The sequence below is a fragment of the Embiotoca jacksoni genome, unplaced genomic scaffold (genome assembly GCF_022577435.1).
Source record: "Embiotoca jacksoni isolate LCO1_2020_lvr unplaced genomic scaffold, fEmbJac1.0.p SCAF_11, whole genome shotgun sequence".
Classification (NCBI taxonomy): domain Eukaryota; kingdom Metazoa; phylum Chordata; class Actinopteri; family Embiotocidae; genus Embiotoca; species Embiotoca jacksoni.
This window is the reverse complement of record NW_027185241.1, coordinates 18,373,088-18,517,266: the sequence shown is the minus strand read 5'-3', so window position 1 is coordinate 18,517,266 and position 144,179 is coordinate 18,373,088. Positions and strand designations below refer to the sequence as shown.

The 144,179-nt window shown below is 41.3% G+C and overlaps 4 protein-coding genes across 4 annotated transcripts; 1 reads left to right on the top strand and 3 right to left on the bottom strand.

The window, feature by feature from the left end:
• The first annotated feature begins 56,931 nt into the window (after positions 1 to 56,931).
• On the top strand, positions 56,932 to 91,543 carry znrf2b (zinc and ring finger 2b). Its single transcript, XM_069143453.1, has 5 exons — positions 56,932 to 57,775; positions 76,093 to 76,188; positions 84,350 to 84,455; positions 86,554 to 86,627; positions 86,775 to 91,543. The coding sequence occupies exons 1-4, from the start codon at positions 57,358 to 57,360 to the stop codon at positions 86,609 to 86,611; spliced, it is 678 nt and encodes a 225-aa protein (XP_068999554.1). The 5' UTR covers positions 56,932 to 57,357; the 3' UTR covers positions 86,612 to 86,627; positions 86,775 to 91,543.
• Positions 91,544 to 92,392: 849 nt separating this feature from the next.
• On the bottom strand, positions 92,393 to 106,038 carry nod1 (nucleotide-binding oligomerization domain containing 1). Its single transcript, XM_069143452.1, has 12 exons — positions 105,907 to 106,038; positions 103,498 to 103,694; positions 103,216 to 103,390; positions 100,214 to 102,026; positions 100,030 to 100,113; positions 98,584 to 98,667; positions 98,418 to 98,501; positions 97,933 to 98,016; positions 97,773 to 97,856; positions 96,386 to 96,469; positions 96,198 to 96,281; positions 92,393 to 93,709 (listed from the first exon to the last, which is right to left on the bottom strand). The coding sequence occupies exons 1-12, from the start codon at positions 105,923 to 105,925 to the stop codon at positions 93,637 to 93,639; spliced, it is 2,865 nt and encodes a 954-aa protein (XP_068999553.1). The 5' UTR covers positions 105,926 to 106,038; the 3' UTR covers positions 92,393 to 93,636.
• A 973-nt stretch (positions 106,039 to 107,011) lies between these two features.
• LOC138191716 (homeodomain-interacting protein kinase 1-like) lies at positions 107,012 to 108,346 on the bottom strand. The gene has a single exon (XM_069138677.1). The coding sequence runs from the start codon at positions 108,344 to 108,346 to the stop codon at positions 107,012 to 107,014; it is 1,335 nt and encodes a 444-aa protein (XP_068994778.1).
• A 1,315-nt stretch (positions 108,347 to 109,661) lies between these two features.
• Positions 109,662 to 143,952, bottom strand: enpp2 (ectonucleotide pyrophosphatase/phosphodiesterase 2). Its single transcript, XM_069143451.1, has 25 exons — positions 143,886 to 143,952; positions 143,054 to 143,159; positions 137,311 to 137,466; positions 134,647 to 134,772; positions 134,006 to 134,066; positions 133,833 to 133,930; positions 133,616 to 133,695; positions 131,034 to 131,153; positions 130,370 to 130,425; positions 128,490 to 128,555; positions 127,579 to 127,651; positions 127,202 to 127,310; positions 126,363 to 126,488; positions 125,939 to 125,970; positions 125,626 to 125,753; positions 121,545 to 121,620; positions 120,620 to 120,707; positions 120,263 to 120,432; positions 116,883 to 116,928; positions 116,239 to 116,378; positions 114,540 to 114,675; positions 114,380 to 114,457; positions 114,152 to 114,284; positions 112,617 to 112,770; positions 109,662 to 111,663 (listed from the first exon to the last, which is right to left on the bottom strand). The coding sequence occupies exons 1-25, from the start codon at positions 143,901 to 143,903 to the stop codon at positions 111,493 to 111,495; spliced, it is 2,547 nt and encodes an 848-aa protein (XP_068999552.1). The 5' UTR covers positions 143,904 to 143,952; the 3' UTR covers positions 109,662 to 111,492.
• Between the last annotated feature and the right edge of the window lie 227 nt (positions 143,953 to 144,179).

Here is a 144,179-nt window from a genome sequence, read left to right as displayed (position 1 = left end):
CGTGTATTGAACGCACTGGAGGACTCGTGTACAGTGAAGTGATGTCTACACTTTGCTGAATGATATCATTCACAGTAGGCTCCTGTGGGAATGGCTTGTCCTAGATTTAGCCCGGCGTTTTGTTTCACTTGATGTTGCTTATGTCCTCCCTCAATTCACTGTGGACTTCCAGCGCAGCATCGTGTACAGATTTCAAACATAAGGTCAGCCCTACAGTGTGTGTGTGTGTGTGTGTGTGTAGTTATCATTATCTCAGTACACAGAAACAAAGGAATGCGAAGAACTGTCAGTTCATAAAACATTTACTGATTTATTAAAACCAATTTTAGATTGTTATTCCAACCAAACACATGGAGATGGATGCACCTTCTTCTCCTGCAAAGTTTTAATACCAAACAACTGATAGCTCCAACCTAACTACTAGAATTTGCATTACAGATTTTGTCAATATTCAGTTCAAATGTTGTGCCATATTTGGATGGAAACAAAGCTAAAGCTGCACACGGATAACTTCACACAGGAAAAAAAAATAATACATCTCATCTGTCTCACCTATGTTAGACTGTCTGGAAGCAACAGAAACACGGTGTTACAAGAGGGGATTCAATTCTTACAAATGACATCTTCAACAGAAGGATTATTCACTCTGACCAAATTTAACTTCGAGCACTTTTGAGTAAAGTGCTCAAAGATAACTTCTACGCTGGCAGTTTCTCCAAAGAGGACTCAAGAAAGGCCATAATATGTAATCAAAATAATTAAAAGAAAATAACAGAATTATCAATTGAATCGACTGCTCCCTTCAGCCTTACTGAGCTTTAGTGTTATTTATAAAAGGGGTATTTGTATTTTAGTTTTAGGTGAGTCATGGCTACTGCATTCATCCCACTAACTCTGTTTGTCTCAGCGTACCTTTCTTTAAACCCGTGAACTGTGTAATGTTCTCAAGTTTTCATTTCTCCTTCAGAGTAGATCTCCATTATTCCTGCCAGTCTCTGCCGAGATTATTTTCACGAGTGTCCAGTAATGATCTATGGATGTGATGTCCAAACTTCTCTCCTTCAGGTCCTTGCAGGTCTCTGGATGAACATAATAAAATTAAAACTAGAAACCACTTTGAAGATGAACCTTGATACCTTGACATGTTTGAAGTTCATCATCGGGTAAAATACAAAGATGTTTAGTTAATGGTGTGTTGAATTACTGATGTTACGTGCGCTCCAAACTCTATGCAGTTCTTTTGAATCTCAAACACTGCTGAACCTCTGCATGAGTAAACGATTGTTTTACATCACAAGTACATGCTCACAGAATATGAAGAGTCTGAAAGCTCAAAGACAGGAACTCAAACTCAAACCCCAACTGAAAGCTGTGCATACACTCGAGTGATGACTAAAGTAAAACTGCAGAACACCTGAGTGTTGTCAGTTGTTTGTTTGCTCGTCCTACTTCTTTCCTCTCTGACGGTGCTCACAAGGGAGCACAAGGACTCACAGACAAGGCAGGAAAGAAGGTACGAAAACAAAGAAAAACCTGTCTTCATCCAGTTCAAACTTAAGGTCATCTACACAACTCGACTAAATATTAAGGGACAAATATTCAAAGATATTTATTTTTCTCCCATACAGTATTGGCGGCGCTAAACATTTCGCCAACTATTTTGGTAATCAGTTCATTGTTTTGATGCTTTATGTCTTAATGCCTTTTTGTCTGTTTTCATTTGGTACTCAAACCTTTTTCTAAGGGAGGTGGGTAATTAACCTCGCCTGATGCGGACACAACCCAATCTCACTCTTTCAATGTACGATGGTGATACTCCATAGAGAATCGTTTACAGTTGTTCCATCCTGCTTGGCGTAGACCTCGGGTTGATTTCAACCAATCAGCATGAGCGGAAACCGGCCGACACTCTGCCACCGCTGCTACTATCTACCGTGTCCTCCAAAGTGTGTTTTCCTGAGTACAGCGTGGTTTTAAAGTTGTTTTTAATGAACGCCGGCACCACAGCGAGTTTTATTCTGTGCTGAGCGCTGAACGTTCAGCGTTTTTGTCTGGTCACCGAGATTTCACCAAGAGTTACGCTCATCACTGTCACCAGCCGCCCAATGACAGTGAGGGAGGGGCGGGGCAAGCGTGGTTAACCACCGATACTGGTCGCTGATTGGACCGTCATTCAGAGTGGCTGTGCAAACGCAAATACGAACCGAGTTATCAGATGTTATCACAGGGAAAGAGTCACAGTCGGCACAGCCAGGCCTTCATTAATCTGCACTGATCAGTGTTTTTTATTCAGTTCAGTGTATTTTGGTAATTTTTCACAAAGTTGGCAAGATGGCTACGGCTGATTAGCTCTCAAATAAGTAATATCTTCCTAAAAAAAAACCTCAATTGATCCCGAAGGGGAAATTATTGAGGCAAGCATTGTAATATATGATATGAGAGACTAACAGTGGCCACATGGCAGAGACGTGGCTGGCAACGGTTGCAAAACCATCTCTAAAGAATTGGAATCCATCATTACACAATGAGACAGACTGCACAAATGGAGGAAATTCAAGACCAATGTTGCCTCCCCAAAAGTGGTCGACCACTATCATGAAAACACTGAACAACGATGGTGTGCACGGCAGGGTTGAGGAAGAAAGGCACTTTTCTCCAAAAACAACATAGCTGCCTGTCTGCAGTTTGCCAAAAACCATGTCGACAAACCAGAAGGATATTAGAAAAATGTTTTAAGGACAGGTGTAACCAAAATATAACGTTTTGGTTTAAATGAGAAGCGTTAATGTTGGTACAAAGGGAAACAATGCAAAACAACCTTGTCCCATCTGTAAAACATGGTGATGGTAGTAATGTCCATGAACTGAATCTGAAGAGAGTGTGTAATCCGGTCCGACCATGACCTGAAGCACATAAGTCGTTCTACCCAAGAATGGTTCAAGAAAAAAGTTGATCTTTATCAAGTAATTTCGAGGAAGCACCTGAAGCGAGTAGTTCATGTGAGGAAACCCACCACCATCCAAATGTTGAAGCGGTTCTGTGCGAAGGAACGGCTGAAACTCCTCCAACGCAGCTGCTCAGCAGCTAACAGAAACACGTAGTGATGCTCTCAGAATAGTGAGTTTTTTAACACAGCGTAGCTCTCACTCTCACTCTCACAATGATCTCTTTTTTTTTTTAAATTCCTCGCATTTGTCTCACTTTTTGTGGCTGTAACCAAATAAAACACTATGAATGTCTTTGAGGAGAGACGGTACAAAAGGGTGAAGCATTAGGAAGATTTACACCCTCAATTATACAATAACACAATGTTCATTTGAAGAATGCTGAACTTTCAAAGCCCCGATAGCAGCCCCCTACAGGCTGCACAACGGGGTCACACAACATACTGAAAGCAAAGGCTCACAATGTTGTGTTAATGCCCACAGTTGTAATGTGAGTGGGGAGAATTAACTAGCATGCAGGCAATGAAAAAACCTTTTATTATTTAGAGCAACCAAAAAAACAAAGCACACGAGGGTGTACTCCCCCACGCCACAGAACCAAATGCAGAATCGTTAGAAGTTTAGTAATTGCTGGTGTTGCATGGTTTCTCCTTTTGGCTGTAAATCATCATTCAGTTCATTCAATAACTGAAAAATGTCAGTCTTACTCAAATACATACGCAATCACTTCTCCTATTTCTACTTTCAGGTTTAGTGAATATTGTTGCGGGTGCTAAATTTATGTATTTGCATTTTCCCTCCCAGTATTTTGCACGTTCAGGTAGAAACGCCCAATATCACATATGCATTCAGGCAAACACGCAAAATGGACAACGTGTGTTAAATCGCACATTTGAAAGACGCAATCATCACTGCATGTCGTTAGTCGATCAGCTTGGACATTTTTGTGGGTGATGTGAAGTTTGCACGTGATTTCACACACGCAGACCTTCAGTCAATCAGGCTCCTGGAGTACGGGCCGAACACAGTGCGTTTGGAAGGGAAAGGGAAGTGGCGCTGGGCCTGTCATACACCAATGGCTGTAGTGTTAGTTAGCTGTAGGGGTTAGTTAGCTGTAGGGGTTAGTTAGCTGTAGGGGTTAATCCCAGGTAAGAAAGGAAGACAGGTTTGGGAGCTGACTAGAGTTGATTAGGCAAGCAGCCTCATATAAAGTCTGCTTTCCTCTGGTTAATTCTTGCTGCAGGGCAGTACAGACCCCTGCAGAGGGCAACTATTCAGAGTCCCTGTAGATCATGGGTGGGGTCCTGGAAGACGGAGGGGGTTTGTCTGGGGGATTTGCTGATCATGCAGTGAAGTCAGAGACCGGAGGGGGTGGCCTGCGATTCTGGAGCAGGTGGCCGTTGTTTTCTGGAAGCACTTATTGTTTTGGATTGAGGGAGAATGAAACCAGCAAATGAATGTGAAGTGCATTCAGCTTTTAATAAAAGATCTGTGAAATGTTTTCATGTTTCAGCTGACCCCAAAAGAGTTTATCTTCCTCAGACAAAAGTGAAACTGATGCCCTTTTTGATTATCCCCTCATGTGTTTGTCATTAATGACGGGTATTTGTACTGGTGTATATCTTCGATTGGTTCCCGATGCATTGTGGTCGCCCTCCTCCCCATCTCGTCTCCTTGATCTTTGAGCTGTCACACCATTCTTTGAACTCAGTGGCGACGGACTTCTGATCCCGGGCAGCGCCTGTTATCAGGGAAGGGTGCACAGCATCATCCAAAAACTTCCTTTGGTGGCGATTTGAATGTCACAGCTGAGGTAAGAGGACACAGTCCTTGGGGTAAATTATCTGCACTTAAATAGTCCCTTTACAATTTGCCTCCCAGTCACACACGCCAATTGGCAAATGAACTATATGCAAGGTGCTCGTCTGCCATCAGGAGCAACTTAGGGTTCAATGTCTTGCCAGACCTGAGGTTGAACCACCGATGTTACGATTAGTGGGCAACCCACTTTTCCATCTGAACCACAGCTGCCCGACAGGAGATCAGAGAACTTTTCATTGGCGAGCAGCTTCTAAGTTTTAAAGGTGATGAAGTCCACGATCCACAGAATGAACCGATGAACCGATGATCCAGGTTGAGTTCTTGAGTTTCTTGAGACAGTACGTGGGCTGTAGGGTGTTGAAGGCAAACGATAAGTCAGCAAACAGTAACCTAACAGATGTGTTTGGGCTTGCTGGGTGTTCATGATGAAAAGTTTGGCATCACTGAGCCCTTTCTTGGTGCTTTAACAAACTGAAGTAAGTCCAGCTGTGGCATAAGTTATGTGGTTTGTTACTTCCCTCAAAGGTCCTAATGACAAAGGAGGTGAAGGCCTAAACTCTGTGGTCAGTCAGGACCTCGGGGCTGCTCTTCTTGGGAACACTGGTGATTCTGTAATGTTTCTAAAACTGAAAGACTGCAGTAGTAGTGAGAAAGCTTTAAAATAGCTGGAATTAGTGCTTCTTCTCAAATCCTGTGCAGGGTTTTTGATGATTGATTAATTAGCACTCCAAGCTACACAGACAGGTTTGAAGTCTCCCTAACAAAGTTAAACTGCTGCTTTAATCCCCTGCAAGAATGCCTAGAGACGCCTGAAACTGTGGTCCTCCACAGAGATGATGCGTTCAGTTTCTTCTCTCAGTCACTGTTTTGTTTTCTTCCACTTCATGAAGTACGTCATGACGGGATCTAATAAGTATGAAGCATGATTTTCCTGCAGAACATCCAAGTCTGTCACAGCCCACAATTGCATTTTTTTTTATCTAAGTTTGGTCTATTGGTGAGATAAAAAAAAAAAGAAGAAGCTATTTAAACAAACCGTTATTGTGTCTGGAAAGTAAAAAAGTCGATTTTTGCAATTTTCAGTCAGTTTATAAACAAAACAGTTGATAAATCAATTGAGAAAATAATAATACTCGTGTTCCTTCTGGCAATGTCAGTTTATCTGTTGTTCCACAACTTTGTTCGAGACTTCCATTGTCTCACCAACTGCATTTATTTGAGAGCCCAGTGGACGGAGCTCAGTGATCTTGTTGATCCTCGGACCTTTAACACCAGTGGATTAACATGCAGTTTTAAGTTCAATTTGATGTTGATTGCTATTCAATTTGATGTGGACGTCCTCAGGATGATTTGTCGCTTTCGGTGGTCCCCTGACTTTTAGCCAACGAGAAGACTGTAACACTCCTCACAGTTATACATGGAAACGAAATGTCATATTTGCATCATGTTTCTACATTCTTTTGCACCGTTGCATCATCATCTTGTTGTGCCCTCCTTTTCTGCAGCGGTTCAATGGCACAAGCTGGAGAATGAGAACCACTGGCTCCTCAGATCAAACAGGAAAAACATCACACTTTCTTTTTCTGACTCCACAATTTGGAAAATCAAGCCAGTAAGAAAACTTTACAAAGAATATTGATTGAGGACAGATTCTTTTTCTATTTCTTTTTGTTGTTTTACTCTTTGGACTCAGTGTTGACTAGGACTGGATGTTTTACTGATAGAAAATGATGAGTCTGGCTCTTCCTCCTATCTTCTCATTGTGTCTTTTACTGGCGCACCAGTATTAAGAGTTCTGTCAGAGTTAGTTGGCTGCACCTGAGAACAGAGTGGGAATATAAAACACAGTTCTCTCTACTTTTGCTGAGCAGCCAGGAAGCCCACCACATGGCTTTCACCTTTGATTACATTTCTTTTGGTAATTGCCTTTACTTTTGCAATTCTATATTTCATTAGGAGTTGATGAGCTTAATTTAATATATGGTAAATGGTCTGCGCTTGTATAGCGTGAATAGCTGGGATGTGCTCCTTCTCAGTCCCTCTACCTGATGATCAGATTCAACTATAAATAGGAACAGATGAATACTTCACACAAAAGGAGCGAAGAGTTACAATCATGAATGATTACATTGTATGTGTATCAGCAGTGTGTTAGAGTCAGTGTGTATCAGCAGTGTGTTAGAGTCAGTGTGTATCAGCAGTGTGTTAGAGTCAGTGTGTATCAGCAGTGTGTTAGAGTCAGTGTGTATCAGCAGTGTGTTAGAGTCAGTGTGTATCAGCAGTGTGTTAGAGTCAGTGTGTATCAGCAGTGAATTCGGACCGACTGGTTCTTTTTCCGTCTGTGCTGACAGAACCGTCTGGAACACTCCTGCAGAGATAAGAAGGTGGTGTCAAAGGGAAAACATTTTTTTTTAGCTGGAAAGAAAAATGTAACACCTAAATACATGTAATGTGGAGTTTTTGAAGTTCACCATAGATGGATGTCTTTTGTTTTAGGCTTAGGTGCATTTTAAGCAAAAAATACTAAATAAATAATTATTACGGCTCAAACCTGTTATTACATCTGATCAGTCCTGAAAATCACAGATCATGGAACCTCTTTTTGTATAATGTTGAGTTAATTATCTATCTATTAATTTCTATCAATTTTATTTGTTTTGCGAACATAACTCAAATGTAGCGTCTTCTATTGTCTTTCTCTCCTGTTGTATGATTTTAATCTCTTGTGACAGGAATTCAACTTTTCTTAATCTCCTGCTTCCACTTCCTGTTCTTTCAGTGTTTGTTCTCACCTGTTCTCACCTGAGCACGTCGAGCTCCCGTCTGCTGGAAGAGAATTTTGGCTTCTTGACACGGGAATGTTAATGTGATGACAGAGTGACAACACCTGCATAAATACTTAATGTCGTTCCCTCAGGAAGCTCGTGAGAACTGTCACTGCGAGAGAATAGGATGGTTTATAATTTGTGTTTTAGCGTAACACGTGCCTCAAGAAACAGTTTTATTTTTAAATTGTTTAACTGCATAATAATACTTCTGTAGATTCTGACTCTAAATTACTTCTCAGAGGATAAATCTTAATGACTTATTAATACACTTAACTGTTCATCTTAAATCATGAATTGTAATGTATTTGTGACCACAGACCTGGAGAGCTAATGAGACTTTCCTTAACCTCTCCTGGATTTATGTTGTATTTTGGTTTCAGAAAGATACATACTGGTAAGTCATGGGCTGTTGTCCTTTATTCCAGTTAAGCCGCTATTTGCTTCTGTGAATGAAGAATTTATACAATGACAGAATTACAACACTACATGTCCCAAAGATTACACACTTTTGGAAGATTTCATAATTCAGTTTTGAATAATATTTCACAGAATATATTTACCTTATTTAGATTTTATTTACAGATATTGAATATCTATTATAGTAGTAGGAATGTGCAGCATTGGGGTGTTCTTCAAAACGATATGATAAGTCTATCATATCGTTTTGTAGAACTGTGTCAGGATTCCTGGCTGCTCCTACTGTTTGCTCCTCTGTTTTGTCCCCAATCACCTCTCCTCATGTTTTCTGTCATTCCCCTGTCTGTTTGTTATTGTGTCCCCATGTGTTCTGTGTCCTCCTCTCCCCGCCTCCTGTCACCCCCCATGGCCACACCCCTCACCAGTCTCAGCAGCTGCCACCACTCTCCCCAAATCACCACCTGCAGGTGGCTCATTTCCCTGGTCACCTGCCTGGACTATATGTACCCTGCCCCTTCAGTCATCTAGTGTCGGTCCATAGTGCCAGTCACCCATCCGTCTGCTCCCGCTCTGGTACCCTGTTTCTGCTTCTAGTCTGTGTGATCAGTCAGTGCTCCCAATCTCAGCTGATTGCTGAAGCTAAGCAGGGTTGGGCCTGGTTAGTACTTGGACAGGAGACCACCTGGGAGTGCCAGATGCTGCAGAGCCACCAGTCAGAGCTGCCAGGTCACTTCAGTACCAGAGTCTGTTGCCGCTAGCTGTGGAGGACCTCGGGATTCCCCCAGTGCAGCCTGGCCCCCAGGGAAAGTTGGTGGAGTTTCCCTCCCGACTTGGGAATCAGACATTGACTTTAGGTACCGGCCTGTATTGAACAATAAAGACTGTTTTTGAACTATATCCTGCCTGTCACCTGAGTCTGTGTGCCTGCGTTTGGGTCCAGAAACACCTCAACTCATAACAAACTGAAAGCTAAAGCTGCATGGTCTTTTCTTGAACAAAGATGAAATGTATTTTTTTCTCACCGGCAACCCGTTTCCTGTGTAAAATGTAAATGAAAACAGAACACGATGATTTGTAAATGATGTAAACCCATATTTCCATTTAAAAAAGACCAAAGACAACATAATAAATATTGAAACGGATACATTTTTATTGTTTTATGAAAAACATATGCTCACTTTGAATTTGTACATTGTAGTGTACAGTTGGGAGTTTTGTTACTTGGAACAAGATTAATTCAATTCAATTCAATTTGATTTATATTGCGCCAAATCACAACACAGGTTATTTCATGGCACTTAACACATTAAAGTCCTTACAGCAGAACTTTATTTTGGTTCAGTCTCATAGCTTTCTTCCATCAAGCTGAAAAATCAAACTCAATGAGCTAAAAGAAGCTAAAAATGATGTGTAGTCTCACAGAGTGGCGAGATCATTATCTTTTCTTTTTTTTTTTCTCTTTTATGAGGGACATGTGTGGAAGAGGATTTCTCTGACTGTGTACGGCTTTATATCACTGCTGTAATGGAGGCTCTGTTTTTCTCAGTCTGCAGTTGAACTGAGAGTTCAGAGACTGTCTGAGACTATGTCCTGAGAACATAACAAATAATCTGGAACTGTTTAATACTCCACTTCTTTGGCACCTTCACCACACAGGTTGCCTTTCGAGGGGTGTTGCACATGTTTTGCCAGAAAGGGATGATTGTATTTGTGTACAGTCTCCCTGTTTGGAAACCAAAGCGACTGCAGACTCTCGGTGGACAACACTCTGATTGCATGTGTGGACTGAAACCAAACCAGACTACAGATACACTGTGCAGTGGCTCCACCACAGAGAGAGAGTGTGTGTGTGAGTGCACGCGTGAGCGTACTGGTGAATGAGTGCATCTTGGTGTGTGGCAAATGTGACGTGAGAGGAGAGAGAAATTAACTCTGACCAGAATTATAGTGTATTATTCACTCAAGTTGTGCTGCAGGACACAAGTCTCTAATTTTCTGACTAAATGAGAAGCAGGGCGGCAGCCTGAGTAAAACGCTGGGACGCACCACTCGGACTAAACCTCTGCACACCGCCTTCTCACAGTCACTACCGTAAAATTGTTGGTGGTAAAATGGTGGTGGTTTTTCCAGAATTCAAAACCCAAAGTAGTACGGAGTGAGACAACACAGTGTGGAGGAGCAGTTACAGAATGAGCAGGCAGGAAGTGAAGTCCAAACAGTCTTTGAACAAGCAAGAGTAAAACTCACCTTCTGAGGTAACTTTCTGTGAACGTACCGGCTCACTTCTCCCTTCCTCCTGCTGACCCTGACTCAACCGCCCTACACAGTGTTTGAATTCTTTTATGTATTCATTCATGCAGTCTGTATCAAAGGGAATATTGGAGCGCATTAATCTGCAGAAGTTTACATCAGGAGAAGAACAAAATCCTACCTGGATATTAGTTTGTTACCAGAGGCCTGTTTTTTATTAACGTTACCACTTTTATGATGATTCAGTCAATATAATGGGAGAGATTGGAGTCCTCACAAAGGCTTTGTGTGTGTGTGTGTGTCATTGTGCAATAATCCCATAATAGCCTTCAGCATATTGTAGTTCAAGTGCTTAGAGAGAACACTAAACTTCTGCACCTTCACTTGGCTCCATATTCAGGCTTCAGAAAATCTAGTCTGAGACGTTCGGCCAATCACGGGTTATTTTAAGAGGCGGGCCACACACCCGGGGGGGGGGGGAGTTCTTCAACATGATGCACCGTAGTGGACAACTGTCAGTCCTAAAACAGGACAAGCAGGTTGCAGAGAGAAGGAGTTTTGTTTTTGGATTCAGGTGAGCCGACCAACAAAGACAATCCTGTGTGCTCTGTCATCGTGTATCAGTCTGTCGTGTCAGTAACGCTGCACATTGGTTTCCTGGTTGTCCAGCCATACTGTTTCACAACCCGTCCAGTTTGTTCGTGTTTTGTAGAGACGACTTGGTTCATAATTGTTTAATGTCCATCTGATCATTGGTTTCAGATTTTAAGTGTTCTTATTTCTCTTTTAATTAGTTCTCTTGTGCATCCTGAATACTCGCTCTTTTTTCAGTCAGAAGCTTTTTAATCTCAGTAGTGACTCAGGTTTTAGTATTTGCATGTTTTAATTTGTTTGGTGGGGATCACATTATTTACAAAGGAGTTAATATAGAACGTACATTCATTTAAATTAACGCATTCAAACATTTCCCAGTTCGCATGTTCAAAGCAGTCACTACACTGTCCTCATGCCACACTTTTACTGATTTCCATTTTTTATTAATTTCTGCGGGATGGCAGTAAAAACACAGTGTCATGGTCAGATGCACCTATTGATAGCTTCCTGGTTGCCATGTGACCACAGTTAAGATCAATAGTTTTTGATCCTCTAGTATAAAAGCTCCTGTGCTGTGCGTTAGTGTCTGGAGCACGAGTCTGGATGCTCCACCAAAAACAACAACTCGTCGTTTTTGCCTGCATTGCAACTAGCCATGTTTTCAACAGCGAAAAGGGCATCTCATAGTTTGAATAAAGAAGATTTTACAGGAAAATAACGCATCAGAGGAGCTGATGCTGTGACTGCATTATTGCAAGAAGATCTGTCCGGCAGCGCCCGGATTTCACAATGTTTAAAATCCCACCAGGATCTGCAGGACTTTTATCCTCCACCTCTCCTGCTGGTTTAAACCTGTCAGAACGGAGCTGCAGTCACAGTTTCCACGGTCAAACGATACCAAAGCCAGCACAGCATTACTCGTGCGTTGTTATACATGGATTAGTTATATTTATGTTGCTCGTGTTTACACTGACAACAGAATCTATTGCTCTGTAAACCGAGCGTATCCCCACCCACAGGCCGACTGTAATCACAGGAGACAGTGAATCGGCCCCGCTGCATTCTTCCAGCCCCGCAGAGCAGAGCGGCAGAAAAATGTCTCAGATCATTGTACTCTGACATGTTTGGCTGACCTGATAGGAATCCACTGATAAGAGAGAAGAGATGCAGCACGCTGAGAGGGCCGAGCCGACCACGTGAGAAAACACACACGAGTTTTAGATGACGAACAAACAACAGAAACAAGCAGCTTCTCTTCCACATTGGTAGGTAGGTAGGTAGGTATTTACTTTATTAATCCCCGAGGGGACATTTTTTAAATTGGAGCTCGTACACCATCACATCATGTATTTACACCCAGATTTCCTGATGACTACCTGTGTTAGATAAACAGCAGTGAGAGCGCGGTGAACGATTGAGTGTGAGCGTGAGTGTATGTATGTACGTGCATGTTGTGTGTGTTGGTGACGATGTGGAGAGCAGAGCAGTGATGGGATCTGTCAGCGCGGCCGTCACTGAGAGGGAGACACAGAAACCTGCCCGGTGAGACGCGGCTCCTCCGAGTCTCCTCCGCTGGAATTCCTGGGAATTCTAGCCAGCTCAGATTGTTATCAGATCCGAAGACAAGCTGCCACTCAACCAGACTGTTTTGTTCTTACAGAGCAGGATACACATGCTCTAATGACACAACACAGGTCTTCAAGTCCTAATGAAATCAGTTTTAGTTATTTGGGGTTTACCAAAGCCTGAAGGATTGACTGGACTTTTCAAAAGAGGAACATCCAGTCCAAAGGAAATGTTGTTTTTTTTAAAAAAAACACTGAAGAGAAATTTAACTTGTGGCAATCTGAAGTGTTTAAATACAAAGTGCACCTCCTGGAGGAGTTTTTATTCTGGATCTGTGAGGTGTGTTATTGAACTTGCCTGAATGTCCAACAGGACCACCAAGATTGAACATGAGTAAATGATTTTGAATATCAGAGTACCAGACGCCAACTCAGCAGACTCTCCTCCAAACTTTTCAAACCCTCTGATGTCAAAATGTGTTGTTCTGATTTAAGAGGGTTCAGAGGAAAAATCTGCTCATACTCTTCATATATCTTTTCCTCTTGTCAACAGAACGAACCAACCAACTACTAATGTTATTGTGTGTGTCCACATCAAATGCATAATTTACTCATGTAAGTTTCTTAGGTCCAAATTAGTCTTTCTTTTTCTTTCTGTGTGTGTTCGTGTGGACGTCTTTGAATAATTATTGAATAATTTCCAGCAAATAAAAAGTATTCTTGCTTGAAATACCCATCGTCCGTACGTGCACGTGTATATTCTCCCGCTAATGACGGCAAAACAATCAAATGTTTGAGGAATAAGATTGGTATCTATAATTCATAGGTTTTGCCACAACATGTTGACATGTACAGATTTGTGAAGCGAGCTCTTGTATGTTGCTGTGGCAGCACACATTTTCCATTCCAACTGATCAGTCAACAGATCAGAGGATTTAAAACACGCTTGTTTGAGCGAACCGTCTGTTCTCTGGATGGAAACCAGTGTCTGTGGGCCGACAATCAGTTTTTACATTCTTCAAACATTCTCACATTATGATCTTATTATAAGACCACTGGCCCCTTCAAACCAATGACCTCTGCAGTCAGTGCATCCACTGTTTAATTTTCCAAATAAAGCCTCATTACGTCCTCCATTCTCTCCAATCAAACATGCTTTGATCTCGAAGCAGCTGAATGCCTGCTTACCTGTAAAAGATTTAATTTTGGAAACACAAACGAGGAGTCTGAAGCCATTAGGCAACATTTGAAAAAATGTCTCCAGATGTGATTTATATACACTCCAAGATTTTCATCCACACCTCCCTTTGATAAAACTGACAGACAAAAGGAAACATTTACTCTTTTGCACAGGGTCCAAACATTTCTTCTTCTTTTTCCCAGCTGTGTATGTAAAGGCTCTGCTGAATGACTGATGCAGTCTCGCTGTCTATCTGGCAGCAGATCTATTAGTTCAGCTGCTAGGTGGACTTGGACAGATGACACACTGGCTTCCCTCTCCACCTTTGTGCCTCTCTTAGTCTGTATGGACATATGCAGCGGTGCATCTGGAGAGCAGCCGCACAGCTTAGTGAGCCGGAGTTATAACAGACACCTCAACACTGGACAGGACTGGATTTTAACAATAAGACTTAATTGTGACTTTGAGACGAGAAAACACACACATGACGAGGCACTTTATGCATTGAGCATTTATTTTCAAGGTCAATCTTGGCAGCCACAAAAAAGGTAGTTTTCTGGAGGTCCATCTGAAAATAATCTGTCATTAATTATAAAATAAGCTTCAAAAAGACGTATTTTTGGGGGCGTGCCTGTTTGATTGACAGGCCTGTGGTGCAGTGAGGTTACAGCTATCAGTGGGCGGGACGTAGTATCGTCAGGTTTCCAATCAGATCAGTCAGAACCACCGCTAATTCCTCCCCAGCTCTTCCAAATATGGTCACTTCCTGCTCCAAACCGCTCCGAACTAGTAAGAGGTTTCATAACAGCTGTTCACAAACCAACGGGTGATGTCACCGTTGGTTGCCACATGGTTACTAGCTAATATGAGGTCAGCACACTGCAAGTTTCAAAGACTTTGCAGTATCTTTTAATACAGAAATGCACTAAATACCTTGAAACAGAATTTCACTAATTCTCACTTTCATTGGTGTTAGAAACTATCGACCATTATGACCATATTCCAATCTTTCAAGAGAAATGCATTTAAATAAAAGCAAAACTTCCTTTTGTATGTAATCTGAGCTGGTAAAAACAGCCTTTAGTGGACTTCACTGGAACAGCTCTTTGTGAAAACCTGGTCTTGACTTTCTTTGTCATTAAATCTTCACTGATACATCTCCATTCCAGATATTTTCCAGCATTTTTAAATGTTTAAGAGGAGGCTAAGACCCAAACTACTTATTGTTGTCAGTGTACGAGAGGAAATGTAGTTTATTATATTACATTGTTTTTCCTTTTGTCTAATTTTTATGTCAACAAAGAGTTCAGATGGGTTTTCCCCTTTCTATGATTCTTTCCCTGTGAGTTCTGGCATGACTGCTATTGCTTTCGTAATAAAACATGTTTTTTATTCCTTTGCTTATCAGCAGCTTAAACTGAATCACATCTATGTGAGTGTGTACATAGATTTGACATTTTTTACGAAGCGAATAAACAGTATTTGTGTTTCAGATAGTTTGTTTTGTTGTATAGGTTGTTGCTGTTGCTGTTCTTTGCTAATCACATCTTTCTTTTGAGAGTTATAACAATAAACTGTAAGTCGTAAGTAGAGTGCTTGGACCCAAAGATGTTTCACGTCTCGTGGTTTATTGTTAAAGGCAGTTTAAGCTTATGCCTCAGTTAAAAAAAAACATAATTACACAGCCACTTGGACATAAAAATTCTGTGCTTCACACCTGAACACATGATTTATTTACCAGTTAGCGCCTCTCGGGTCTCATTAGTGTTATTCAACTTCAGTCACAGTGAGCTCATGTAAGGTTGAAATGAAGCAGCTCTGCCGACAGTATAGTCCATTAGTTCGCTCAAAGTTTCATAGACTTTTCAGTAGTAGGGAATATAAACCATGAGGACAAAGCAGCAGGTATTGTGTGTGATGTTGTTATTATAAACTGGTTTGAGAAGTGTCAAATAAATCTTTCTAATGTAAGATTTAAACAGGTGTTTCCGCTTTGATTCGGGCCCCCCGCCCCTCCTGAAAGAAACACATATCTAAGTCAAAACCTGGCCGGCCCCTGTGTGAAACGGGAGGGCTTTTAATTTGAAAAGTCACTGTCTTCAGCCAAATTGTGGTGTAACTTTGATCTCTCGCGCTTTCTGTTGCGTTCCAGCCAAAAATATTGTATTTATGTTATTTGCCTAATTTCTGAGCAGCTGTTTGTTTCTAGCTCAGTGAGAGTCTCTGCAGTGTTTCTGTCCTCTGATCTCTGTGTGTCACACTGTCGGCGGAGCTCCACGGAGCAGACACGGGTGAAGGGAGCGAGGGGAGATTATCCACTCGTTCATCGATCACGTTGATAGCGTCATTCTCGAAAAGGTTACAAAATGAATAAAGAAAAACTGCTGAAAGAAATGACTAAATATAGCTGGGCGGATTGCCCAAGTAGGTTTATGTATGTGAAGCACTGCATTTTGTTCGTACCTTCCACGATCTACTCAGCTACGAGTTGGAGACCATTGATGTTATGTAACTAATGTTTGCTAGGTTGTCACACCAGCTCCAGACAGAGATAATCACAACAACAACACATCTTCACAAACTAGAAAGTAAGCTGAATGTCTAATTTAACGTTCCCTGACACACAAATGTTGCTACGGCTTTCCTACCTGTTAAACTGTAGGAACTGAAGTTGAAGCCCACACAGATTGCACCAATCAGCCAAAAACAAACACCAAGAACATACTTTGTATATTGATTTCTAACCACAAACAAATTTAGTTTCACTATAGTGATAAAGTTGAGAGGTGTGACAGGTGTATGGGAGGATTCAGAGACCCTCAACTCTGACCTCCGACGTTCAATACTTAATTCAACAATACTCCACTCTGACTCGGCCTGTTTTTTTGTTTTTTTTTATTAAACTTTTGCTGTAACCCTTTTTTCATTTCAGTAGAATTAAATGTCTCATTTAAAAAACTGTTAACTGGATTAACATAATCACATCATTCACACAGAAGAATGTTTAGTTTAGATTGTTGAGATATTTCCTGTGTGAGCCTGTCACAGTGTGTGCTCAAAGGTGTCCTTATAACAATGGCAGCAATGCACAGCACTGGAAATAGCAGCGAGGCCGTGACTCGTACCCTTGTGGAGTTGAAAGGTATGTGCTAATCCATCTGACCTTCGCAGTGCAGCAGAAGGACGAAAACAGAGTCAGTGAAGGGGTTAGGGTGCCAAACTGATCTGGCAGGAGTACAGAGAGACTCTCTCTCTGCTACAAAGCAGGCCAGCGGAAACCAATTTAGCCCACCCAAGGTCACGGCTTCTGGGCAGCTGAAGCAAAGACAGCTTCGCAGCTTTCTTCTGCCATGAGACCGCAACAATCTCCATTTACACTAATCCCCACCAGTCGGACAATGGAATGAGAATATTTTACATTTGTACATAACCCATCAGGTTATACACCATCGAAGGAGCCATGATGTTTCCGAGTGTTGTGTAAGATTAGTTAAATCTATCGTGTGATTTTGAATTCTAAACCTGCAATGGTTTCTCATTGAAGGGTTATTTTTCCATTTGCTTGCAGGGTGACGCCAAACTGGTGGTGGGTGATGATTTTTGATTCCTCTTGTAAATTTCGAACTCCAGATTAAATCCATTGTTAAAGCCAGCTTCTCTTAGCTATGAGCTTTAGCTGAGGTCAAGTCCCCTCTCTCCTCAAAAGACCTGGAGAAAGTCATTCATGCTTTTATCTCTTCTAGTTTGGACTATTGAAATTCTCTATAGGTTGAATTAGGCCAGACTCTTTTACACAGAATGCTGCAGCTTGGCCTCTGACTGGTACAAATCTCTTCATTGGCTACCTGTCCAGTATAGGATTGATTTTAAAATATGAATATTTGTTTTTCAAGTGTTTAAATGGAGCAGCGCCTGCCTGTCTGTCTGACCTGCTGCAGCCATATATCCCACCTCGCTCACTCAGGTCTCTTGACGAACAGCAAGCATATCAGGTCGTCAACCTCTCTCCCAGTGTTCAAAAGCCATTTAAAAACCTATTTATGTTCTGTGGCTCCACTTTAACCAACTTAAGTTTTGATTTACTGCTCTTACACTTCTGCGTTCTTCGTGTTCGCTTAATCTTGCTTGATTTTACTTGTTGTTTTTTGATCAAGTCTATTTGACTGTTTGACTCTGTCTGTTAATGTGCAGCACTTTGCTCAACCTTTTTGGGTTTTAAATGTGCGATATAAATAAATTTGACTTGAATTTGACTTGACTAATGTCCCTTTTAGCCCAGTCAGCTGAAAGCTCTGCCAGCAGCTCCTAAACTTCGCTGTTAATTACAACAAGGTAGAAAACATGTGCACAGAATCTTTCACAAGTGGGAATGATTCCGGGATGCAACATTTTATCATGATAGTAGCAGTGGCATGTGACATGAAAATCCCCTTTGATGCTCTTTGGACTAACATGGGTTGCTTCTGTACAGGACACTGGATAAAACTCCGGTTTATTTCCATTTGGGTTCTTCCACACCTGTTCTGTTCAGTTGGATCCAACACATATTATCACCAGTGAACTGAGAAGTTTAAACATGAATAACAGCCAATAAACTTAATCTTGCAAGCTTGCTCTATATTTGGAATAAATCATGTTTTCTAATGTTTTAGTCGCAGTAATATTACTTCAAATTACGCTATACGGTATGAAATCTTTGTCTATTTTTTTTTTTTTTTTTTTTAATCTCCCAGTGGATGCCATCATAGCCCCCATACAAACTGAATCAATACTACGATGTAACAGATTTATTCACCTCATGAATTGATGTTCAAAATGTGCTTTCTTTGAACTGAATTTTTGGTCTTGACCAACTCCTGCTCGGCTTCACCACTAACAGCTACTCTTTAACGCAACTCTTTTTCTAAAACACTGATACAGATGAAAACTTAAAATCCAGTGACGGTTGTCTATCTATCTTTACTTTACAAACTGGAACCCCTAACAGCTAATCAGTATACTTTTAATGACACCAGTTTGACAAAATGGAAACAGATATAGGTGAAAACAGGGTTTGAAAGAGGACAGCATTCCCAACAGTTTATGGGGTGTAGCTTTCCTGACAGCTTTAATGTCTTTCGATCATCGTACTGTAAATGTTCACCATTAGGCCCATATGTTCATGTTCATGTTCCTCCATTTTCAAATAAAAGCTGAGTATGATGATGAGTTTGGAAAATATAGAGGAAAAGATCTTGTGGGAAAAAAATCACCTCAAAATACAATGAAGTGGCTGCAGACAAGGACTAGCAAGTTTGATAAAAAAAAAAAAACAAGAGGATATTGTGGCTGTAGTCTTTCCTGGGGAGGGGGAGAGAAATTACATACACAAGTAACATTTAAATAACAGGTCGCATTACCAGGATGAAAAGGAAACAATTATAAAGACTGCTTGACTTCAGTTTGTACCTAAAGTTTGGAGACCTAAATATGTTTGAAATCAGATAAATAACATGGAACAAAAGTATTTATAAAGCTTCATGAGAGCTTGTAATTCTTGTAATTTTACAAGTAGCGTATCATCAGCATACGTTCTGACTTTCTAATCAGTGCTAGTGGCAGTCGTGAATTAAATAACTGTGAGAGCCATTGCAGACAGGATGGAGGGTGGACAGGTTTGCCTCGTGTACGGATCGAGAGTCTGTTGAGTTTTCTTTTCTTTTTTTTTGAGAAACGTCACACTTTTTAATGTTATTGCCAGTAACGAACCATATTAGAGGATCACAGTTGGATAAAGTCTCTTCCAGAGTTTCTCTTCACATTTGGTGCTTCTTTCCCTTCCTCCTCCTGCAGCACGATGAAGAATAAATAACTTGAACTGCACGGATACCCAGCAGGACCTCATGTATAAAAATGTATGTTTGGCTTGCATTCAGGACACTGAACTGAGCTGGAAAAAGTCATAAACTGCAGCACAGAGGGAGGTCAAGCTTTGTTGCTTTTACTTGTTCCAGCTTTAACTTCCACACACACAAGCACGCACGTTTTCAGTTTCTCCTTTGATATGATGCGAGGTCAGGACCCCCTTTTGATATTAAGACCCTGTAAAGCAGCGGTGCTGGTGCTAGTTTGGCACACCATATTCCCCTAAAACCAGAGCCATGATTATGCAAACCAGGCTGTTTACCTTGGATTACAATCAATATCTAGGTGCCCTGTGAGATTTGTATTAAAGCGAGCGGCAGCAGGCGGCTTCGCCCTGTGAAGTGAGTTGCGGCTGTGTGGAACTGCGAGTAGGACTGTGAGTGCCAGATAAAAGATGAATTATAGATATCCAGCCCCAGGGCTAAAAGTGGAGGTGGTTGGAGGTGAGGGGAGTGAGATGGGGGTTTTGGGGTGGGATGGAGTGTTGCAGTGCATGTCTTGAGTAATGACTCTCAGCGGTGGTGCTCAGAGAGGTGAAGAGGTGGGTTTATGTGGAGAAAGCTGATAAATTACAGGACGTATTTTATTGGTGAGAGGAAGAGATGCAGGAACATGGCACACTTATCCTGCTGTGAATTATAAAGAGGGAAAAATAGTTGAAGAGACTGTTAAAGATGTGTCAGGGACAAGGATTTTCTCCGGTAGAACAGAATTACAATTTGGAGCTGCTCAACTTCAAACACATCGCAATACCTCAGAGAGTGACGGGCATGTAATTTCAACACTGTGTTAGATGTGCTGGCTCCAACTCTGATGCTGCAGCTGTGCAAAAGTTGTTAAATGTATACCAGCTATTAGAATGACATGAGCTTCAGTGAGCTATGCACAGGCTGGTGCAGTCCAAATCCCAAGGTGAGCCTCCACAACTCCTCCAGTCTTTGATTTTTCTGCAGGCTCAAATAAGAGACGGCGGCCTCACAACGATGTGATACAGTATTACTTTCTATGTGATAGCACTACGGATAACTGTTATAGTGTTCAATTATTATTGTACACTATAATAATGAGGCCGGTTATTCAGCAAAACATAAGCTGAACGCTACAGCAATTTTAGAAATACTCCACAATATTATTAACTGATATCATCTTTCATATGTTTCTTAATCTGTCAAAGACACGTCCAATTTTTTGTCACATTATTTAAATTGCCCTCATTCCAACATAACATTATAAGAACAGGTTACCCCGACCCTCTTCTCATAAAACAGGCAACATCACAGTTTTCACAGCAGACACTTTGACTTGTCATAGCAGGAAAAGCTTAAATGGAAAAACGTTTCCGTTTCATCAAGCCTCTCGGTGGGCCATGCATGCCGGTGAGGTGAAACCAACTTGCCGTAATGGAATGCAGTGGATTTTAAAGCAATCAGTTTCACTTGTGCTTCTCCAGCCATCACATGCACAATGTGAGCTCTGACTGAGGTCTATTTTGAGGTCACCATCATGTTTCCAAGTGCAACTATTTTTCATGTTGTTAAGCCTATTGCAACAAACGAAGGATCTCTTCTTGCTTTTCTAAGACTGCCATCTTGTTTGTGAGCACACATGGGATGTGTGGAACACATATTGTAGTTTCCATGAAAGGGTGTCCACAAGCAAGTCTGCAGCTCTATTAAAGCGTGAACAATGGTTTAGCTCCGACTGACAAATGGGTTGAGTGATGGTTGGGGTTGCACAGTCGTAATGGTTCAGAAAAAAGCAGTAAAGCAGAAGCAACCACAATAACAGAACAAGAGGATGTGAGGCTTCATCTGTCAAGTATTTATATCACCAGAAGGAAGAGTTTAAAATAGTCTTTATGCTGTGCAATAAATTATAGTACCCCACTAGGTCTGAAACATAGACTGTAGATAACGATGGCATGGTGAACAGTGGCCATTGGTTTGGAATGGAGCCAGTTATGGATGATATAAGGAGAAATTGATTCAGGAGTACAAGATGGCTCCCCATCAATTTTGAATAAAAGCCTCCAAAACGTCCCTGAATGTTTCATATGCTTCCATTATTTTGGGCCCATGGGGAATTCACGAGTGTCCCTTTCTCCAAAAAGAGTCGGCTGTCTACAAGAAGGTGATGAGTCGACTCTTTTTCTTGAGGAAACTTCGATCCTTCAATGTGTGCAGCGAGATGTTGGAGATGTTCTACCAGTCTGTTGTGGCCAGTGAACTGTACTTCTCTGTGGTCTGCTGGGGGAGCAGCATTGGAGCCGGCGACACCAACAGACTTAACAAACTGGTTAAGAAGGCCGGCTCCATCATCGGCTACAAACTGGACAGCCTGGAAAAGGTGGTGGAGAGGAGGACGCTGAACAAACTATTGTCCATATTGGATAATCCTGTCCACCCTCTCCACCACCTGCTGCAGGGACAGCGGAGCACTTTCTCTAAAAGATTCCTCCAGCTCCGTTGTCACAAGGACAGATACAGGAGATCATTCCTGCCCACTGCAATAAGACTGTACAATAACTCACCTCTGGCAAAATCCATCACAGTACAATAACACTGTTGACTGTGTTTCTTGGTTTGTTTGTATATAATATATATAGATATATAATGTACTGTATACACTGTGCATTTTATATTTTATATTTATATTTTTTTACTGCTATTTACTGCTATTTTATTGCTTTTCTATTATTCTATTCTATTCTATTATTTTATTCTATTATTTCTATTATTATCTTATTGCTTCTGTATGCTGCTGTAGCGAAAAAATTTCCCCTCGGGGATTAATAAAGTAAATACCTACCTACCTACCTACCTACCTACCTACCTCTGCCGGCCAAACCATTGTTTCCTATTGGAGCCAGAACCTTCCGAACACAGAGTGTAGGGTGTCACCTTTCACACCCTGGAAACGTTCCCCCAAACTTGAACTGAGGCAACAAACTTACTGGAAACACTAACTGGTACAAAAATGGGCTCGATGGCTACTTTAGCTACATTATTCTAATTGACCAGTTTTCACTTTTATCGAATGATAATAAAGCATGACCTGTGTGGCTCTTGTTAGCGGAAAGGCCACTTCATGGTTTGACGTGTTTTCAAAGCTCCACCTTGCATAACTTTCATCATCTGCTCTGGTCCGGGCGCAGCCCAGCGAGCACACACACTGCATATGCCAGAAAGGTAAACTGGATGCTCATTTTTGGCTACATGTGTATTTCATTATGTGCATTCCACATTGTTGGCTTTATTAATTTTAACAATAACAATCACATAAAGTATAAAAATAAAAACTCTTCTTCTTGTGGAGTTCACCATTATGTTTCCAAGTGCACATTTGTGGAATGTGTCCATATACGTATATCCCTTCTGCTGGTGTGTATAAAAGGGTTTAATTTGTTTTAGTCCTGAGTTGTCTATTAAAACCAGGGATTGGTATTAACTCCATAGCCACAAACCTGAAAGAGACCTGAAAGAAGCAGAGAAGAAAAAAAATCTGTTTATTCTTTAAACAGAAGCCGTAGATGAGGTGAGTTAAGGAGCCAGTAAATCATAGGCTGGCAGACATCAAAGTCAAAACTAAATTGTTAATGGGCTCCACTTATATAACAACATTTTACCTTTGCAGTTAGGAAAACACTTAACAATTTGTGCCCATTCACATACAATTTCCGACATCAGTGGTGATGGACCTGCTGTTTGAGATGCTCGCCTGCATTCAGGAGCAACTTGAGTCAGTGTCTTGCTCAAGGACACTTCTGGCATGCGTACAGCCAACCTGGTACCACGGCAAAATGTCAAACGGACACGTCGGTCCACTGCAGCAAAATGTGAAATAGCTAAACAAAAAAACAACACAACAAAAGCAGTGTCACCTCTTGGATTCAAACCCTTTTGTTCCACATGTCAGTCTGTGATTAATGCCACCAAGCCACCCCAAAAATGTCCTTCATTTCCTCAGTTGCAGGACATTGTTCACATGATCCCGCTTCACATTACATTCACGTGCGTGCAGGTTTCCCGCTTTCAAAACATGTAACTGTCACGCCAAGACAAGCCAGAGTGTGTCTATTTTACACTTTGCTGTAGTGGACCGGCGTGTCTACTTCACGCCTTGCCGTGATAGTGGGTTGGCACAGCAGGCCCCGAGGGGTTAACCCACCTGAGCCACAGCAATGCCTATAAGCCTTCAGATCTTATTAAATGAGCAATAATTTCCAAATTGACCACCAGCATATGTATTAGAGATGCTGAAATTAGCGACTGAGACCATACTGACCTGGTGAAAAAAAGGTTGTTTTTTTGTATTTCCAGACAGAATGTGATGCGTTTTTGAATGGGAATCATTGGCGCCAGTTTTTTTTTTTTTTTTTAACCAGCAGCCAGCAGCCATGGGTGGCATTGCACTTCAAGGTACTTTCACACTGACGTCAGCCTTGAGCCATGGTCGTTGCTACGTGGTCTGAATTGAATCTCAAGTGCTCTCATGTGGACACACGGTGGCCGTTAATCCAACACCCACTGCTGCGAGTGATTCTGTGAGGCAGACAAACCGGCACAAAAACTGCAGTCTTCTGTTAAATGGAGGAAAACATTTCCCCCTGAAATCCAAAGTAAGAGTGTTCGGTTTCTAAATGCAGAAATACTCTCCTTACCAGTGGAATTTAAATAGCCGTCATGTCTTGATCTCAAACTAATTCAACTCTACTGAGGTCACGAAGCAGGAGTTCTTTAATGACTGCTGCAGCTTGAAGTTCTGTAGATGGAGAATAAACTGCAATGATTAGCCATGCACAGCAGAGCGAGCTGCTGCAGGATTAATGTGTTTGACGTCTCACGTGCAGAGCAACACTCATCGCTGGTTCAGGCCTGCGCAGGGAGACAGTGGGATGACTGTTACTGTGTTCTGCAGATGAGATATAGTGTGTGTGTGTGTGTGTGTGTGTGTGTGTGTGTGTGTGCGTGCGTGCGTGCGTGCGCGTGCGTGCGTGCGTGCGTGCGTGTGTGTGTGTGTGTGTGAAAAAGACTGGGAGACTTTCCAGTGGTGGGGAAAAAGCTCAGACTTCAAAGGTGTGTCAGGGCATGCAGCACTCTGCGTGGCCATGTAAATTTCATGACAAGTATCTGTGTATCCTGTTATCCAGCTATAATCTTGCTTCATGCACTTCTTTGCACTTGCACACGATTTTTCAAACAAACACAACCCCTCAAACAAATTAAAGTGTATTTTACACCATTCTCACGTCTCTCCCCCTCTGTGGTCTTCCCATTGGTGTATTGTGTTTCTCTTCAGTTTGCCAGCTGTCAAGCGCGAGCCAAAGCTTCACTCCACCTCTTTATTTCACCCCTCCTCTCCAGCTCTTTCACCTCATTGGCCCTCTGTTTTCCACACCTTTGCAGTTCTCGCCTCCTCAGCTCTCTGAACCCAGATCCTCTCTCTGGGGCGATGCTGTCAAGGTGAACTGAGCCCTATAGCTCCTCGTCTTTTTGCCTGAGAAAGCTAGAAGCTCACTGAACAGAGAGAGAGAGCAGGTCTACAAAGTCTAAGAACTTGATTGCTGAAATGGAAGACCTGCTTTATGTTTACCCTCACACTTTTTACTCTTCATTAACAGGTGTTTGGTAAAGTCTTTACGACATTTCTTAAGCCCGATATGGATGGAATTAACAATATAAGAGGAGGTGGGGGATAAAATATTCCCTGTGATCCCAGATAATGTAACACATCACTCTGGATGGGGTTTTAAACTCTGTAATGTAATAGACATCATCACGGCAAGCCAAAACAGAGAGCAAATGTAAATTCATGTCAATAAATATGCTTCTCAATGAAAGCGAAACAAATTATTTAGAGCTTGCCTGATAGCATGGCCTGCTTCACTATTTTTTTTTTTATTTGCAGTTTTATCATAAAATATGTATGTGGATCTGTATCTTAATGAAGTGTATTGTGTTCAGAAAAACATTGAATTGAGACCTTTAGAACAAAAAAATAATATTCATGGAATATTGTACACTGGATTAATTGGACAGGAATTGGCACCAGATTTTGGAATACTTTCCATATTTGAGCTGTAAAATAGTTTTGAGTGGTTCTATTTTGGGCTACTTTTTGTTAGCCTTTTGTGCTCAGACCCAAATTTACTGTGTGAATACAAAGGTCTGTGTACACTATATAGGGAATCGTTCGCAGTCGTTGCATCCTACTGAGCGGATGGCTCTGGTTAATCTGAAAAAAATTGGAGCAGCTTTAACCAACCAGTATGCGCCAAAACTCTACCACTGCAACTACATTTAGAAGAAAACACTTGACTTCCACATCATTGTACTTACCCACCTAATTGCTCACAGCAATAGTCTTCAGCAAGACCACTGAAGGCCATCAGGGGCTGGGTTCAAAACACCTCGGGCTCCAGAACACCAACACTGAAACAGTCTTGAAATAATAATACTGCCCACATTTCTCACTCATATCATTATTATATGCAACTGTCATAATTACTTTAGTTTAGATTTTTAATATTAACTCCCTGTCATACATGTAAAGTGGAGGCATCATTATGGGTGTAGGTGATGCTCCATAAATTGCTGTTAGCCACACAGTAAGTGTGGCTGTACACAAGCAAAGACTGGATTGCTTTCCACATAAAAATGTAAATTCGTCAAAGTAAGTATAATGATTTCTAAGTGAATTCAGGAATGTTTATCGTTGACAGAAATACTGACATGAAGGTGATATCCAAGCACGAATCGATTTCTGTGAAACTGTTCTGATCCCATGTAGCCCTCAGCTTGTGTATTTTGGGGAGTTAATCCATAACATCTGCTTTTACTCACAGAAGTACAGATTTAAGCATTTCATGACACAGACAAGCATAAACAGTGCTCGTCATCACTGCTGTGGTTTCATGTTGAGCCTTGCTTTGTAAAGTGCAGTTTTTACTTCGTATCTGATGGAAACTCTTGAGCTCTTGTGTGTGTGCTAAGTTTTAAATTACAGCTGAGCTGAATTGTGGGGCTATCATACTTTGGTTTGGTGTATATGTATTTGCCATCACGTTTGCTCTTGTTGTTTATGGTAGATCATATAAACTGAAAGAGAGCAGAGCCATCTGAATGGTTATTATATTAGTGGTCTTGTGGTCTGCGTGTGCAGGGTGGTCAGAGCTGCAGAGTTCCTGTACTGGAGGAGCCCCGTGGAGAGTCCACAAAATAGAAATATTTCTAAGGAAACCATTAAAATGTTATTGTTATAATATATTTTTTTGCCTGTCTGGCAGTGGAGCGAAATGAAGGTTCTATTTATCCACACTGTTTATCCATCAGTCTGTCTGACACTTTGGCTATTCAAAACTGTATATAAAATATTGTGATCCCCAGAGATCCTCCTGACCTTTCGTCTAATGCCACCATTAGGCCAAAATTTCCATTTGTATGTAGAAAACCAGTGGCCTGGCTGCGTTCACAGCTTCAGTTTTCTTCTCTGTGGCGACAGTTTGGTAACTCGGCTCGTATTAGCGTTTGCACAGCCACTCCGAAGGGCGGACCGAGCAGTGTCGGTGGTTAACTGCATTTGTCCCACCCCTATTTCACTGTGATTGGACGGCAGGTGACAGTGACGAGCGCAGTGCTTTGATTTTTTTTTTAACTCTCGTTACTGGGAGAAAAAAAAAAATCGCTGAAGGTTCAGCGTCCAAAGCAGAATAAACGGTCAGCACCTCATTATTATTTTTGAAATATGCTGTACTCAGGAAAAAACCCTTAGGTAGTTGCAGCGGTTTCGGCGCATGCTGATTGGTTAAAATTGGTTTTCTTTTTCGCACCATTCTGAGTAAAATCCAGAGACTGTTGTGGTGAAAAACCCAGAAGATCAGCAGTTTCAGAAACATGCAAAATAACAATCATGCCAAATTCAATTCAGCCACTGAGATCAGATGTTTTCTCCATTTTGATGTGTGATGTGAACATGAACTGAAGCTCCTGACCTGCACAGCACTGCAGCCACATCATTGACTGGATAATCATTTCAAAGTCTGACTCTTAGTTTCTCACACTGGAAAATGATTCTATATGTTGTTGTTTATCACCCACTTGGTCCTTATTCAGAGTTTCTAACTGAATCCTCTGACCTTTTTATCTGATTTAGTGCTGAGTTCAGATAAAGTGATGATCGTGGGTGACTTTAACATTCATGTTGATGTGAACAACGACAGCCTCAGTTCTATTCTAATTCAGCTCATTATTAGATTCAATTGGCTTTTCCGTCCATCCATTATCTAGACCTGCTTTATCCTAAACAGGGTCATTGGAGAGGTTGGGGGGGGGGGGGGGTGCAGCCTATCCCAGCTCACATTGGGTGAAGGCAGGGTACACCTGAACAGGTTGCCAGTCTATCACAGGCCAACACATAGGGACAGACAGAAACAAAGACCATTCACGCTCTCATTCACACCTACAGGCAATTTATAGAACCACCAATTAACCTGAGATGCATGTTTTTGGATGGTGGGAGGAAGCCGGAGTACTCGGAGAGAACCCACGCAGGAGACCCAAGCCTGGATTTAAATCCGGAACCTTTTCGCTGTGAGTCGACAATGCTAACCACTGCACCACTGTGCCGCCCTCAATTGTCTTTTCTCAACATATAAATAAACCCACTCACTGTTGTAACAACACCCTCCATCTTGTTCTGTCATATGGCATGGAAACAGAAAATTGTATCATATTTCCTTAAAGCCCTCTTTTGTCGGACCACCTTTTAATTACATTTGAAGTTACAATAATGGACTACACAGCATGTGGGAATAAATCTCATTACAGTAGATGTTTGTCAGATAATGGCGTGTCCAGGTTTAAGGAAGTGATTACATGTTTATCTTCTTCAGTGCCATGTGCCAAAGCAGTGGAAGGCATCTACGTCGACTTTACTCCCACAGGAGTCCTGACAGAGATCTTCTCTCTCAGCCTGCTTGTGGTTCCCAGAGTTTAAAGAAGTAGAATGGGAGGCAGAGCTTCAGTTTTCAGGCTCCTCCCCTGTGGAACCAGCTCCCAGTTTGTGTTCGAGGAGCAGAAACCTTCTCTAGCTTTAAGGTTAGACTCAAAACTTTTCTTTTTGATAAAGCCTATAGGCTGCTCAGGTGGCCCTGAACCATCCTGCAGTTATGCTGTTAAAGGCCGAGGCTGCTGGGGGACCTCGTGATGCACCGAGCTTCTTTCCTCTCACTCTTTCACTCTTTATAACTCATCTCACCATAACATCTCATTAACTTCATGCTTTTTCTCTCTCATAGTTTTTGCTTGTTGTCTGTTGCCTCTCCATTTAGTTCCCTCGCTCGCGTAGTTTCTGTTCTTTCTTTTGCAGATGTTCGGGCTTGGAGCTGAGCGTCTCTGCTCTGTGATTGTCATCTCCACCAACAGTTCTTCTCTTGTATCTCTATGCTGTCCTTTTCTCTCTCTGCTCTCCTCTCACCCCAACCGGTCGAGGCAGATGGCCGCCCACCTCTGAGCCTGGTTCTGTCGGAGGTTTCTTCCTGTTAAGAGGGAGTTTTTTCTTCCCTCTGTTGGAGGTTTTTCTCCCTTAAAGAGGAGTTTTTTCTCTCCTAGCTTATGTGGGAATTGTTGAATTTCTCTGTATAATATTGTAAAGTCTTGCTGTAAGGACTTTAAATGTGTTAAGTGCCATGAAATAACCTCTGTCGTGATTTGGCAATATATAAATAAAATTGAATTGAATAACCAGCAGATAGTATTAGCGCACATCAAAGTGCCACATAGTGTCACAGTAAACTGCCTTTGCTCTGCTCAAAACACAACTGAACTGGTTCAGTGGGCCAAAAAAAACTCTTAAAATCAAATTGCATATTTGCCTGCCTGGTTTGCATGGCAGCATTTCAGCTTCTAAATCCTGGCTGCAAAGACATACTCGCTAGACTGATTGTGTGAAGGGCTCATTGACTCATGTTAGCAGAGTGTGTTTCCAACAACAGTGTCATCTGTATCCTCTCCTCTGCTCACTCCCCTGGGCTCTGTGGGTAAGCAGTCATAGTGTGATAATTAGAAAAGCCTGCATAGCAACATTTGAAAATTGACGCCCATGATACAGAAATTTGTGTGAAGCCACACTGCGTCTTATCATAATGTTACCATAACTACCTTTGCTTGGCTGTAATGTGCGGCCCGTTAATTGGCTGTGGTTAAACTATCCCTCACTTGCACGAGGCTTCACAGGCAAGCAATAAAACACAGCAGGATTCCAGCGACTGCCACTGCTTTATACTTGTGATAGGTAGCCCACAGAGAGGAGGCAGAGTGTATATGTGTCGCTGCACAGATTCAGTATTAGCATTATATCCCCATGTCTGCTCATTAGCAGGCAGCAAGAGCATGCTCAGCCAGCTCTCATAGAAATAATGTTGGAGGGTTTTCAAGAAGTGTGCAATAACATGCAGAGCAAAGGACTCTCTTAATAATCTATCTATTTTATGATGTTAAAGATGGAAGGTATAGCATTTTGTGTTTTCTAAAAAAAAATAACTGTGTCCCTAATAAAACAAATCTGTGACCCCAGCGCCTCCTGTTTCAAAGAGCATGCTGCAATCTGGTAACAGCTTTCATAACTACCGAATTGGATTCCGATCAGGTAACCAAGTAGAAACTATGCAGTCAGATCGGAGGAACGATGATATGGTTTTTGAATTACCTGAAATGTTGAAGCCCCTTTAGGTTTGTGCTGTAAAGCAACAGCCAACATGCTCTCCATAGAAAATGTGAACGGTTGTACAGTACTCGGTGCTAAATGGAAAGAGTCCATGCAGGAAGTGACGTAAGACACAGTTGGTCATGACAGCGTTACATTCCCCAAATAATTTGTTTTAAACAAGCATACATTTTAACCACGTCACAAAGACTTTATTTGGAAGTAAAACGAAGTCAGCACACCCATAACGTTAGTAATCCCTAAAAGTTTAAGTTGCACTAAGGATAAGTGTTTTACATGTTTACAATGGATCATTTGAGTAAAATATTTTCATGAACATCCATCTTTCATCATGGTTTGGAAAGGCCCCACCGTTACCCTAGAGACAGGACTGGTGTCTTCCCCACAGCCTCTGGCCTGCAGATCAAGGTAGACTACGTTACCTGGGCAACGCTGGGTCAGATATGACAGTTGCTGCTATGATGTCAGTCTGGGCCTGATCGTTGTTAGTTGATTGCTTGTTAGGTGTATGGTACATCAACGGTGATGCTTGCAGAAGATGCGTCTTGCACTTTAATGTTCGCCTTCATTTTTCCACCAAATAAGTTTGACTGATGACACTTTACACCGTACCACAACAATGAAATGTAACAATGTAAGTTTACTGCATGTGTCAGTGTGCGAGATGAGTCAAGTCAAATCTTGGTGATGACCTGTGTCCGTATCTAGTTCAGGCATGTTAGATTGTGCTATGGCCTGGTAAAAAATTCTTACACATACATAACTATGTGAATAGAAAATAAATCATATTTTGCCTCAAGCGGATGTTTGAAAATGCAAAACGTTGGTCGTATCTATTTGTGAGGGTCTGATTTTTCTTGTTGTTGTATTGTTTTTGGGGGGGGGGGGGTTTGGGGGGGGTTGTGTGTGCATGCAGTTAACTCTACATGACTAGAATTAGAAATATATTAGTTTAACATCTAAGCAAACATGAACCTCCATGACCTCTGACCTTTCTGTAAATGTCAACAAACACGTCACAACTCCTGAACTCATGATACTAATGTGTCAAAATGAAAATAACTGTTATACGTAGCAGTTGGCTCCACTATACACCACTGCATTAGGTAGGTAGGTATTTACTTTATTAATCCCCGAGGGGAAATTTTTTTAATTACACCTAATAATTACATTTTCAAGCTTCTGTTACTTCTGAATTCTCAAGTGACATACTTACTTTAAAAAGTGTAGATCCTTCTAACTCAAACAACATTAAAAGAAATAGATGCCTAAAATGACTCTGAACATGAAAGTCTTCACGAGCAGTTATACAACGAGCTAATGTGCAAAAAAGGAAAACGTGTAAATAAACCAATAAATCTGACTTTTCAGTCTAATACTTTCTCTGACACTGAGCTGAAACAGATACAAGTCAGAAGCCTCAGCACATCCAGCAGAAGCAGCTCCCTTTTGGCAGGAGTGAGAAGTAAAAGACAAGAAAATGGCAATATGATATGCTGACTCTCCAGCCCAGTAATCCCAGATGACTGCAGCCCTCAGGGCGTTCCTATGTCTTCTGAGAGTCACTTTCAGCTCTGGTTTTGTGTAGCTGTGGACCTTCAGGGTTGCAATACAAACCAACCTTGCTCTGCATTGAGGCCACTAAGACGGCGGTTGTGTTGTTCTCCATCTGTTTTGACTCAACAATGCACAGCCTATCCAGCTCCATGTCACAAACACAGGCAGGATGCATTTCTGTGGGAAATCTGATATCTCTTTCTCTCCTTCTAAATACAAGCTGCATGTGTCAAACAAGAAATACAAGGATATAAAGTTAGTCATTTATCTGTGCAGCACTGAGACAAAGAAATATTATCTGCCTGTGGATCAGGGACACACCCATGTCTGTTTTCATGTTCGGCTCACGTGTGCTACTTTTAAGAAAGCCACGGGTCATTTTACAACATTCAATATGGGTACTGGGAGAAAACTCAAATGTCCCCCCATTTCCCTGCTAATGTTCGTTGAACCAGACGTACACTGCACTCAGTGGTTCTGTGTACTTTCCCAACAAGGGGAAACCAGTTTAATATCGTAATTGGATTAATTCTTGATCTTGTTTAAACTCAACCTTGATGAAGAAGCATATGTTTCCAACAGGGGGAATAGAAAAAATACTTTTGCCAAGGCTTTACCACAATACAAAAAACACATAAGGAGGGCCACAGAGGCAGCCTCCATCAATCCCAGCTACTGTAACCCATATTTATTCTTGTCATTTTCCCATTAAATCCAACCCACTTGGTACCCTTATTTCACCCTGATGGCTCCCATATGAACATGGTAATAGTAGGAAATGAAAGTTGAACAGATGTGACAGCACCATGGTCCTGTGTATTTATGTTTTAAATTATCGGCTACCTGTCGCAGTGCAACAATCAATAAACGCAACATTGTTTATTTCTTACAAACTTTTTTTTCAACAAAGAGATCTTTCGGAGTGGAAAACAATTTATTGAAGTAATAACAGTTTGACTTGTATGTTTTCTGGTTGAGTGATGAGACGTCGCTTCGTAGAGCGATGTCCCAGAGGGATGTAGGAGATGGGACAGGACCCCCAGGAGCCTAGACTCTGGAGGGGAAATTTGTGTTAATGCAGCACCAAATCATAATATAAGACATCTCAGGGTACTTAAAGAACCCAACATATCCCACATGAGCAGCAGCTGGGAGGAAAAGCCTCACTTTTACAGGAAGATAAACCTCTTACAGCATTAAGGAAATAACGTCCTTTTAACAGGAGGAACTTGTTATTACAATTAGTAATTCTTATTTTTAGCTATTTTGGTCTTCACCAAAAGAACATCTGTATCGTTCGTTGCTAAATGCTCCCCTATGTTCACAACCTGGCTGTTAACAGTGTCTCTGCTGTTTGCTGTAGGGCAGATGGATTTTTTTTTTATGAAAATAACTGCCTGCTGGAAAGAAGGTAACAAGGCCCCACAGAGCCGAAGGGAACTTCAGAGTTGTTGATAAATCTCTGTGGGTTTGTCACATTGAGTGAAATCTTTTACGTTGCAAGTCATCTCAACCCTTGTCAATATACAAATATTGACTAAAGCAGCTTAAAAATGTTTTTAACTTCGTTATTTTTGTAACTTTGTCAAACATGACCACTTTTGTTATTTGCAAAATACAATCCAACTTAAATGAACAGTATCCCAATACCTTTCTATCCCAGTCCTGCCTTTTGTAATTTTACATTATTTGAGTTATACCATTTGAAATCTGTATATCAAACAGAAACAAGCAGAACTGGAAGCTTGAAATTGTGAGCAGTGAATTTAATATGTGTGTATATTGTGCAGACAGTGCTTTCATAGGCACAAACAGTAGTATCAAATACACACTGGATCTGGGTCAGGGTTGAGTGTCTGATGAAAGGGCAGATATTGTGTGTAGCACATACTATACAAAATCACATGTAATCTAAGGCTTATTTTGTGGTTTGTGGTTTATAATTCTACATTTCTTAACATCACAACAAAAAACAGCCTGCATGTATATCCATGTCCAATAAATATAGCTGTAGTTATATGTAAGCAATATATATGTGTGTCTATGTACATAAACCAACAGAATAGATTGAAAGTGGAAAATAGCTTTGCAGTTGTAACTGGTGTAAATTACAGCTTGCAGTGATGAGGTGCAACACGAACACGGAGACACTCTGATGTAGAAACAGATGGGAGCTCCCTTGCCCCCCCCCCCCCTCCCCCCCCCACACACACACACACACACACACTCAGTTCTCCCAAGATACAGCTTTAATCCTTTAAAGATCATGAACTCATGATTTCCCTCCCCACAGGCTGACCGCAGCCGGACCTTCGTCTCCCAACTAATTGTGAACATATGTGACACTCAGAGGCTGAAGCCTAGCATGAGATAAAATATGATCTGTTCCTGATCATACCAGCAATCTCCAAAATGTTCCATTATTTATGTAATTTGCATGTGAGACAGACCAAATGAGGAATGCAGCAATTTACTGGGACACATGTTTACCTATACAGTGCCAGAATTGTATCATAAATACGTAAAACTGCAAACCACATAGACTATAAGAGATTACACTTTCACTCTTCTACTTCCCGTTTTCAGTATATAAATCTCTAAACAAAAGTATACATCTCTGAACACAATGGTTCCCAAAATGAGTGATTTAAAGGAGCAGTACGTAGGGTTTAGTGGCATCCAGTGGTGAGGTTGAAGATTGAGGCCCATCTGCTCACTCTTTTCACAGGATTGGCTAATGGACATGCTTACATGCTAATGCAAAGCAGGAAGCTCTTCACAAAATTGAAACTTCCATCCAATAGATGTTCAGATACTTCAGTCTAGAAAAAAGTGGCAGACCGAGTAGTTGATGTGCCGTTAGCATACTAGCTAGCTGATTTTAAAAAAAAAAGGTTCAGCCCAACACAATTGTCAAACAGTATTTAGACAGATTTCTGAAGCTCCATACTGTCACAAGTTATATTGTTAGTCTCCATCATTGCTAAAAAAAAAATTTGACATTCGTGAATATATTCCCTACTCGTATTTGAACACGGAGCAGGAGGAGAAAAGAGACAGCCTACGGGCTGAAAGAGAAGCAGGATGGATGAGCAGCTTCTTTTTCCATTGCTCTAATCAAGGCCTGCACTTGAGTCTCCGGCTGGTAAAATCGTGAACGTTAATTGCGCCATGAGTGTGCACTTGCCTTTGCACTTGCTCGCAGTTTCATTAAAATCTAGCCGTAAGTCTGAATCCCGCTCAATATGTTTTTCCAGTCTTATATTCCAGCTTTCTCTTTCTGGGTCGTTCTGCTGCAGCCGACGGGTAATCGAGTGTAAATAGGAGCCGTTGTCTGTTTGGATATTGACCGGTGGCCCTGTGGGAGCTCCTTCCTCTGTTCTTCGCTGAGATCCCAGATGACTCCATCATTTCTCTCCTCCGTGGAGCTGCAGGGGTTTCTCTTCCCACTCAGATGGAGATGCTGCATGTGACCCGGACCAGAGGAGCCGGTTCTGACTACCTCACAGCGTAGCTGCATGTTGAAAGAGACCACCCTGCTGCTCCGGCTTCTTCTCTTGTGGCCACACTTCCATCTAACGTCAGGTGCCAGGGAGACTGGAGGGGAACTTGTATTTGTGTGGTGGAGTCTAATATCAAAGATAGAGCCCGTCAATATGTTGCCTTTGGCTCCGCAACGTCTCGTTACCCAGCTGCAGTGTGTTGTATGAAACGGTTGTCGGGCTGCGTGAGATGAAGTCAGAATCGAATTTTAAAATTAGGATATGTGAGCTGAACACCTCTTAAACACTGTTTGATGAATGGGGGAGTGAAGGAGGCTTCAAACACTCTCATCAAAGTTTTGAAAAGGCTGCTGCAGGCAACACAAGCTCATTTATCCAAAGACCGCAAACAAATTAATAATATTTAGTAAGTCAAGAATAGACAATAGAGTCAGTAAAACTGTTTAGTTTGATTGACAGCTGCAAGCAAGGCGTGCCTCATTGACAACAGCTGGAGGGGTGTGTCTTTATTTAATTGACCACAGCTGGTGGTGGTTTATATTTTAATGACAGTAGCTGGAAGGGAACATCTGTGTTTGATTGACAGGAGCTAGGGGATGTTTTCTCAAACAGAAACAATGCAATGTTTCAGGAATATTTTCAGCGGGATGTTGTTGTTTTTTTGTTTGTTATTAAATGTAGGATCGCACTCTCGATGATCATTTAAAAATAATTCTAAATTGTAACGGATAATGTAACATTTAATGAACATTCAGGTGATGGTTTTAAAGTAGTTCAACTATAGTTACGGTCCTATGGAATGATAACATTCAGGGAACATCAAAAACATTTTGAGAATTGGGGCATAAGATTCTTATTCATTCATTTTCGATTGTGTCGTTTAACGTGCTGTGATCAGGCACAGTATCATGTTGGAGAACCAAAAGTGCCACAGTTGAGGTTTTTTGCACCGTAAGTTCTTGGCTCAGACACATCAGACGGTCACAGTAGAGCTCTGTGTTGACAGTCTGCCGCTGGGGAAGGAGTTCAGGGTGCACAATCCCACAAATGGAACAGAAATCTCACCTGGTTGCTCCTGACCTGATGCACCTTTTATGATTTTGGCATTCTGCTACCCTTTAAACACAAATGTCACATGAAAGACAATGTCCGGCTCGTTGCTTCATTGGTTTAGGCTGTCTGAAGAATTTCGAGGGTCTCCTTTGCCGATTTCTGGAGCTTGACCCAGAAATCGCTGACGTGGAACACCAGCGCTCACAAAAACGTGTATAACTCAGGTGCTGATGATGATCAAGTGACGATAAGGTTCTAGCCTCCCCGTGCTCCGTGCACATCACGGTGTTACATACTGTTCATGCGCACCAGGGGCAGTCTCTTAACATTTTGATCTACCCTCACTGAATGTAAAAGTTCATCGCTGGGGCTCGGGGCAGGGCTTGGTCGATGGAGGGTGCTGGGGGGCATGTCTCCGTATGAATGCAGCTGGAGGGACGTATTGTTGTAGCCACATGCAGACAGCATGATATTCACAGCAAGAATACTTGGAGCCGACCTCTAGTGGCACTCAGTGGTATTGCAGCTTAAGGCTCTTCTGCATCGGCCTCATTTTTCAGACCCGGAAGCTACGAACACTTTTATATACAGTCTGTGGTCACGTAGCAGGCTGCTGTCTTTTAATGCAATATTTGAACTAAATGAGAGCACAGGACAAGTGGTTTACAAAGCTGATATATTTACTACAGCAAATAAATACGGAGTTTCAGTTTGATTTGTTTTGAATTTTAACATCTCCATTTCACACATCTGGTTGTTCTGAACACAAGTTGTCTTCAAAGTGAATTCATCATCTGTTGCAGATCTTTACTTTACTGATTGTTTGCACTTACTTGGTTACAGCTTCATTTAGTTTTTGAAACCGTTTAAACCAACCAACAGTGTAGGTTACATCTGAAGTCTGTTTTGTCACGATAGGTCCAGCCTGTTTGTCAGCCTCCTCTCCGGAACAGCTCCTTCGTCTCCAGCCTGTTCGTTTAGTCAGAATATGGAGAGTTTATTTACATTCCTCCATCCTGCAGGAAGAGCAGCACAGGCGAGGCAGTAGAGAGGATTCGAGCTGTCTGTGTCCCTGTCCTCATTAGTGCAGAGCTGGTCTGTTTCCTCTCTTTCTCACTTTCTCTCTCTCTCTCTCTCTCTCTCTCTCTCTCTCTCTCTCTCTCTCTCTCTGTCTCTCTCTGACACACACACACACACACACACACACACACACAACAATCTCCAGTTCTAAACAGGCTGACAGTTTGAAGATAGGCCCACTGTGCCGAGCCGAGCGGAGCAGAGGGCTGTGAGATGAGAAAGCCACTGAGTAAAGGAGAATGCTTGTAATTGGGCCCTGAGTATCAGCTGCCAAATATCTTCCGTTAGTTCTCTGCATTTTTTTCCCCGCTATTACTATGCTAATACTATGCCATCTATGCATGTAAATGAGACGGGGCACACTTGGCAGAGTTTCTGCCCTCAGCCGCTCTCTGACACAGGGAAAGCAACGCTCACTTTTCTCCCGCTGATTACTGACACCAAACAGACATATATACACTGCCTTCAGCAGGTGTTTTCACTGCAACCAGAATACACTGCAGAACAGTGTTTCGCTGCCTAAAACCGATGTATCGTTCCACCTGTGTGATGCACTGCGACTCTGAACGGTTTCTATAGATATACGATGTGTTCAGAGAGCACACAGCTCAAATTGTTTGTTGAGACAGAAAACATTTGTATTAATACTTCTACTTTTTTGGCTACTAAAGTATTAAGGCCAACAATAAACAACCAGTCTATTATCACATATTACTATATGAACAGTTCATCATGCAGAGAGCTTTATAATTAGGGCCCGAGCACCGAAGCCCTTATTATAATGCAAGGAATTAATATTGTTCTCCCGAAATAATTGCATTTTTGGCGGTTTAAACATACTCAAAAACTCATGAAACTTGGCACGTGTCAGTCATGGCAAGAAATTACGTATTTTAATGGTTTTGTACATGGGCGTGACCATTATGGCTCGCTAGCAGCCCCCACGGTTACTTTTACCTACTTGAATGAAATTCAATGAACATGTGTAACATACCTCGATCTACAAATAGGCTCTTGGCACCATGACCTCAGCTCAACGGAAGTCTGCCATTTAAGATTTAGTGGCCCCTTTTGGCAATTCACACGTGTTGTACTTTAACGAACTCCTCCTACAAAATGCATCAGACTGACTTCAAATTTGGTGTGTACAATCTTAATACCTTTGGGATTCAAATTTATGAAAATAATTTGTTTTCCTCAAACTTCGGGCCTGTGCCGTGGCAACCGTTTTGAGCATTTTGACATAAAACTATAAGTTACTGAAACTTTGATGTATATTGGCCGATCATCCCCAAACGTTTCATGTTTGATAAAAGTGCCAGTCTAAAGACATCTGCATGGATATATTCAGGGAAAATGAGAGCGTCACCTACTGGCAGACAGGAACAACATTGTTTTCGGTTTTCGTGTGATAGCAGGTTAAACAGATGCACCTCAAATTAGGCATGCAGAAAACTCCACAGTCCTGCTGGGTCCCCGATGGGTGGAGGTGCCAGGGCACGGATATCACTGCTTGTAGTTTTATTTCTTTTTTACTTTCAGTTTTTTTAAACAGCTGACTGTCATATCTCATGATTCCTCTCATATTTTTATTTGAAAACCTAAAAAGTATATACTAGACTTTTTGATGAGCCAAAACATTACAACATTAATGTGTTATATGTTTATCTGTGAGAATTTACAATCTGGAGTAAATGTTGTGTGCTATAACGTTCAGTTAGCCCACTGAACCCAGCAGGAATTACTTGCCAGTTTGTTATTGTAATAATAAAACTAAGCGATTTCTTCCATAAGAATTTCAAAATAAAATGCACCATTTCATAAAATGTACCAACATACCTAGCTAGCAAGAGAGTCATGAGGGAGCCGCCTCCCCATGTTTCGGCAGATCGTTACTAGAATCATATATATTTCATGGGGCAGAGGCTTGTTTACTTTCCATTTTTTCTAAAGATGGAGTTTCCTGCTGGAACAGCACAGACAAGATGTCAGTTAAAACATCACAGATGCTCCCACAAGATCAACTGGACAGATTTGTCATTGTACAGACATTACAGTGTCTCATATCGGGTTATACTTCAGACGCCACCATATTGATGGAGAATTGCTAAGGATGTCACGTCTCAAAGGAAATTATTGATTGGACTGTTTTTATTCATCTTGTCTCGTGTCTGAAATTGATATAAAAAACAATCTGATCGATGACTGCAACTGGATCTCATCTGCCTTTTCAAACCATCCAGTGTCCACAAACAACAAACAAACAAATAACAACTGTGTCCCTCTTGGCCACTGGGTGAAAGTTTTACTGATCCCTTGTGAGCTTCCATTGACCCAACAGACAAAACATGAAAATAGCTGCTTTTCCATAATTTTGATGATTTATTATTCTGTCAGACATACAACAGTAAAGTTCCCTTTGTTTATAAGACCGGAAAATAACAGAATTTATGTTAATAACATTTCAGTGAGGACTTACGACATTGATAATAAACTCTTGTCTTGTGTCACGAGATACTTGTAGTGGGGGCTGGAGCAGCATGTGTACAAAGTGTATCCAGAGACAATTTACATATGTTCCCTAAACGCTTTATATGTAGACTATCAGTAGATGTTAAATTGGCGGCTGTGCACAGGGAAGCCTGTAGTGTCCACTTAGTCAAATTTGAGGTGCAACTGCACTTCCGCCAGCTCAAACCAGGTCGAAAGGCTATTTTCCACTGGTTCTGTCTCCGACGCGGCTGCCAGAGTGAACTCCCAGCAATCAGAACAACCCGTGTTTGAGATGATTGACAAAATAGAGAGAGCCCTTTGTCTCAGTCACAAGTCATTGGTTCTCCAACAGGATGATGAGCCAAAACACTAAGCTAGCATCACCCCAGAACAGCTCAGAACAAAACATTGGACTATTCTGAAGTGGCCTTCAATGAGTCCTGATCAAGTCCTATCAAACATCTACAGAAAGAGCAGAGACAGTCTCAAACTGGAGGCAGCTGGAGAAGTTTGCTTGGGAGGAGTTGGCCGAACTAGCAGCATGAGAGCTGCTGCAGGCAGTCGGGTCCCAGCATAAGAGTTCAGGGCTAAATTTCTTTCACAGTGCACCCCCAATGCTCCAAAATGACTGCTTGCTGTATTAAGTTTGAGGAAGTACATGTGTATCCCAGAGGAGCCCCGGTACCCATGAAGTGGATTGAAATATGGAAGCACTGTATTTCTAGAATGGACTATGTTTTCTTCAACTTTCTACCATTGATTTTAAGATGTGTGGTCTTTAGTAGGCCAAATATCTTATCTTAAAGTGGTTAATGGAAGTAAAAATAATGTGTGGGTGCACCTCATGAGTAAGATTCCCACCAGAATTTGATGGGTTCTTCTTTGGCTCATACTACATCCTTTCATCAAGTTTTGTGAAAATAGTTTTTCTGTAATTCTGATGACAAATAAGCAAATAAACAAACGAACCGCACCGAAAACAAAACCTCATTGGCAAATTTTCTCCACTGTTTAAGAAATTCTTCATCCTCTTAAAAGTCCTCCTCCCTGCTCCCAACAGTTTTGTACCTTAGGAGCTTTTTTAAGTGTTAAGATGCTTTTTGAATAACTCTTTTACAAGGATCTACTCTTAACTTTAAGGGGAAAATGTCACAACTCTAAGAATTTTCATAGAAATTTGTCTCTGGGAGGAACGTTTAATCCGTTTAATGTGAATACGGCCGCAGGACTAAGACCAAACAATGAGTTACTTGTCAGTGTAAATATGTTTATCCTAGTTACTCTAGTTTGTTTGCAGTGAGCTCGAAATAAATCAGGACTAAAGAGAATCAATGGAAGCAGTTTTTTAACCAGATGTGACAGTGATCTCACATTAGCTTTTGCCAATATATCATTTTCATATAAGAGACAGAGATCCTGCTCACTTTTGTTCACAGAGCCGTGTTGCACAAAAACTCTTTGTTGCTCTTCCTTATGTTTCACAGAACTATAGTGGATCTTTAAAAAACAGGAGTGCAGTTTCCGATTGTGTGTGTGTGTAGGTATCAATTTACATTGTGTAAATCTGCTCAGGAAAACTCTTCAGGCTTCGAAGGATGAAATCTCTCCCTGCCTTTGGTCTATCTTAATTCCTTTCTTATTGAATTGGGATTATTTTCAACAGGACTCACCTGAAATACAATTTATAATAATATTTTTTTTTTTAAAAGACACTTTACATAAGGGATAACAAAACTAAAACATTTCCCTCCAGAGCTCTTCATGTCTAAAACTGTGTGTGTGTAGGTAGGTGGGTAGGTAGGTAGGTAGGTCGTTACTTTATTAATCCCCAAGGGGAAATGTTTTCGCTACAGCAGCATACAGGAAGCAATAAGATAATAATAGAATAATAAAAAGCAATACAAATTGTGTGTGTGTGTGTGTGTGTGTGTGTGTGTGTGTGTGTGTGTGTGTGTGTGTGTGTGTGTGTGTGTGTGTGTGTGTACTGAACTCTTGTTTTAAGTAAATTATGACACGATGTGTAGACAGTCCAAACAAAGGCTGGGAGATATTCCCAGGGTGTCGGATGAGTGGCTGCAGGCTGAGCTCCCCACACTGTGTGTTCCCATACAGACACAGTTAATTGCAAGTTAGGATTACATGAATGAAAGTAAAGACAGTTCAGCCTATCTTTAATTTTCCCTCATAAATACAAGTTGTACATGGCAAATATCGTGACTGTAATTAATTAAATTACTGTTTGCTATACAATCAATTCTATAATAACAAACAGCTATATTTATCACATCCATAGACAGACGGGTTTCCTCTTGGTTCTCCAGCTTTCTCCCACAGTCTAAAAACAAGTGTGCTAATTTAGACCAAGTGGTTGTAAATTAGGTGTGAATGTGAGCGTGAACTTTGTCTGTCTTTTTGTGTTGGACCTGTGATTATGGGCATGGACTACTCCATCCACTGCACATATTACAGATGACCTCATCCAAGAGGGCGCCGAGTCAGCATAATGGCGGGATGTCAAACGGCGGGTGCTCTGGTTTATAACGATGGAGATGACAGTGGAGTTGAGCAGACACCCTCTCAGCTCTGCCCACATCTTACTTTGGATTTCAGCAGCAGCACAATAAACAGCTAAAAAATCTGCTTGCTAATACAATTTGGGTCATTTTAGGGGTAAAATGTTGTAGTTCTTTTCCCTCAGTATCACTGCTAACATACGTGTCAGTCATTGATCTGTAGGGTAGTCACCAGCTGAAAGACCTTATTTTTTTCTTTCAACAATATAAAGATATTACAGTAATACTATGACATAATAATGCTTCACTTTACTTTCAATGTTCAACCATTTCATCTTCACCTCCGAGGGCATGATGAAGAGAGAGAGAAAATTGCTGAGTAAGAGAAGGCTACGTGTCTTGACTACCACATACTAAATATTTACTTAAAGACGCACCTCATGAGCAAAATAAGCCATCAAAGCCACGGCTGAGTATTTCCACTTTGGAGCTGCAGCGTACCAACGAAAGTCTGAAAAAACTCTGACAGGGTTTCATATGTCACATACCGAAGGACTCAGTTTCATCAACTTGCCTTATGGGGCTTTCCGTATCATGTAGCTGCAGGCGTGTGGCCGAGGGCTGGATATAGAGGACTATCTAGATATTCCTCGATACACTTGCACTAAATAAAGGCAGAAGTCATATTTAAGCGACTTTAAGGCATGAAGGGATTTCTTTTATAGGAAAAAAAAAAACTTCTAAATATGTCATTTTGATGAACGAAGAAGAGTTTTTCGGGATTCAGTCAACAAAAGGAGAAGATCTTTAGTAAAATAAGGTTTTCAGTTTGACTGCTCACATTAGGTTTAGATGCATTCATTTCATGAATAAAGAATGTCGAGTTTGACCCCCGGCCTTTTTTCATTGCTGTAACTTAATGTAGATGAGTATTGTTTTGTTTTTTTTTAAAAGGCCAATTTTTTTTAAGTCAATTTTTTTAACAGCTGTCCAATTTAAGAGTCATCTGTAAGTCTGGGTATCAAATTTAGATATTTTATGGCAAAGACCAAATTGTTGTGATATTATCCAGTGTCAAACCATGCCTTACCATTCGGTACCAAGGTTTTATGGCTTGGCTACATCAACACCACCATGTTTTGCTACGTTTATGCAGGAGTAAATCTCATCTTCATCATTGAGCTATGTGCCTCTTGGTCTCTACAGCCTTTTACATAAAATCACTGTTTCAATTTGAGCAAGTACATGTTACATTAGAACCATTTTATTCACTATAATTAACAAGCTCATTTGTCCCTGTCTGAGTTGTGTTTGCTTCAGTAACAAAGGATTGGATCTCTTTACACGGACGGGAAGATCATGTCTACCAACAGGCTGCGTGTGAGGCCTTCAGGGAACATCGTTAATAATACTGAAAACATACATCTTCGTACCATGGTGCGAACCAGAACCCAATTTCACACCGTGAATATATGTCCACCCTCCATAGAGAATCATTTGCAGTTGTTGCTTCCTACTGGGCGTAGATCTCGGGTTAATTTTGACCAATCAGCATGCGCCGAATCCAGCCGACACTCTTCAACTACCTACCGGGTCCACCAAAGTGTTTTTTCCTGAGCACAGCATATTTTTTTTAAATTGTTTTAATGAACGCCAACAGCTTGACCAGATGCTGACCATTTATTCTGCGCTTAACGCTTAACATTCAGCGTTTTATTTTACGGTTGAAAAACTTCCCTTCAGATTGTCTGTGCGAACGCTAATACGAGCCGAGGTACCAGGCTGTATTCACAGAGAAGAAAAATTAAGCTGCGAGCCACAGTCGGTGCAGCCCAGGCTAACATGTTAGGGCCTTTTAGGGAAGCAGCAATAAGATTTATAGCTTGCACGTGAGGCATTCAGGGTGCATCTGTAAACTGTAGCATCTCCAGTCTGCATGTGAAGCGTACTGTTACACTCCTCACCTCGAACCTCCATGAAAAAAGATTTGTACTGTAAGTTGTCACGTAAGTATCTAAGATTGTTGAATGATACTCAGCCCCCGTTAACCGTACCCTAACCTGACCGCGGTTTTCTTCCAGTCTCACAGAGGATGTCTCCACTGCAAAGGAAGAACAGCGACTGTCACTGGTTGGAGGGAAACTGCTCTGATATCGGGCTCATTTGAAGTGTTGATAGGCAAACAGCCACAAAAAGCTGAGTTAATAAGCAATTTCGAGCTTTAAACCCAGCGCATGATGAAAGTTTAATGATATCAACACAAATTTGATGTCACATAATCTCCCCTTTTAATCATTTTTCACTGTCAGCACAGGGCTCACAGAAAAAAACAAGTCTAATCCAGCTGATTGACGTCTCCCGCTGAACCGGCTCGGAGACAGACGGGAAAATATGTCTGACAATTAATTAAGTGCATTTTTCCTCTTTACAAATTTTTGTGAGGAATGCCGAGCTGTCGGAGTCCGAACACAGAGACAGTGTTGGAGTATTACTGAGGTCAGCCACTGGTCAGTTGTGTGAGTAAAACATGATCAGAATCTCTATCGGCTCCGGGAGCAGCTGAATGTTCCACCGTGTTCACCAGCAGGTCAGTCTACTGGTTGGAAGTGCACGCGGGCTTTACTCAAGCTTTTTACATGAAAACGCTGGAAATCGATTGTGGGACAGAAAACTAGTCTCCAGGGGGGTCGTCGAACTGATCACTGTCAACTGTGAATACAGTTATTTGATTCATTGTTTGTATAATATTTATAAGTGTAGATTTCTTCTTTATTTTACATTTAGCATTTAGTAAGCTGCTGTGGTGGCTCATCAGTTGAGGTGAGTCAAGACGTCACACATGGGAGCTTTTAAATTTAGTTTATCATTAGGAAAAAGGAGACTTTTAGTTGCTTTATCAATACAAGAGGGACTTTGAGCTCTGCTCAGCTTCTTCTTGTTTACATCCGTCAGTTGTATGGTACATTCACAGGACAAATTCCCATATTACCAAATTTAGCATTTCCAGCTCCACTATGTCTGTCTAGCAGGTACCCGCCAGTGCTGTGGTCCAAATGGACTTGTGTACTAACAGAAGAATCGGTGTGTTTATTGAGTGTGTAAAACACGAATGATTTCTGGGTAAAATAATTAAAGCTGCAGATATTTTGGAGGGTGAGTTTATTTCCTGTCAGTGCAGAACAGCAGCGTTGATATGAAACAACACTACCCTGTCAAAATATAAGCACTGCACAAGTAAGAGTCCTAAGATGTAAGAGTACTATTTGTTAGTGTATTCGGGGAAGAATGTCATCTGGAACAGGGAAAATGTGTCCAAAAAGAGGTCCAAAGTTGTTCACGTGCGCGGCAGCATACATTATTTATATTGCTGCAGCTTTCAAAAAAAACGGAGGCCTTTAATTATAAAGCAGAAAATCCGAATTTGAAGACAAGAAAATGTTTTGAATTTGATTATTGTACATTCCTGTGCATTTATGTTGATTTTAAATCAATTTAATTGTGTAGCAGCTGCAAATTACCCTGACTCCAAAAAACTCCCATTCTAGGAGAATCAAAGTCATTTTTTTTTATGGTGATCTCAATTACTAAACTTGAACCTTCCCATGGAGTTGTTTGGTTATTGACAGTTGGCTCCCCTGTTTGTCTCATGAACTCGTTTCAGATTTTTTTGAGCTTTGTTTTTAGACATGTATCTCTGCTGTGTTTCCACCTGTCCTGTTAGAAATATGTAAAGTAAACATTGGCCCGGGTGTGGACTAGTCGTTGGTCCCAGTGAGGTAATTCAGTCCGAGGTAGCAGGGTGTGTTTCCACAGTGGAAAATTGTGGCTCCAAACACAGAAGAGGGCGCGAACCATGAGCTGCAGTTCTGGGCTTCAAACGGGTTCCAATGCCAGGCAATGGATGACATCACAGCTCTCAACGTCCATCTGTATCTACGGTCGATGTTCGAACTGAAGACTGTGAGCACACTGTTAGCAGTCAATTTGCATTATGGGTAATTGGAGTAATGCAGGCTCTTTTTTTTTTGGTATTTTACTTTTCATTTGGAACAAATAGGTGTAATACAGAAAACCGGTTATCCATCATGTTCCACCCACCTTCTCACAATAAAAGCAAAGAGAGGAAGACTATGGACCCGTATTTGCACTACATTGTACATATATATATATATATATATATATATTGCAGTTAAGCGTCACTATGGTTGTTCTCTGTTTATATTGTTACATATTTATACTTTTCCTGTTTTATCTTTTTATTTTGCACACCGTGGGACTGTGAGAAACAATATTTCGATCTTTGTACATATGGTGGATTGACGTTAAAGTTGACTTTGAGTATTGATAGAAACAAACACCAAACAACTAAACAAAAGCATCAGCCTACAGCCCACCTCATAGACATATGTGTGTGTACATACACACATAAGTGTACTGATATATGTCCATCTGCACATTTACATACAGGCATACAGTATAATGTCTACAAAACACAATTTAGAAAATAATTAAATAAATAAATAGAAGAAAGACAGTTGAAAGAAAAATAAAATAAATAGAATGAAATGATATCAAATAAGTTAATTAGTTGGGGTGTCTTACCTCATATATGTTAGAAATAAAGGGAACTAGTGTAGTTTAATTCAAGTCTGATTTAAATGGTGATACATACTCAATCCAGGATTAGACATGTATTTATTTGAGAACCCTGGATGCATGAATGCAGTGTCTCCAAACAGCAGGGGAGCAGGACTACAGAAGAGCAGTGATACTCCACTAAACATGTAGAGCAGTATGATGAATAAAGCCGAGGAGGAGCAGCTTCAGAATTACAGACACCCTGTAGAGACCCCACGGAGACCCCTGCTGTGCATGAAACTTACATGTATGAGCAAACAGCACTTTGCTAAGATTTCATGTCACAAAGGGAGCAATCATGCAGGAGGTCTTTGGTTTGTTATCAACATGTCTCCACATTCAGACCAACAGAAGCGTAATTTGTGAAGATTTAGATGTGCTGTCGGGGAAATCAATGCTGTTACACCACATGACGAAGACGAATGTATTCCATTTATGTAAGTAAATTATAATAACAGTTTTAATAATGTCACATGTTGAGTTTAATACTGTGCAGGTTCTCAGCTGTGTGTGACTCATGCCTTTATTTTTTATAGTGAAACACACACATTATCTACACACACTAACATCATCAACACTGAGATGTTATCAGCTGCAGCACTTTAAAACAGGGACAACTAAACACAGTCTCTGTACCGGAGACAGAGCTCATTTTATCAGAGCAACACTGCCACCTGGTGGTCTGTCATTGAAAGACACACACGTGTGCTCTGGGCTCAGCCTCAGAAAGATTTCTCTACATTCGCTGCAGGAGTTCATTCAGGTGTTTTCAGCCCTCTGGTGTCTGTGAGGTTACTGACCGCCACAGCCTGAAGGATGTTTGTCTTTATGTTGGACACTTCATCCTCAGGTTGGATCTGTTAGAGGACAGAGCTGGAGGAGACAACAGGGGAAAGGACTTCTGTCTGACACGATTTTATCATCTAGATTAGAGTTGGGAATTTAAAAAAAAATCAGAGGTCATTATTTATATATTTGACATTTGAAGCTCACAAGATTCTCCTCTTTCCAAGAAGGTATCCTGAAAGGGTATTTAAATTATGGGCAGGTGTAATGCTGCTGTACCAGCATACCAAGTGAGGAAATACAAATTTCAGTTATCTTGATCTGGTTGAACTTCATTTAAAGCCGATTTTTTTTTTTTTTTTTTAAAGTGGTTGAACATCAGTCATCTCTAAAGTGTGACATGAAGGAGAGCCAATAAAACAAAGGGAATGGTCAAAGTTTTCATATTGACATCCAAGATATATTAATTTAATCACAATGTCTCCAGACCTCCTTTGGATCAGTTACTGTTTTCCTTGTTAGTGAAGGGTTTATAGAAACTCCACACTTCCTGTATGTGTTTCAAATTAAAAGCCCTCTAGCCTTTCAGCAGACAGAAATCTTTTGTGTCTTAACAAAGCTTTTATTTTGAAACATTTGCAGGAACGTGTTGTGACTGAAATCAGACAACAAGAATTCAGACAAGTAATTCAAAACACACTTTGACATAATCAGGATTATACAGTCTAAGCTATTACATGAAAGCAAATAAACACCCATAGTGTGTGGTATATTTCAAGTTTCAAGTTGAGAATACAACTGACAAAGTAAGCAGCAACCGTATGTCCTGAAGTAACCCTTTACATGTTTAAACACCTTATTGAATCTTTTAAACAGCCTTTTTGGTGGCAAATGAAAACATCTGTGTTACGCCCTGTAACTAGTGAGGCTCATGTGGCCTCTTCCTGCATGAGCTTGCGTCAGGGAGGCTCTAAGGTGAAGTGGTGTCACCTGTGTTGGTCTCTACCAGAGCTACAAACATCAGCAGGTTTCAGCTCTCTCTCCAAAACTCCACGTCTCCTGGTTTGGTTGAACTTTTCGTTCCAACCTTCAACACACATTTATCACCCATCCAGGCATTACACTCACCCCTGATGCTAATTTTCACACCTCATGTTTCCTTTATGGTTAAAGTCGTTCATTTTAAATAAAGCTGAACATTTAAAGTCTCGCCTCCTCTTTGTCACAAGCTTTGAGCCGATGGTGACACTGCTTCTTAAAAAAGAAAATAAGTACTGCACTGTAGAAAAAACAACAACAATTCAACTGTTTTGTGGAACAAAGATTATTAACTTGACGGGGATTTATTTAATGTAAACTCTGATCACGTTAATATCACATTTTAATTTTGATTTAGGGACCAATGACCAAAAAAACTGGATGGCATCAAACCTTCTATAGCTAAATTCAGAGAAATCAGAAATTATCATTATATGTCCAGACTTATCCCAAAATTATATTTCCTCCCATCTCAGTTCCCTCAGCTAACATTACTTCCTCCTGCAGAAACCTCGGCGTAATCTTTGACAACCATCTCAATTTTGACCAGCACATCAACTCTATTGTCCCATCGTGCATTTTTCAACTCAGAAAAATCTCATTTCTGTTCCCCAATAACCTAGAAACAGTAATCCATGCTTTCATCTCATCCCGTTTAGATTGCTGCAATGCACTGTACTCTTATTTTATCATTATATTTTATACTGTTGCATTTTGTGTTTTAAATGTACAGCGCTTTGTAACTTGTTTTTGAAAAGCGCCATAGAAATAAAATTAGTAGTAGTAGTATTAATAAGAAGACAGTGACTCTCAGTTTTCTGTGTCCTCTTGGAGTTGTCTAATCACAGGCTAACCCAATGTTAAACTTTCTCCCTACAACTGCAAATTCATTCCAAGTTAAAGGGTTGTAAATGTACAAATAACTGCCTTAAAGATTTTATAACATCACCAAATATTTACTATTTAGTTGGCTAGCAACTATTTCAATTCAATTAAAATTGTATTTACAGTCGATAATCACAGTGGAATATTGTCCAATGCACTTTACAAAGAGGGGGAGAAAAAGAATCACAATATCAGTGATATCAGTGTAAAGGAGATATTAAAAACAACATGCAGTCGTGGCAAATGCACAGACAGCGGAGAAAGCACATCATGTTCAGCATGTAATACAGATTTGGAAGGGCCTTCATATAAAATCGAATCATTTAATACAGTCTTCATACATTAGTAACACATCATTAATAGTGCTTTGTGACATACCTCACTACCAGTCACGGGGACCATTTTACTGCAGACTACTTTTACATGAAATCCCTTCAAAACATTTTGCTCATAATATTTAAGTAATATTTGTACCTGCAGTGCAGTATTTTGTTATTGTTTTTATTGGCACATGTGGTTAAATCAGTGTCTGAGTCCTTTTCCACTACTGCTTTTACTTTTTTTTTCTTTTACTTTGAAATCCCGTAGTTGCTGAGCTGTAGTGTCATCTGTCTGCCAGCAGGGGGAGCCAGTGTGCTGCTTTTACATGATGGATCCTGTTAAAAATGGAGCAACCAGCACCTGATTCTTTCAAAAACGACATTTTATGATGGAAACATAAACACTTTAACTTCACAAGCAGAGACACAGGAAGAGGATTTGTGATGCATGAATGATGTAATGTTGAGCTGTGACTTGGGCAGAACAGACCGTCCATGATGCAACCTGAAGTCCTCCTCTCAGAAACGGGATGATCTATCGCAGATGAAGTGAAGGATTTGAAAAGGTGCCTGGTAATTTACGGTCCTCACCTTGAAGTTTGGCTCAGTTTGGTCAAAGAGGGGATCAGATCACGTAAAGATCATGATTCTCAGAGACCTGGTCCCACATCCTTCCAGATGATGAAATGTTTGGATGTTTTAATGTCTTCCTGACACAGTGATCCTACTGTTCTTTCTTTTCTAAATGCTAGTTATCTGCCTTCAGGGATATTTAATAGTTGAAGTATATTCGCACAGCATTAGGCAACAATTTTAATTGTAATTCATTGTAGATACAAGTGCTTTTTTGTGGATTGTGTGTGGATTGCAAGATGACAATATTATTTGAAAATAACACATCCACACACATCCACAAATGGAGTCTGTGATGTTAAGGTCATGCCTCCATGTTCCCACCTTAAGTTTAAGTATCACAAGGTCTTATCCATTGTTATCGACAAATGTAGTGGAAATAGACTGAGAGGTTGATGGTTGCGTCGGCAGTGTTGTGATAGGCCATTGCAGTTCAGAGGTGACTGAATCACGAGGTGAAGCTTTCAATGCGCTCGTCAATCCATGTTCACACCCTCATCTCCGGTCAGGAGCTCTTTGTGACTGAAAGAATGAGGTCTCCAGTTCAAATGGCCAAAATGAGATTTCTCTGTCGGGTGTGTGGGTTCCGGGAGAGTGTCTGGGCACAAGTGGAGACCTCGGCCTCGACCCAGAACAAGCTGCAGTGATTAAATTCAAATTTAAACCACATTAACAATACATCTCATCTGAAAACACCTCAGGATCCCCCATCAGGGGCTGGAACAGAACCTCACTAACACGACCACACAGACAGTTCATTAAAACAAACAACCCATTAACACTGATGTCATCGTGGCGTTGCAGCATGGCTGCTGAGCTTCCTCGTCCTCCTCTTCATTATGCAGGCGCTGATGGAGGCCACGGCCATCGATCAGCAGTTAACCCGGGCTATTTCCAGACAGAGGAGATTAGAAAGTTAACGCTGCCGAGGTTGAGAAACCCACTCACCTTCCCCCCCGGCTGTCTGACCTCTGCTGTCTCCACAATGACACCACTATTGTTGACAGAAGCTCATTTCAAAGCCTTTGGAAACCCTGAAGGAGCCATAACTGAAGCTTTCTGCAGATCCAACATTTCATTTTCACTTATTTAGTGGTTTATGTCTCACCAAAACCAAACCAGGGCACTGTTGACCAATCAGATTCATCACAAACACTGTCTCCAGGTAGAAAGTTGAGGTGAAATGTGTCTCAGTAGGATTGAACTGAAGCTTCCAATAAGGGAACTGCTGTCCTGCTGTTTCCTGGTAACACAACCTGTTGCAAACAGAGATTTTGTGTATTTAGAGGATGGTGTAAAGAGCATCGCAGCATTCCTCTGCTGCTTGCATTTGGGAATTAGTTTTATTGTTATGCGTCCAGTTGTTGTGCAGCAATTTTACTTGCAGTCAGATTTCCACTCCGCTTTGCATGCATTTGCAAGAAAAAAATAAATGTCTGTGTAGCAGCTTTAGCAGTAGGATAGCATTTTGGCAGAAGTATCATTGCAATTTTGTCCTTTTATCTTTGTGATACAAACATAAAAAAAAAATAAAAGTAGAAGTTAATCATTTTTAATAATTACGGATTCAGTTGCTCTTTAAGATATTTTTGGACATAGAGTAGATGTCATCATATTTGTTCTTCATAACGTCTGAAGCCACTATTGTGCTTCCATTTCATCGAGCAATTAAACAAAATTCTACTTCATAGAGAATACTTGTGATCATTCAAAATTCTTCAGGTGCAGGCCTTAAAGTTTGACACGAAATAAGGCAGTAAAATAAGGTCCTTATGATAATGCTACATCTAAATGAGAAAGACCATAAATGTATGAGACACTTCGGCCTTGTTTTACTGCTGACATCACCAGACACGTAAATTCTGCTTATCAAGCCTTCATATTTAGGCACCATCAACCCAAAATAATCCCTTTGATTTTCAAAATAAGTGCATTAATTCGGTTCTGCAGAGTGATATTCAACATTGTGTTGAGCAGAATAAACACGGCTCTGCCCTGCTCAGTGTAATTGTTATGTAAAATACAGAGTAAATGACTTGGCACAAGAGTCGACTGCAAAATGTCCTCTCCCAACTCTCAGTACCCAGCAAGATGGAAGATAAGGGATTGAATTATATGCATTGATAGAAAAAGTTCCCTGCATGCCAAAATATGACAACTATGCCAAAATATGCATTGTATTCCTTGTTGATTTAAATATTCATGTGTGTTGTCCTTTTAATCCAATAGTGAATGACTCATTTAATCCTGAGCAGATCCAGGTCCTGAGCAGCGTCACACACTGACCTTGTTCTATCCAATGCTTAAAATGAGCTACAAACCATTAAACAGTAGTGACTCTTCTACATTTTGCTGTGCACTGGCACTTCTCACAGCCTGCTGATACTCTTTTGACTAGTGCTAGATTGGATCAGCGGGAGGAAAGTTCTGTTGTGATCAATTGTTATGTTGTGGGAGGATTAAGAGTAGGGTTAGGGACCAGTTCATTGATACTGAAGCAAGTAATCACAGCAGGACAGTGTAGAGCGGGCCTCCCTCCTAGCTGGAAAATTCATTCTTCTACAATGAATTGACCTCAAATCCGTCCTATCCGCCGGTCTGATTCTTGTGGCATTTATGTCAAATAGTCTACTCAATTGGTAACATTCCCCCGAGGTTTCTATCTCAAAAATCTTTGGTGTCGAAAGGAGTCAGCTGAAGTGATTCAGGCATCTGATCAGGATGTCTCCTGGGCGCCTCCCACTGGAGGTTTTGTACGCCCAACTAGTAGGACACCCCGGGGAAGACCCAGAACAGCTGGAGGGATTATATATCCCAGCTGGCCTGGGAACGCCTCGGGATCCCCCAGGATGAGCTGGAAAATGTTGCATTGGACAGAGAAGTCTGGGCCAACGAGCTTGGCCTGCTGCCACCGCGACACGATCCTGGATAAGCGGAAGATGATGGATGGATGGATGGATGGATGGATGGATGGATGGATGGATGGATGGACTACAACCTAGAGTGGTTCAGCGGAGGCATGCAACCGATGGGCAATACTTGTTTATAACGTAGTAAAGTAATAAAGAAGTTTTCTTCCAGCAACTAGTCTTTAACAAGTAATAACGGCATCTGCAAGGTTTTTCAATCTGGTTTTAAGTCCCATTACAGGAACTAAATCTGCCTGTTTAATGTTGTTTGAATGATCTTTTTCTCATTGCTGATGATTTAGCTGTCCTTGTACGACCGGATCTCTGCGGTGTTTGATACAGTGGACCGTGTGTTTCTCATCTCCCGTCTCGAGCAGTGCATTGGTATTCGTGACACTGCTCTTAACTGGTTTTAAATATTAACATTGGTGATTACCCTTGTCCTCTGACCCCATAAATCTTTCACTATTGGTGTACCGAAAGGTTTCGTTTTGATTTACGCCCCGACTAGTGCCAACTTTGAAGCTTTGGAGGAGCTCCCCCCTCCACATCAGCTTCACTCAAAGTGTTCAAATCTCAGTTGAAACTTATTTATTATTTATGTCATTTCTAGATTAGTCACAATTTAAATACAATTTTTTTTCAGTATTAAGGAATTTTAAACGTTTTATAATTTGTGTTTTCCTACTTATATGATGGCTTAATTTGTCTCAATTTTATCTAATATGTTTTGATTCTGTCTGATGTTGTACAGCACTTTAGTCAACCTATTTTGTTTTTAAATGTACTATATGAATAAAACTGACTTAAAGATAAATGTGTAATAAGTCTTGAGCAAAATGAGTCATTGCGTTGGTCTGAAGCTGAAATGAACACGACAACAAGACAAATGTACTGTCAACACTATTGTTTTGCACTATTGCAACACTGTTGCTGGCTTTATAGCCACATGGTTAATTTATCATCTTTGAAGAATGAAGTCGGTTTTGAAGTTCCTTCAGTGTATGTCTTTTTTTTTTTTTTTTTAAATCAGATGGATGTACTACGAAGCAAGTTCAACATTGGCAGACTTTCTTTGGCTGAGCTGCTCAACAAAGTGGAAACTCTTAGTCAGAGATAATCTGTACTACGACGGTGGTTCTCAGCTTCCTCTGTTATCTCAGGCTTTCTGCTTTAGGCTCAGAGCGCGTTCACAGAAGAGGAGGAGTTTGCAGCATCTGACCAATCACAAACATGGACACGTGTACTGACAGCAGTGACATATTTTAAAAACGAGGAGCAAATTATAATTAAAAAAAACTAACAACGTTGAAAGCAGCACAGCTGCAGCTGCTGTATGAGGAAGTACAGTGGCGTGAAAAAGTGTTTGACCCCTTCCTGTTTTCTTATTTTTTTGCATGTTTGTTACACTTAAATGTTTCAGATCATCAAACAAATTTAAATATTAGTCAAAGATAACACAAGTAAACATAAAATGCAGTTTTTAAATGAAGGTTTTTATAATTAAGGGAGAAAAAAAAATCCAAACCCACATGGCCCTGTGTGAAAAAGTGTTTGCCCCCTAAACCTAATAACTGGTTGGGCCACCCTTAGCAGCAACAACTGCAATCAAGCGTTTGTGATAACTTGCAATGAGTCTTTTCCAGCTGTGGAGGAATTTTGGCCGACTCATCTTTACAGAGTTGTTGTAGTTCAGCCACATTGGAGGGTTTTCCAGCACCAACCACCTTTTTAAGGTCATGCCACAGCATCTCAATAGGATTCAGGTCAGGACTTTGACTAGGCCACTCCAAAGTCTTCATTTTGTTTTTCTTCATCCATTCAGAGGTGGACTTGCTGCTGTGTTTTGGATCATTGTCCTGCTGCAGAACCCAAGTTGGCTTCAGCTTGAGGTCACGAACAGATGGCCGGACATTCTCCTTCAGGATTTTTTGGTAGACGGTAGAATTCATGGTTCCATTTATCACAGCAAGTCTTCCAGGTCCTGAAGCAGCAAAACAGCCCCAGACCATCACACTACCACCACCATGTTTTACTGTTGGTATGATCTTCTTGTTCTGAAATGCGGTGTTACTTTTACACCAGATGTAACGGGACACACACCTTCCAAAAAGTTCAACTTTTGTCTCGTCAGTCCACAGAGTATTTTCCCAAAAGTCTTGGGGATCATCAAGATGTTTTCTGGCAAAAATGAGACGAGCCTTAATGTTCTTTTTGCTCAGCGGTGGTTTTGGTCTTGGAACTCTACCATGCAGCCATTTTTGCCGAGTCTCTTTCTTATGGTGGAGTCATGAACACTGACCTTAACTGAGGCAAGCGAGGCCTGCAGTTCTTTGGATGTTGTTGTGGGGTCTTTTGTGACCTCTCGGATGAGTCATCGCTGCGCTCTTGGGGTAATTTGGGGCAACATCTTTTCCTTTATTTATGGCAAACATGCTATAAATAAAATCCTGATTTAAAAAAAAAAAAAAACGTGCAAGAATGTTTTACTACATTCATTTTGTGGAAACACAATGTCTTTTCCTTCAGGTGGTCTTCACATGGTGTGCTTCCTATTAGAGGATAACTGCACCTATGATTGGTCATTTGAGAAGTCATGTGATTTTGATTACATGACATCACAGCTCCTGTTGGACCTCAGTTTTATTTGCATTCATATATTTGAGGAGGACCTACACCAAGTTGGGAGTTTTTAACCCTGTATTAAAACACAACATGGGGCAAGATTCAGTAACATCAGTGTCACTGACTCATTTTTATAAGGCTGCTATTTAATTTAGAATTTTGATGTGGCAAAAGTAAACATGAATTTTTTGCTGGAGTTCTTCAGACCACACTGATACGGATGAGACTTATTCTCTGTAGTGTCTTCTATTCATAGAGACCAAAACTGTTGTGTTGTGTTTTTGTCTAAAAGTCAGTTGGAGAAAGTAAAATACAATTATTATTTTTTTTTTTTATGCATGCACGTCATCTGTTGTGAATACCAGTTTTGTCATTATGACTGTCAGACCTGCTGTCTGTGGTGAACAGCACACACACCGCAGACAAAGAGAACAGACAAGATATGCAACCGGAAAATATATTAGATTATAAATTGAGATCGTGTTTGTGTCAGGTTGGTGGACTCTACATTACAGTGGGAACTTAAAACGCCGCAATGGCTTTATTTTGAAGGTCGGAGCGGAAGTCTCCGTGAGCCCAGCCAGTTTGGCGGCTGGCCTGCGCAACGAGTCTCCTCGCTGCCGCTGATCAAACGGTTTATAGCGCAGGACTCTCTCCTCCATCACTTCCTCCTTTTAAGCAATGTGTTGTCAGGCGGGGAGGTGTGAGGAGCCCGGCTCTTCACTCCTTCACGCTGCTCACGAGCCATGGCGGAGCAGACACTGAGCACGGCGGCTCCACCGGAGCGGAGCGGACGAGGACGGATCCACGGTACCTGCAGCGCGACCTCAAATCTCCCCGACGGACACGATGGTGACGGCTGCTGAACTTTTCCTCACGTCTCCTGCTTGTGTCACAGACGGCGCGTTTAACTTTTCTCTGACTGGCATTTTGCTGATCTCGATGGGATCGTAGCGACGCAGAGTTTGTCCTCCTGCTCTTCTTCCAGGACGTCTGTCCCGTAAAGTCGTCTGCCTCGGGCGGAAACCTGGCGCACTGTCCCGCAGCGGCACGCAGAGCGCCTCTTAAATATTTCAAGCCGAGCCAGTGGAGGTTAACATGGGGGCAAAGCAGAGCAGCCCGACTGCTAACGGACGGACCAGAGCATACTCCGGCTCGGACCTGCCCTCCAGCACGTCCACCAGCACCGGCGGTAACGTCGGCAGGGCTGCCGCCGGGGGCGTGAGGTTCCACGCGTCCGGGGCCACCGGGGCCACCGGGGCCACGTCCAGCACCAGCCAGCAACTCGGGGCCAGGACGAGGTCTGTGGGGGGCTCCGGGGGCTCCGGGGGCTCAGGTGCGAGACCCCAGTCCGGCATCAACATTCCGAACAGCGGCGGAGCCTACAGCTCGCCGGAGTCCGGCGGCAGCAGCCCGGAGGAGGCGGCGGACAGGGAGCGCTCCGGCGGAGGGCGCGAAGGTCCCCGGCTGATGATCGGATCATTACCAGCACACCTCTCGCCTCATCTGTTCGGAGGTAAGAGGGCAGACACACACACACACACACACACACACACACACACACACACACACACACACACACACACACACACACACACACAGCAGCCGCTCACTGAGCTGTGGAGACGCTGACTTTGTTTCCAGCAGCTGGGTGGAGATGGTGCAACATGGATGTTAGTGTGGACAGTTTTATTAATATGGCGGCAGCTCTTCACTAAACTATAAATCCAACACTTATCTGAGATAGAACTAGTTTTAAACCGTGGCAGGAAGCAGCGCAACCTAATGACGTGTGACTTAAGTTGAATGTTGAACAAGCGGAAGATGGGTCACGTGACAGCAGGCGCACTCCAAAGACACACGTGAACATCTGGTCAACTAAAACTAAACTTCTCAACAAGACTTTAAGAACTGATCAGCCCCCCAAAGCTAAATAAAAAATAATAAACTGGACAACTGTGTCATTTGCTTTTCCATAGCCAATTTTCTTTTTTAAAGTTTGGCCTGGAACTGAATTTTGAAAAATAAAATATGAAAATACATTTGGTCTAAAATACTGGACATTAAAATATCCACAATGTAAACTCAGCCTGGTTGCAAAATAAGATGAACAAAGTTAATTGTCATTTGTCCCAAAAAGGGGAACCAGGTCTGTTTCAGTCTCAGATGTAACTCTTTGCTGCTTCTCTCTCGCTCGATTAAAAACTTTTGAAGTTTGGGACAAAATCAAAGAGCGAACACACCAACTGAGGATCCACATCAGTGTGGATGTACTTCCTTCCTTGGAAGCAGGTGACCTGAGGCTACTCTCTAATTGGCTGTTTAAGATTTTTTTTTTGGGTCATGTTTGAGCTCATGGGATTGGACAGCTCTCTACTGTCTCTCCAGTCCAACCTGCTGCGGCTCAGATGGTAGAGCGGGTTGGTGGTTGCATCTCAAGTTCACACGCTGAAGTGTCCTTGAGCATGACGCTGAACCTGTGACGCTGAACCCGTGGCTGCTGTGTTGTCTTTGGTGTGTGAAAGTGAATGTGAATGTGCAGACCGTTGACCCACCGTACCTCAGCGTTCCCACCACAGACTGCAGACAAAGATGGACGACGTGACGGTTTCTCCAGAAGTGAAGCTGGATATGTCAGAAATGGTTGTTGCTCATCAGAGTCTGCAGTTGTGTCTGTGGGGGGTGGAAATGTAGAAAACTTAAATCCCAACCCATCTACGGGAGGAAAAGTACTAAAGTAAGTACTAAAAGTAAAAGAGTATCATGTTTAATGATTGATCCATTATAGTAGAGCTGAAAAAAAATTCATCCTCTAGTGAACTGACAGAATGATAATCGACATCAATTTCAGTTCATCGTTTTCATAATTTTTTCAGCCAAAATTCCAAACATTTTTTAAAAGCTTTCAAAATGTGAGAAGTTTCTACTCTTATTTGTCAAATAGCCGTAAACTGATGGTTGATGTCACCTTTATAAACGTATGTCATATTTTTTCAGGTTTCATCGAAAAATGACTGACAGATTATTTAATGATGAAAATAATTATTTGCAGCCATAGAACATATTGTTAGAAATGAACTAAGACGTAATCACAAAATTAAGGAATAATATAAATAATGGACATTTATTTCAGTTTGCACTTGGTAAATATCATCCTTATGATTTCACACTATGATCATTAAACAGACATTAAAATCCATTCGAATTGAACGTCTCAAGTATAACTTTGCTTAAATGATAATAATAATCCAGATATAAATTTCCGCAGTTTAAATGAGGAGTATGCGGTCAGACAGTACCGCTGTTTGAAGCAGCTGTGTTAAGAGGTGGAGATGGTGTCGCTGGCCGCTGAGCGAACAGCACCAGCTGGGTGCGATGACGTTCATGCGTGAGGACGATGACTCTTTGGAGCCGAGCGTTAAGATAAACCGCGGGATTCTTGGTGGGAATGTTGACTTCAGTGACCCGCCGCCCTGTCTGAACTCATCTGATCACCGAGCGCTCACTGACGCTTCGGCATCGATCGGGCGACTCTGTCCGATGCGCTGATGTCACTGTCCGGCTAAGGTTGTCCAATCAGGAGGCAGAGCTGATTGTCCCTCTCCAATCATCAGTGCAGGTGAGGAGCGGCGGAGTATTGTCCACCTGTTGCTTGATAATCCCTCTTTGCTCTGGAGTTCCTTTAAACGGATTCACATGTTGGTGCAGAGCACAGAAAATGTGTCCGCTTCCATCAGCTCTTAGAGAGAAAACAAACTCCCTGAGGCCGTTTGAAGAAGAAGACAAAAGATTAATTTGAGACATATTTCCCTTCTCCTGTGGAGTGAGTGAATAATCACGAGGAATATTCCCTCTTTATTGCACCAGAACAACAATACGTTGTCTGTCATGATGGTGACAGCGTTCATTGTTCAACGTTCATATTTCTTACTCCATTTCTTGATAAATAGCTGATGTAATAATAAGACACTCATATTCACTGTAGCCGTTGAAACAAATAAAACCAATACAACAAAAACGACCTGAAGGAAAATCAGTCGGCTCTGTGATAAAAGTGTGTTTTAAGAAGAGATTTCAAAGAAGTCCCAGACATCAGTCTGATGTCTCCAGGCGGTCCCGGGGACCCCGACTGCAGTCGCTCTGATAAAAGATATCTGCCTGAGGATCTCCGTCTGCACACCGTATGAGCTCAGAAATACAGAAAGGCTACGAGGAGCCTGAGGAATTAAGATGATAAGATATAAAATACGTTGTGGTCACACCTCTTTGTTCGGATTAAAGATCCTCGCAGCTCGTCTGTTCAGTCTGAAGTCGATCAATAGGTCGATCAACAGGTCGATCAATAGGTTTTGATTCAGGCAGGTGGAAAAGCTGCTGCAGTGATGGTGGTGTATAAAATATCTTTAAAACTGATTTTGAACTAATTATTAGAGGAACGGTAGAAACATGGTTGCACAAGCTTTGTGTGCTGCTCAAAACCTAAACGATAATTCCAGTTTATTTCAGCCATTGGTGTGGATATTGTGGGTCATGCTTACTTTGCACTCTCCACTTCTGTTGTAGAGATTCAAGGCTGCAAGGAGTCACACAAATACGTGAATATTGGGGCGAATAGTGAGAGCTCCATACAGCTTTCCAGAAATCCAATTTTTTTTTATGAATCATTTCAAACGCTTGTTTTCACTCTGAACAAAAGTAAACACAGAAATTAGCCACCTGAAATGGTCATTTTGCTCCTCGGGATCTTCGTCTGGGACGACTCACCTGTTATGTTAAGTTCGGCCGGCAGCCACAGCTAAAGAGATTTCTACCAGACATTGTAGTGATTTATCAAAGTAGGTCTATACGGTTAAAAAAAAACATTGTTATCTTCTTTGTCAGGATGATCATTGATGCTAATCTGAAGTGTATAATTCAAGTCATCAGTGTTTTGTTTCTACATTTGGTCTAAATCTTTCAGGGTTTCCTTGAATCTCTCACTATTTCTGAGGATGGACTCTTTGCTGTTGTTTGTTCATAACTTTCAGACAGTTGGACTAAAAGGAGGTTTTTAAAAAAAAAATGTGAACAGATGAATGTCGGACGTCAGACGCACTCCGTTAAATAAAGAATGAGGTGATAAAATGATTTGATTCCTATCAAACTGTGATTTAAAGTGAGCATAAAGGATTATTATTCGGCAGAACTGATTGTTGCTGCTAAGTAACACATCTCCTATTACAAGTTAGATTGTTTTAAAATGAATGATTTTAACACATGTTGAGCCACAGCAGCTTTGATGAATGTGCTGATGAAACCAGTAGATTCAGAATTAAAGTCACAGTGCAGACGCATCATTCAGCCGAGGTAAACAGCTTTATCACTGCAGTCGCTTTACAATTTGCTTTACACATTCACACACCATCCAGAGCAACTTGTGGTTCATTGTCTTGCCCAAGGACACTTCAGCATGTGGACAGGAGAACTCGGGGATCAAACTACCAACCTTCTCATTAATGGAAAACCTCGGGGGAGCAGACAGAGCTCAGTTTGCAGTTCTTCCAGATGATTTTTGGGGAGATGAAACATCATCTACAGAAATGTTTCATCAAAGCTCCACATTGAATAGTTGTAGGTCCACAGCTGGGAATACTCTCATCCATGGCAGCCACAGACTGTTTATAAAAGTGTTCGTAGTTTCCGGCTCTGAAAAATGAGGCCGATGCAGAAGTGCCTTAAACTGCAATACCACCGAGTGCCACCAGAGGTTGGCTCCAAAGAGCCTCCAGCTTCATAGACTCTTATTAAACTAGTCTCATAAAAGTCTCATTCAATACAATTTCAAGTTATTTACGAGTTATTTCCGTGTTGTTAGTTAACGTCACTCCATCTGAAAATAATCCCATCATTAATTAGAAAATAAACTTCAAAAAGACGTGTTTTGGGGGGGGCGTGTCTGTTTGATTGACAGGCCTGTGGTGCAGTCAGGTTACAGCTATCGGTGGGCGGGACGTAGTATCGTCAGGTTTCCAATCAGATCAGTCAGATCCACCGCTGGCTCCTCCCCGGCTCGTCCAAATATGGTCACTTCCTGCTCCAAACCGCTCCGAACTAGCAAGATGGTGACGGACAGAATCTGAACTGGAGGCTTCATAACGGCCGATAACAGATCAACGGGTGAACTCACTGATGGTTCCAGCTAGACGGCCACATGGGGATGTTTCAAGTCTGGCAACAACAAGTCATTATTTGCAGCAGAAATGTTCCCTCCTCATGCAGCAGAAGAGCAGTGGTCTGCCTCCGTCCTCTCAGTCTCCTCTTCCATTTGATCTGTTTTGTCCGTCTCCTCGTTGTCTGGAAAGTTTAGGTGGAGAGTACAAAGTCAGCATGATTCAAAGAACCACAATATCCATATTATTAGGAAATATGTCAGAAAAACTATTAAACATTCAAACATCCTTTCCCATGAAATATTAACTAAATGAAAGAATTCATGAGGTTCGAAATCCATCTTTTAATTTACAACTGTTCACTTTTTGTTCGGTTTCTAAAGGACCTCAAATCTACCATGACATGAAAAAAAAACATCTGCAATATATTCACAGAAAGTTTCAGTCTGTCAATCCTCTCGATCCAGTTGTACTAAGTGTTGTTGTGTCTTCATCATTCTGTTCTAATAATGTCATCACAACATTGTATGCGTGCAAGCGAGTGTATTTACTGAACACACACACACACACACACACACACACACACACACACACACACACACACACACACACACACATCAGGTTGTTAATGTGAGTGTCGGTAAGCAGACAGCAGCTCAATGATTAACTGGACTCGCTCACTGTCCTTCCTCTCTGACGGCTGCGTGAATGAATCCATTTAAAGCTGTTAGCGGGTGGAGGGTTGTTCTCTTTGTTAACACCGTCGGTTCTTAGTTTACAGAACGGCCTGATGACAACACAGCAGCTTTCGACCCAACAACCAAGTACAGGCTCAGTTTGTTCTCTGAAGAATTACAGCTTCAGCTTCCCTGCTGCACCAAATCAGTTCATTTGCAGCCCGATTAACAAACATCATAACATTGCCTGTATTTCATTGACAGAACAAGAGATGGCTGCTTTCATTTTATAGTGACAAAAAGGTTTTTTAAAGTTCCTCTCCTGCCGTTGAATAAATTCCCAAAACGCTCATATCTGTTCATCAAAATGACATATTTAGCCGTTTTCTTTCCAAACAAATAATCCCTGACTACCTAAAGATGGTTTAGATGTAACAAGGCGCCTTCGCCTTCATTCAGTACAGAAAAAGCTCTGAATATGGAAAGCTGCATCCCTCAGGTTGAAGGGACCGGTTCCTGGGTGCTGAATACCGGACTTTGGTACTTTTATGGCACCGAGAGAATTCCTTCGTTATCTATGAAAAAAAACACCTTGTCATTCAAGACCAAACTTTGATACTGAGGCTTCACCCAAATATGTTTAGGTTTCAAAACACATAACTTATAATGTTTATGCAGGATTCAATCTTTTTAGCCACACTTTTTTTTCCCCATGCTCATCATCAACATTAACCTTTTGTTACGAGACCCAAATTCACTGCGAACTTTTGGGTGTGGCCACGCACCTTCATCAAAGAAGAAAACTGACGCTGTGAGCAATAGTCTGTCAGCACCAGGCCTCCTCTACGTGGACGGGGCGTCCACATAGATAAACTCAGTTTCAACTTAAATCTTACAATAACACACCTTAGTTCGCTCTTTTCAAACTCAGTTTTGGCCATATACCCTTTCTGATTTGCGTGCGCTGCATTGATTGGAGGCTTCTCTGTGTGGCGCTGACTAGTTAGCATCCACTGATAGCATGTGAGGCATTAAGGGAACATTGGTAAATTGTAGTATCTAGCAATAGCTTCCATGTGATCCGTTTAGGCGATCTGAAATTGGTATCGAGAGAAAGTATCGTTCAAGAACAACCAGCATTGTCATCTCCATTTTTTGGAAAGCTGCCGGGCTCTAGGAATGTGACATACGAAAGCTTGTCTTTCTGAATCTATATCAGGACACTGCACCTGTGTGGTATGCTTTATAATCACTTGGCCAACAGAGAATTGGGATCATTAAGAGGTTCGTCGGGCTCATGTCGTGTCCAGATCTCAGCCCAACAAAACACCTCACTGCACATTTTCCTGCTCACTTAAGCGAGCTGTACTGAAGCTGCAGGTAGCAGCAGTAATACATAGAATACATATAAAGAAAATTCAAAAATCACAGAAAGTAACTCAGTGGAACATTTAGCAGCTAAACAGGCTGATATTTGTCTGGAGTTTTTCCCCCAGGTGGCCGAAACCTTTAACACCCACAGGAACAAATTTAATCACAAATTTATAGCTTTAATAAAGAGCAACAAAACAAAATAAAGAAAGAGTTTTATCGTTTCATTTCGCTCTGGATTGGAATTTTCGGGTAAATGTTTCATAGCTGAAACCAACATATTTTGTCTGGATGCATTCATCAGGATGTTGAAGTGAAATACAAACGCAGACATTTACTCTATTGTTGTTGATCTAATGTAAAAAAAAAAAAAGTTCTTTTGTTTTTAATCTGCCTTGATAGATCATTTTCATCTGCTTCCTGTCTATCATCACATCTATATAATGATTTATGCCATTTCTTGGGGTTCTTACAGCTCAGTGAAGACTTCCAGCTGAAACATGTTGGTATCAGCCTTATAATATTAAATCATTTTGATTCTACCTTATAACATTACGTTTGCCCGCCAGTAGCACACATCTCTTGTGTTATATGCCCCCAACCTTGATACCAGCTGCTTGACATTGAAACTATAGATACATAAATTCATCAGCTTGTTGGGGTTTTGGCTTCGCAGTCCAAGTCTTCAGTACATCTGAAAAGAAAAAGGCCTTTCTAGTCCTCCAGGGAAACGTACAGATAACACAAACAGCATGCTGATTCAGGTACATACACCCAACACTGGATAAACTCTGAACTTCCTCACATTATAGAGTCAAACCTTATCATATAGACCCACTAAAAACCCTGGAAACGGTCAACACTGGATGTGGGCCATTATCTTCCTGCACAGGAAGATAATGTCACGGTAAAAAGCCTGGAACCTTTATTTTCCAGTTTTGTGTGGAGTTTCCGTCCCTGCATGGGATCTGTTATCTGTAATACATCTTAAAATGGAAATTCTTCCTCGTTATCAGTGTCATGATGCTCCCAATCACAGAGTTGGATAACAGCCCAGTTTTGCCAAATGGACACCAACTTCAGATTTGTGTGCTCAGAGTGGACTGTGCCGAAGTTTAGAAGTTGGATTTAAGGACCTTTGAGGGACTTTTTATTGTTGCAATCAATGATTTTCCATCTGAATGTCACCTGTGCTGCTGCCGCCTCCCGTTTCTCTGCAGAAAGTAATTATAGTGGATTCAAAGGTCTTGAGTGTTGCGCAGGCTTGTAGATTCTCTGAAGCGTATTCTGTATCATTTTACAGTGATTGGAACACCAGCTGCAATCTATTGTAATAAACATTTCATTTATAGCAAGCTGTAATTCATACAACTGATATTTGATTGGCTGCAAAGACATTGTTTTTGTAATTTTACGTAGGTGGATGCTCGGGGTGTCCCATATCATATCGTTCACGATAATACAGATATCATTTTTTTCTGTTACGCAGCGGAATCATGACATTCGTACCGAATGTCATACATTTGCAGCTTATCGGACAACAAGCGTGGCTGAGAGCCGCTGGATTCTGCAGGTTTTCAGCAGAGTGCGAGTTTCGTCCACGGTCGCGATGTTTGTCCTCCGTCCCTCCTCTGTCCCTCCTCCGTCCCTCCTCCGTCCTCTCTGTGTTTCACACCGGCAAAAACCTCGATCATAAACTTGATCAAATCCGACCCCGACATCTCTGAATGTGTCGACAGCGGTGAGGAAGTAGTTGGAAGCTCTGCTGCTGATGGTCGTCGTCCTGACAGAGCAGCAGCTCTCCTGCATCGCTGCACCTCCAGATCCTCCTCAGCGCTGTTCACAGGATCTCAATCTCACTTTGAGTTACTGCTGTTCACAAGCTAAAGAACTAACAGGTCATTTTTGTTGGTTTTAATGAATATTTGAAGCCATAACGTTACGTTTACGCTGACATATAATCTACTACACTTATTTTGTTCAAATTTTGTTATTAAAATTAAAAATCACGTATTTGTCTCTATTTTGTCGCGTCGTCAAGAATATCGTTGTCGCAAAAATGACGCACGTTTTTGTGAGCGCTGGTCTGTCTGCACGCCGATTTCTCCGCGGACATGACCAGAGGGTGAACTTCAAATTTTGTGTCAAACTCTGGAAATCGGAGAGAGAACAGAGAAACTTAAAATGCTTCAGGTGTTGTTGCATCAAAATGAGTTCACACATTGCACAACGCAGAAAGAAATGAGTTCAATTAGTGTCCGCCGAAGTTAACAGCTAGCCTCAACGAGCCTGAGCGAAGTTTGGTTTTTACTCGTGTTTTCTAGTTCTTGTTAAATTGATGTGCTGATTTTCCTTCCAAAAATGATCCCACAGCATAACATTTTGATCACATGACCTGCAGTCATGACATCCCAATCGTGTTTTGGAAATGAGTTTGTTCCTGAATTTAGAAGTAAATCCAACCTGCACGTGTTTCTTTAACTGCGTCTGTTGTGGTCGTGATGTAACGAGGACGTTGAGAACTGAAGCTGGCAGAACTCGCCTCTCTAGCAAAGAACAACACGACAGGACAAAGTGCATTATTCCACCAGCGCCACACAACCGCAGTGCGTTTGACCCGGGGTCAAACAGAACCATCTGTCTGCTACTGGACAACACCGAGACGAGGTCCAGGCTCACGGTGAAGCTGCAGACAGTATCGATGAATTTGACGAAGGTTCTGTTTGAGGTTAATCATTTGCTAAATGCCTTACGAAGTGTGCCAGAAGCAATAAGAGGCTTGGCTCCTTGACACTGAGGAAGAGCACGGTGGAAAAATACCGCTTTGCCTGTTAAATTATTAACAACATAGTATAACCCACACTGGGTTTCTGCTGTGACTGGATACTAACATGTGGCTTCCACTGTTTTCACATGCAATAGCTGAAATGGTTGAAGAAAAAAAAAAAAAAAATTCAGATATATCGACGAGTGGATGGTGTCAGTTTTGAGTAAAGTTGCAGGTTTGATGTCGACAGCAGCGGCAGCAGGTGCTTTCTATTTTTGCTTCGAACCGCTTGCGTCATGCGTGAAGAACAGACGAGGCTCACCACAGCAGCGAGGTGTGATACGAGCATGACTCTCGCGTCTCACGCTGCCGGTGTGCAAGCTCTATCTTTACACGCTCTGCAACCACCACACACACACACACTGAATTATGATTGATGACAAGGACAGATACAAGAGATCATTTCTGCCCACTGCAATAAGACTGTACAATAACTCACCTCTGGCAAAATCCATCACAACAATAACACCGCTGTCTGTTGTCTGTTTTTCTTGGTTGTTTAAATATAAAAAAATATATATACAAATTTTGCACTATTGTTGAGTTAGTTTTAATTTAATTATTCTATTTTATTTTATTCTATTTTATTGTATATTCTGTGCATTTTTATATTTAATATTTTTTACTGTTATTTTATTTCTTTCCTGTATCTATAAATGCTGCTGTAGCGAAAGAATTTCCCCCTGGGGATTAATAAAGTAAGTAAGTAAGTAAGTAACTATCTATCTATCTATCTATCTATCTATCTATCTATCTATCTATCTATCTATCTATCTATCTATCTATCTATCTATCTATCTATCTATCAATCAATCAATCAATCAATCAATCAATCAATCAATCAATCAATCTACTCATGAGATGGTGATCACATTTTTAGTCATCTCCAGTCAGTATGAGAGACACCTATTAATACACTGTTGTGAATGGTGAAGCTAGAAACCGAGCTGGAGGCCAAAAGAGAGTCGACCTCACCCGGAAACACATTTGTGAATTTGGTGCATTGGCGCTGTAATTATTTAAGGTGGATTTGAAGTCACATCTATAATTTTCCGTGACTCTGTGTGCAGTGTTGGTGATTGGAGTTCACCTCCTGCCTGAATTCACCACCTTCCCGGTCACACGCAAGCAGCAACCAGCATTGACGTCACCCGTTGGTTTGTGAACGTTATGAAGCCTCCAGTTCAGATTCTGTCCGTCACCATCTTCCTAGTTCGGAGCGGTTTGGAGCAGGAAGTGACCATATTTGGACGAGCTGGGGGAGGAGCCAGCGGTGCATCTGACTGATCTGATTGGAAACCTGTCGATACTACGTCCCGCCCACCGATAGTTGTAACCTGACTGCACCACAGGCCTGTCAATCAAACAGACACGCCCCCAAAAACACATCTTTTTGAAGCTTATTTTCTAATTAATGAGGGATCATTTTCAGATGGACCGCCAGAAAACTAATTAGCTAATTTGACTAACAACACTGAGATAACTCGTGGAGAAATTGCATTGACTGAGAATGTTATGAGAGAAGTTGAATGGGAGTTTATGGAGCCAGAGGATATTTGGAGCTAACCTCTAGTGGCACTCGGTGGTATTGCAGCTTAAGGCACTTAAGCCACAGTCTGTGGTCGCTCACCTTTTGTGAAGCAGAAGGCAAAATGAGATGTATCCTGATTTTAACAGAAGCATATTCATCTTCAGCTGCCAGGTTTCATAAATCAATGATGAGAAGTGGAAACAGCTTTATATTGAATTTTTAGGGAATCCTAACAGCTCTGTGGTGACTTCAGGGAGCTCCTTGCAGGATATTTGTCAGAAAAACACCAATTTAAAAACTAAATATTTCACATCAACATGAAGCAACACAAACCAACATTGAGCTATTACAAGCTGTGTCTATCTGTGATAGGAATGATAGGCATAAGGGTTTTATTTTATGTTGGATGGTTTGGGATTTCTTCACGTTTTTATTAACAGACAATAATCAGTTTGTTTGACTGTGACATGCAGGCATGCGATCGTTGCAGGACAGTGGTACCGTTGAAAGTCAGATGAGAGGCTTTTGTCTCTATAATAATCGAAGGTATCCTCTGCACACACACTACATCGTCATACATACAGGGACAAACAGATCTCATTTATTTTCATAGATGTATTTTGAATTTCCCAATCAGATTACGGTAATCAAATTGTGACATTTCTTTGTCAATAGTTGATGAAGGATATTAAAGACAAAAATATTTTGTAATTTCGACTTTGTGTATTTTTCCCAACAGTAGCTGCATTATTTGATTCCTTTTGAAGAAAGTCAGCAGAAGGCTGTTTCTGCTCCATGAAGCTGGCTGAAGGATTTCATCTGGTTAAAGTCAGACTGGAGCTGGCGAAGAAACCAGAGACAGATTTTTATTATTGTGCAAAGACTCAGTGATCTGAATCCTCCTACTGATCATAATATTATTGTGTCTGAGTGGAGAAACTTCCAGCAGGTCAGTGTGATGTTTCTGGAGATCCTGCAGCAGAGCTGAGCCACAGTGGTGTTAGTGTCTGAATCAGACTGGATTAGCTCAAATCTACCTTGATGAGATCAACCAGCAGCTTCTTAACCTGCGTCGCTGATCTCTGCTGCTGAGAGCCTTCAGTTGAAAACGGCAGCGGATGTATGTTGGTGTCTCGTTGCGGGACGTGACGTCAGCTGCAGGTTTCTGACAGGACGTGGTGGAGCTCGGATTTGGTTAACTGGACTTTACTTTATTCCACCCATCTGACCAATCAATGCATGGAGGACTCATTATCTGTTCTGGAAAGTCACAAAAACGCTTTGACTTGTAATAATTCCAGTTTCAGATATCCACAATGGAATTTTGACCAGCTTGCAAACAGACAGTTAAACAAATTGAAGATATTTTTAACCGATTAAAAGTTTTGTTTTGTCAGAATTTAAACGAAGATATATGGAATTTACATTTCGGATTTACAGAACTGAACAGTACATTGGTTTCTATATACAACGCACGGGGCAATTCTTATTATCAGAATGTAATGATGGATATCTTAATTGGACTTTTGACGGGATGTAATTGTATCATGGACATCTGCAAGATGAATTGTGTCAGTCTACTAAATGAACAATGAGAACAGTGACATCATTTCAGATATCCAAGAAGAAATTTGACCAGTTAAAATGTTTGTAGATATCCTAAACTGTTATTGTTACTCGTAAAAATGTAATTGCAGTTATGATGTTTACGATTGTCTCATTATTATTGATGGCTGCTCAAAATACACTTTTAGACATCCAGAGTGCAATTATTGATTTTGTGTTCGAACCAAGCAGCAACCAGCAGTGACGTCACCTGTTGGATTGTGAACGGCCGTTATGAAGCCTCTGTGGTATTGCAGTTTAAAGGACTTCTGCGTCGGCCTCATTTTTCAGAGCCGGAAGCTACAAACGCTTTTATATAGTCTGTGGTCACTCACCTTTTTTGAAGCAGTTTCTCCCCAATGTCAGTCCAAAAACCAAGAAGGCAGAATGAGATGTATCCTGATTTTAACAGAAGCATATTCATCTTCAGCTGCCAGGTTTCATAAATCAATGATGAGAAGTTGAAACAGCTTTATATTACATTTTTAGGGAATCCTAACAGCTCTGTGGTGACTTCAGGGAGCTCCTTGCAGGATATTTATCAGAAAAACACCAATTTCAAAACTAAATATTTCACATGAATATGAAGCAACACAAACCAACATTGAGCTATTACAAGCTGTGCTGGGAATGATAGGCATAAGGAGTGTGTGTGTGTGTGTGTGTGTGTGTGTGTGTGTGTGTGTGTGTGTGTGTGTGTGTGTGTGTGTGTGTAATGCTAATATTTACTGAGGGGGGACAGACAGACGGAGACTGACGCAGGTGGAAGACGGCGTTTCATCATTCATCCGACTTACACCCAGTTTTCCAGAAGCTGAAAGCACATCTTTTTATACTCGTCTTGCTGCTGGCCTCCAGCCTCTCCAGCCGACCCTCAGTGGTCTCCGCCATCGACTCTACCATCTTCCCATATTCATGGAAGGAAAATGTCATCAATCAATTTTAACAGCAAAACCAAAATCCATTCATGATTACAGGCATGTTAAAGACATGTTACCTCAAACCGATCTTTATTCAAGGGTTTCATTTGACTGATGGTGTATAGACTTGAGATTGGAGGAAGTCAAACATCTACATCCAGTTTGGCACACGCACAAACTAATAATGGGAAGTACTGATGGAAAAAATTTCCCCTCGGGGATTAATAAAGTAAATACCTACCTACCTACTGCCTGAAAATATTCATAGTATCCACATTTCTTTTTTTCTGCCTTGTGACAAGAACTTCAGTTTCCTGTTCAGTCAGACTGTCAGCACATGTGGCGTGGGAGAACGCTGCAGAAACACTGAGGTGATTGAGTCGTGATGGGTGTATCTCTGAAGGAGCTCCTTCTCTCGGCCAGTTCTCAACTTGAGAATATGCCGACCCGTGTAAAAAGCTGAGTGATGAAGCGGTGGTGATCGTGGATGTGCTGATCGGCATTTGTGTTTGTGCGTGACACAGCGAGCTGGAGGAGTGAAGTGCAGCCAGGCCAGTGGAATGATCAGTGAACTGATCAATGAAATGATGATTTATAAATCCCATTTAATAGCGTGGAGTGCAGGATGTGCTGATTCAGGGGCTGCGGGAGAGCTGAATTAAGGACGTTGGATAATGAACTGGGAGCCCCGGGATGCTGTCCAAAAAGCAGATTAGATGGAAGCAGTGATGTGGAGCTTGTACAGTCACAAGTGTGAAGGCTTCTGGTGAACAGTGTGTGTTTTCAAACTAAAGCCAAGTTGTTGGCTCACAGCTTGTTCTGGAGAACCTGGTCTTTGTCAGCAAAGAGAACACAATGAAGGAGAAATAAAGGATTCTGGTTCTCGACTCATTTTATACACCTCCAGATTTGTGTCTTTCATGTAAGACGATCTTAATGGTAATTCGAACCGTGGATTAATACACAAAGAAGTGAGACCTAACAAACATAACCGGCATCTGTTATTATACAACTAAAGGACTCGTAGTTATTGTGGAAGGAGAATCCCTCCAGACATCTGAAAGTCTTCAGCTCTGTGACGGTGCATTGATGGTGCTAAAAGTCAAGTGATATTTGTTTTTGTCTTTGCAGGATACTTTTTTGTTGTTCTTGAGACATGAATAATTTGTTCTGATTAATGATGTGTTAGAAATAATGTTTTGATTTTGCAAAACTAAATGCATTGGTTTCTAAATGTTTATCTGTATTTCCAAACCACACTGTGTTTGTTCGTGAATCACAGGTTGTTGGTTTTTCATGTTTTGGCTTTAAAGTGAATCGTCGGGCCTCGACGGCATCACTTTGGTTCGGGCTCCGATTTTTTTGCTCATTCCATTAGGTTAGAGAGGGTTGAGCTCTGCACTGCGGTAGACAAATGAGCTGTCAGTCTCATGTGTCAGAAATGACGGATTCATTCGATATCATTCAATATTTCACCTGAAGATCTCCTAAATTTCCTGTTTGATTCCAGTGATTGTTTTGTCGGACGGCTCACAGCAGGCTGCTTCCTTCACACAATGATTGATTGTTTGGTCTGCGCTCACCCCGATCCCACCTCTCCTTCATCCACCTCTATCAAAGACACACTAACACAAAGATGTTGTTAAATTTTAAAGAGGAGAAGTTTGAGGAATCAAGAAGAAGAAAACAACAGAAAACGTATAAAAGCTTGATGGTTTTGTAGACGTCGGCAGTGGTCTTCCCATTGTTTCAGCATAGCGTTATTCATTTAAACCGCTTAATTTAAAGTTTGGAGTTGTTTCATACGCAGCTGGGAGGACTGTTTACTGGTGAGAGGTCTGATTTATATGTAGACATGTTGTTGTGGCGCCACAGAGCAGATTATCCACCGCATACAGCAGAGAACATACAAAGCTCTGAACCTAAAGAGCCATTATACTGTCCGAGACCAATCCGGCTTAGTTAATCCTGCAGGGTTCAATCTTCTTCACCAAAACAAAGCACCTTAAGAAGGAGAACAAAGTCCTACAATGCTTAAAAAATGTTGTGCAGCCTGTTTTTAGAAACTAAACGAATCCAGCTTGCTTGGAGCCAAACGAGGAAGAACCTGAAACTTTAGATGTTGAGTTTTTAGTTTCGTAGGAGAAAGTGTTCAGACAGTTTCCTCAAACAGCAGCACATGTGATGCTGAAAACAAAAACAGTGACAAGTGGCATTTGAAGGTTTTCCTTCGACAACAGGTTTTAATCTTCCTCTTTTGTTTTGTCTCTTTTTAGTGAAACCAGCAGAAGGATGTATTCCTGTCTGGAGGCAAGCTTTTATCAGGGCATGATGATGATGATGATGATGATGATATGTTTGTGTGTTTTAAATGGAGATGAACTTCCACGTTTTAAATAAATTACCTCTTCATCTAAACATTTCCACCTCTCTTCAGTGTTGTTTTGGGAATTCCTGAGTTCGGAGCGTCGGTGCCTGAAGGCAGCAGACGTTTCAGATCGTGTGACTTTGTTGTCTGAATTCACTATTTGTGTTCACTGGATGTTAATCTTTCGACAGCAGCAGTTTGCTGCTGGGCAATACAAATATATACAGATATACAAAGATATACATGTCTCCAGGGTCAGATGTAACACTGGTGTTGTTCATGTGTTTGTATTCCAGCCTTTGTGAGTTGTATCCAGAGACTTAATGTGACCAGCAGCAGGTAGGACCTCAGACCGACATGCAGCTGTTTAATTCACAGAGAGAGCGTCTCATTCAGTTTACTGGATGAGTCATCGCAGCCTCGTGAGAGTCGTGCAGAGCTGGAATTCATCCTCTTCTCTCCTTCAAATAAACACACCTATACTGAACATCCCTCACTGTCAGCAGATGGCCAGGAGATCTGCCTGTGTGTGTGTGTGTGTGTGTGTGTGTGTGTGTGTGTGTGTGTGTGTGTGTGTGTGTGTGTGTGTGTGTGTTGTGATTCACTTAAATAGGTCAGACGAGCAGCGGAGAGCATGTTTGTAGCTGCACTAATCTATTCATCCAATCAGTATCACACCATGTGCACCGTGGTAGGGAGCTCCACACACAGCTCACATTCACACACCGCTGACGACGTCGGTCACCTGTCGGGATGTGTGACTCTCGGCACCCTGCTGCAGGAATGTTTTGCCAACAGCTGGTGGAGGAGGATACGCTGAAGATAATCTGTGACAAAGGTCACAGTGATGTCAGGAGGCTGCAGGATTTTTTTGTGACAACGTAACTATGATGGAAACTGATACAAAGGGATGATGACACGCTGAGTTGTAACTGTAAATATTCAGGGAGCATCCTGTTTGGAGTTTTGTTCATGGAATTATCTGCGACCTCTCCTGTGAATAAATCTGTTTTCACTGATGTAATGTAATATTGATTAAACCTTTTGCCAGCACTTCTTTAATATGAACAAAAACTGGATTTCTGGCCTGTCGTGAATGGTGTAGAGTGTTTTGTAGTGATGCTCCAGGAGGTTTTAAATGGTTTGCTGACTAAAACTGTTCTAAAATCTGAATCCTTAAAGCTCCACTTTGATTTTCTTGTAATAGTAAACATAAAGGGATTTCCTCAGGTGTCTGGTGGGCTTCAGCAGCAGTGTGTGTGTGTGTGTGTGTGTGTGTGTGTGTGTGTGTGTGTGTGTGTGTGTGTGTGTGTGTGTGTGTGTGTGCGCGTGCGTGTGAGAAAAACACACCATCTGTGATTATAAAAACAAGTTACCAACTGGTAGAGCAGAATCTATACAATTTTATAGTTTTTATGATTCTAGCAACTTGTTACGTGTTAAAACCAAACCGGTCCAGCTAGCCGCCGCTAGGATTTTAAGTGCCCGACTCTCCGTGGTGTTACGGTACGGGTGCTCAGAGAGACAAAAAAGAACCAAAAGAGACTCGACTTCACCAAATGAATCCCATTTAATGTAACGAGTAAAAACAACATTATATTACATATATGAAATTAGATTCCAATTATATATTCCCATTGAGAAGGCGGAGTGATATTTCTACTGATGATCAGGGTGTGATGTCATGATGATTTGAGCACATTCCTGGGACTTCTGGTATGTTTCTGCCTCGCTGTGCTGAAGATGTTCTCAGATTCTGCCTCCTGAAGACTGTATGTAACCTAACAGCAGTTCTCCTCAGCTCGAAATGGCTTTTTACGATCTGTCTGTTGGTTCTCTGTAAACTTCAGTCTCATCAACCTTGTTTCTAGTTTTAGAAAATAAAAAAACACTTCTAAAACTTTAATTCACTACCGGCCAGCTTCCTTCTGACCAACCACAGTACTGAAAGTAAAAAGATCCCCTCCACCCTCACAGTAAATCCAGGACACCTCAAACAATCCATTTTTTGTTTGATGCATTTTGTAATGGTGAACCTTTAATATTTGGAAAGCTTTAAGAGACCCTATGCCGAGCTGCACACATTAATATGTGTAGCTCAGTGTAACATGGAACAGGCTCAGTCCTCTGAGAAACAGTAAACTGTACATTTACAATAAAACTACTGTTGTTTACAGAATGCAAGAGATGAAACACATGAAGTCATTGATTGAGGCTGCGAAGAAATATGAAGAGCATCACCTTGATGTACTGAACAAACTTAACTTGAAATGAAAAACTCCTCAGTAGTGCTGAGGAGTGAAGAAAAATCAAAGTGTTTGTAACTTGATTATTTTTCCTCGTAGTCCACCTCTTGTTCATTGTGGGGTTTTTTTTGTCTTCCAGGCTTCAAGTGCCCCGTGTGCTCCAAGTTTGTGTCCTCAGATGAGATGGATCTTCACCTGGTTCTGTGTTTAACCAAACCCAGAGTGACCTACAATGGTAGGACTCCTTCCTTTCTGACTTACCTTACAGAGTATGTGAGAAATATATGTAGCAGCAGCACAATAATCCCAAATACAACTATAATATACATCCATTTAAAATGAACTAACTGCATTATGGTGGTAAGTTAACAGAAACAGAAAGTCTCCCAACAGACTGATAATGATCCCAGAGATGATCATCACCGTCACATTAAAATAAAACAAACTTCCTCATGAAACCAGATGATCCCAGCTCTCTGCTTATGTAACCACGCCCTCATCTAGCAGTCTGCTTCCCTGTGAAATCTTCTATAATCTTCCTGTGATATTTCCAGCCCTGCAGCCTCCTGCTGTAGCAGCCTGAGGCCAGCTTCTCCTCGTATCTATCAGAGATCTGTAAAGCATTTAATGATATCACAGTCAAGGTTAATGTGTTTTCATCCCGCTGCTCAGGTTTGTTTTGTGTGTTTCTTCTGCCTCTCACTAAACCTAAATACGGGCTCGTAAAGGTCATTAAAAGAAGTCCCTCATCCAAGTTATAGGCAACAAGCTACAAGTACAGATTTGACAGACTTGGTTTGGTTTCTGTCTCCAGACTGAGATATTATATTTTGATATTTTGATTCTTAATGCAGGTTATTAAAGAAGTGAGACCTGTGCTGAGTGGTTCATTAAAAACTTGAAAAATAAATGCTGGAAAATGACACCACGTAAAGGCATCACTCGCCCTTTAAATGAGCTCATGATTAATCAGCTGATTCCAGTATCAGTTGTGAGTTCTGTTGCATCCATGATGATTATTATAATTTAGAGAACCAGATAAAGTCTTTCAAGATGGAGTCATATTCTTTCCAGACGTGGCCCAAAAGGTTTTTTAGGCTTCGTTAAACCTCTGATTTCGGGCTCACTTCCTGTGCCCTCCCCACACTCAACAATAATGAAGTGACATGGGTCTTTGAGAGGGTTTTTGTTGTTCTGGTAAACAGCGATTTGTGTTTATCTGTTTATTGACATTTAGTTTGTTATCATTTTGATCAGAAACAGTAGTTTTTGCACTACTCTGCACCGCATGAATAGAATAAAAACATTGTGTTTACGGGGGCTTAGGTTGCACACAACCTCAGAAATGAATACGAATTGGCTGATCATTTTTTTCAGGGCCATCAAGAAAATAACCAATGTTTGAAGTCGATCGTCTGTATATTTGTTGTAAAAAATGATCATTTAGATTTAGAATTTACAGTATCACAGTATCACATCTGTTAAACGTCTACTGTGACTTTAAGCTTTATTTTATCAGGAAGTCTTTTCAAAGAGACCTGGCCAAGGCAGCAGCTGTACAAACTCACAGCATATTGAAATCAAACAAAATATAATACACAAAATTCCACAAACAAAGAGACCTCTTTAAAAAAACAGCCACATGTCTCAATGTCCACATTCTCCATGATGCCTTAATGGATATAAGTCTGCTTATTTTCGATCCTTTTTATTATCTAATTATTTTAGAAGTATTCCACGACCGAGGTGAAGAGATCTGTCAGGAGCCGGGCTTCTTTAAGAAGCAGCCTCTTGGAGGAAGTGGAGCTCGTAACGACCAGAGCTGAGACAGAGAAGTGAACAGAGGGAAGCTGGAAGTTTACCGTCACTGATTCATAGATCAAAATATATCAACATAAATCAACATCCGTTACATTCAAGCCCTCACAAAGTCATTTCGTACAGTGCTGATTGAACCTGTCACCAAACGTCTCTGTAGTTCACGGTGTCAGGAGTTTTTAAACCTGGTGTCTGGTGAAAGGCTGTACACATTCTTTACAAACAGAACTGAAATTTGGAATAAAGAACAATAATTCAATACAGAAGTTCCTCAAAGGTTGTTTTCCTATAATAAGGAATGCATCAAGCAAAAAACCCCAAACAAACAAAAACGTCTTCTCCATTAATCCCTAGGAGGAGCAGGAAGCACCACCTGATGGAGGACGACAGGTGTCACAGAAATATCAAGCTTTTCCGGCATTAATAAATGTATGTGCAAATTGATTAATACATCTATACATAACAGACTAAAATAATTTTATATTTTAATAGGCACTAAAAAGAGGAATTACAGAAATCATTTACAAGATAAGATATTAATCAACTGCACCGGTTTCTCAGTGGATGATACCCTCCCTGCGTCTGTATGAAGACACGACAGCAACCATGAAGGTGAACTCAGTACAGCAGCGTTCTGGTGTGGTCACGTCTTTGTTTGACAAAATGTACTCAGTTCCTCATTCAGCTTCGCTCCACATTTCTCTTTCAGCTGAATGTTCGTGAGTCCACGTCGACTTCCTCTTTGCGTAAAACTGACTTCCTGTTCAGCTGCGACAGATTCCGCTTTGACTTCCTGTCCCTCAGCCATATGACGATGATCGGGGTCGGATCAGTCTGCTACGACATGGAGAACACATTCAGCAGAGAAAGAATTCAACAAACAACTACAAAGCTGTCAAGCAAGCAAATCTAAATACATTTCCCAAGTGCAGCCATGCAGGGACACACATGGTATTTTATTTGAGGGGGAAGTTCTCAGTCTGGGTTTCAGTAAACAGGTCAGCCGGTCACTCCAGGGAGGACAGTCCCGGTCTGTTTGTGAGTCAGTTGGTCAGCGGGTCCGCCACCTTGTTCCACACTGAAATATCTCAACAGCCGAGATGAAATTTCTCACCTTCATGTCTTTAGCCTCAGAGGATGAATCCTGGTGTTCATCTGACTCGTTCTCGACACACTAGGCCTTTACTAAAATATCCGTGACCCTTATTGTAGCTGGAGCTCGATTAATTCTCAATAATCTGATTAATAACTGGCCCTTAGTTGAATTAAAAAATGTAATTACGTGCAGACTACATCAGAGAGATTTTTTTTTTTCTTTTCAGAAATAAATTCTTCACCATGAAAAAACCTTCAACACATGATTCTAGCGATGAGGTTAATAAATGTGGGATAAACCTTTGCAGTCTCGGGGTAAACGTTGGACCAGCTGATTTTACAGCAAGCGGTGGTGTTCCAGACGTATGTAACCCATTTTCAGTGTATTTAATGTTACCTCTCTAGTCTCTAACAACACTATCAGCTCCTTGTCCAGGATACAACAAACTGTTACTTTACTTGGCAATTTAAAGTTCTCTCCCAGATAATCCAGCCACCTGTCCAACTATTAACTATCCAATCATGAAATGAAATCACACACTTCACGGTCCTCTTTTCCATTAACATTATTAATGGTTCATAAGAGTGGCATTTGCACAGACACTGACACAGATCTGAACATTGCCTCTTGTACATAGAACATATTCCAGCAATGTAATCCGGCAAATCTCTCTCAGGATGTTACCGTCTATGTAATCCATTAAAAACACTTCACTCTTACTGATTATATGATTCAGAGTGACAACAGGTTCGAAAAAGGGCAGGCAAACGTAGATGAGTAACATTATTTCTTGTGTTTTTGAGAAACTGCCTTATATTTCTTAAAGGTGCACAAGGCCACATACTGCATCAGAGTCTGTAGATTCATGGAATTAAATAAGTGAATACGGGTCTGACAGCCCTGCTGAAGTGAAGCACAGCACAACAACCGTCACCAGACACCCAACGTTCGTGAGGCTCTGACATTTTCTGTAGCGCCTCCAGCAGGTCAGATTTCTGCTCCTCTCTAATGAAATATGGGATTGATTGGCAGAAACTGTAGTAAAGATGGTCCACAGAGGAATTTGCTCATAATCCCATTTTTTTTTTTTTTTTTACTGGAAGCAAAACATCTGTGGCTTCGAGTGAAACAACTCAACCAATAGATTAAGTTTCCAGTTTCTACTAATAACTAATGTCAGTAGACCTTTTTCACGGCATAGATTTTGACTTGTCACAGTATAGGTGATGCACCGGGGTATCGACGATAGCTCAGTTCCATTAGGTCCTCTGATCTCTGTGTCTCACTGTGGGCGGAGCTCCACGGACCAGACACAGGTGGAGGGCACGAGGGGAGATCGTCTACTCGCTCATCAATCGCGTTGACAGAGACTTTATCTCTGTAAAGTTACAGACACTTGGGTCTTTCCACTGTCTTTTAGCACACGCGCACACACACACACACACACACACACACACACACACACACACACACACACACACACACACACACACATACACACAGTCATTCCAGCATGTGTCATATATCAGTACTCTAATCTTTAAGTTGAATATTGACTTTTCTCTTGATTATCACATCTTAAATGCCTTTAATCTTTTTAACATGTGTAGAAGAAACAGGAAGTGGTGAAGGTGAAGATTCTCCCGACCTCGTGTTAACACAAGCTGTGGTTTGTCCTTGAATACTGTTTATTTTCACCCACACACACACACCTCTGGTACCTAAATGTATCCAGTGCTGGTTCACACATGCCCACAAACAGCAGCTGTCATGTACACAACGTCACAGCTGTTTCCACTGAACTGTTGTGACGCTTCATGACCTCGTTTCTGACTCGCTGTGGATCCTGCTGTGAAACAGACCGATGACATTCTCACAGCCACGCTGCTCTTTATAGTGAACAGAAACCAGAGAAAGTCCCGCTCAGAGGTCCATCTGCTGCAGTAAGAGCTGCTCTTTAGAGGAGGAGGAGGAGCCCGAGCCCTTTACGGAGGTCAACGGTCACTGAGACATTTTCTAACTGCTGTCAGGAGCTGTTGTCTGTATTTTAAAACACTATGTGTGTGTGGAAATAAATGGGTTGATAAAAAAAACAGTTAAACTTTGAAGTCTGCAGAATTTCTGATGCTGGAATTTTATTTTGAAAGGCATACATTTCCCATGACACTGAGCATGCAGTGGCCGTCGCTGCCAGCGTTGTCATGACACTATTGTCCAAATCTGACCTTGTTACATCAATGAATTAATCAATTTCAACAGTCTGCAACAGCAGTGCGCTCTGATTGGAGCATTCGTAAACATGGTGAAAGGCAGCGACTTCATTAAACATGGGTCTTCTTACGCTGAGCACAAAGAGAGGAACCTAAACCTCCGTGTGCTGAAAATTAAATGTCACTCAGAAATGAGACACTCTGCTGAACACAAACGTTCTTTCAAAAACGACTTCAGGAGCTAAAGGCATCGCAAAAGTGTCAAACGTCTTCCTGTCCGAAGAAAGAGTGCACACTCAGCATCTTATTTATGAATTTGAACATGAGCTTAATTTAAAATAAGTCTGACTTTTGATTTAATTGGGTTTTTAGCATTGGGGTTTCTTAATATTATAAGTAATATTTCGATTATACAACAAGTTACCAACTAAATAAAATATGTCATCTAAATGAATTCATTTTGTGGGGCGATTCGTTCTCAAAATATAAAACCTTTTGTGACTGTGATCTCCGTTTCCATGGCAACACATGGGGTGTGACTAAGAACTGGAAAACAATCAGTCACATCAGACTCTTATGTAATGTAAGCAATGTTTACTACTCCAGGAAGTAGTCCGACCCTTAGCAACCACCCAGCAACAGAGAGGATTTCTCGTCCATTTTGTTGCTTTGTAGAGATGGTTTCTCAAACTGAATAAATACGGCACATAGAAACTCTAAACTGCTCAGCTAGCTCAGTCTTGTTGTAACTAAGATATCTGCCTTAAAAAGATATCGATGGACTCGTATTTTTAAGATTTTAGCACCGTATTGTGTTAAAACCAAACTGGTCCAGCGGGCCAAAAAGGACAAAAGAGACCTGATTTCACCAAATGGGTCACATTTAATATAACAAGTAAAAACATTATATTGCATATCATATGAATTATATATATTGTGTATACGCCATTGAGGTAGTGGAGTGATATTTCTAGTGATGAGCAGGGTGTGATGTCACGATTTGAGTATGTTCCAAATGTCCAGTAGACCAATCAGATCTCTGGGTCGGACTTACTTGTTGTATAATGGTACCTTTTGACCATAACACAATTCTAGTAAAGAGCATTTCCAGCATCATAAAATCCACAGTGATGACATCCTGTGAGGTTTTAAATAGAATCAAATGACAAAACATACAAAGTAAATCAAATGTCTGAACCTCCTGCATCATACCAGAGACCGTAGACGTGTCGGGTCTGAGCTGTGACAGAGCTTAAATGACCGTGTGCATTACATTTGTACATTTTTCTGGCAGAACAAATAATACATCTCAACTGAGAAGTTGTTGGATGGATAGTGTTCACAGCCAAAGAGAGGAGATCGGATGATGAAAGCGTGGTGGCCGTATCGGTTCGGACCGGTTAAAGACCCGTTTTGTGTCCGACTCGTGAAGTGATCTCTTTCGGTCATTGTGTTTTTAAACCTACATTTCTAATGGACAGTGTCATTCTGTGCTTTGTGTCATCATCAGTTTCAGTGTGTAGACGTTAGGTGCTTCACAGAAAGTGTGAAATCCCAAATTCTGTATGGGTCTCAGTGCAGAGCTCTCAGGAAGTTATTAGCCTGGCTTAAAGACTGGAGGCCGAGGAAGCGGCTCACCTGGCTCCGTCCTCAGCTGACTCGTACGCCACCTGGAAGAAAGGCGAGCTTTTTCCACTTCCTTTCAGCTTTTATGCTAAACTAAGCTGCCAACGTCCTGCCTCCAGCTGAGATCAGATGAGATTAGAAAGCTTCTCCATTCAGGCTGATCGAGAGCATGTGTGCTGCTTCCTCCTGAACTACCGAAAAGTTAAAGTCAACTTTATTGGCATTCAAAACACACAACAAGGAGTGACCAGGGAAACAAAACGTGTTCCTCGGCCGGGGAACTTTGTGTGTGGAGTTTACATGTTCTCTGAGTTCTCCCTCAGAACAACAACCTGCATGTTATCGGTTGACTTGGTTCTAAATTGAAGTGGTTGTCTATCTGTCTGTGTTGGTGAACTGTCAAGGCTCCGCCCCCCTGTGACCCGGTACTGGATAGTGCAAGTATATAAAACCAAGGGCGTGAAAAAGTAATACCTGTCTCTTTGTCTTTGTCTGTCTGTCTGACTGTTTGTCTGTCTGACTGTCTGTCTGTCTGACTCTTTGTGGGTACGTTAAAGATGTTTTTCCTCTCAGCTGAGCAGGATGATGTGCTGCATCCCATAATAACAGCCCTCTGCAGGCCTATGTGGGTTAATCCTCTGTTACATAAGGCCGTCCTAATGACTCTGTGTGTTTGGCTGCAGGTGATGGGTTTAATGGGGCACATGCTGACTTCCACTTTAGAGCCGGACCAATGCTATTCATAGCAGGGCACACACACACACACACACACACACACACACACACACACACACACACACAGACTTTAGCAGAAGTAGAGTTTCACTGGTGGACATCCAACAGTAAGACTGAACGTAGTAACACTGATATGAAATTATTTTTAGCTTCCTAACATAATGACGGTGCTTTCAGGGGCCTTCTGGAAATACGAGAATTTATAACTGAACATCCTTTGCAGTGAAAACATGCTGTGTACAACAATACACCTGCAACCTGTCCTCCATTATGTATGCTTCATCTATTCTATATATATTACTTCATATTATTTAAACACCCATACAACAATACTATTATTATTGCCACTGATTATGGTTGCATGTTCAATGTCATATTGTACACTGCTGTATATCATAATATTCATTTCACTTCCTGTTTTATATAATGTATTTCATATTATTGTTTTACCATAATAATAGTTGTTTACAACATACTCAGCTCTGTATAGTTGCCCCCGAGGACCACCACATAGATCCATCAGTGTTATTCAGAGCAGCACAGACGGTCATCCTGTTTCCCGCTGACTGGGAGTGAAAACCTTGTTCATCTGATTCCAGTCACATTATTCCAGTCTGCCCTCCTGTCCTCTGTCTCTGAAAGAACATCATTGTTTTATACACGCGCGCACACACACACACACACACACACACACACACAACCGCAGTCCACATAAAAAGTCAAGTTTAAAAAAAGTTATTTGTGAAAATAAGTCGTTGTAGACTTGTGTTGTTTTGTGGTTCCTGTCAAAATATGTGAAAGTCTTCCAGATTACCATCAAGTTAGTTTTGTTTATGTACATTTATTAATTCCATTATGTATAAAGTGTAAAATTCACTACATAACTGTGATGTGTGTGTGTTTTCTTCCAGAGGACGTGTTGACCAAGGATACAGGAGAATGTGCAATCTGCCTGGAGGAGCTGCAGCAGGGAGACACCATCGCCCGCCTGCCCTGCCTCTGCATCTACCACAAAAGGTTGGAGGCTCCCAGAACATCGCACGTACACTTTACGTCTTTTCTTCCCCGTGAGAATGAACTGTATCCAGATACAAGTGGTTATCGTCGTCGATTTTCCTGCTAAAAAAGGTTCACGGTTTGAAGGTCTGTGCAGAGAACAGTTACAGATCTTCTACAACACCATCGGTCAGAGTTTCATCCTTAAGTACTGAGCTGTACAACTACAAACCAGTGTGCTTCCTAATGCTGGTAACAACCACCGCTTTGGCAGAGTAGTCCGACTCGTGCTTATTAGACAAGAGCTGCTGAATTCTGTCTCAGTCTCCACTCAGAGTAAACATGAATTTCAAAGTTTGAAGAAATTAAAGCTGACCAATGTGAGCCAAAACTGTCTGAGTACCTAATCTCCCTTTATTTTCTCCCTTAAAGAGAAGGTTTTTAACTTTGCAAGATACCGTCTTGATTTTACAGCTGGAGCCTCATGTTAGTGTCAGATGATGCGTTCAGGAACATGTTTTTGTGTCGGGCAAAGATTGTGGATTTTATCATCCTTCACTTCCAGAGGAATTACATGATGAATGGATCTCTTGTCGGCCAGTATGAGCAGGTTGGTTGATTATAGCACCAAACATTGTTTCAATGGATAAAGACTAAAAGTATAACCACCACAGCGTCCGAGTCTGGCTTGAAAAGAAGTCGTTTGTGTTACGTTGTTGGGCGTCCACAGTGGAAGGCGGGCTGAAAGCTGCCCGTCGTAGGGAGGAACTGAACTCTGCTGTTCTCGTTAGGAACCACAGAAATATGCGGTTGTTCAACGGTGAAAAGAAAGAGCCGAGAGAAAGACTTTCCTCAGATCGGCCAATCAGGACGTGGAGTGTTTGACTGACAGGTGTTTCAGAAACTTTGAATCTATTTTGGCTTGAAGTGACTGTATTGATGATGAAGGTCTTTAATGAACGGGCCAGTTGGCAGTAAGAACGTCAGCTCCTGCATCTTCTCTGTTTTTTTACATAAAGGACCTCAGAAGTGTGACTTCATTCATCGTTCTGGTTTCTTTTCTTTTTCTTACTCTCTGAAGAATACAAACTGCTGCTGCTTCAGCCTGACCTGATGCTCAGCTGCTGTTTCAACTCAGACCAGTCTGATGCACCGTGACTTCAGATGTCAGTTTGTCATATGTCCTACATTCATAAATTAACGTTTGCTAAAGAAAATATATCTGTCAAACTACTGTTGCTCCTACTTTACAGATGTACAGTAAGTCCCCCGGGTGTGTTAACTGGATATACGCTGGAGACTTGCAATTGTTGTTTCAGTATAATTTAAAAAAAAAAAAGAGAGAAGGAGAAATTCATTTAGCAGCCGGAATTACGTCTGATAAATAAAACATTGCTTAACTATATTAGGAAATTACTAAGTATTATGAATGGCAGCCTCTTATATCCGACGCCGTCAGCCGTGTTGTTTACGTTTGCATCGTGGACTACGTCGCTGCTGGTTTTCACTGCTCAACACGTTTTTGTCAGCCCTCCGTGAAACTTTGTGACTTCACCGTGTACTGCATTGCTTCATCGGCGTGGACATGAGCAGAGAAGCGTCACATTCTGTGTCAAACTCAAGAAACCGGTCACATAGACCTTTGAAAAGCTTCAGAAAGTCTACCACAATCAAGCAATGAGTGACATTCAGGTTTCGAGAACGTCGCCGTCCGAGACGGAGCAGAGGCGCGTCGGTCCGGAGCCGCCGGGCGGCTTTTCTTTGACGTTGGGGGAGTTGTTCACCCTGAATTCGTCCCCCAGCGTCAGACTGTCAACACCGAGCTCTACTGGGACCCTCTGAGGCGTCTGAAGGAAAACAGACCACCTGAACCGTGGCGCCATGGCAACAGGGTTCTCCATGACAACACGCCCGATCACAGCGCGTTAAAAACATTTAAAATACCTGTTTTCATTTCAGAATATTTTTTATTGTAGATGGTTAACCGTAATATTTTTTTATAACATAATATTGAAGATGTAGCTCGTGTAATTATTTTGTATTACTTTGTAGCACGTTTCACTTCAGTACACAGAGTTATGTTGCTTCCTGCTGACACTCCTCCCTCCGTCTCTTCCAGCTGTATCGATGAGTGGTTTGAAGTGAACAGATCCTGTCCAGAGCATCCATCAGATTAAAGCTGTTTTTGCACAGGTAAAGTTGTTTCCAAACCTCTCGGGTATCGAACGAGGATATATTTCTGTGACAATTCTGTTATCTGTGATGTAAAGACTTCAGTGTGATGGATGTAATTTGGTGCCTTTGTTTTTCTTCTTTGTAATATCCTGCGTTTGATGCCAGGTGCCCCACCATGACAGGGATCTACATCACGAACCGTGGATGCAGAGAGACTGTGGGACACTGTGACCACTGTGATCAATTAGCCCCCCCCCCCCAACCACCCACCCAATAATGTAGTACCATAGTGTGCCAAATCTCATCTAAGCAATCTTCAGGGATACAAACTTTACGTTTGAGTTGCACATCCACACTTGTGTCGGTGTGGACGGACTCGTCTCCACCTCGCATCCTCTGCAGCGCTGATGGTCGGGGTGTGACGGCAGGCAGGACTCCTCTCAGCTGATTGGACAGTAGGACGGCGGAGGAGGTGGATGTGGTCCTGAAGGGAGGGCGTGGTGGACCCTGTGACTCCTCCCCTCCTCGTTGGGTGTCTCCCAGTGCCTTGTTGTAGTGACGCCCAGCAGGCAGCAGGGCGGGACCCAGGAGTCCAGCTGGACCTGCAGGACCAGGACAGACAAGCCAGAGACAGTCGGTCAGCAGCTGTTCAGAACTGACGCTGCTGCAAACATGGTGCCAATCAACTGTGAATATTGTCAAACACACAATCATCAGTGCTTTTTAATCATAAACCACGGAGTGGAGGTCCTCAGGTACAGAAACCGGACCGCAGCACTCACCAGCCTGAACCTACTGCAGCATGTCGCTGCCCCCAGGATACAAAAAAGTTTCGTTTCTTGTTTTAATTTGAACATTTTCTTGGTTGAAGTTGATCCTCGTCATGTTATAGCAAGATATTTTTCATGCATGTTAAAATGTGTAGCGCATTACAAATTTTACTAACATTTAGAACTAATTAAAACACCGTTAAAAAAGGATCCAACAGGATCAAAATAAAATGAATTCAAACAATAATAACAAACAATTAAAACACGCATAAGAAGCACAAACAGTGACATAAAGGTCAAAGAAAAAGTAGCACTGACAAAAATCAGATTTATTATTTCCAAAACAGGACTAACTGCACGCTTCATATACTCATTCATTTAAAGATTTAATACTAAAAAAATGATAAATTGTCATGTTTGTTTCTATTCTTTAACTGAATAATTTGATGTAACCGGAATATATCACTATTAGTCCCCCCGCCACTTTCCACAATCAGGTTGCAGTAGTCTAAGCATGACAGTCCAAGTGTCCCGATAGCACTTTGTCCCGCTCCTCCTCAGGGACGCCCAGGTGTCTCCGGGGAGGACAGGATGTACTGCAGAGTTCCTCCGGTCTGCTCCATAGTCTCCTCCCGACATGAAGGAGCAGCAGTTCCGCTCTGAGCTCCCTCCCTAGCTCCGCCCCCTCTCCCTGAGTCCACAGACCCCGTGAATCCAGCCGACTGTCTGTGATCTCGTTCTCTGTCACTACCTAGAGGTCATGGTTATAGATGAGGACAGGACAGTTGAGAGAAGAGAAGGCTCCTTCTTCTCCACAGACGTTAACAGTGTTCACATCAGCTGCAGCCTCAGATGGCTGAACTCCTTCACTCGAGGGCAGCAGCTCTCTGCCCACCAGCAGGGGGCAGTCCAATGGGACATGACCTTGGAGGTCATCATCCCGGCCTTCACCACCGGCTGCAAACAGCTCCAGTTAATCCTGAAGGCCTTTGTAGTCCGATGAAAGCGGCAGGACTGTCATAACATGAATAATATCTTGTTCTAACATTAATGAGATCTTTCACCAAGAAAGTTTTTCACATCACAGAAAAAGTGAGAAAATATTTTTATAGTTTTTGTTGTCGTTTCTTTTTTTGGTCCAATTTTTTGTGTGAAAAAATGAGTTTCTGTTGTTTTCATCAAACTGCGTATGAACTGCATTTGATCATATTAGTAGATACTGCAGGTAAACTGGTTCCCACTCAGTGACGTTGACACCAGCTTTGTTCTGCTGTCTGTGGGCTCGTGTCTCTGAGCTCAGTGTGAACCCGTTTACTCCGGTTTAAAGGCACCTGATGAACAGGAAGGACTTCTGTGATAGTAGAAGAACATTAGGTGCAATAAGTGACCATTTAATGTACTAAAAGTGTCTGTGAACAGGTTGTCGTCACTCTGGGAGTCAGTAGCTTGTTTCCTGGCTGTTGGTGTGTGAACCAGGTGACAGCAGACTGGTTTGTGGCAGCTTCAATCACAACTTCAGTCAATGTGTTCAGGCTGGAATGAGTGTCACTGACACACGGAGACCGTCTGTTTGGACTTTCTTGAACACCTCAGAGGAACAAGAGTGTGCAGACTTTTAATCCTGTGAAAAAAAAAAAAAACGATCACAGGAGTGGAATCAAACGGATCCGGTCTGTGTGGATCGCAAAGCTCCAAAACTCTCTTAGAAATTATACACACCCTCATTTTTTCCACTGCAGCTCCCACCATCTCAGAGATCCTCTTTATACTGGGGAAAAAAAACAAATAAGCAGCTTCATTACTTCTTTAATAGCAACTTTAAAATCAGAGCTGTGTAACCGCAGCTTCATGGAGCCTTTAATGAGGACGTGATGAGGAGAAGGAAGTCTTCCATATGTCGAGTTACCTCCAGGCTGCACACGTGCAACAATAGAAACCTGAATGTGAGCCAACACAAACATATTTGGGACAGACTGTGTACATCAGTGCTATCGACAACACGCCTGCATTAAACAGTCCGTTAGTGAACCACAGAGCAGCAGTTCTTCATCTGCTGAGCCCTAAAATCCTCTTCTTCCTCACAGGCAGCGAGCTGGTCTGAGATCAGGAGCAGATTTTACAGACTGCGTTCAGTAGATGCAACATCAACCTGACAACTCCCATCTGCTCTGATGAAGTGATCATATAACACGTCATTTAAACCTCTGCTGATGTGTTTAGTGTGTTAAATACAAAACACAGCAAATATTTATTTGGTCATAACTTCTATCTGACTTTTTGACATATGTTTTCTTATTCGACATCTTCCAGGGAAAATATGAATGACACAAAAATGTGTAATTTCCCTGTAATGGAGTTTTCTAAAAAGAAAAAGGCTAGAAACCAAAATGCAGTAGATGATAGAAAAACAGCTGACTGCAGATAGAGTCGGAGGGCTGAGTTAGCTGTGGCTAGTCGAAGTTTAGTTATTCATTTTCCTCTTCCCCCTTTTATTATCTGAAAATGAAAAACATCCATTTTGATTGGCAGTTTGTGAGTTTTATCATTTAATAAGGCAGCAATAGAATCGTTTGATGGTGGAGAAGAACTAAAGAGCTAAGCTGCTAAGTGATGTTACATATCAGAGTACTCAGGAGAGTTCAGCCTGTCTGCTGCTGCTTTTAATCCTCCATGTTGGGAGTTGTATTAGTGACTGTGGGTAAATGGTTGGGATGTGGAGAAGGGCAGATATCTTTTATTTGGTCTTGTAAAATCAGCATCAACTTTTTAATGACATTTTCTTACCCCCCCTCCCTCCTCTTCATCCCCACACAGTCAGAACAGCATGTTTATGGCAAACAGGAACTGTCTCATTCATAAAGAAAGGAGAGCTCTAAACAAACAGCTGTACAACAACTGGGAACAGGATGTGTTTTCTTGAGCACCACAAATTAATATAAATATCAGTGCTGTAATGTTTAGTCGATTAATAGTTCAAAAGAACCCTTTTTTGATAACTGTGGAATCATTCAGTCAAACTACAAAAAATTTGTTGCTTTCCACGCTGCTCTAATGTGAGAAATTGCTGCTTGCTTTTCTCTCATATGAAATAATTTGGTCAAAACATTTGTTTTAAGACAAAAAGCTAGATTAATAGTCAGACTTCTCTTCCAGCAGCCTCTTTCTCTGAGACGGTCCTCCATTACTCAGACGTATAGGTCTTCATTCAAGCAGCTTATTACAACCCAGAGATCGTACGACCCAGAAATTTCAACGACCTCTTACTGTCATAGAAATAAGTGCAATGTTGTCTCGTGTGGTGGAGTTCAAAATAACAGCAAATACTGGACAGTTTTTTAAAACCACATTTACTGTTGCAATGACGATGAAGGCAGATTAAGTTGTAAGTTTAAAGTCATCATTTTAACCCAGACCGTTACTGACACACAGACAGAGTGAGAGTTGTTTAGTGAAATGCTTTTGTACCTTTTCTCTTGTGAGTCATCCAACTTCATGAAGCTGTGCTACTGAACTACTGAGGCCCTTTAAAACAGGAAACTCCCACTAAACATTTCTGAATGTATTTAAACTTCTGTCGGTCTCTGGGTGGGAGGACAGCCCGGAGTGTGCTGTGTGTGGGGGAAAACTAAATGTGTGAACTTTGGAGTTTTGGGATCCAGGACGACCAGGACTACAGCTTCATCACACTGGACATGTAAACCTGAGCCCTGTAGTACACACTGCCTCCACCAGGTGGTGCAGCAGCTCCATGTATCTGCTCTGTTCAGGTGGGCTCAGAGTGGACTGTCCTCATCACTCTGTCTGGAGCAGCAGTGTGAACACGTGGCTGGTCGATGTCTCAACTGAACTTCATCTCTCACTGTAGTCTAAAGTTGATTATCACTGATCATCATGTTTTCATCACTGATTCTTCACCTGATTTCTGTGAGCAGGTTCGACTCTGACTGTGTTTTCATGTCTGTCTGTGAATTTAACAGGACGTGCAGCAGATTTGGCCTTAATAGATACGACGATGACATTTCACTCATCTGACCTCGTGTTTTTTTTTATTCTTTCTAACAGTGTCTCATCCACAAGCATGAACTTGTCACAAAGAAAGAAAATGTGAATGACAAATGTGCTGCTGAAAACTAAAATCAATACACAAGTGATTGACAGACTGGAGCTTTTTGCCTTTCTGCATGGGCTTCTTCTTCAGTGGATGGAGTCAGTTGTTACTACATGATGTAAGCATGGTATTAGATCACGTAGTGACAGCGGTCATATATGAGAGACCTCTGACATGTTCGTCAGATGAGCTGTTTTGATGATGCTATTGTGCAACATCAGAACTTCTTCTATGTGCACAGTCAGTGAGAAATCCCCCGTTTACATCACTGGTATAATCCTGTTTCTGAATAAGACATTAAATAGAATTAAATGTATTGGTCATACTGAAGAATTCCCTTCACAGACAAAAAGCTCAGCAATTAATTCCTCCTGTAGATACGTGGAGTTTGTGCTACTTACTGTACAAACAATTTTGAAAGTACTTCCTACCTGTGCAATTAATTAGTGCAAAAGTCCTGGAGCCAATGTTTGGATTATTGAACAGGCCACAGCCTCTGCATGAGGTGAGTGTTGTTTGGAAGTCAAAGAGCTCAATTAAAAGATGATAAAGAAACTAAACTGCCCCAAAGAAAAGAAAAAGAACCACCAAGACAGAAAATAACTTCAAACAACTACATAACCATTGTCTCATATTCTGTAAGATAGCTGATCAAATAATTCACATATTTTTTTTTTTTAAAAAAGGTGCTGCAGACAGACTGGTTACGAAGTGTTTGGTGTGAAGCTCAGGTTTGTTTGGTTTGTTTGTCAGACTGTACAAGAAATACTGGACTGAACACAGAGTTATAAAATCAGCCGTACATGAGCTCCTAGAAGTCAGACATCTTCACGGTTTATTAAAAAATAAATAAAAGAGAATGTGAACTGTTCAGAGTGAAAAAGAAACCACAACAAACATGAATATAATTTTTTTTGTAAAGCTTTAGTTAAAAACAAAAAACAAAAGTAAATCCTCCCATCTTCAAATCTAATTCATATTTTTAAGTGGGAGTCCAGCTGTTTATTTACTGTATTTGTATATTTTTGCACATCACTCGCACAAACTGTAAACATCAGGAGTATCTCTCTCCACATGCTGAAATGCTCCTTAAAACATTCCTCCTCGAGTAAGTCAAATAATAAATAAAACAGTTGCTGTTCACAGAATATCTTCATACATAACAACATGAACACGTCAGGAAGTCGGCGTGATGTTTACTTCTTCCATTTCCTGTTTTAAAATCAAACTCGAACATTTTGTCAAACTTTCAGGTTAAACTTCCCCTTCACGAAACATGAAACACATTCACTTCAGTAAAAAATAAAACAAGTGAAGAGTCCACACGAGTTTCAGTAAATCAAATGGTCAAATGGTCCACAACATTTACACTGAAAACATAAGGAATAATAATAATAATATAGCAAATTATACACAGTAAACACAAACTCCATGTTTTCTCAGATATTGATATGAAACAGCGTGTGCACATGCCTCACAACCACTCCATTCTTCAGAGGAAAACTTGTTCTTTTTACTCCATTTATTGGACATCTTTCGTTACTTTTCAGATTGAGATCTGACTGGTGATATAATAATATAACAAGTTTTTAAAATACAACACATTATCGAAGATTTAATCGATAGTTTCCAACCTGTTTAACTTCTGACGTCTTATAAACAGCTGTGTGTGGTCGGGGCAACATTTCAGGGATTTTTCCCTCTAAACTTCTCACATGGTTTTATTTCAATTAATCCTTCAATTATTTTAATATCTCAGCCAAAATCCAAGATCAGACAAAAAGTCCAGAAGCTGAAAACATATTTGTGGATGAGAACTTTTCCTCCCCCAGTAATCATGTCACCACCCCTCACATTTATCTGGATAGCCCTTGATAGAAAACTGGATAGAAAATAGTTCAAACCAGCAGCTGCTGACACACTGATGCTTCACCGTTAATAAACCAATGATGTCATATATAATAATACATCAGTCTGAAAGATCAAACCAGTACTGATACTTTAATCCTTGAACTACGTTTTGCAGCTGATACTGGTGTACTTCTACCTCTGTAGGGTTTTTCCTGTGATGGAATACTTTTACTTTGCTGCATCGGTACTTTTACTGACGTTGAGGATCTGGGTGGTTCTGGTTCTGCTTGGTGCCCGCTCAGTTAAACCGCAGCCGCTTCTCTGTCTGAAACGGTTCCTGTTCCTCTTTAGAGAGCTGGTTTCCCTTCACGCTGTAGAAACATGAACAGATGCCATCATGATCAAAACACATCCAGAGGTATGTTGACACATACAAGGAATTTGACTTTGGTTTTAGGTTCGCTCTCAGCATCCAAAACAAAACAGACAGTCAGACATAAATAGACATATAAAGCATAAATAGACATATTTACAGAATAGAAATGAATAAATATATACATATACACCTAAAACCATGGTGCAATTGCACCTAGAGCAAATTGTGCTGATGCGGTTGGGTCTAGTGCAAAAAGGTCCAGTGATGTAAAACATTTGAACTGTTTAGCAGAGTGACGGCCTGCGGATAAAAACTGTTCTTGCTTCTGGTGGTTTTGGCGCACAGCGATCTGTAGCGCCTACCAGAGAGGAGGAGCTAGAACAGCGGGTGTCCAGGGTAGGATGGATCTGCAGAGATGCTACCGGCCTGTTTCCTGACTCTGGATGTGTATAAGTCCTGAATGGAGGGCAGGTCGGCACCGATCTCTTATAAAACACACTCACTTAAATTCAGTCTTTGCTGTTTGCTTTCAATTAAATCCTCAACGTTTCTGGTCAGATTCATACAGTCACACAGATTCTGTATGTTCCACCAAATACATTGATTTCAACTTTGTTTCTGAGAAATTGAATTTGGGCAGGTGGACTACTTGAAATACTACAAAACCCATGAGCCTTTGCCAACATCTCTATGTAGAAGAAGCCCGTCAGTCACAAACATAAACTGTATATAAAAGTCTTCGTAGCTTCCGGCTTTAAAAAATGAGGCCGATGCAGAAGTGCCTTAAGCTGCAATACCAGCGAGTGCCACTAGAGGCTGGCTCCAAAAATCCTCTGGCTCCATAAACTCCATTCAACTTCTCTCATTAAATTCTCAGTCAATAAAATTTCTCCACAAATTATCTCGGTGTTGTTAGTTAAAGTCACTCCTTCTTATTAGTTTTCTGGAGATCCGTCTGAAAATAATCCGTCATTTATTAGAAAATAAGCTTCTCAATCATGTGTTTTTGGGGGCGTGTCTGTTTGATTGACAGGCCTGTGGTGCAGTCAGGTTACAGCTATTGCTGGGCGGGACTTAGTATCATCAGGTTTCCAATCAGATCAAGTCAGATCCACCGCTCACTCCACCGCTCGGAGTCACCTGATCGTGTTCATGAATAAAATGAGTTTTTCACACATGGATCCTGAAATAAGTCGCTCCACTTTGCTACTTGATGAGCCGAGTCAGTTCAGAGCCGTCCTTTCAGCAGCAGACATCAGGCATCAGCAGGCTGGATCAAAGTTTCATAGAAAAGACTTCATTTCACAGGTTCACGGAGGGCAAGTCCCTCCAAGGGTAAGCCACATGGGTTTGGGTTTGTTCATGCAGTCATACTAATAACAAACCAAAGGTCAACCACAATACAAAACTAAAATAAAAATCCCCCAAAAGAGGGCTTTTTTTCATATTTCGGATGACATGCTATAGTATGACACACTGGTGCAGTGGTTACAGCAGTTGCCTCAGTGAGAAGTAACTTGAGGCATGCATGTCAGTTTAGAAAAAGGTCATGACTTTGCATTGTTGTCCAAAATATGAAATAATAGTCATACTATAGCATCTCCTCAAAAGGACAAAAGAAAGTCACAGCAACACAGGCACAGTGGTGCACTGGCTCTCAGTCAGAAGGTCATTGGTTCAATTCCCGCTGGAGCCATGCACATCAGGTCCAAAAATGTATATGTTGTCTGAAGTATAAAAAAAAACTTGTACAATAGCATGTAGTTGAAAACTGGAAAAAAAAAGTGACTTTTTTTGTCATTGTGGACGACATGCTACAGTATAACTTTTTTTTTTTCACTTTTTGGACGACATGCTATACTATGACTTTTTTGTTATATTTGGGATGACATGGTATAGTAGGACTTTGTTTACATATTTTTGATAACATGCCATAGTATGACTTTTTTTTTCTTCTATTATTCCCTGACCCGCTGGCTCCCTGACATGCAGCATTTGAAATATTATTGCTGCTTGTCATATAAATCAAACCAAAATCAAAAGCAAATCTATAAATCATGAATAGTATTTTTGATAATCATACATGTTTGCCTCCCTTTAAATATATCCCATTGTTTTCCTACATACTGGTCCTTTAAATTACCGCTGGGATTATTTTTTTCTGCTAGTTTACAGCAGCTAATGTTCGCTTTTGTTTCTGATATTTCGGTTTACTTTCATCATCTTCTCCTCCACTTGTACAACATTTTAGTGTTTATTATGCTGTGATTCCAACTGTTCAACAACAACTTGTATTGTCTCACTTTAACTGTGATACTGTCTGTTATTTTTTATAAAATAGAGAATTTACAGTCATTTCCCATTTTGATAAACGGATACAACCTCAGCGAGGACAGATCTGAAGCCATGACTCTGCGCCGCTGGTTCAGACCTCGCGGAGGTAAAAAGAAGACACCTTGATGTGAACTCGAACCGATCCTCACCAGATCTCTTTGAGTCCCGTGTTGTGAGCGAGCGCCTCTGCCAGCTGTCTGATTCCCTCCACAGTGAAGCGGTTGTTGATCAACCTGCAGACACATTTCCACAGCAAGTGACTTTCTGAGAGTCTGAGCAGGATGTCCGGCAGCTTCGCGGTGACCTCAGCGTGATCGTGCATGTGTGTTTTCTTTACCAGAGGTGGGTTAGAGTGGCGTTCATTCGGATCAATTCAGCCAGACGTGGAGCTGCATCATCGCTCAGCTCGTTCTGCACCAACCTGCAACACACAGACAGGTACTGCACTTCACACACAGGCTCACTGTACATCAGAGAGTCCAGTTTTAATCAAGCCAGCTGATCACACAGGCAGCGTGATGCCTCACAGCCAGAGGGACGAGTCTATTTTTCTGCCTTCTGATTGTTGTTGTGCTGCTGCTCAGTCTACAGCCGCCGGGCCTGATTCACTGAAGGTCTGTGTGTGAAAAATCACGTGCAAACTTCCCACCACCTGCAAAAATATGTCCCAGCTGATCGACTAACGACGTGCAGTTTAACACACGGTGTCCATTTTGCGTGTTTGCCTGAAATGTAAATATATGAATTTAGCACCTGTTATGATGTTTACTAAACCTGACAGAAGAACTAGTGATCAGTGTGTATTTTAGTACGACCGAAAGGAACGTTTTAATCAGATGCACATCTGGAGACGGCTGCTCTTATTGTGGTGAGAAGGAGACTCCTGAGAATATGTAGAGAACGTGGTTTTACAGCCGTTAAGCATTTCTGATAGAGGCATAAATTATTCAGACATATCGTCTGTCCAGAGATGACATTTTAGAGTTATTGAATGAACTGAATGAGGATTTACAGCCAACAGCGTGCTGTAGGTATCACTGCTGGGATATTTCAGTCCTGTTCTTCCGGTGAGCTGTCTATGGTCCTGAATGTGTCCCACAGAGTTAACAGGTAGCTTCATAAGGTTCACTGAATGAAAGTCAGTGAACCTGAATGAAGTCAGCTGTTCATCACAGAAAAAGCTGGATCAGTATTTGTTAGAGGATCTCATCTTTTATTTAAACACGTTTTATTATTGAGCCTTTTTTTAAAACAATATTTTCACCTAATATCTTGCCATCTTCTCTTAATTATAAGTCGTTTTTTGTTTTTCCCACAGTATTGACTTTCTTGCTGATAATCGTCTATATAGAGTTTTGTTCTTGTTATACCTATATTTCTTAATTTCAATTTGATAAAATGTCCTTTTACTTTTGCGACCGCAGAAGTAAATCAGGCTCTCTGTGTAGAGGATGGATTTATTATCAGAAGTGAAGACTGCATTCAGAGATTGCTCTCACTGCAGAATGAAAGCTGTTCGTGTGTTAAATGAGCCAGAAAAGTTTTCCAACCGGTTTTCTTCTGCATTGTGAGGCCCAGCACACTTCTGCATTAATGTTCCTGCATCGGTCCCTCCCATCGACAAAATAAAAATCTGTTTCAGGTTTTAGAAAGTGAACAAGTGTCAGCCAGACCCAGCTCTCTGAATCCGTCCCTGATGTGGACTCAAAGGGAGACCTGCTCACCAGAAGATCCTGAGGACTCTGTTCTCCTTCAGGGCTTCTGCCAGACACTTCCCACCAGACGATGTGATGCCGTTGGCTGACAGACTAGAAGCACAAAAAAGAGTAGCCATTTCAGTCAGTGAGCTCAGATGATCATTTGTTTATGTTCTTATCTTCTGACCTGAGGTTGGTGAGATTCGGGTGGTTCCTCAAAGCTTCAGCGAACGCTTCTGCACCTTCGTCACCGATACTGTTCCCCCACATCCTGGAAGCACACACATCAGAGCTGCTTCAGGAACACACAAAGCCTGTGTGGTACTCTGCTGTTCTACAGCGAAGGATAATCAAATCCTAAACAACTCTTTCCGATATACCAGAATCTACTCCCTGAATGTTTTCGGCTAGAAAGGACAACTGAAAATGGATCTGATGTACATCATCATGTCATTTTATTCAAACAAACATTTTTGTGCTGCTTGGATGGCGAGGATAAAGATACCTTCATCTCACCCCAAAAGCAACATATTTACTCAGATGTATGCTGCTCTTTAACCGAGGATGCTGTTTTCTATCATACAGCACCACTTTCATATGATCAGCTGGTTATGAATACCTGGATTTCCTGAGCTACAACAGCAGAGAAGTATTAGGAATATGAATTCTTACCCCACATCAAATATCGACGTGCTCTTCTGTATTGCATTGGCCAGATATCTCCCACCAACACTGGTGATCTTGTTTTTACCGATCCTAAACACAAAGTAATATCAATTTAAGTGACATACAACAATAACATATTTATTGGAATTCTTTTTTTTAAATGTTTATATACTTGACAACTCGTAGCTTCGGGCATCTCTCGATGATCTGAGCGACCAGCTGGGCTCCAACATCTGTGATGTGATTGTTGTAAAGCCTGAGGACACAAATATAAAGAACGGATTAGCTATGAAGAATTAACTGGACTATTATTTTCTCAAATCATTAATTCATTGTTTAGTTCATAAAATGCTGTAAAATACAAAAAAGTACAAGGCACAATTTCCCCGAAGGGCAACGTCTTCTGATACCTTTTTTTTACCTGAAAACATTCAATAAACTGCAACAAAAGACAAAGTAAACCAGCAAATATTTACAGCTGAGAAGCTGAAACTGATGAATGTGGGCATTTATTCATAAAAATGTATTTAAAAAAACATGATGTTTATGATTAGTTCATGATTTGTGGATCAACTAATCAATAAATTGAGTAATTGAGCACAAATGTAATTTATGGACTAATAAAACATATTGTTGGGGCAGCACCCAAACTTTATTTGTTCATTAATTTTGTGCCGCACGACAGCAAAAACAGGACACTTTAAGCAACATTTAGCTTCCACTGCTTCCTGTCAAAAGAAAAAATATGAAAGAATACAAAAATAAAACTTTCATAGAACAGCAGAGAAGAATACTCCCACATTAACATACAGGTCTACAGTATAGTTTCACATCTGAAGTTAATTCTGCTCTGCTTCTTAATTCACACATATTTAATTTGAACCAAACTGGGCCTGGCAGAATGGTCACAGGTGCTTCATCTGAGCTGATCAACAAAGCGGAAACGCTCAGCCACAGATAATCGGTACCTCGACGGTGGTTCTCAGCTTCCTATGTTAACTCAGGCTTTCTGCTTTCGGTTCTGACTGCATTCACATAAAAGAGGAGGACTTTGCAGCATCTGACCAATCACAGACATGGACAAGTGTTCTGACTGCAGAACGACATATTTTACAAACCAGAAGAAAACTATGATTTCAGAAAAATATAAAGTTAAACACATAATTCCAGCTGCTAAATGAAGGCACGATGTGCTGGCTGGTGAATTTGTTGAAAGTCTTATAAAATCACGTAACCACTGAGTGCACAGGAAGATCTGACTGTAATTACATGTGCATATTTCTTTAAATTAATATATTCTTAGATGTATTCTCATAATATGTATGAACCTTTTAGTCTTATTCATACACCTGCAGCCCCGGAGGTGTAAAATACGAAATAGAATATAAAAGCATAATTGAAAGCAGAAGGTAGGTTTACTGTCAGATCTTAGAAATAGAAGTGCAACGCTTTAGTGCTTTAACCAGTCTCTGTTGTCGGATCAGTAAAAAACACAAAGGAATAGAATCTATACCTCAATCTGCCCGATCCTACCACATCCAACACGATGACTGCGACAGCTGACCGTTCCATCATTGTCTGATATCACATGAACTGACGTGGAAGGATGTTTACTCACCCCAACACCTCGACAACTTTGTGTTTGCACAGCTCCTCTGCAAGAACCTCGATGCTGCTGTCTGACAGGTGGTTGACGCACAACCTGAAGGACATCAGTTCGATCACGATCAATCAGTCTGTCCAATCAGAGTGTCCATCGGTGGAGACTAGATGGTAGTGTAAAACATGTTTAAACCTCTTACCTCACCACTGTCATCTTGCTGAAGGAAGGTCTGAGCTGCTTCACCCCAAAGTCTCCGATGTTGTTGTTGTCCATGTCGAGCCCCAGCAGCTTCTGACGGTGCTGCAGCACAAAGTTGAGGGCGGTGCAGTCGCCTGAGTAAACGTTGCAGTGGCCCAGCTTGATGAGGGTGGCCGTGATGCCCTTCGCCGTCACCTGAGCGACGTCTTTGCTCCCCGTCTCAAAGATGCACCTCAGCATCCACAGGAAGTTGGGCAGAACGTGAACCTTCTTCCCCTCGTCACCGTTGTAGTGAGGTAATCCGTGCAGGTGGGACCGGACGCTCGTAGACAAGTAGGACTTCAGCAAGGCCTGTTTCTTCTTTAACAACACGGGAGACATGATGTGTCCCACCAGGCCTGTGTGACTCTTGGACAGCAGCCCGCACAGGAACAGATTGGTGAACTGAAGGTGCTCGTTAGTCGTAAAGGGCTTCTTCTCCCTGGGCTTGGAGGATCCGCCGGTACAGAAGCCAAAGGGCAGACAGGACGTGTTTCTCCTCCTGCTGCACTCGGTGAAGAACTTGAGGATGGAGTCGGCAGCGGCCTGCTCATCTAACACAAGAGCGACCGCTGCCAGGAAGGACTGGAGGGTGATGTGGAGGAACTCAAAGGTAGCGGGGCTCCCACTGGCTTCAAACTCCCTGACAGGTCTGAGAAAGCCCAGAGGCAGGTCCTCCTCCGTCAGGCCACACCCACCGACCTCCTCCTGGCTGCAGATGAAGCTGCCTCTCTCCATACCCTGCAGAGCCAGCTTGGCAAACGCAACAAGGGGCCTGAGTCCGGCTTTGAAAGTCTCCGAGGTGCAGCGGGTTCTTTTCTTCAGTAGAGATGGGGCCGGCGAGGCGAGGCGGCTGAGGAAGACCTCGGACAACAGGAGGAAGATGTCGGTGAGTGTGATACAGGTGTCGGGCAGGTGGAAGCTGTCGTGCACGGTGTGGAGGTGCCTGAAGCTCTTGAAGACGATCCAGCAGAACAGCGGGGTGGAGCAGAGTCCACAGAGGTGGGGGCTCGCGTCCAGCTGGACCGACACCAGCTCCCGGTGTTCCTGATCCTTAAAGTGCAGATTGATGTAGGTCTTCAGGTGAGCCAGGGAGAACCCGCGCAGAACCACCTTCTTCCTGATCACCCTGCTTTGGATCTCGATCCCCGTCCGGGCCGTCAGCACCTTCTGGGAGCCCTTGAGGAGTTTCCCGCTGAGCAAGCTGACGAGCAGCTGCAAAGGGTTGGCCTTGTCCTCCGGTGACACCACCTCAGGAAAATTCATCCTGTCCACATCCTCCTGGATCTCATCATAGCCATCAAAAGTAAAAACCACCTTCTCCGGGAAGCGCAGGATGTAATCAAAGACCTCATTGTCCAGGTCGTGGTTGGGGTAGCAGTTGTGTTTGAATAAAAGATCTCTGAGGGAGATCTGCTCCGAGTCCTTAAAGATGCTGAACATCCTGCAGCGAAACCTAAATAAGAAGATGGCGTCCGTCTGCAGCTCCTTCTTGGACCAGAGGTTCTGGAGCTTCTGCAGCAGGATGGACTTTCCCACACCAGCGTCCCCCATCACGTAGATGATTTCACCCTGCGGATTGAAGACCGCGTCGTCTCCCAGCAGCTGGTCCAGACTCTCCAAGAAGCCCAGGCTCTCATTGCAGTCGTTCAGCAGCTCCATCACCGTGTCGGTGTAGAGTTCGTCCAGCCGGGTCTCCTCCTGCTGGCCGTACGACATGATGAAGCTGGTGTCCTGCCTCGCTTCATGTCGCAGCTTCTCACGGTATCTGCTGACTGACAGGACGCAGTGAGTTAGAGGCTGTTTTCTGTTTAGGATCAGACTTAGTTTTTACAATTCAAAAATGGATCTGTGAGAAATCTCTCAGGACAATAAGGGTGAACCTAACTTCCACATGTTTAAACACTCTGTTTCAGTATCACATTGACATGTCTTCCCTCCATGTGGATCAGAACTACAGTCTAACAATAACCAGCAGTGACGTCACCCGTTGGTTTGTGAACGGCCGTTATGAATCCTCCAGTTCAGATTCTGTCCGTCACCATCTTCCTAGTTCGGAGCGGTTTGGAGCAGGAAGTGACCATATTTGCACGAGCTGGGGGAGGAGCCAGAAGTGGATCTGACTGATCTGATTGGTAACCTGATGATACTACGTCCCGCCCACCGATAGCTGTAACCTGACTGCACCACAGGCCTGTCAATCAAATAGACACGCCCCCACATTTTTTTTTTTTTTTTTTTTTTTTTTTTTTTTTTTTAAGTTTATTTTCTAATTAATGATGGATTATTTTCAGATTGACCCCCAGAAAGAAAACAAATAAGAATGAGTTACTTTAGCTAACAACACTGAGCTAACTCGTGAAAAAAATGTATTAACTTCAAACTTTATGAGAGAAGTTAAATGGGAGTCTATGGAGCCGGAGGCTTTTTGGAGCCATAGACTTTATATAAAAGTGTTTGAAGCTTCCGGGTCTGAAAAATGAGGCCGATGCGGAAGTACCTTAAGCTGCAATATCACCGAGTGCCACTAGAGTTTGGCTCCAAAAATCCTCCAGCTCCATAGACTCCCATTCAACTTCTCATAAAATTCTCAGTCACAGTCAATCAAATTTCTCCACCAGTTATCTTCGTGTTGTTAGCCTCATTTTTCAGACCTGGAAGCTACGAACACTTTTATTGACAATCAATGATTCACACATTGAATTTAAAATGTTAACACCAGCTTTAACAGTGAAGTGCTACTTATACATAGTGTACAGTGTATTAGTAAACACAAACAACTATAAAATAAGTTACATGCTGTACTTCAAATTGTAATGCAGGTTTTTTCAGAACATTTCTAATCATCATTTTATGTACAGTAAATGAAGTAAAAACACTTCTTATTAAACAAACATCCTCATGAAATCTATAAAGTACCAGAAAGGACATTCAAAGAGCAGCGTGAGTGTTGGGAACACTTACTGGGATCTGTGTTTACAACGTTCATCACTGTTACGTCCCTGCTGGGGTTGTAGTTGATCTCTCTCAGCCACGGCTGGAGGTCTATGTATGCATCATAAACTTTATATATGATGAAGATGAAGTATTCACAGGCCTCTTCCCCTTTGCATTGGACAAGCTCCAGGATCTTACGCACCTGTAAAAGAATAAAAGAACATATAAAGTCTGTGTTTGTTGAATATACAGTATATTTTAAATGAAGATGGACTTTTCTCAATAAATGTGCTGCTCTGGTGTTCCTACCTGGTCTGTCTTGGTGACAGTTCTCTGAACGATCTCGACATCCTCCTCACAGAGGAAGCCATTGGCCAGCAGGTTGTCCAGGACGCACTGAACGCTCCTCAGCCGGGACACCAGGAGCTCTCTGTGGTAGGTGAGCAGGCTGAGGCACGACACTCTGGCTTCTTCTGTCTCAACCATACTGACGTCACAGCAGTCGCCTTTGTGGGACAACAGGAGATTCTCTGAGCTGTGAGAGTTTCACTTTAGACATGTACAAATGTTTCTAAATCAGTTACAACCTGCCTTTTACTGATTAAAATGTTGAACCCCAATGACCTCTAGTGAACAGAAACACAGGCAGCTGTTGTGCTGAGCAGACAAGAAACAGACACTTAAATGTATTCACATAAACTTGCAGGTTTATAGGTGTTTGCAGTACGAAACGTTTTACAGCTTAAGCCTACTGCACAGTTATGATCATATACAAATAGGCCTTTGCACCCGTTTAAACACACTGTGAACGTAGCATGAGTCTTGATCCTGATTGGCTGCTGCATAACAGTCATTGATCAGGACAAGTCGATGGATCAGTACAGCAGCTGATCAATATTCTCATTTTTTGATTGATTGACTGTAAACATGAAAACAGTGAGAGTTTCTTCTAATTTGTCACGTTTGAAGTTATTGATTTATGTGATTTATTGATTAATTTGCTCTGAAAATATTTGCTGATTAACTTTCCGTTGATCAAATGATTGCTGCGGTGATGATTTGATCGAGTACATTGATAAAAAGATATTTATCTGAAAACTTTGATTTTTAGATGTTTGTTTTTGTTATTTATGGTGAAAGTTTGTTGTGCCAAATTAATTAATACAACTTTTTCATATGGGAACAGTAAGAAAGCAGCAGGCTGTGAAGGACTCTCTCTCCCATATTGGACATGTCTATGGTAGTTATACAAACTTTACATATATTTTGTCTGAAGTCTATTTTCATCCCCCAGTCTTTGAAGTCATCATTTTGTACCCAAAATTGATATTTTCCAGCATGTTTACCTTCCTAGGCAAAAAAAAAAAAGGCATCTCTTTACTGAAGAGCTTACCACCTGTTGACGAACGGAAAGATAATGAAAACAATTTTTTTTTTTTAAAAGACAACATGGAAAATGTTCTATTTTGATAAATGACAACTAAAATGTTTAAATGCAAACAAAATTCCCTGATATTCCAGGACTTGGCCCGAAAAATTTACGAAACCACAGATTTTCTCTGTCTGGAAAGCAGTTTTTAAATTTCCCTGATGTTCCCTGACCTGAGAACACTGTTCCAAAGTCCTGGGTTGCACCGTATCATTGTCTACATAGTTTAATTGATTGCAACTTTATTAGAAAAATGTATTCCACTGAAGTACAGTATTAACTGATGGCGTGTCCTTAACCCTCTCCACTTTCATCCTCCAGTCTTCAAAAGAAACCTGTATGTGAAATTATAGTAATAACAGACCGAGATAGTTTTAGTTCCTCTTTTGTTTTAAGGTTTAATTTTATTAAACGCATCCAATTCCTTCCGTGTGAAAAGTGAATCCGGTCACACGGGGGAAAACTTTTCTAACATTTATTCCTCATCAGTACTGAACGGTAACTTTCAGGAAGGTGCTACCAAAACTCTCGAATTAAACAAAGGCAAAAACCCTTCAACCAGAAACCGAAAGTAGAAGCAAAATCAAAATAAATGCAATTGCGGCAATAACTTGTAGATACAAACTCAAAATATGGATTAAAGTGCATTTTCAACTCCGTTACACGAGCAATTAGCAGACAGCCTAATTATTTAGTGTATAAAATATCAGAAAATAGTATTAATTTCATAATTCTAGTTACTAATTTTATCTGACTAGCTGTCTAAAGTAACATTTTAGAGACAGCATTGAAATTTGGATATATTTCCTTAAAAAGAAGAGCACTGATTTATTGCTTTGGACGTTTTTCTGTTTAAAGAAGATTTGACACAGAAACACAGAGTTCACCTAATAATTTAACTTAATCTGACTGACGGCTGTCTTCTTACAAAATATTTGTATATATATATTCTCCCTCTATTGAAACAGGTTTGTCTTCCTAAATTTTCTAATACCTGCGGTTGTTTACCAGACGTCACGCCTGACATTCACATTCACATTCATAACGCTTGACTGACACTTAAATCCAGCTAATCCACTTTCAAAGATGGTTACTTCCCTTCGTGCCAAATTTAATCCCTGAAAGTTTAGTTAAAAAAAAAACTCCTGTAACCGGGTGAAGCAAACGTTACAGCAGCTGTTCGATTACATCATTACGTTTTATCTACTGTGTTTGTTATGAAGTCATGTCGCCCGGACCAAATCTAACTGTACTGTACTCCACACTAACTTTAATTAAATGATTCTTACCATTGTGCTGCGTCCACATAGAAAAGATGAAAACAGTTAAAGCACTTTAAAATAAACGGAGCAGACTTCAGTTAAACGTCACGTGCCCGTTAGATGACATTAAATCCACCGTACAGCTGTGAAGGCGACAGAAAACCGTCTGCTGTAGGAAGTGAATGTAAATTATTATCAGAGCGTCATTTCTCCGCGGGATTTCGCAACTGGGCGTGAGACGTTCAAAGACCCACGGAAATATGGCGATTAAAGAGGTCCTATAACTTCAGCTTCTTTAAAATGAATGAATGACTGCATGAATGAATGAATGATGAGAAAAGGTCTGAATGCGACTGAGGAATTTCAAACGATTTAGGATTTTGATTCATTCATGTCGAATGGGTAAACAAATAAAGAATGATGGTCTTTTCTGGAAGTGTACTTGTAGCCGTAGCTACATTCAGTGTTTCTTCCCTTTTTCTGAAGGTTTTAAAAAAAAATCCCTGACCTCTATTAAAAAACAAAAACAAATATCAACTTCCTCTACGAGCAATACAAATAAACAAACGTGAGTAAATATTTTACTACAGAAATAACTATATATATATATATTTTAAAACACTTTAAATGTGTCCTGTAGATTTGATTTTTGGACTGAGGTTAGGCCCATCCACTTAATATTAAGGCAGAAATAAATGCAAATAGCCTGCTAAAATAAATAAATAAATAAATGTACAAATAAATAAATGTGCAAATAAGTAAATGTAGACATAAATAAGTAAATATAGAAATACAGAAAGAAATAAACAAATAATTGTAGACATAAACAACTAAATAAATGTAGACATACAGAAAGAAAGAAATTTAGAAATACAGAAAGAAATGTAGAAATACAGAAATAGCCAGAATAAATGTTGATATGTGGAAATGTAGAAATAAATTCAGCACATTAGTGTATGTGTCCCTTTTCATCACCAAATAGTATTTAATTTCATTGATGTATTAAATTATTTATTCCAGCATTTATGTGAATTTAAGGACAATCACCTTTCTTTTAATCTGGGAAATACAATTTTAATGTTAAAAACGTGTCAGAATAAACATGAAGGACGATCTTGGGTTCCTGATGATGTCACTCTTCAGTCGTTGTGGTGCAGCAGAACATCGACCTCAACATGTAGGAACTAGGACAACAACTTTCTTTTGGTGTGTGCTTGCGTCTTTCACATGGTCTTTCTGCAGAATCGTTTGGACCGTCAGAACCAGCAGCAGCTGAAGTTGTTGGTTCAGGGCTGGTGCTGGGTGCCTCTTGAACTGAGACTTCTTCATGGGTTTCAAAGGTTCTGGTTCTAGGTTCTGGGTCCGCTCTCACTGTGTGGGATGACGTCACATCCTGTTGTGGGACTGTGTATCTAGGACTCTGTCTCACAGGGATGAAGCGGTGTTTCAGACCTTCAGTGGGGATGATTCTGATTGCTGGATCCACCTGCAGCATCCTTTTCAGCAGGCTTACAAACGCCTGCGTGTCCTGCTGCTCTGAGTCGGTCTCCGGCTGCATGTGGTCCTGGGTGATATGGTCCAGACAGGTGTACTTATCGGAGATCATCTTCACTTGTTGGCTCTCCTTGCCTGTTGTTTTGGTGTATTGACTTCGTGTTTTCAGCATCCACTTGCGGTTTTTGGTGTTTCCTGTCCTCTGAAAATATTTATGGCTGTATAGCCCAGCTTCCAGCAGGTGATCACCTGGCAGACCGTGTATCTGTGTGATGACTCTCACGGCTTCATACTCACAATTGCAGGGATACAGGCGTTGGCCAAGGTACAGGTACGCCCCCACGCAGCCCAGAGACCACATGTCCACGGCTTCATTCAGCGGGAGGCCCAGGAAGACCTCGGGGGCCCGGTAACTACAGGGCTGAATGATGACGCCGCTCCTGAGCTCAGAGACAGGGATGGCCAAACCAAAGTCAATGAGTTTGACCCTGAAGGGCTGTTCGGGGTGATTGACAAGCATCACATTGTCTGGTTTGATGTCTGCATGCAGCAGACCGATGTTCTTCAGCTCGTTCAGAGCCTCCAGCATCTGCTGTAAGATGAGCCGGATCTCTGACAAACCCAGCGGCTCATCTTCTCTCTGTTTCATCAAGTCAAACAGATTCATGTCCAGCATCTCCAGAACCAAACACATGTGGCCTCTGTGCATGAATGCTTCATAAAACCTCACCAAGTTGGACTCATACAGGTTCAGACTGAGGATTCTCTCCAGAGCAGCCAGCTCTGTCCAAGCAGCCCTGACTTCTGACCTCCTGACAACCTTCACTGCCACATCCTGCAGGTTGTCTAATCTGATACAGCAGACCACCTTGCCATAGACCCCCTGTCCAATCAGTTTCTTCACCTTGTAGTCACATGATTTACCTCTCAGGAGGGACAGCTCAGACAGCTCCACATCATCTGGTCTGGACATGTTTTACACATCTAAATGTTTTCCAGCTGAAGCTTGTTCATGGGGTCAGTAGTTCTGTGGTTCTGATAGTGAATATGACACGCAGTTATTGTGACAACGACGGCACGTGACGTCACAGAGGGCCGAATTAAACGTGTTTTTTTTTTTAAGTAAACAAATCCGATCAGACCAGAGTGAAGTGCGGTAGTTTAATAATAATAGATAACCATATTCCCGACACATTTTTGCTGTCTTTCTGATCGAAATGTGCATATCAAAATGAAGGAAGTTAGGTGCAAAGGACCGCTGTTACGTCCTCCAGACCCCGCGCATCTCCGGCAGTTTCACCCGCAGTTGGTGCTGAGAGGACGGCCGGACCGGTGCCGTCTGCTGGGCTCTGGACCGGATCACCGCGCGCTTCACCTCGCTGACGGACTCATCAGTAAATTGTCGTTTGAGTGAAACAAAAGCAAAATAATTTTCAACCTGCACATACACTATTATAATGGCCTGTTTTCAAACTTAGTTGGTGTCATGTTACATTTTTTTGTCTACAATGTGATTAATTAATTTCACACAGCTACTTTAGCTTCAAGATTGGAAGATAATTGAAGTTGTTTTGTTTTTTTCAACTTTCATGTCACGTGAGTCATAACCAATACAGAATTGTATCACCACACTGGACATTTAAATACCTATTTTGAAACGTGTTGCTGGCATTAAAATTCAATATATTTTTCATGAAACAATAACATTTTCCGTTCCAATATTTGATATTTGGTTTGAAATTAAATATGAGTTTACATGATTTGCAAATCATTGCATTTAAAAAAAAAAAAAAAAAAAGATTTCCATTTTGCAGAGTCCTAACTTTTTGGAAACGAGTACTCAGATCCTCCAATGGTGTGGTATTTGTGAAAAAGTGCACCTAGTGTTTAAATATGATCACCTCAAATAGCAGTTTTTTACACCCACAGCCATATTCATAACAAGTGATCTCTGACTGCAGGCTGAATGTCATCTGAACGCTCAACTGAAGGAAATGTGACATTTTGTTTAAATGAGTTAACACGATCAAAGCCACTAATCTGCTTCAGTTTGATTGTTGTCTTAGAAATGACACCGAATCTGAAATATCCTGACATTTGTCGTACATATCATATTTCATTTTCATTTACATACAACTGATAATTATCTGGACAAATCAAGACTATTGTTTCGGGTCTCTACTTTAGAACTTGAAAGTTGAAAAGTGTTCGTGCTAAAAACTTCTGAGTCTCCGACGTGTGCAGCTGAAAGGTCGACAGCGGTGTTAACTTCATCTGATTTAGTACAAACACTTGTTTATTGTGAAGAAATGCACATTGAGCATAAATAGGTTGATCTCACAGGTGATACATGTTTTTGGGAAAAACGATACATCATCATTAACATTATTGTTATCGTGCACAAATCAAAATCACAACACACACTCGTCAGTCACACATAAACAGAAAAAAAAGACTGAATTCAACTCTGCACACACACAAACACATTGCATTGTCATTCCACACCAAATACTAAACGCCATTTCTTCTTTATCGTTGAACATGAGAAAGTGTTGAACGCAGTCGTAGTGTGAAGATTTAACTTGAAGTCATGTCCATATCATACAGGAAACTGCTTTCCTGCTGTAGTGATAGATTAACCAGGGATTCATTCTGTTGACAGCTTTGTAGTGCAATTCACTTTGTTTTTGCATTTTTACAACATATAGCATCTTACTCATGCATGGAATCTAATTTTCTGGAAAATAATGGCTTTTTCTTTTTTTAAAGAAACCAACTTAAAAAAAAGAACATCTGTCGTCCAATATGTGTACATGACTTGACGGAAGAGCCTTGATTCACCCTGCCAGCTGATGAAAATGAGAACATTTGGTTACGTGATAGATATGAAAGACGATAGTAAAAAAAGTCCTCAGGTTCCAGCCGCTTGGTTTCTTTGCCTCGGGGCAATTATTGCAGGTGCTGTGTGTGCAGCACTGGATCTGGGAGGCGTTACTGTTCAATAGACTTATTGAAAAACATGACGCAGAGGAACTATTAGACTGCTGGTCCCATTCACAGAAAAACTGCCCTCACACTGATGAACAAAAACACGTGTGATGTGAGGATCTTCACAGCAGCACAACTTACAGATCATGTGTGTCGAGAGACGTAAAAAAAGGGCGTCAGACCGACGATCTAATGAGAGAGACGCAGTGCATCGGGTGTTCTGATCAGCCGGGAGTGTCGTGGAGAGCAGAACATCGTGCTTCGTACTTCTCTCCTCCTCATTGGTCTGTGTTCATAGTCTGATAACCAACTTATGTCTCTGGAATCACATTTAGGTTATGCTGCTGATGTCCCTCTGACTGAAGTATTCATTTTTCATTTACATATTTTAAACATCTTGGGAGTTTGTGACGTCTCTTGAACTGTCAGACTCGACTCCAGACCAACACTATGAAAGACCAGTGTGTAATGCAGTTTGATGGTTGGTTCATTGGTTGGTTGGTTGGTTGGTTGGTTGGATGGTTGGTTGGTTGGTTGGTTGGTTGGTTGGTTGGATGGTTGGTTGGATGGTTGGTTGGTTGGTTGGTTGGTTGGTTGGATGGTTGGTTGGTTGGTAGGTTGGTTAGTTGGATGGATGGTTGGTTGGTTGGTTGGTTGGTTAGTTGGTTGGTTGGTTGGTTGGTTGGTTGGTTGGTTGGTTGGATGGTTAGATGGATGGAAGGTTAGTTGGTTGGTAGGATGGAAGGTTGGTTGGTTGGATGGAGACTATTTTAAGTTCCTGTCACTGTATAGCAGAGTTTCTGTGAATGAATCAGTTGATTTTGGCCAGAAGCCTTTTCACAACCCTTTTCACAAACACTTTATCTTCTGAAAAGCTTGAAGAGCGCAGATCTTTTTTAACAATTATTTTCTTCTGTTAAACCAACAAGCTAAAGTGTCCAGTACTGCAGCAGGTAGCTAAGTGGTGTTGAAGCTGTATCTAAACAGATGGATAAAATGAATGAGATGAAATGCTCAGTGAAAGGCAGCCGGTGTCGGTCAGTGTAACAGACATGACTGCATCTCCTCCAGATACCACATACATCCACCACAGTTGAAGAAAGAGTCAGTAACACGAGGACCCAGCAGAGGTCAGATCTCGCTCTCGTAGGTGTGCATGTAGGTCTTGAGAGAGAGAATCTCAGAGTAGCTCCGGGTGGTCCTCCGGTACAGATCCAGGCCCGTCAGAATCTCCACGTCTCTCACCCGAGCCGTGTGCATCTTCAGCAGGTCCTCCACCCACCGAGACTCCTCCTCCGAGCTCTGTTGGAGCCGGTGGGGAGGATATTAGCATTAGCATTAGCATGAGCACTTCTCCTCTCAGAAGTCACTTCACTTTAATCACCACATCACCAATCATGTCACTGATCTGTTGCCAGTTAACCTAAATTAATTGTGAGATGTTGCACCAGGTGTTTTTTGGGTTTTACACAACTTTTCCAGCTACTGACATCAAATTCAAAATAAGCATATATTGTCTTTGGTCGATTTTCAATTAAATATGGGTTTACATGATTTGTAAAAGATTGCACTTTGTTTTTAGTTACATTTTATACAGCGTCCCAATTTTTGGGGAAACAAAGTTGTACATGAGGGTGCTGATGGTGAGGAATTAGGTTTCTGTGTCATTTATGAATCAGATCATTCAAAAACAGAGTTAGAGCATGAAAATGATGGACCTAATTCAGTATGAATGTATCCGTAGATACGTCCCATCAGTGTGCAGAGAGCTCAGGGCTGATGAAAGAACCCATCAGCTGCCTCCACCTGCTGCAGGACACAGCAAGGTAGTTTGACAAATGTATGAAATTATTTTAAATTTCAGACAAAACCAAAATACATTTTTGTGTTTCTTCTGAGTAGTTTATGTTAAAGTATTCTAACATGTGGCTTCATCTGCCTTCTGTGGCTGCTGGATCACTTGCAACGCCAGGTATGTGTTTGATAACAAACTGATGCATGTAAAGGGTTAAAGGGAGACTCTAACAGATGTTCTGTAATTAAGAAGATCATTAGATGATTGTGATATTCAACTATCTTCATATATTGATTCTGATGGTTAAAATGAAATAAAGTTTCGATTTTTTTTTTTTTTATTTTATTTTATTTTTTCCAGCCTTCCTTTAAAGCCACTGATCTGGTGTTGATCTGTTATGTCATACATTGTTCCTCATTAAAAAACCTGATGCATTTGGAGATGCTGTGCAGCTGCTTACGTTGCAGGTCTCGTCATTGCTCGGTCTGTGCGGCAGGATGAACGCGGCGCTATTCAGCGGGCCGTTGCACGAGTCTGCAGCCTGGGTGAAGTCCAAGCAGCTGCTCAGGACCACGAAGTAGTGAGTGGGGACGGGTATCGTCCCGCTGACATACCTGCAGCAGAGATCAAACAGAAGATCTGAACGTTAGAGGGCGGGTTTAGTTGGAACAGATTTTAGTTTCAAACATTTCTCTCCAATAATTAACAAACAACTTTTCCGGAAGCTACGGTCTCTGTTTAGAGACTCTGTGGTGTCTTCAGTAAAAGGGAAAGAAAACAATTAATATGTTGTCTATTAATTAAAAATGATCTATGGATCATGATTTCATTTAAAAAACAACATATTTAAAAAAATTTGGGAAGAGTAATGACCAATAAAGTATTTCACATTGGAGAAACAATATGTTTCTGTCCCTTTAAATTACCCATCAGAAGAGATGCAGCTACAAAAATTCCAACATCTCATCTGGATCCCAATGCTGAGCCTCAAACTGAGGATGGATGACAAGCAACAATTATCAAACTGGAGCTGATAAACTGTGACTGTGTGTGACAGCTGATCTGTCTGAGGGGAAGAAAATTAGATTTTGTCCTAACTTTTAGATCCTGATAGATCCGGTCTCTGTGTCAAGGATAACATATGATTTATGAGTAATTAGGGCCCGAGCATCGAGTGGAGTGAAGGCCGTAGTGTAATGCAAGGAATTCTTCTTCTTACAAAATAAGTGGATTTTTGAGTGCTTGAAAAGCACTTAAAAAAATAAAAAAAAAGATAAGCTTCAGCTTCGCTCAAATGTTCCACAAAATTTAGAGATCTACAGTATGAGTGTCCCCAGCGTCTCCTAAACTGAAGCCCCCTCCACAGCTACTTTCACCAACATGTATCAAATTCGGTGGACATGTGTATCATAACTAGATCAACAAAAAAGTCTCCTGGCGCCATAACCTAAACTACAGGAAGTCGGCCATGTTTAAATCAGTGCCCGTTTTTAGTGATTACATCCACTGTTGGTGAGTCTCAGTAATCGAACCTGTTATAGACTGTTTTCATCACAGTAAAGTTTTATTGCTAAACACAAACCACGGCCTTTGCTCTTCCTGTGATGTTTATGGCCCAATATTGTTAAAATATATATCAGACATTGTCCTGTGTGCAAAAAAACTCCTGCTAAACATCTCACTCCAAACATGAGAGTTTACAACCCTCCTGTTATTTGTGAAACAAAATCACTGAAGTGAAGGTCTGTCATGAAACTATATTGTTACAAATCCCTGCAGATTTAACAAAAAAAATGGAAATCCCCGGAGTTTTAATTGCGTGTATCTTGTAGACTACACAACTGTAGAGTCTGTAGAGTCTGTAAGAGTCTTTGATACCACCAGGGGGTGCAAACCACAGGTTGGGGATCACTGCATCAAGTCACCCTTGAGTAGGAAATGCCAGTGCAGATGTTTCGAGACTGATATGAAGTGAAGCATGATGGGTGTTCCTACTCTCTTATCTTGTCCATCGAGTCCCTGACTCCATCGTAGTTGTAGTCAAATATGGGTCCGATGAGGACGTTCACTCCGTTTCTCTCGGTGGCGTATTTCTTCACCAGCGCTCTCTGGAAGAACGCCCATATCCCTGAGGAAGAGGAGGAGGAAGAGCAACAGTGAGGGAGGACAACAGGATAAACAGAGCAGGGTATCAGTCACACAGCTGTGAAGGTGAAGACTTACTCTTGAAGGCAGGATACATGGGAACAGTGTTAGTGATGAGAACAGCATCGTATTTTCTGTCTATGTTTGAGGACAGTTCTGTCAAGAAAAAAACACGATTATTATAAAAAAATACACTTTGAGAACAATAATTCACATCAAAGTAAGCTGGCAGACTCACGTGGAGGGTAGAGGAAGGCGTACGTGATGTGTTTGTCTGCTCTGTAGTTGGTACAGGACTGACTGTAGGCCGGAGGCACTCTGGAGTCTGGTCTCACACAGTTGGACAGAGCTTCAGGCAGTGGGGACACTTCTACCTGGAGGACACACACAGAGGACACAGGTCTACTGACGTCCACGTTCAACAGTTGTACGTATATCTTAAGAGACCAGAGACAGAGACAGGAAGACGTCCAACTTTACCAAAAGAGGGCGCTTGGAGCAAAGAAAACTGTCATAAAAGAATCAGTGCTGGGAAGAACAGCTGACACAGCAGGAATAGCAGAAGAGACAGATTTAGTAAACAAAGGCTCAGTTCCATCAGATGTCCCGAGAAAACATGTTGCAGCGTTCACAACACCAGGAAGCTGCGAGTACTTCAACCAACCAGGTTTGATATTATCTTAATTACACCAGAGCTTCTCCAGCTATGACATGTTAAAATGTCTGCTGTCAAAAAGGTACAGTTTCATTTAATGTAAATATGTATGTATAAATATGTATGTATAATCTATATGTAAAGAATAAAAAACACTATTGAAAGGAACAACAACAAACAAGGTAGGTTATTATGATAACAATATCTCATAATAATATATAAATCAAATAATACAGGGGAAAAACTCCCATAACACAATAATAACCCAAATCATTCATTTATAATAATCAGCCCAAATCTGCTGTACTGTATGTGCTGCTGATAAAAGGTGTTTACTATTTTATTTACTTACATTTACACTACATAAAACATTCTAATGTGAAAAGTTTGTTTTGACTCTAGTAGAATTCACCTAATTTGAAAAAACATGAAATCAAACACTTAGAGGAATATATTTGAATGTGTACATCTATTATCAAGCTAAGTCATTCGCTCTAATGGGTATAAAAAGCTGAGGAACAAATGACCAGTCTTCACGTTCCTTTCACCCATTAAATTGTTCAAGTAGCAAGTTTTTCTTCCATGTTATATTTATTGTCTGTGAAAGTAACGAGCGATCAGCTGAAAAAGTCATCAAATTATGGTTTTATAACTTTTATCTGTTTGATTCAGAGCCTTCAAAAAGTTTGTGTTCCTGCGTCCTGCCTCTGTGAGGAGCAAGCAGCAAGCAGCAGTGACGTCGCCTTGTTGGTTTGTGAATCCTCCAGTTCAGATTCTGTCCGTCACCATCTTGCTAGTTCGGAGCGGTTTGGAGCAGGAAGTGACCATATTTGGACGAGCTGGGGGAGGAGCCAGCGGTGGATCTGACTGATCTGATTGGAAACCTGACGATACTACGTCCCGCCCACCGATAGCTGTAATGTGACTGCACCACAGGCCTGTCAATCAAACAGACACGCCCCCAAAAATACATCTTTTTGGAGCTTATTTTATAATTAATGACAAATTATTTTCGGATGGACCACCAGAAAACTAATAAGAAGGAGTGATGTTAATTAACAACACCGAGATAACTCTGGAGAAATTTTATTCACTGACAATTTTATGAGAGAAGTTGAATGGGAGTCTACGGAGTCGGAGGCTTTTTGGAGCCGACCTCTGCATATTGTTTAGGGTATTGCAGCTTAAGGCACTTCTGCATCGGCCTCATTTTTCAGAGCTGGAAACTACGAACACTTTTATAAACATTCTGTGGTGAGTAAGAACAGAAGATGAGCGTTACCTGTCTGCTGACTGTGTACGACGTCCACAGGGGCATGGACAGAGTTTCACTGTAGCCGCTGATGTAGTCACTGTGGTGGAGGACGGAGTATTTGGTGCGGAAGAGGACAGCAGGTCGGCCATACGGCAGGTTCCTGCTGTCTGAGAGAGGACAGAGGGACAGAGAGGACAGAAGGACAGAGCACAGAGGGACAGAGAAACAAAGAGGACAGAGGGAAAGAGAGGATAAAGGGACAGAGAGGATAAAAGGGCAGAGGAACAGAGAGGATAGAGGGACAGAGGGACAGAGGGCCAGAGGAACAGAGAGGAGAGAGGATAGAGGGACAGAGGGACAGAGCACAGAGAGGACAGAGGGACAGAGGGACAGAGAGGACAGAGAGACAGAGGAACAGAGAGGACAGAGAGGATAGAGGGACAGAGGGACAGAGAGGACAGAGAGGATAGAGAGACAGAGGGACAGAGGAACAGAGAGGACAGAGAGACAGAGAGGACAGGGATGGAACAGACACTCTCAACAAACTACGATCCAGGACAGACACGTTTCATCGCATAATTTCAAGGTGATTCACTGTTTTCCGTATTTAAGCCTCATTAGTTTAATGTTTCTCATTATCCACATTTTCAGTAGCACGGTGACAGACTGACCATCAATAGCTTGCCTCAGTCGCTGGTTTAGCTCCTCCACTTTGTTCTGTAAGAGACAGAGCCACAGTGACTCCAGGTTATAGCCTCGTACAAGGGTCACTTTCAAACCTCTCTGGCCCCTACTTTTTACACGCAACTGCAAAAAGATCGGAGATTGAAACAATCTCTTGCCAGAGATCTACATGGGAATCACAAACACAGAAGAAGGTGAAACAAGAGCAGAGCAGAGCCGAGTCGGTTCACCTCAGTCCAACCAACTCACATTGTGATGGAAAGAAGCGACTGAACTGAAGGTGAACAGACTGCAGCTGTGCAGCAGAAAGCAAAGAGGCAACAAGAACATTTCAGCTCCAAAAACAAGGACAAAACAAAGCAAATAAATATTAAGATACATGTTTACAAGTTAAACTGCAACAAACAATAAATGAATCATGAATGATACGCCCATGCAGATGATTCTTTTTACAAGTCGGTTGTGTAAAAAGTCAAGTTTGCAGTTGAACATTTCAAACACACACACACACACACACAGATATGAAACCCCATCAGTCACTTGCAGAATCTCACAGGCGAGCACACATCGGGCCGATCCAAAGACTCTGATCCATCCAGGGTCAGTGAATGCTGAGGGCCACGGGGCCACCGGGGGCCTCTTCACAGCGATCTGGGGCCAAATCTTGCAATTTAATGTCGGATTGACTTGTGTCAGTCCGTGTGCGCTGCAGCTCATTCCTGTGGTTTCTCTTTGCACAGTGACTGAGGAGTTCAAAATAAAATACAAGATGACAGGACTTAAATACATCAACAAGTGCGTGTCGTCTTTTGGTAAGAAGATCTGCACTGACACTTTTGTTTTTTCTATTGTCTTAAAGATCCAGTCCAGATCATCTCGCCTCAGGACCTTCATCACCGTGTTCTCCTAAACAGACAGGATATCTGGAGAGTTTCAGCTCTCTTGGCTGCACACGGAAAGTTAAATTTGCTTTCTCATTTGAACTGAAGATTAAAATTTTCTCACGAGATTTCAACTGAACTGTTAACTTTTTTGTTTCCAAAAGCCAGACTTCTCTACAAATTCTAGTTTTTCGTAGATAGATATGAAAAAAATATGATCTAACGAATATAAAGGCAAAAGAACAGTTAGTATTTAGCAGCCAAAATAGCCGACAGTTCACATGAGCAATAAGATAAATCAAATGACCCTCATGTTTCATCTCAATCCAAATACTGACTTCATTCTGAGTGTTTGGATTGAAGAGATTTATTTTGGTTAGGGGTGTAACTTCTTTATGTTTCCCTCATGTCTGTAATATACAAGTATTATAAGATACATTCAGTGCTGTACAAAAGTTTGAGGTAATAAAAGTAAAGTGGGCTTTCAAAAATAATGCCACAGTGCCTTTAAAGCAGCACCAGTTCTCCTCGAGACACATTCACACAGTTGTTTCAGGTTCTTGGCGGGTCGGAGGTCGAGTGTCGCTCACAGCTTCAGTGTTCTTCTCTGTGAATACAGTCTGGGAACTCAGCTCGTATTAGCGTTCACACAGTCACTCTGAAGGGCGGACCAATCAGTGAGCAGTGTCTGTGGTTAAGTACGTCTGTCCCGCCCCTCCTTCACAGTGATTGGACGGCTGGTGACACTGATGAGCGCAGTTCTAATATTTTTCTAACTGTCATTGACCTGAAATAAAATTGACGCACGTTAAGCGCAGAATAAACACTCAGCATCTCGTCAAGCTGCTGCCGTTCATTAAAACTATTTAAAAAGTAGAGCCGGCCGGTTCATGCTGATTGCTCAAAATTACCCCGAGGTCTACGCCCAGTAGGAAGCAACAACTGCAAATGATTGTCTATGGAGGGTGGACAGACCCATATATTCACAGAGTGAAATTGGGTTCCGGTTGGCACCAGGTGAGGTAGGTGGTTCCATGTTGGAGAACTTGGTAAAGTTGTTGTGTGACTTCAGGCTGTCTGAGTGACTTCATGTGATCCCAGACTCACACCATGATGTCAGAATCAGGGCTCTGCTGCAGGTCTCCTTGTTCTTCATGTGGCTGAACAGAGTTCTTTATGGTTCTGACTGGATGTTTGTCCTGCTGTAGGATAAATTCTGGGCCAATCAGATTCCTCCTTGATGGTACTGTACGATGGAAGAATCTAAAGCACATAAAACTTTTGCACAGTACTGTATATATATATACGTGTGCTACTACACAGGAAGGCTGAGCAGTGTCTCATGGTGGCACATGAATGTTTGTCCTCTGGGCAGCAGCACAGTCCGGGTAGTCACTTTGTAAGGATCAAATTTGATCCACTGAAGTGTCAGATAATTATTATTAACCTTTAATTACAGGTGAGGGAGGTGAAACATAAGGAGGTGATTTTACACAGGAAACTGTTAGCGAACATGCTGACCAGCAGTCTTACTAACATTTATGACCAACAGTATCTTACACTGTATACTGTATGAATCATAAGCTGACAGTAATCATTAGTGTCACAGACTCAGCTGTCAGACCTCACAGGAAAAGTTGTCCTCGTGATGTCACCATCACAATTAAGCATCACATCATAAATGTTGGAGATCAGCTTGTTGATCAGCTCACATTAAAGTTTATCATCCAGTGAACCTTCATTAACCTCAGTGACTCCGTACTTGAGTCAGTTAAAAGCTGTATTCATGTCCTTTTCTTTGCTGGTATTGATGGTTTCATTGACAATCTATCCTTATGTTTTGGTGACCATTAGCTTTCATCATCAAGTCATGTCGCCCAGCGCGTACACGCAGACATTGATGTCTTTGGATTGACTTTGTATGTAATCGGGAGTAATTCGCTTTACATTTGGTTTGAACACGGCTTCATAGTTCATCACAACTTTAGTGTTATTTTCGTAATTTTTCCCATCATGCCTGTTAGTTGTGATCATATTTTACCCACTAAAGTATTTGCAGTGACAAAAAAAAAAAATCAGTTTTAAAACTTCCTGTAAGATTTGGTTGGATGCTTTTAAATCCATTTTTAAAGAGCAGATGACGGATTCGTTAATGTGTCGATGCTTGAACTGATGTCGTTGGATGCATAACTTGTATTGTACTTTTATTGCCTTCAATGTTATATATTGTAATTCTGTTTGCTTTGTTTATATCTGTTTAATTTAAATTACTTCAATACCATTTCACATGACAAGACTCCTACTGCTAAGTTTTGATAACTATCCCCGACCTGATTTATAGTAAGCATGAGGTATCATGGCAGCTAATGAAGACCATTAGGATGTTGGTTTATAGTGAGCTGACAGACAAGCCATCTCCTTCAACCTTCCTTCCTCCGTCTACATGAAGCCGGGCCGCGGTCGGCCACTGAGTCATCATGGCTGACCTTTTCGTCACAGCTGCAGCCCAGGTCGTCTGTTCCTGTGGGAACCAGACCGGAGGTTGTCGGCCTGGAAAGCTCCTCCGGCATGGTCGGCCTGTAGGCGGGGCTTCTCAGCAGGTGGTTCAGACTCCCGTGGGTCCCGTTGTTAGGAGCTGGCTTCAAACCCAGAAGATCTAAGAGTGGAGAAATCAGTTGGAAATCAGCTGAAAGAGTGAATGGAAGTGGTCACACATAAACAGTATTTATGTTGCGATTATCCCACATGTTCATGGAGCCGTTTAGAAACTCAAAAAACAAGTTGTTAAAAATCAAACACAAGCACACACACTAAACACAAACAGACAGAAGAAGATGCCTTACCACACATGACATTATAGAGCTCAATGTTCTCAAAGGCTGGAACTTTAGTCTTGAATTTAAATGTTGGTCCGTATCCCAAGAAAATAGTCTGAAAATGACAGTTGATGACAGAAGTCACATGATTTGTGAAAATAAAAGAAAAAAACATGTCTCATCTTTCAAAACCTTTGGGTTATATTTTAACGAGAGATAATCGGAGTGCAGAATAAGGAACATGGTTCTCATGATGTTCTTTCTCTCTTAATTGATGATAATTGTGTTTTGGGTGTAACATTAAATAAACCAATCAATGTCATCTCTCATTCTCTTTAAAAACCAGGTGCATTGGCATCATGGTGGATCAGTGGCACATTTGTCAAGTAGGACAAAACTCCTTTTTACTTTCCTACAGATTTGCTCATGCTCAGATTAATGTAAACAATAAAAACCTTTGGTGAAAATGTGAAATGTGCTCTTAAAATAACAATAAAATACTTACTTAAGAGCAGGTTTTTGTTAGTCAGTTGATTTTAACCACTTTAAGATAACATTACACCAACATTACACATTATACCATGAAAATGTTCCAAAACCAAGTTTCCCCCAAAAATACTTCAAAATACATGTGCACCGTCACGTGTGTGTTAACCTGATTCGTTTGCACATGTGAAATCCACGTAGGTTTGCATTGCATTGTGCTGCATGCAAATCTTCCATGTTAAAGACACATAATTTATTCAATCATTTATATTTACACATTAAATTTAGGAGATTTAGAAGTTTTTATGATCATTTATTAAAATGCGTGTGATGTGTATGGGATGTGCACCCACTATGTCTCTGCTTGTCCTCATATTAAAGTGCTTGTATGCTCCTCCTAGTGGATACTTGCCCTTGAATACAGAAGTGGAGAAGTAAATAAGAACAACCAAATCTTTTTAATTACCTGCATGCTGTTGATCTTGTTGTCGTATCCGTGGTCCCCAGAGAAGCCACAGTGCCTCCTCCCGTCGGGGACTTTCCTGTAATAAAGGATCCATCAGAATTTAATAATATCTCCATTGATGTGTAACAAGGGAAGTCTTGGGTCTTTTAACTTGCTTTCCTGAGAAAAATCTGCTGTTACACGGAGTCCATGTTCTGTATCCTGTGGGGTTAACGCTGTTCTGATGGCAGAACATTTTATCTTTAAGGGATCTATGCGCAAGTTGCATTATTAGATTTAAGAGAAAAAGCAGAAAGTGTAAAATCTTTTTGCAATAGCGTCAGGTCTCCATGTGTGTTAATTTACCGGTAGAGTATTGGAGTGCAAATGCTAACACTCATGGTAAGTTTGACTTGTTCTCCTGAACACAATATCTCAATAATATCAAAAGGGAATTTCTTCAAACTTACCAAAAAGATTCACTTCATACCAAGGATGAACTAATTAGATTTAGGGGGTCAAAGGTAAAAGCCACAGTGACCCCAATTTGACCCATTCTTATGAATTATAATATCTATGGAACACCTGGAGGCTATTTCTCCAAATGTGGCACAATTGTTCTTGGTTTCAAAGATGAACTGATTAGTGTTTGGTGGTCAAAGTCAGTGTGACCTCATATCCCTCTCATCTGTACGTTCTGTTCTTGTGAACAAAATCTGAAGAAGGTTTTGAGTTTATAGTTTTCAAACTTGGCAAAAAAAAATTCACTTGGTACCAACAGTGACCTGCTAGGATTTTGGTGGTCAAAGGTCAAAGTTACTGTGAATAAAACATCTTTCCTGCTCTTTTGAAGGCGATATCTCAGGAAAGACTTGAGGGAATTTCTTAAAATCTGGCACTGACATTTACTTGGACTCAAAGATGAACTAATAAGATTTTGATGGTCAAAGGTCACTGTGAGCTCATAAAACATGTTTGTGGAAATAACTCAATAATTCATACATTAATTATGGCAACATTTCACCCAAATATCTAAGATGGTTAAAATGAATACAATTATCATTGAATACATTGATGAGCTGTACCCAGACCTAAATTCACTGCATGAATATATGGGTGTGGGTACGCTACATAGGGAATCATTTGCAGTTGTTGTATCGTAGTGGGCACAGGTTAATTATGAAAATCTCAAAAGAGGTTTAATTAATCGTTGTGCTCCAAAACCAGCCAAACTCTACCACGGCTGCAACAACATTTAAAGAAAAACGCTCGACTTCAGCGACATTGCAGCTCACCACTGACACTGGTCACTGATCGGTCTCTTAGAGTGGCTGAGCACATGTTAATGCTGCCCAGACTATAATAGCAGCAAAAAACTGAAGCTGTGAGCAAGAGTGTGGTGGAGCCAGGCTAGAATTGAGACACAATGTAATGAGCTGCTGCACCTGTTGCATCATCCCCAAGCAAGAATCACAATATTTTGATATGATTTAAGCATTCAGTGCATGTGCAATGAAACCATGGCAAAAAGTTTGCCCAATGATGATCAGCACCCCAATGTTTTCCCTTTAAGAACTTCAACGACAGTGTCCAAAAAAAATCTGCTTTAACGAGTGCAGTTGACCTGCAGTGTGTTTTCAGCGTTCACCTACTTCAGCTCATCACCCCATCGTACCAAGACCCAAACGTACTGTGTGACCATATGGAAGAAAACTGAAGCAGTGAGCAGCAGTCTCCAGGGCAACCGCTCATTCAAACATCTCCAGCCACAGAGCTCTAATTGAAAAAGCCACATTTTATTAAGTGTCCATTAAAACACTGCTTTCACTTATACGCTTTAATGTGTGTGTGTGTGTGTGTGTGTGTGTGTGTGTGTGTGTGTGTGTGTGTGTGTGTGTGTGTGTGTGTGTGTGTGTGTGTGTGTGTGTGCGTGTGTGCGTGTATCCAGGGGGTTGAAGCCGCAAGCACGTTGAAAATGTAAATGATGGCGGAAATGAGACAAACACAGTGTTTCATTTAACAGGTAGTTGGTGTGAGATTTACGCAGATATTACTGATGCATATGTGAGCGAGTGAGTGTGTGAATTATCCAACACTCTGCTCACAGCTCGGTGCCAACCATTAACACATCTGTCTATCTGAGCTGCACACCAACCTCAAAGATCCCTTTCATTCAGCAGCCCGTGTGTGTGTGTGTGTGTGTGTGTGTGTGTGTGTGTGTGTGTGTGTGTGTGTGTGTGTGTGTGTGTGTGTGTGTGTGTGTGTGTGTGTGTGTGTGTGAACATGAGAGACAGAATGTAGCTCTCCCACAGTTTACCAACCAAAACAGCACGACAGCTCTGAGCTAGGTGGCTGTTACTAACACACACACACACACACACGCACACGCGCACGCACACACACACACACACACACACACACACACACACACACACACACACACACACACACACACACACACACACACAGGCAGAGTTAACTGTGCTGGTTTGTTTTGACTTTCAGGATGACCTCATGGTTTACTTTGTCCCTGAATCACTGCCGGGAGACTTTTCGCTGCTCCCCATCAAACACCTGTCAGAGCTCATTTCAAGAAGCCGTTAATGTTTCAGCAGCCGCTTGCTGAGAAATATGTTTTCTTTTTACATGTGACTGTGAACGACACATCGTACAGCTTTTCAGCGCTACACGTGTTAATGATGCGTTGACAGCAGCCCACGTTGACATTAAATCTGTTTTTAAGTAATGCAAGATGTGCAGTAAAACGTTGCAGTGCGGATCGGGCTGAGAGCGCCACATCTGCACCGACTCTACTTCATGCTTATAAAATGTGTGTTTTCTATCTCCACATTCATAAATGTAATAGAGACATAACTATGTTGATGTTACAGTCAAAAACATGCAATTAGAGTGTTCATTTTGAAATTAATTATAATAAATTTAATAAAATTATAATGTTTGTCTCCTGTTAATCTTCTTATTTCCATTTTAGAAAAACATGTGCTTCAGTACTACAGTTCCCATCATGCTGTGTGGGGGAATTAGACATCATGTATAATGTTGCCATGAAGTGAATGAGGATGAGATGAACACATGAGCATCGTCTAGATTAGATTTGACAAAGAAAGGTTTCTAAATGAGAGGATGAGTTAAATCAGCACCTTCTGCATGATTTACATGTAGATGTATTAGTATTTATTCTCAGAGTATTTGAATCATGTCTGTGCGTCTTGGTTTGACTGAGAAGAGGTGGTACGAGTAAAATCAGATGCTAAGTTTCAATAGGAGAAATCAATAAGGTTCCCATGATACATCTACTGTTCTGTATATTTTGTCATGACAACTTGAAGGCTACAGTTCAGTGTTCATGAAACCTCTATCACTCCAACAGCTGCCTCGGCATCAGAGCAGGTAGGAAACAAGAACAAATCATTCGATACGTAGAGAGAAGTAGCAGCACTTTGATAATCCTGCATTGCAGACTATTATTATAGCATGCTGTGCAGTTGAACACACTTCTCTACAGTTTGAGCCTGTTAGTGACACGATGTGAGGTGAGCATTGTTTGTCCCCCGCAGACGGTGTAACATCTACTGTATGTGTTTTATCATATGATGTGACATGTAACTTCATGTCAAACCACTCTTCCTTTATTTCTGTCTTTATTTCTGTGCGTACTGCTCTAGGTGTCACAGTTTCACCACGACTGTAACTGCTACGTCTGGTGTGTATTTGTCAGCTGATTTCTGAGCAAAGTGAAGTTCCTCTTTTCACTTTTTGGTTTCATTTTTATGAGTACAAATTGCCCAAACACAGCTAAACAAATTGCGACACAATAGTTTGTGTCGCAATTTCGTGGCAACTAATGCGAATGATGAATTCTCGCAAACATGCACTTTGTCATGAGGAGGAGGAGTCCACTGTACGAGCAACAAACAACTGTACGAGAACAAGTTTGGCAGGTTTAGGCTAAGAATTATAATTTTTTTTCCAGGTACAGTGCTTTTGCGAGATGTGGTCTATTCCATCTTCACAATTGTTCGGTTTAGCTTCAAAACACTGATGTTTAAGTCGTATGCATGTGTACTTCCTGTTTTCCTACCTGGCAACATGCCACTTCCTCTCCACCAGCAGGTGAATGTCTTCGATCCGCCGGTTGTTGGCGTAGTGCAGTCTCTTCGGCAGGTGCCGCTTGAAGTACGGCTTAAAGTGCTGATCTGCTTTCTTACACTACAAAAAGAAGTACAATTGTTGGTATGTCGATCTTAGAAGAGCCAATCAGAGTAGAGGGACATCATCTCTCAATATTTCATGTTTCACCTTACTTCAGCTACAATAGCATCATTTTCATCTTAAAATATACAACATTTTCCATCAGGTTTTTTCTGCATTTTTCATGAGATCATAGTACTTACCGTTAGATTTGCAACAACAGCCTTTGGGTCATCTGAAAAAAAGACAAAGGTCAAAGCAGTGCAAGTGTTGCAGAGCATTTATCATCACTGGTAAAGAACAAAAAGCATGTTGCCAACAAAATAACATACTGTAATGTATATTTTAACAGTTCACTTAAAAAAAAGAAAAAAATACATTTCATTATTCCAGAGAGGTAGGTTAGTATGACAAATTGAACAAGACAAATCAAGGCTGAGGTGTAACATTGCTTTGGAAAAAAACATTGTTTCTAGTGGAAGTTACTGAACTGGATGTACTGTGAACATCACCGATGATCAGATCAGAAGATTCTTTTTTTATTTTATTTTTTCCAATCCTCAAATTAGGTCATGTTTGCTGATCAATGTCTATCATCGCGAATCAAGTTTTCTCCCACCATCTCACATTTAGTGTTGTTGGGGTGTCGGGAGCGTATTCTGCCGAGGGACCCAGGGATGAGGATGATGTCATCAACACTGGTCATGTAGTTACTGAGGAACTCTGTGCGGTCACAGTGGGCCTCTTCCATACCTGAAAACAAACAGGAGGGTGAGTGGTGTCGTGTGCGACCCGCTGGTGAAACCAAGAGTTACAGTCAGCTGGTTCGTTTTGGAACAAGTTATGTAAAATTTTAAATCAATCTTTTGAAAATTTGGGACATTGACAGCTGCTTTTAAAACACTGAAATGTTGAAACAGCTTTTCAAATTAAATAGCTAAAATTAGCTTTTTAAAGGATTTAAAAGTTTTTGAACAGTGAAGCATTTAAACACCTTTTTGAAAAATGTTATGTTTAAAAAAGGTCAACACTGCATTTTAACAGATTAAATTATTCTGCAGGACAGGTTTTTTTCTCACTGTGTGTGTGTGTGTGTGTGTGTTTGCGCTAATTGTTTAATTGAATTGCTGCTCCTAAACTCTATAGTATTTCTGACTGTTTTGGACACATCTAAACTGAATCTTTGACCTTTTAGTTATTTACTGTAAAACCTGAGTTACTTGCAAATGCTGAAAACTAAACTTGAAACTTGAAAAATGAGATTCAATATAGAGGAAAGGATTCAGATTGGATAAAATACAATCAAAACCCAACCCTACCTTAAAAGAAGCAATGCTCTTCTGTAGAAGCACCTTCTGCTTAGTTTGCTTCATTGAAGCTGTTATGTGGATCGAGCACATCTGTGGTCGTCCAGCATGACAGTTTAATACCACGGCATGTGTTTGTGCGGGTGTGTGCTGCTGTACCGTGATCCCCCACCAGAATGATGTTGACACAGCGGTGCAGTTTCATCTGCTTCAGTCCGTCCATCAGTTGGCCGACGATTTTGTCAATCACCCTCAGAGGGTTGTTTAGCTGCAACACAAAAAGGGGAGTTATGATCTCCAAAATACACACAGAAAACTGTGTGTCTGATTTCTACTTTACGATGAGCTTTCCACACACATCCCACAATATACAACTCAGTTTCCCAAAAAGTTTGGACACTGTTGTTGTATTTTCTATTTCGTATGGGTTTACATGATTTGCAAATCATCCCAGTCTGATTTTATTTACATTTTACACGGCAGCCCGACTCCTTTGGAAACACGGTTGTACACACATACAGAAACGCAGTACTCACTTCTATACTCATGGGCCCCATTTTGTGTCCATATGTGTCTGGTTGCTCAGAGTGCATGGCGTAAACATAGGGCCTGAAACAAGATGCAAGTTAAACTGGAGATGTGTTTGTTGCTGTAGGAAAGGAAGGAATAACTCATAATAACTTTGGCAAAAGCATTGTTTGGATATAGCTGCATTGTAGTCACTAAGTTTTGGTACTGTAGCAACACAAACCTTTTCCTTAAAAATCTTATGAAGTATAAAACTCTTGTTTGCTGATTGTTAATAATTGTCACAGACTTCACATCAAACACATTAAGATCGTAAACAATAAAGTAAAAATACAATATTGACAACAAAATGTTTTCTTGTTTCTTGTGATGATGTGTTTTGGTCAACGTAAGCAGCAAACAGCTACTGCACGGCTACTTCTTAATTGTGCAAGCGCATGATTTTCCCCTATTATTGGTGTCAGGAACATCCCTCCTTCAAATGCTCCATAGAGCATTGGTACATACAGTATTTCAAGTACTGTATGAAGACATTATGAAAACATATTTGGATTCAGTGTGAAAATAAAAATACATATTCTTTTGTATGGAACACAATCTTTGTTAACCGATGTAACAATCAATGACACAATATACAGCAGAGAGGCTTTTGTTTGTCAGATAGTAAAAACGGACTCGCTCTCAAACATTAACAGTGACTGTGAGAGAGTGAGCGTCTCGCCAGCTGGGAATATTTTGTGGTGATGCTTATGTGCATTTTGGATTTTTGGATTTTTTTGAATTGTCACTTCAGAATGAGAAACAACCAGTGAGGATGAAATGGTTTTTGCTTCTTTTAGTGGTGCAAATGACAACCAAGAAAAAAACAAAAAACAAAACATGAAAACAGAAACATTTAAAAATATTAAACTGTATTCACCTCTCTCCTTCAGGGAGGTGGAGCCACTGCAGCATGGTCAGTATCCTCCTCTCCAAAGGGATGGCGCTGGAACACACACACACACACACAAAGTAAAATATGTTTCATATTTTAGATCTTCAAATGCTATACTTTATTTTTGGTCTACACAACAGAAAGCAATAATGAAACCCTTTGAATGAGGAGGCGTGTCGTACTGTTTGACCGGCAATGGGAAAGCGGTGTTACGGTAATAGACTCTGATTTTCATACCCTGCTGTCGTCTTCAACCATTAAACCACTAAACTGTTCTTTTAACTCTCTGAGGGCCTCGTAAAGTTGATGGTTGTAGCGTAGAACACATTTAAAGCCCTCTAAAGTGTCTGAAAGTCAGAGGCTGCCTGATGAGGCCACCAACCAAGCTGCTGGCTGTCATACAGTCCACAGCTGACAACCATCAGGGCCCTGAATGAGGCCCGGTGTATGAGGCCTGGTGGTGGTGGTGGGGGGACAAGGAGGCACTGCTTTAAAACCAGCAGGTGTTTCCCTCCATGTCTGCTCTCTTTCTATGTTCACACTTTCATCTCCAACTTCTGTGTGTTTAATACACTCCCCGTCTCTTTCTCATTCTTGCTTTCCCTTCTTACTTTTTCTCTGCTTGTTGTAACCTCCCAGAAACCTGAACCCAACACAGACCTTCAACCAGTCAGCCAGTCATTTAACAAAAATCCCTGGTCCCCATCACCATGCCAGTGCCCATAGTGGTATTATATCTCTAATGTGTCGTATAAACTGGCTTTCTGTATCAGCACAAACATCCACTCGGTCATATGAACCCTCCTGTCTCTCTTCCACACACCTCTGTCGGTGCCAAGTGCAACAACATCAGTGCGAAGCACCCTTTGGCCCCCGATGGTTCTGTGGAGTGGCACGTCTGTGACCCTGGTTCACAGAGGAATCCCGTGCAGTGTAAACAGGCCCATTTGCACAAATTGCTGTAAAAACAGAGGAGCAGCGTCCCTCCGCAGAGACTGCCGCTCTGTAAAAGCCGTCTCTGTGCTGATAAATGTGGGCTCGTCTCTGTTCCACATGCTGCAGCAGGAACATGGACCGACATGTTCTAATGACAACTTTCACCACCAAATAATTTACAACACATTAACACCTACATGTTTATTTAAACTCTGGAGACTTTGGCTGGGCAGGCGACATTGCATCAGGAACCCTTTCAAGTAACTCAATTAATTGAATAAGTGTGAGAAGACAGTAGAATACCATTTAAAAGTTTGTCACAACACTAAAACAACAAATTCCATTTGTGTTATGACATGCAACATGTTGAATTATGTAGGAAACCAAAATAAGTTTTATATTAAACTAATAAAAAACTGGGAGCGAAAAAAACAAACTATCTATCACTGACAAAACATGAAGAAAAAAATCTGAAGATTGACATTGAAAAACACATTATAATACAAAACATATCAAAATGAAATAAGACAGTGAGATTATAAGATCATCATTTTTTAAGGATTGTGTTTTATTTTCAGAGAAAGTTTTTTCAATGTAAGTGCTTCAATGCCAATGATTCCTTTTTCAGTGTCAGGTTTTGTTTTTCAATGCCAAACTACTGTATACTGTCACTGTTCTGGCTCCGTACTTCCTGAGGTTGTCATCTGTCATGGTTTTCAGTTAACAGGTGTAAAAGACAGCAGCCACCAGGTGCTCAGTATACAGCAGGTATGATTGATGGAAAAGCTTTGACTGTCCTAGTTTAAAGGTTCCTTACACTTTAAACACCCACATTTCTATGTTATGTGCTGTGTGTGTGTGTGTGTGTGTGTGTGTGTGTGTGTGTGTGTGTGTGTGTGTGTGTGTGTGTGTGTGTGTGTGTGACTTACACGGGCCAGAAGAAGGTGGCAGCCTTCACTCCCTGTTTGACTGCTGTTATCCAGATCTAGACAAACAGTTCACTCTCATTATTTTATCAGGCTGACAGTTTATTAGGACACTACAGGAGTCTTCCAGAAAACTGGACACAAACTGTAACAGGAGTGACAGGCAACCAAGGTCATGGTGTGCAGTACTACAGTGTGAGGGAAGGAGCTCCACTGTGTGTGGGAAAAGACACACTGCTGGGACAGACCTTTTTTATGGCCCAAATTTTGACTTGTCACAGTATCAAAAACGAATGAGGCTACACTTTCAGAGGGTCCATGACTTCCTTTGTGACTTCTTGGGACATTAAATTGAACTAAGCCACCATTAATTCTTCATGTGTTTTTTCTTCTGTGACAAGAAGCGAAAGCAACGCTTGTCTGCTGTGAAAAAGTTCTATTGATACCAGCGCATATATTTAAGGTGAGAGGTACTCGTCAAGTATTTTGGAATGATAAAGTCTCATTAATGAGTGTTTTCTGTTGAGCAAAAAACAAATTCAATCCCAGCACAGCTTTCTTCTATTAGTCTCTTTTCATTAATCGCATATGAACATCTGCGGTTAATTTCGATAATAATAAAGCCGAGCCAAAGAATATTCTCTTCCTGTTTCCTGTCAGTACTCACTGGTTGTCCTCCCCACCAGCGGTGATTGAGCTTCTCTCGGCTTCTCAGGTTGAAGGTTGCATCAAACACCGGGTCATACATGGAGTTTCCAACGATACCATGAGACTCCGGGTAGAGACCCTGACACACAAACACAATGAGTCGGCTTTGGTGCAATGATATTCAACAGTAAGATAAGATAAGATAATTTGCGTTAAGATAATTTGAGATAAATTAAGATTATACAGAGTTACCAACTCACATGATTCTGACAACTTTTCAAACTAACCATTAAGTCAAAGAACAAAATATATCAGCAGGTATTTACAACCCTGTTTCCAAAAAAGCTGGGACCCTGTGTAAAATGTAAATAAACAAAATGCAATGATTTTCAAATCCAAAGACCAAAGACAACATATCAAATGTTGAAACTGAGAAATGTAATTGTTTTATGTAAAATATATGCTTATTTGAATTTGATGCCAGCAACACGTCTCAAAAAAGTTGGGAGAGGGGCATGTTTACCACCGTTTTGCATCATTTCTTCTTTTTACAACACTGTAAACGTTTGGGAACTAAGGAGACCAGTTTCTAGAGTTTTTCAATTGAATTGTTGTCCCATTCTTTCAATATATTTGATTTCAGCTGCCCAGCAGTTCGGGGTCTCCTTTGTTGTATTTTTCGTTTTGTGATGCTCCAAATTTTTTAAATGTGTGACAGGTCTGGACTGCATGCTGCCAATTTAGCACCCGGACTCTTCTACTAGCAAGCCATGCAGTTGAAATACGTCCAGAATGCAGTTTGACATTGTTTTGCTAATATTAGGAAGACCTTCCCTGAAAGAGACGTTGTCTGGATGGCATCATATGTTGCTCCAAAATCTGTATTTATGTATCAGTATTAATGGTTCCTTCCTGGATGTACAAGCTACCCATGCCATGTGTACTAATGCATCCCTGTACCATCACAGATGTTGGCTTTTCAATTGAGCGCTGATAACGAGCTGGATGGTCTCTCTCCTCTTTAGCCTGGAGGATGCAACGTCCATGATTTCCAAAAAGAATCTCAAATTTTAATTCATCAGACCACAGGACAGTTTTCCACTTTGCCTCAGTCCATCTTAAATGAGCTCAGGCCCAGAGAAGACGGCAGTGTTTCTGGATCATGTTTATGTCTGGTTTCTTCTTTGCATGGTAGAGTTTTTATCAGCATTTATGGATGCAGCAATGAACTGTGTTCAGAGACAATAGTTTTAAGAAGTGTTCCTGAGCCCATGCAGTGATTTCCGCTACAGAATTGAGTCTGTATTTAATGCAGTGCTGCCTGAGAGCCTGAAGATTACAACCATCCAATATTGGTTTTCAGCCTTGTCCCTTGTGTACAGAGATTTCTCCAGATTATCTGAATATTTTTATGATTTTATAAAGTGATGAACCTCTCCCGATCTTCACTGCTGATACTCTTCCTCTCTGAAATGATCTTTTTATGCCCAATAATATTACTGATCTGTTGTCAATTAACCTAAATAGTTGTAAGATGTTCCACCAGGTGTTGTTTTTTTTTAGCGAAACACAACTTTTCCAGTATTTTGTTGCCCGTACAAACTTTTTTGAGAAGTGTTGCTGCCATCAAATTCAAATAGAGCATATATTTTACATAAAACAATAAAATGTGTCTATTTCAACACTTGATATGTTGTCTTTGGTCTATTTTCAATTAAATATGGTTTTAATTGAGATTTTGCAAAGCGTCCCAACGTTTTCAGAAACGGGGTTGGACAATGAAAACACATTTTACTGCACCATAAGTTATTGTAGTAACATAAATTATCATCACACATCCCCACATTTTTTATAAGACTTCATGCTGTAGCCCTGTTGGGTGAAATGTTCCCACTATGGTGAGTGGTGAGTGGAGTCCAATCGAGCCTAAATTATTTTCAGCTTTATAGAGGAATAACTTCACTTCATATTATACAGACAGTGTGTCTGAACTGGGCAGCAGTTCTCATAATACAGGAAAGAGGCCTTTATAATATTAGTTACCTCTTCTTCACAAGCCAATTAAACATCATAAACCCATAATTATCTATTCCTCCCACTTTACCACTGATTCACAGATGCGTTTGTGTTCCTGTAATTAAAAAAAGTTGGCCACACCTACATCCGCTCCAAGTGTACAGAACTTAGGCCTGTGTTTGTGCTGATGGTGATATTCTTTCTAATAGCAAGTTGCTGACAGTGACGGAAACACTTAATCATAAAGTCCTGATTAGTGACGTCAAAATCTTACATCATGTGACGTGTCTCATCCTCCATCATCATCTAACATACACAACCTTTTATCTGAGCTGCAAAATATCCCATCTCTCCCTTTTGACTGTCAACAACACTGCTTCCCTGCCTCAGTACTGCTGCCAGTACTTTCAGACCCACCACCACCACCACCACCACCGCAGCATCCACCTGCAGACTTAAGAAATTGGCTCATCACTCCCCAATATCTCTATGTGATCCTAGTTGCAGGAAGTGAATCAAAATGTCAAACTGTAACTGTTCTGCTGTAAAAAACATTAGAAATGTGAGATGTCTGTATAAACTTACTGTCGCCAGCGAGTAGAGGTTGGGGAAGGTTTTGGAGGGATAAACAGGCCTCATGTACGGAGCGTGGGTTCCGCATGTTCCTGAAATACACACAGAAAAGCAACTTCCTAGATTAGAGCAGAGGCACAAAGTCCACCATCAGTTGTCTGTTTTGGTTCACGGCTCCATAAATCTCACAACACAAAGACACCTCCATCTTGTTCTCATCATGTCTTACTGAGCTTCTCGATGTTGGGTATGATGGCGCTCCCTCTCTTCACGTAGGAAGCTCTGAATCCATCCACCGACAGCATGATGAGCGGCGGACGCACAAAACTGCACACATGATAGATAAAATGCATGAGTTCAGGCCTGTCGCCTTTCTCTTTTACTGCTAAGATGTGGACGTACCCAGCAGGACATTCAGCAGTCTTGATCTCCTCACAGTCGTCCTGCAGCCATGAAGTGTCTCCTGAAGAGAGGAAGAGACATAACATGATGCTCGATGGCAATACCAACGTAGTACTGTGATGTACAGCCTGATAACTACCTTGCTTCACACACTGCCATAGAGTTTGGTGGAAGAGGCAGACATAAGCATATCAATGCGTTGTGGGTTTGGGTGCTTAAATTATCTGCTCATATTTTGAGCAACTAGTTGTAAAGTGGGATTGCTATGATATTCAGAGTGACTGTCTATGGTTGATCTTGCGTGGTCATTATAAAGTGGACTATGCATACGGATTTACAGTACCAGGCAATGGTGACCGTAAAATTAATATATGTTTTTTTATATATACAAACAACTCTCAACACACAAACTTATTGTTATTTCTTCCTGTTTGCGAGCATTTTTAAACATTGTCTCCTTTTATAATTCATGAAGATACATCTTTTGTGTCTTCTGTGTCATTTTTAGACGTTATGTGTGCTTGTGTTTTTACAGTTATTTCCTGTTTAAACAGTTATTTGAATAACTTTACAGACTGTTGGACTAATGACATCAGTCTTGAACATTTAAATGTATATAAAACACATTTAAAGTTGCACACCTCGACATAGCTTCTTGTAGTTGGTACAACAGTCTCCTCTGGCCAGGCAGTCATCAGAGCAGTGGCAGGCGTGCTGGTCGTTTCGAGTCTCCCCACATCGATCCTTACTGCACTCATAACCGCCCTCTGTACACAGCAGGAACACAGGAGACATGTCAGAATAAAAAGTCTTCACATGAGAATCAAGGAGGGTCTCCAGAACGTCATACAAATAATCTGATATATTAGTGCTGAAACTGCGTGAGAAATGAAAGCTGATATTACTTTAATGTAACAGCGGTCTGGTTGCACTCTGAGCAGGCAGATTGGAAGAAAGATTAAAGTAGGATTTGACAGTGTCAGAGTAACGATCCGGGAACAACCATAAAAAAACAGTAAATCATCGCAGGGAGGATTAGAGCGAGGAGGCAGTGGTGAGCCGGAGACCACCAGGCTGAAGGAGGGAACATTAAATCAGACCACCAACATTGGAAGCACCAGGAGGGAGATGTTGACAACAGAGAGAGTGCAACAAACTCATGCAGCTTTTTCAAAAAGTAAAAAACCTGTCCAGACCCCTGTCATTAAGTCTGTATGACTCAGGTCCAGATCAGACAACTAAACTGTGCAGCTGGACAATCAGGATTAAAAAATATCTGGATATTTGTAAGGCTTGATTAAGGCAAGTGCATTTTTCAGATGAAAACAACAGTTTAAACTAGTAATGTTTAAGAAATATCTGTAGATAAGATCAGGGTTTAACAACTGTTCTTTCGATGAACATTATTACACATTGTTAGGAGTATTGTAGATCAACTAGGATACAGTTTGGTCCCAGAATAACCAGAGGTTGGCTAAAGGGCTCCACAGAAGAACAGATATGAACAACACGGATGCAAGTCGCAGCCCAGTATGACAGCGAAGTGTGAAATAGACACGCCAGTCCACTACAGCACCTAAAAGTAATGTAAGGAAGAATCATATGACCAAATACAAAGGACATTTTTTGGCGGTAGCAGGCAGGAGAGGTGGACTGGAGAGGTTCAACTCTAGGAGTTGTTCTTGAGTTGTTTTTCGTTTCCTAAACCGAACCACATTTTTGTCACAAACCCCAACCATGTGGTGATTTCCTAAAAGTTTCATTTTCCTGTAAATCACTTGGCTTATCCATGCAGTAGGTGTAATTTTCATCCAAACATGAAAATGTGAAACTGTCAGGCGTAGAGAGGCCAAAGCGTAGCTAATTCACGTTTGCTGTAGTGTGCCGTCGTGTCTATTTCACGTTTTGTCATGCTACCGGGTTGAAGTTCATCACCAAAGAGGCTGAGAGAGGTCGGTAAAGAATTACTGAATGAGCTGCAGCAGAATGAGAGGAGCAGAAGAATGTGAAGGATGGGGTCCCTTCTCTGAGGTTGGAGACTCTTCCTAAATCCCCTTTGCAGCGCAGGGCGATGGTCACATTCATTTGTGTAGAAGATGAAGCAAAACGCGGGGAGATGATTTAAAATCCTGTTAAAATGTGGATTCCTCCTGATGATGGAGGACTTTCAAACATTCCGCTAACAGTTTGTTTAAAAAAAAAAAAAAGTAATAAAAGGCTTCAGGGAAGGTGTGGCTATAAGAGGTTTCAGGGGTTTCTGAGATTAAACCTGATCATTTGGAAACCAGAGGGCGCTCCTGCAAGAGCAGCAGGGTTCAATGCAATCTTTGTGAAGAAGTGGTTCCAAATATATAAAGACATGAAGGAGACCCTGGGACTGGAAAATGTCCCAGAACATAATATGGAATTGTGATAAAACTAAACGGTAACCAACAGTGATTTCACTTATTGGTTGGTGAAAGGCTGTTATGAAATGCCATCTTGCTGGTTCGGAGCGGTTTGGAGCAGGAAGTGACCATATTTGGACGAGCTGGGAAGGAGCGAGCGGTGGATCTGACTGGTCTGATTGGAAACCTGACGATACTACGTCCAGCCCACCAATAGCTGTAACCTGACTGCACCACATACCTGTCAATCAAACAGACACGCCCCCAAAAACACAGCTTATATATATATATATATTATATTATATATGTTGCCTTTGGTCTACTTTCAATTAAATATCTGTTTAAATGATTTACAAATTATTTAATTCAGTTTTTATTCACAATTTACACAGTGTCCCAACTTTTTGGGGAAACGGGGTTCTATGTGTTGACAAAAAAAAAATTGCAAACATGGAATGATAGTGTAAATTGTACTCGACCTTTTCTTTTCTCTCATAAACAAAAACAGTCCCAGAGTCACAGAAACACATGAAAGTCACAATACAGGTTGGAAAAAAAACCTTGACCACCTGACAAGTATTAAATACCGGAAGTACAGGGATTTCCTGCAGCCTAATGACAACAAAATCTGAGACTGTTTTATTTGGCCTCACCCAACTTATCTGCACCATCAACAGCAGCCTTGAGTCCTTTTACCCGTATATACACCATGCTGCCAAAAATCTGGGAGTCATTTTAGGTTTTCAAATCGATTTAACCGGGATAGTGAGTTTAAATCATCATACTTTTTTAATATTTAGACTGAGCCAGGAGATGTTTTTAAAGTCTAGTTTCATCGGTTCAATTTTTGCTCTTGAAACTTTAAGACTAAAATGAGGGGAATGAATGTGAGCACAAGTAGGGAGGGAGATGGAGCACCTGTCCGGAGGCAGAGCTGGTCAAAGTCGGAGCAGCAGCCGTTGTAGGTCTTACACAGGTTGTCACAGCGACAGTTTGGTGGTTCCACGTCAGCCAGCTCGAAACACCTGTTCCTGCAGGAGCCGGAGGTCGGAACATACTGAGACGCAGAGCGAGCTGGGGACAAAAGAAGCACAGCTGTTAGTAGGTTCTTTTCAAATCATCTTTGATCTAACTTTCATTTCTACAGCTGTTCTGAAGAAATGTGCACAACAAACACTACGAGGTGGTGAACCCTTTGTGCAATATCCACAAGCACGTGACTGATTCGTGATTACTGTTTCTTTGCAATTTTACATTGAGGAACATTATTTCTAAATTGTTGTACTGTTCGCCCACACAGTCTTTCACAGAGTAGTGAACCTTTCCCAAGCTTCACCCCTGAGAGAGTCTGTCTCTCTGAAATGCTCTTTTTATACCCAATCATGTTACTGCTCTGTTGCCAGGTAACCTAATTAGTTGTGAGATGTTCCACCAGGTGTTTTTTTTAAGCATTACAGAACTTTTTCAGTCTTTTGTTACCCCTGTCCTTAATTTTTTTGAGATGTGTTGATGCCATCAAATTGAAAATGAGCATATATTTTTCATAAAACAATACAATTTCTGTTTCAACATTTGATATGTTGTCTTTGGTCTATTTTAAATGAAATATGGGTTTACATGATTTGCAAATCATCACATTTTTGGAAAAGGGGCTGTAATAATTTCCACATATGTGTATATCCTTTAATTCCTTCTTGTGAGTATTTGGCTGAGGAATACCTACTTGGTTGAAGAACTGTTTATAAAAAATACAATCCCAGATGTTGGTACAGCATCCAATGGTTCCCCCAAATGTCACAGCTGATTAACTTCTTTTATGTGTAGATTTTAAAACATTAACAGTGAATCGTGAGAACATTGTGGCATTTCGTGTGCAGTAACAAAATCAAAGAAAACATCTTTGGATTTACTGTATATTTCCTGACAGCTTCATGAAAGGCTGCAGTGTTCACATGTCTTTAAAAGAAATAATGACTGTGACAAAAGGCCTGTATGTGCCATGAGCCAAACTCAACAGTCAGTGAACGTTAACTCTGCTCCTGTGCTGACGTTGTCTCCCTTCGGGGACACTCAGGTTCCCTAAAACACAATAATGCTTTTGTCACACATAATTACATAATATCCAGAGAAATGTGGCCCGTTTTGGCTCCTGACCCACAGCCCCCAGCGGCTTAACTAAAGACATCCTGGAGATCTGAAAGTAAGACAGACTGAACTTATTCTAACAACATGCTCCTTGTGCCCTCACTTGTGAAAAAACAGCCTTCCTTGCAGAGAGAAGTGGAGGATGCCAACAGGGCTTTTTCAGCGTGCGTTTGTGTGTTCCTGTGTGGACGGAATGTATATGTGTGTTTTTGGATGTACATGTGACTGTGCATATGGACTTTATTTGAAGGAACTGACGTGTTGCACTTCAGATTATTTATGCTGCTTAGTCAGTGAGTATAGTGTGTGTGCTACAGTGCAGGAAAGCTTGAATACTGTCTTTGCCATACGAATCTGTCCCAGTGAATGTGGACCACAGATGGACGGCGAAATCTTTGCAATGTCCTTTGTTCTCAGTCTAAACAAGTGTTGTCGCAGCTTTGTGACTTTGATGACTGCTTCAGTTCACTCGTCTTCGATTTTTTTTTTCTCCTGACACTGTTTTAAACCACAGACTGTTTATAAAAGTGTTCGTAGCTTGTCGCTCCGAAAAATGAGGCCGATGCAGAAGTGCCTTTACATGCAGTACCACCGAGTGCCACTAGAGGTCGGCTCCAAAAAGCCTCAGGCTCCATAGACTCCCATTCAACTAGTCTCATGAAATTCTCAGTCAGTAATATTTCTCCAGAGTTACCTCGGTATTGTTTGATAAAGCCGTTCCTTCTTATTAGTTTTCTGGCCATCCATCTGAAAATAATTCATCATTAATAAGAACATAATCTTCAACAAGATGTGTTTTTGGGGGCGTGTCTGTTTGATTGACAGGCCTTTGATACAGTCAGGTTACAGCTGTCGGTGGGCGGGACGTAGTATCGTCAGGTTTCCAATCAGATCAGTCAGATCCACCGCTGGCTCCTCCCCCGGCTCGTCCAAATATGGTCACTTCCTGCTCCAAACCGCTCCGAACGCGCAAGATGGTGACGGACAGAATCTGAACTGGAGGATTCATAACGGCCGTTCACAAACCAACGGGCGACGTCACTGATGGTTCCCGCTCGGTCACTACCCAGAGCTCATGACCAAAGCTAACGGTCGGAACGTAGATTGAAAGCTTCGTCTTTTGGTTTGCTCCCTCTTCACCAAAACGATCCACCTGTCAGTCTCCCACTTCACCACATCCTCACTGTGAACAAGACCCTGAGATACGTACACTCCTTCTCATGGGGCAGACACCTGGTCGCCACCCAGAGTCCATCGTTGTCCGGCAGAGCACCATGGACACAGACTCTCATCCCACTGCTTGTTGAAGGTCACTGCCGCAGTGCAATGATGAATAGTATTGTTGTATTTATGGACATTTATTTACGTAAAAACATTTTTTATTTGTACTTAATATTAATCTCTATAATCTATTGGATGAGGGTATTGTTCTGATTTGTGGCGATATTTCACTCATAGGACTACTACACTGACTACTTAAAGAATATGAGTACAACTTCAGATATTAGCCTGCAAGATCATATTTACTTTGCAGAAGGGTGAATGGAAGAGGAGACTTTCTAATGTTTGTCTCAGAAGCATTTGAGGTGTGGAAGAGTGTCAAGAAAACAGGAAAACTCCAAATACAGCAAACAAATTCCAGAAAAGACGGCCGCCATCGCCTGCTGCTGTGACGGTTGACGGCACGGCGCAGCTAAACTCTGTGCTGACAGGATCTGAGAATCTGAGGCTGAAAATGAGCTCCAGCACTCTCTTAATATTGACTCAAGGTCGAGCAGCACAAACACACTCTCTCTCCTCAGGAAAACACACGGGCTGCCCAATCACGACCTCACGTAGTCACAGTGATCCGTTGTAAACCCCCACCTCCCCCCATCAGCACCACCACATGCTCTGCTCGCTGGCAGACACTTCACATAGAAAAAAAACCCAGCAAATAAACAGAGCAGTTGAAATTCCTCCGAAGCTGCAGTCACCGGTTCTCATCTAACTACCTGTTGTTCGTGCTCGTGGAGACACTCCGGTGGACGTCTGGTTGACTGATTCGACTTGAAGCCGGGGTTCGAGGTTCACTGCGCCCGAGAGAAACCCAACAGTTTTTCTTTGCTTGTGTTTTGGACCTGGAGTGAAGTCTTAGGCAGGTCCTACATACACTTGGCCAAAGTACATGAGTGTGCTTCCAAAAAACACTTCACTTTGCCTGTTTGGCAACCAAATTAAAGTGTGTAATTTCTTTTTCTTTTATTTGCATTACTGAACACGAGTAAACCTGTTCTGAAAATCCTTCACATTGTTCTTAATGCTCCTAACAAACAACATTAGGTTAATTCTCATCCATTTAACACCAGACCACCACTACATTTTTGCAGGGTGGGGATGAAGAGCTGCAACAGTTTCATCACTGAAAGTTTAAGCTACATACAAAGTGCCATATTATTACACCCCAAGAGTAGACTCAAGTTTACCACCTTTCTTTACCCACGAAATACCTCACTAACAAACCCAGTATCATGACAAAATGTGAAATAGACACGCTAGTACTGCAGGCATGTAGTGGCCTTACAGGCGTGGAATAGTCACGCCGAGGAAAAACGTAAAACTAATACACAATCCTATAGTGTATGTCTATTTTACGTTTTGCTCACAGGTAACTCACAGAATACTATGCAAACACTTCCTTAATATGCTTATACATAGTGCTCACACACCCAACTAAGACTCTAACACAATAGTATACTGTGGTATTAAAATGTGTGTTTATCATACTGTGCACAAGTGCATATTACTGTTATTGAAGAAAGAAAATGCAACAAACGGAGATGCTCGCCTGTAAGACTCAGCAACGGACGACAGACACACAGGTGCTGTGGAGAAAACAAAACTGATAACATCGACATCGCCACCCGCCAAAGAGTGATTAAAAACCAAAATAATGAAATACCGTAAACCGTGATAATGTCCTAACGTGATATTTTCGGAGACGGTTATCATACCTCACTCACTCTGTTGCAACCCAACTAGTTCAAAGTCAAGGTCAGAGTGAGCGGTATCTCACAGGAGTCATGGAGTGTGCACCGCCCTTCACTGGTATCACGCTGAGTTATCTTCCTTCCACTCTCCTCTTCTGCCTCCACGTGTACCCACCCTGAGTCAAACTAATCTTAAACCGGCTGCGGCCGTTCCTCCCGCTGAACATGACGGACAGGTTCCATCCTCACCTCCCCACTGCTGGAGGTTCTGAGGTGATGGAAGCAGGTCAGACGTTGCTCCCATCAGAAAGCCTTCTCAACCTGCTCTACATCATTCAGAGTCTACCAAGACTCTTCACAAGACTGGTGGACTCTTCATATCTAACACAAAGGGAGTTTATTCCTCACCTAAAAAGTCATTTCTATTCACCAGAAAGATGCTAACAGAACTCTGTAAGAGTAAAAAGGAGGAGAGGCAGATTACACACGTTTTCTGATTGCAATGTTGTTATTTTTTTAATCAAACAACAATACTCCATCTTAATTCGATGGAATTAAATCTTTTTTTTTTTTGTAATTCACTATCCAGTTCCCTCTAACTGTATCTTAACTCCAGCACCCGTGCATAAATCAGCTAAATGAGTGCATGGATGTGGTTTGCGATGCCCTGTTTGTTCAAAAAAAAAAAAATCTATTTTACAATTTGATTTCATTTTAGGCATGTCAATAAGGACCCGTTTAAATGAAAAACACATTGTTTAGTTGGACTGGACGAGCTGTTATATGCAGAAACATTTGCCAAAAATCTAAAATCATTCAGTCAATCAACTGCAACAAAATGATGTCATCTGTCATGTTTCAAAAACAAATGTCAAACATTACACAAACCCCAACACGTTAGTTGGGAGAAATGTGCAGATTTATTATTAGTCTTATGTGATAGTAAATAGTTATTTTGGGGTTTTGGACTTTTGCGGCTCCAGGAAACTGGGATTACATCCTCTCTGCAGCGCCCCCTGCTGTGTTGATAATGGCAGCCTGATATTTGGTACAACTGAGGAAAAACATGGGAACCAGAACTCAAATGTTTTATAAATCATATTATAGTTTTGGAAAACTATTTTTATGGAGAGTAATAAATTCGATAATTTAAATCTAAATATATGGGTGGATGTATTTATGTCTCAATAAAACTGCACGGATGGGGGAGGGAGGGGGTTCTAAAGTCTGTGCTCTCTTTTGGTGAAATAGTGTCAAATTTTAAAAGTGGAGCTCAAATATACATATACCTCACGATGTAATATTTTATCAACGTGTAGAAAGAAGGAAATGTTCCTTTTGCTGAAATATAACAACAAAGGAAACTTTTCTCTTCACTTTCGTCCACAAGGACATCTGATGTCGGAGTCAGTTACAGAGTCGCCACATTGAAGCTGGCAGGGTTTTGGTGTCCTTTGCGAGGCCACCTCAGCTGTGTAAATGCTTTCTGTCTCAGGGTCAAGCAGTTCAAAGATGTTCTCTGTGTTTTCCAGCAGTGGTGTACTCACAGTCTGCCCGGGCTGAAGTCCCGTCCTCTCCGGAGCGTCTTGGCCGGTCGTACACAAATCCCCAACACACATCAGAGGCACACAGGATGGACAAGATCCACGAACACTGAGGAAAATCAACATGAACTGACATTGGAACAGGAATTTATTTTATAACTGCTGCACAGGCTGATCAGAAGTCATCAGGTTTATTCATTAGTGAGTGAACAAAGTGGGCAGAGGAATAAGAAACTTACTTCAATAACTCTTCCATTGCTCTCATGCAAAGTCAGTCTTCCTGGCTGTTGTTATCTTTATGTGTTACTGTATCAGAGACACTCTGCAGCCTCAGGGAATCTGAGTCTTGTGTTATGCTTTGTCTGCTCCACAATTAATTCCAAAACAGAAGTTTAAAACTTGATTTATTTGACAAATGCACTGATTAGCAGAGTTTTCCTACTAAATTGGATTTGATCTAAAACAGCGAAGACCGATTGCATTGTCTCCATGATTTGCCAACACAGGAGCGGTACTGGGTTCAAAGTGAATAGAGACCACCCGCATTCGTGTCACAATCGCCTTTTGGTAGTTTGACAAATTGTTCGTCTCTCGGGAACTTTAAGACAAATCAATCAATTGTTTTGCAAATGCTCAGCAGCAGGCAGGAAAGGATAAAAGCGTGGGAAAGGCTGAGAACATAAACATTATTTCCTAAGGGAAATAAAAAAGGAATATCGCAAACTACCAGAATATACGGTCAAATGCGTAATTACGCACGGATTTACGCATCGAATTACGCATATTTTTGAAGTACCCTGTAGCTACAACTTGCAGACATGGGCTCTTACCGTACCAATTTCTGCAGCAACATGTTCCTCTGTCGGGCTGACTGTAGTCCTGTGCTGTAGATCGGAGAGCGAGTGATGCTGACACTGAAACTGAAGGACCACCGGAGAGGAGGACGGTTGAGGAGAACAGAAAGAGAGAGGAGGGGAGGAAAAGGAGGAGGTGTCTGAAAGGAGCGCATCGGAGTCTTATTGGTTCTGAGGAGGACTCCGGTCTGAGCCAGTGTTCAGATAATATGATGGGTTGAATCGCAGTAAGCTGTCAGCTTCCGCAGCAGAACCTCACCAGCTCCACACGTGTC

Coding starts and splice junctions, on each gene's coding strand:
- nod1 (XM_069143452.1), bottom strand. Junction 102,027..103,215: donor CGTTGTAAACACAGATCCCA/GTAAGTGTTCCC, acceptor GCGTCCTGTCAG/TCAGCAGATACCGTGAGAAG. Junction 98,668..100,029: donor AAAGTTGTCGAGGTGTTGGG/GTGAGTAAACAT, acceptor TTGTGTCCTCAG/GCTTTACAACAATCACATCA.
- LOC138191716 (XM_069138677.1), bottom strand. CDS start 108,346: ATGTCCAGACCAGATGATGTGGAGCTGTCTGAGCTGTCCCTCCTGAGA.
- znrf2b (XM_069143453.1), top strand. CDS start 57,358: ATGGGGGCAAAGCAGAGCAGCCCGACTGCTAACGGACGGACCAGAGCA. Junction 76,189..84,349: donor ACCCAGAGTGACCTACAATG/GTAGGACTCCTT, acceptor GTTTTCTTCCAG/AGGACGTGTTGACCAAGGAT. Junction 84,456..86,553: donor CTCTGCATCTACCACAAAAG/GTTGGAGGCTCC, acceptor CGTCTCTTCCAG/CTGTATCGATGAGTGGTTTG.
- enpp2 (XM_069143451.1), bottom strand. Junction 133,696..133,832: donor ACCCAACATCGAGAAGCTCA/GTAAGACATGAT, acceptor TGTGTATTTCAG/GAACATGCGGAACCCACGCT. Junction 125,971..126,362: donor ACACCCCAACAACACTAAAT/GTGAGATGGTGG, acceptor TCTTTTTTTCAG/ATGACCCAAAGGCTGTTGTT.